The sequence below is a fragment of the Leptosomus discolor genome, unplaced genomic scaffold (assembly GCF_034619465.1).
Source record: "Leptosomus discolor isolate bLepDis1 unplaced genomic scaffold, bLepDis1.hap2 HAP2_SCAFFOLD_29, whole genome shotgun sequence".
NCBI lineage: Eukaryota > Metazoa > Chordata > Aves > Leptosomiformes > Leptosomidae > Leptosomus > Leptosomus discolor.
In genome coordinates this window covers 3,425,627-3,566,603 of record NW_028237772.1, presented here as the reverse complement: position 1 = coordinate 3,566,603, position 140,977 = coordinate 3,425,627, and positions in this window count along the sequence as shown.

The window sequence follows — 140,977 nt, the reverse complement described above, 5'->3', positions numbered from 1 at the left end:
CCCTTCCTAGGACTTGAAGGTGAGACTATCGAGCAGCCGTGAGGATGCGCACCACGTCTGCACCTGTCTATGCCCCCCCGTACCCCTGTCTCCGCCTTCAGGTGGGGTTTTTCCCATGCCACCCCCAACTCGGTGGCCTTGCTAAGGGTGGGTGTGCCTGGCCCCAAATCCACCCGGCGCCTCCCCCCCGCCGTGAGCGTGCCTTGCTGCTGTTCTTCGGCACTGGCCACTGTAGGCGTGCCCTGCTTGCCCCCCCCCCCGACCCCCCCCCCCCGTGTGCCTTTTCTGCCCCGGCACCGCCCCCCCCCCGTGGGCGTGCTCTGCTTCCCCGCGCCCCGCCCCGGCACCGCTCCCCCCGTGGGAGTGCCTTGCTGCTTTGCACCTCGCCCCAGCACCGCCCCCCCCCCATGGCCTCGCCGACAGTGGCTGTGCCCTGCCCGGCCCCCACCCCCTCCCCTTCCCGGGTTTGCCTTTGTTATTCTGCACCCCACCCCAGCACCGCCCCCCCCGGGCGTGACTTTTTTGCCCCATGCCCCACCCTCCTGTTGGCGTGCCTTGCTGCCCCCCCCCCCCCCGGCCCCGCCCCCCCCTTGTGTCCCATCCCCACCACTTGCCCGGGGGCGGGGCCTGGGGTATATGAGCCTCGGCCTCTGCTCAGGGAGCTCATTCTGCTCTGGGGCTGCTGGCGCTGGCAGCTCCAGACCCAGCTGCCTCTGCGGGCATGGGGCTTCGGGCGCGGACAGGAGCGCAGGCGGCTGCGGCAGGGAAGAGCTGCGGCCGGGGACACCAGGCCACCCCTGTACTCCTCAGGCCCCCATCGGCTCCAGCCCCTCAGCGAGGACCAGATGTGCTCCTGGGCCTGGCCAGGCCCTGCCGGGACGCGTTCCACCCCGTCGGGCCCCCTGCCACCAGCTACGCCGAGCGCTGCTGCCTCTGCCCGGCCCCGGGGGCGCCGGGGCCAGAGGTTGTCGTCCCCAAGTGGGGTCACAGCATCTTTTGGGGGGGGTCGATGGCACCGACGCCAAGCCATCCTGCAGCCTGGCTTTGCACCGCAGGCATCTCCGTAAGCTGTCCGAGTTCCTCCCTCCCCTTCGTGTGCCCCTCAGTCCCCTCCATTTCCCATCCAGGCACCAGAATCAATCTGCGTGACAAGTGGCCTTCTCAGAACCACAGGCCTTCAAAGGGCCTTCTCTCACCTGCCTAGTCCTCTCAGAAGGACACGGGCGTTGCTCTGTGTGGACTCATTTGTCTTTCCTGGCACCTCTCCTGAGGTGCCTTGTCACTTGTTTTGGTTCGAGTCGCTTCAGTGTTACTTAAGGTGCTTGGTACAGTTCCTGATGCTGTGGGGTTCTTTTCCCCGACGGTTTTTCCTTGGTTTTGGTTTTTGGTTTGGGTTCGGTTTGGTTTCAACCCGATCCTGGGGTTTTCTGTCCTTTGGGACTTATTTCTGTTGAGGGAGGCAGATGGAGAAAAGTAGGAGTCTCAGTGTCTTACAACTGCTGGTGATCTACAATATTCCCTTTGCAACCAGAGAGCTCTGAGAGGAGGATTCTTGCAGGCTGTCATTCGGCTTTGTCATTCGGTCCCGTCCAGAATGTAGCGCTGGTACAAGTTCTGCAACAGACAGGAACGGGTCTAGCCTTGTTACGCGGGCTTTCTTTTTCCTTGCAGGTCGGACTTGAGACTTGCAATGGCCTTTTCCTTCGCTAAAAAAACACGCCCCGGACTCGCCGCAGACTCGGCAGCGTCGCGGATTTCGCCGGACCGCGCCGCTGGCAGAGCCGGCGGCCGACGGGGTCGCGGGCGCTCGGCACTGCGTCGGCCGGAGGCTCCCGTTGGCGCAGCAGCGACGGTCGGGGGCGGCGCAGCTGGACAGCCGGAGGTTTGGTGTCGCGGCGTATCTGCTGTGCGCGGGTTCGCTTCCCCGGGATTTTGGGCTGCTCTGGAAAAACGGGTGGCGGAGCCGGAGAGAAGAGCGGGCGGTGGCTACAGGCCGAGTCGCCGCTCGGGGAGGTTGCGCTCCGCGGAGCTTCAAGCTTTGGAGACGGAGTGCAAAACCGTCGAGCGTCCCAAGTGGACCGCGGCAGGCGTCCTGGCTCCGGTCGCGTCGAGGCACTCCGGTGGTTTTTCCTGGGGAATTCCAAAGTGGTCAGTTTCTATTAGTTTAATTTTTACCGCTCGTTTACGTCAAAACGTTTAAAATAAAAATGTCCGTCACAGTAACCAGAATAGTCTTTGGGAGCAAATACTGCCCGTCGTCCGCTCTAGCTATTGCTTCCCGCTTTGCAGACAGTACTTACTCCCCATTGATGTAATCAAAGGGCAAGCAGCAGAATATCAACGACAGAGCACTAACTGGAAGTAATAGCTGTAGCGAAACAACTCTAACAGGAAAAGAAAAAAATCACGCGTCCTAGTTAATCCACTTCGTGGTAAAGTCACAAAATATTAGAGCGCGCCTAAAGAGAAGAAATATTACCTAGGGTTGAGTAATGACTAAATTTAGTGGCAGATGTTACTTAATGAACCGGGCAGTAATGATTCCCGGTCCGTATTGCAATTCAAAAAATGAATAGTTTAGAGACCCTCTTGAAGTGATAAAGACAGAAAACTAATTGGGAGTCGTTAACAGCTCCATTTAAACATAACCACTGCTAAACCAATTGAACTGGAAACTAATTGGGAGGCTCTAACGCTTAAACGAGCACACCGCTGTAAGCAAGCTGGGAGGCAACAGTGACTCCTGCTTAGAACCAAAAGAGTAATCGAAGCTTTAGATTTTTAGATAAAGAGAAATAAAAAAAGGAATCGTTCAATAACGGCTACGTTTAAACGTAGGTACTAAAAGAATTCCCGGGCGGTGGTGAACTAACATAACGCTAAAAGATTTAGATTTAAAATAAAAGGAAAATTAGAAAACCAACAGGGAGTCACGACTGCCAAAATTTAAACATAGCCGTTGGGGGGGGGAGGAGGGGACGGGTACCAATTCCTTCCAAGTAGAGCTAAAAGAAAAAACCGACGCCCATTAAATCCGACGAACAAAAACTTAGATTTCATTTTAGAAACAGATCGAATGCTAACTGGGCATCATGAATGCCCGTTTAACAATACTAGCCATCTTAAACTGATGCATTAAAGATACCCCCGCAGCACCATCAGGTGAAAATTTTCTCCTTGGGAAGCAGAAATAGAATACCAATTGGGAGCAGTTTAGGGTAACGGTCGTCGTGAACGGACCCCTAATTTGAGTCCTAATTCACAATCCGAAACCGTGATTTCCAACGGTAATGAACCTTTTCCTCTTGTGTCAGTCGGGTGCCTGCGCTTTGCTCCTGCTCCCTTCAGCAGCGGTACACGGAGCGCTCGCTGGCTGTGAGCCGTTCGTTCAGCGGCTTTTTGTACCAGTCAACTCTTCAATCGGGCCATTTAAATAACAGACTATTCTCTCAAATTCCAGCTCAAACGCGTGGCACGAATTAACGGCGCCCGAGGACCACGCCATTTACTAGCGCCGCCCCGGAGCTGAGCCTGCTTATTGTGAGGCTCTTCTCGCAAGAGCCCCTCACGCACGCCCGCAGGTCCCGTCACCGGTGCTCCGCGCCGGCCTAACCGCGGACCGGCAGGGCGGGCGGAGAAACTGCCCGGAAGCCGTGGAGAGCGAGACGGATTTGAGAGCGAGACGGATTCAACAGCGATTCCTGCCGAAACACGCAAGGAACGCAGCTCTGCACGGCGGGGCGGCGGCCTGTCCCCTCCTGCCCGCGCGGCCCCATCCCCGCCGTGGGCAGCCTCAGCCTTCAGAAGATGGCGGCGCCATACCCCCCCCCCCCCGCCCCCCTCCAAGCACCGGCCGCAGCTCCGGAGAGAAACGACGCGGATGCGGCCCCGAGACAGCGGCGCCGCCACCGCGGCCGCCGTCGGCACTCGTTTCGCGGGGGACTCACCGGCTCCTCCGGGGCTCCGGCAGGCTCCCGCCGCTTCCCCGCGGTCCTCCATGATGCCGGAAGTGCCCCTCAGTCCTCCGAACTTGCGCTCTATGGGCCCGCAGTCCTCCAGGATGCCCAAGTGCCGGTTCGGTGCGGGGGGCCCTGGAGTAGATGAGCCCCGGGCTCTGCCCAGGGAGCTCCTTCTGGGCGAGGCGAGAGCTGTGGGACTGGGCAGGGTCCAGCGGCACCCACAGGAGAGAGCGCCCTGGCTGGGATGCAGCTTGGGTTTTGGGGTTTTTTTGGTTTGTTTTTTTTTTTTTTTACGTCAGCAGTTTCCTAGGGGGTGTTCAGGGGTGACAGGAGGGTTTTAAAACACACAGCCTTTTTTTTAACTGATAGTTTTGGTGCTGTTTTGTTCTAGGTGCACTGGATTTTCCCGGAATTCTGAACTTCCTGCAGGATGGCAACTTGTTTTTTGCGAGGAGTGTTTGTGACCGCATTTCCCTTCCTCGGACTTGAAGGTGAGAATATCGAGCAGCCGTTAGGATGCGCACGTCTGCACCTGTCTATGCCCCCCCATACCCCTGTCTCTGCCTTCAGGTGGGGTTTTTCCCATGCCACCCCCAACTCGGTGGCCTTGCTAAGGGTGGGTGTGCCTGGCCCCAAATCCACCCGGCGCCTCCCCCCCGCCGTGAGCGTGCCTTGCTGCTGTTCTTCGGCACTGGCCACTGTAGGCGTGCCCTGCTTGCCCCCCCCCCCGACCCCCCCCCCCCGGTGTGCCTTTTCTGCCCCGGCACCACCCCCCCCGTGGGCGTGCTCTGCTTCCCCGCGCCCCGCCCCGGCACTGATCCCCCCCCGGTGGGTGTGCCTTGCTTTTCCGCGCCCCGCCCCGTCACCGCCCCCCCGTGGGCGTGCCCTGCTTCCCCGCGCCCCGCCCCGGCACCGCTCCCCCCGTGGGAGTGCCCTGCTGCTTTGCACCTCGCCCCAGCACCGCCCCCCCCATGGCCTCGCCGACAGTGGCCGTGCCCTGCCCGGCCCCCACCCCCTTCCCCTTCCCGGGTTTGCCTTTGTTATTCTGCACCCCACCCCAGCACCGCCCCCCCCCCCGGGCGTGACTTTTTTGCCCCATGCCCCACCCTCCCGTTGGCGTGCCTTGCTGCCCACCCCCCCCCCCTCACCGGCACCGCCCCCCCTTGTGTCCCATCCCCACCACTTGCCCGGGGGCGGGGCCTGGGGTATATGAGCCTCGGCCTCTGCTCAGGGAGCTCATTCTGCTCTGGGGCTGCTGGCGCTGGCAGCTCCAGACCCAGCTGCCTCTGCGGGCATGGGGCTTCGGGCGCGGACAGGAGCGCAGGCGGCTGCGGCAGGGAAGAGCTGCGGCCGGGGACACCAGGCCACCCCTGTACTCCTCAGGCCCCTATCGGCTCCAGCCCCTCAGCGAGGACCAGATGTGCTCCTGGGCCTGGCCAGGCCCTGCCGGGACGCGTTCCCCCCCGTCGGGCCCCCTGCCACCAGCTACGCCGAGCGCTGCTGCCTCTGCCCGGCCCCGGGGGTGCCGGGGCCAGAGGTTGTCGTCCCCAAGTGGGGTCACAGCATCTTTTGGGGGGGGTCGATGGCACCGACGCCGAGCCATCCTGCAGCCCGGCTTTGCACCGCAGGCATCTCCGTAAGCTGTCCGAGTTCCTCCCTCCCCTTCGTGCGCCCCTCAGTCCCCTCCATTTCCCATCCAGGCACCAGAATCAATCTGCGTGACAAGCGGCCTTCTCAGAACCACAGGCCTTCAAAGGGCCTTCTCTCACCTGCCTAGTCCTCTCAGAAGGACACGGGCATTGCTCTGTGTGGACTCATTTGTCTTTCCTGGCACCTCTCCTGAGGTGCTTTGTCACTTGTTTTGGTTCGAGTCGCTTCAGTGTTACTTAAGGTGCTTGGTACAGTTCCTGATGCTTTGGGGTTCTTTTCCCCGACGGTTTTTCCTTGGTTTTGGTTTTTGGTTTGGGTTCCGTTTGATTTCAACCCGATCCTGGGGTTTTCTGTCCTTTGGGACTTATTTCTGTTGAGGGAGGCAGATGGAGAAAAGTAGGAGTCTCAGTGTCTTACAACTGCTGGTGATCTACAATATTCCCTTTGCAACCAGAGAGCTCTGAGAGGAGGATTCTTGCAGGCTGTCATTCGGCTTTGTCATTCGGTCCCGTCCAGAATGTAGCGCTGGTACAAGTTCTGCAACAGACAGGAACGGGTCTAGCCTTGTTACGCGGGCTTTCTTTTTCCTTGCAGGTCGGACTTGAGACTTGCAATGGCCTTTTCCTTCGCTAAAAAAACACGCCCCGGACTCGCCGCAGACTCGGCAGCGTCGCGGATTTCGCCGGACCGCGCCGCTGGCAGAGCCGGCGGCCGACGGGGTCGCGGGCGCTCGGCACTGCGTCGGCCGGAGGCTCCCGTTGGCGCAGCAGCGACGGTCGGGGGCGGCGCAGCTGGACAGCCGGAGGTTTGGTGTCGCGGCATATCTGCTGTGCGCGGGTTCGCTTCCCCGGGATTTTGGGCTGCTCTGGAAAAACGGGTGGCGGAGCCGGAGAGAAGAGCGGGCGGTGGCTACAGGCCGAGTCGCCGCTCGGGGAGGTTGCGCTCCGCGGAGCTTCAAGCTTTGGAGACGGAGTGCAAAACCGTCGAGCGTCCCAAGTGGACCGCGGCAGGCGTCCTGGCTCCGGTCGCGTCGAGGCGCTCCGGTGGTTTTTCCTGGGGAATTCCAAAGTGGTCAGTTTCTATTAGTTTAATTTTTACCGCTCGTTTACGTCAAAACGTTTAAAATAAAAATGTCCGTCACAGTAACCAGAATAGTCTTTGGGAGCAAATACTGCCCGTCGTCCGCTCTAGCTATTGCTTCCCGCTTTGCAGACAGTACTTACTCCCCATTGATGTAATCAAAGGGCAAGCAGCAGAATATCAACAACAGAGCACTAACTGGAAGTAATAGCTGTAGCGAAACAACTCTAACAGGAAAAGAAAAAAATCACGCGTCCTAGTTAATCCACTTCGTGGTAAAGTCACAAAATATTAGAGCGCGCCTAAAGAGAAGAAATATTACCTAGGGTTGAGTAATGACTAAATTTAGTGGCAGATGTTACTTAATGAACCGGGCAGTAATGATTCCCGGTCCGTATTGCAATTCAAAAAATGAATAGTTTAGAGACCCTCTTGAAGTGATAAAGACAGAAAACTAATTGGGAGTCGTTAACAGCTCCATTTAAACATAACCACTGCTAAACCAATTGAACTGGAAACTAATTGGGAGGCTCTAACGCTTAAACGATCACACCGCTGTAAGCAAGCTGGGAGGCAACAGTGACTCCTGCTTAGAACCAAAAGAGTAATCGAAGCTTTAGATCTTTAGATAAAGAGAAATAAAAAAAGGAATCGTTCAATAACGGCTCCGTTTAAACGTAGGTACTAAAAGAATTCCCGGGCGGTGGTGAACTAACATAACGCTAAAAGATTTAGATTTAAAATAAAAGGAAGATTAGAAAACCAACAGGGAGTCACGACTGCCAAAATTTAAACATAGCCGTTGGGGGGGGAGGAGGGGACGGGTACCAATTCCTTCCAAGTAGAGCTAAAAGAAAAAACCGACGCCCATTAAATCCGACGAACAAAAACTTAGATTTCATTTTAGAAACAGATCGAACGCTAACTGGGCATCATGAATGCCCGTTTAACAATACTAGCCATCTTAAACTGATGCATTAAAGATACCCCCGCAGCACCATCAGGTGAAAATTTTCTCCTTGGGAAGCAGAAATAGAATACCAATTGGGAGCAGTTTAGGGTAACGGTCGTCGTGAACGTACCCCTAATTCGAGTCCTAATTCACAATCCGAAACCGTGATTTCCAACGGTAATGAACCTTTTCCTCTTGTGTCAGTCGGGTGCCTGCGCTTTGCTCCTGCTCCCTTCAGCAGCGGTACACGGAGCGCTCGCCGGCTGTGAGCCGTTCGTTCACCGGCTTTTTGTACCAGTCAACTCTTCAATCGGGCCGTTTAAATAACAGACTATTCTCTCAAATTCCAGCTCAAACGCGTGGCACGAATTAACGGCGCCCGAGGACCACGCCATTTACTAGTGCCGCCCCGGAGCTGAGCCTGCTTATTGTGAGGCTCTTCTCGCAAGAGCCCCTCACGCCCGCACGCCCGCACGCCCACAGGTCCCGTCACCGGTGCTCCGCGCCGGCCTAACCGCGGACCGGCAGGGCGGGCGGAGAAACTGCCCGGAAGCCGTGGAGAGCGAGACGGATTCGAGAGCGAGACGGATTCAACAGCGATTCCTGCCGAAACACGCAAGGAACGCAGCTCTGCACGGCGGGGCGGCGGCCTGTCCCCTCCTGGCCGCGCGGCCCCATCCCCGCCGCGGGCAGCCTTAGCCTTCAGAAGATGGCGGCGCCATACCCCCCCCCCCCCCCCGCCCCCCTCCAAGCACCGGCCGCAGCTCCGGAGAGAAACGACGCGGATGCGGCCCCGAGACAGCGGCGCCGCCACCGCGGCCGCCGTCGGCACTCGTTTCGCGGGGGACTCACCGGCTCCTCCGGGGCTCCGGCAGGCTCCCGCCGCTTCCCCGCGGTCCTCCATGATGCCGGAAGTGCCCCTCAGTCCTCCGAACTTGCGCTCTATGGGCCCGCAGTCCTCCAGGATGCCCAAGTGCCGGTTCGGTGCGGGGGGCCCTGGAGTAGATGAGCCCCGGGCTCTGCCCAGGGAGCTCCTTCTGGGCGAGAGCTGTGGGACTGGGCAGGGTCCAGCGGCACCCACAGGAGAGAGTGCCCTGGGCTGCAGCTTGGGTTTTGGTGGGGTTTTTTTGGTTTGGTTTTTTTTTTTTTTTTTACGTCGGCAGTTTCCTACGGGGTGTTCAGGGGTGACAGGAGGGTTTTAAAACACACAGCCTTTTTTTAACTGATAGTTTTGGTGCTGTTTTGTTCTAGGTGCACTGGATTCTCCCAGAATTCTGAACTTCCTGCAGGATGGCAACTTGTTTTTTGCGAGGAGTGTTTGTGACCGCATTTCCCTTCCTCGGACTTGAAGGTGAGAATATCGAGCAGCCGTGAGGATGCGCACCACGTCCGCACCTGTCTATGCCCCCCCATCCCTCCGTCCGTGGCTGCAGGTGGGATTTTTCCCATGCCACCCCCAACTCGGTGGCCTTGCCAAGGGTGGGTGTGCCTGGCCCTACTTCTCGTGTCCCTGCCTCCAATGGGTGTGCTTTGCCTGCTTTGTGTTCCCTCTTTATGGGTGTGCATAGCTCACACTGTTGTCCTCGCCCTGTGCTTCTGCCTTGCACCTGCCTCCCATGGGCATGCATTGTCCCCCCCTTGTCTCTGCTCCATGCAGCTGCCTTGCCCCCACCTCTCCAAGTATTGCTGCTCCAGGTTTACAGCACGAATAAACTGTTAGCATTCCGAACTTTGCTCTGGCACTTCCTTGGGCCCCAAATCCCTAAGACTACCGCAAAATGCCATCACCAGTAGATGTCAGGGGGAATGAGGGGCACCCAGCAGGGACACCCTGAAGTCTCATGGTTTCCATCAGGCTTTCCCAAGGGCAGAGGTGGGTGGGAGAGTGGAAAAGCAGCATTACTTTTTACGTTTTCTTCCTACATCTCCCTCTTCTGAGCTCCTTGTCCCTGGGTGTTTGTTCTTGCCTGTGGCCCCTGTTCCTGATGGGCTCCAGGTGTGGCCAGTGGGGCTAATGGCATGACTGGCCCTGCTGTGGACTATAAAGGGGCTGCCTGAGGGAGCTGGTAAAGGGGAACTGGCTGAGGAGGAGCTGGAGGTGCCTCCAGCATGGAATGGCTGGTCCCTGTGGTGAAGAAGGGTTCCTCTGAGCTGTCCGTGATGGAGCAGACCACCAGCATGTGTTGCCAAGAGCTTGGTGCCTGCATCGGCTGTGTGTGAGCCGCTGGCCAGCCTGGCAGTGGAGGGGAGTTGAGAGAAAAGTGTTGGGGCACTGAAGGTCTGAGCCGGTGCTGGGAGCTGGGGTGAGTCACATGTTCTCCCATGCACATCCTGGTCCATCTCTGCTGCCCTGCCTGTCGCTCCTTCCGCTGCCTGGGAAAGGGCTGCCCAGGGATGGGGAGGGCCAACGATGGCTTTCTGTCCTGGCCACTTTGCTGTGGAAGCCTGCCAGGCACCCTGCTGCCATTCCGATGGCACTGGGGCTTCCCCTCAAGCCAGGGGGAGGTGGCAGGGCTGGAAGAAAGTGGAGGCTGAGATGGGGTGCGAAGTCAGGGAAAATGTGGAAATCAAGAGTGGGTGGAAATGGTGTCACTTTTTACATTGTCTTTGTAAGGCTCCCTCTTTTTGTCTTCCTGACCCTATGTGTTAGTTCTTGCCTCTGTTTCTTTTCCCCTATTGCTTTACAATATTTGCCTGTCCCTCGTCTTGTCCTTGCCTTGTGGTCCTGCTGGTGCCTTTGGACTCTTTCTCCTGCTCCTCCTCTCTCTTATGTATTCCTCCACCTCTCCCTGGGTTTTTTGCTCAGTGTCCCAGTACTCCTCTCTCTATGCTACTGTCCTGCTCCCTGTCCCTCCCCTGTTTGCAGCATCCCGTTTACTGGCTGCCTGTCCCCCACCTCTTCTCTATCTTCCTCCTGTTTTTTCCCTTCTCTCCTGCTGTCCTGCTGCGTTTGAGCACTGAGCCTTGTAGCCAGCTCAGTGCCAGGATTTGTTCTGGGCAGAGGTGAGTAAACTTTTCCTGCCTCCTCTGTGCCCCTGGATGGTATTCAAGCCCCTGGGTGCAGAGCTCGTGGCTGTGAGCAGGTGCCAGGGAGGGGGCCATGTGCTGTGGGGATTTGGCCAGGCCCCTGTTCCTGACGGGCTCCAGCTGGGGCAGGTGTGGCCAGTGAGGCTAATGATGGGGCTGGCCCTGCTTTGGGCTAGGAAGGGGGCTGCCTGGGCATGCCTGCCTGCAGGAGGTGGCTGAGGAGTCAAACCAAGGGGCTTCCACAGGCAGCTGTCTCCAGCCGGTCCCTGTGGCAAGGAAGGATCCCTCCCAGCCGTCCCCAACAGAGCACGCCACCAGCACACGACACCAGGACCCTGGCGGCTCTGTTGGCCACACGTGTGAGCTGCTGCATGTCCAGGAAACCTCGTGAGAGAAGTGCATTGAGTCACGCACCGCTTACTCCTAAGGTCAGGCAGCTGGCACTGTGGAGGAGGAAGGGGCAGAAGCAGAGAGAAAAGCCTCGGGGCGGTGAAGGTCTGCCGTTGGCACCAGGAGCCACGTGTCCCCTCGTGTGTGTCCGGGCCCATCCCTGCCCTGGTTCTGCAGGTCTCTGCCTGCCTCCTTGCCTGTCCCTGCTTCTGTCTGCCTTTCAGGCTGTCTAGTTCCCCAAAGCTTTTTGCTCTTCTGCTAGCATTGCCCTGTAAAGTATCACCTTCTACCTTTCCTTTCTATGTCTCTTCCTTTCTGGCACCCCACCAGCTCTGATTTCATTCTTCCTCGTTGCTTGTGACAATGGCATTTCTAGGTCTCCCTCTCTCGGTGTCTCCGTTTATTCAGTTCCCTGTGATTGTGGGAAGGGTGGTGGTCGGGGTCTGGGTCTCTGCTCAGGGAGCTCATTCTGCTCTGAGGTTGCTGTGGTGTGGGTGCTCTGTTGGTGCTATCAGCGGTGGCAGTTTGGGAGCTGGCTGGGCTGTGTGGGTATTGCGGTTTGGACACGGAGAGAAGCAGAAGCATCTGAGGTAAGAGTTGTGGGACTGGGCAAGGTCCAGCAGCACATAGAGAGTGCCATTGGATGCCGGTTTGTTGGTTTTGATGTCAGCAATTTTATACTGAGTGTTCAGGGGTGGCAAGATACTTTAAAAACACAGAATTTTTTTTAACTGAATTTTTTTTGTTCTAGCTGCACTGGATTTTCCTGGAACTCTGGACTTCATGCAGGATGTAACCTTGTTTTTTTCCCTAGTTTGGCTGACAGCTTTTCCCTTAATAGGACTGAAGGTGAGATTATTAGGTATTAGAATGTGCAACATGTATGCACCTGTATATGCCACTCCCTATCCACCTGTCCATGCCTCATTCAGAAGATGGCGGCGCCATACCCCCCCCCCCCCCCCCCCCCCTCCAAGCACCGTCCGCAGCTCCGGAGAGAAATGACGCGGATGCGGCCCCGAGACGGCGGTGCCGCCACCGCGGCCGCCGTCGGCACTCGTTTCGCGGGGGACTCACCGGCTCCTCCAGGGCTCCGGCAGGCTCCCGCCGCTTCCCCGCGGTCCTCCATGATGCCGGAAGTGCCCCTCAGTCCTCCGAACTTGCGCTCTATGGGCCCGCAGTCCTCCAGGATGCCCAAGTGCCGGTTCGGTGCGGGGGGCCCTGGAGTAGATGAGCCCCGGGCTCTGCCCAGGGAGCTCCTTCTGGGCAAGGCGAGAGCTGTGGGACTGGGCAGGGTCCAGCGGCATCCACAGGAGAGAGCGCCCTGGGATGCAGCTTGGGTTTTGGGTGTGGTTGTTTTTTTTTTTTGTTTTTTTTTTTTTTTTTTTTTTTTTTTTTTTTTTTTTTACGTCGGCAGTTTCCTAGGGGGTGTTCAGGGGTGACAGGAGGGTTTTAAAACACATAGCCTTTTTTTTAACTGATAGTTTTGGTGCTGTTTTGTTCTAGGTGCACTGGTTTTTCCCGGAATTCTGAACTTCCTGCAGGATGGCAACTTGGTTTTTGTGAGGAGTGTTTGTGACCGCATTTCCCTTCCTGGGACTTGAAGGTGAGACTATCGAGCAGCCGTGAGGATGCGCACCACGTCTGCACCTGTCTATGCCCCCCCATCCCTCCGTCTTGCGGCTATACGTCGGGTCATCTTCTGAGCTATACGTCGGGACGTCTGTTGGTCTCTACGTCGGAACGTATGTTGGTTTCTACGTCTGGCTTGACGTTAATTTCAGCTCTACTTCGGAATGTCTTTTGGGATATACATCGGGACGTGTGTTGGGCTCTATGTCGGGACATCTCTCGGGCTCTACGTCAGGACGTCTTTTAGGCTCTACGTCCGGCTGTAGCTCACTTTTGGCTCTACGTCGGAACGTCTGTTGGTCTCTACTTCGATATGTCTGGCTTGAGCTCGCTTTCGGCTCTATGTCGGGACGTATGTTGAGTTCTACAACTGGACATGTGTTGGGCTCTGCGTCGGGACGTCTGTTAGGCTCTATGTCGGGACATCTCTTGGGCTCTACGTCGGGACATCTGTTGGGATCAACGTCGGGACGTTTGTTGGGTTGTAGGTCGGGAAGTCTGGCTTGAGCTTGCTTTCGCCTCTAAGTCGGGACGTCTGTTGGGCTCTACATCTGGTTTAGCTTACTTTCAGCTCTGCGTCGGGACGTGCGTTGGGCTCTGCGTCGGGACGTGCGTTGGGCTCTGCGTCGGGACGTGCGTTGGGCTCTGCGTCGGGACGTGCGTTGGGCTCTGCGTCGGGACGTGCGTTGGGCTCTGCGTCGGGACGTGCGTTGGGCTCTGCGTCGGGACGTGCGTTGGGCTCTGCGTCGGGACGTGCGTTGGGCTCTGCGTCGGGACGTGCGTTGGGCTCTGCGTCGGGACGTGCGTTGGGCTCTGCGTCGGGACGTGCGTTGGGCTCTGCGTCGGGACGTGCGTTGGGCTCTGCGTCGGGACGTGCGTTGGGCTCTGCGTCGGGACGTGCGTTGGGCTCTGCGTCGGGACGTGCGTTGGGCTCTGCGTCGGGACGTGCGTTGGGCTCTGCGTCGGGATTTAGCTTACTTTCAGCTCTACGTCGGGACGTGCGTTGGGCTCTAATTTTATTGTTAGCTCACTTTCAGCTCTACTTCGGAACTTCTCTTGGCCTCTACGTCGGGACGTGCGTTGGGCTCTGCGTCGGGACGTGCGTTGGGCTCTGCGTCGGGACGTGCGTTGGGCTCTGCGTCGGGATTTAGCTTACTTTCAGCTCTGCGTCGGGACGTGCGTTGGCCTCTGCGTCGGGATTTAGCTTACTTTCAGCTCTGCGTCGGGATTTAGCTTACTTTCAGCTCTGCGTCGGGATTTAGCTTACTTTCAGCTCTGCGTCGGGATTTAGCTTACTTTCAGCTCTGCGTCGGGATTTAGCTTACTTTCAGCTCTGCGTCGGGATTTAGCTTACTTTCAGCTCTGCGTCGGGATTTAGCTTACTTTCAGCTCTGCGTCGGGATTTAGCTTACTTTCAGCTCTGCGTCGGGATTTAGCTTACTTTCAGCTCTGCGTCGGGATTTAGCTTACTTTCAGCTCTGCGTCGGGATTTAGCTTACTTTCAGCTCTGCGTCGGGATTTAGCTTACTTTCAGCTCTGCGTCGGGATTTAGCTTACTTTCAGCTCTGCGTCGGGATTTAGCTTACTTTCAGCTCTGCGTCGGGATTTAGCTTACTTTCAGCTCTGCGTCGGGATTTAGCTTACTTTCAGCTCTGCGTCGGGACGTGCGTTGGGCTCTGCGTCGGGATTTAGCTTACTTTCAGCTCTGCGTCGGGACGTGCGTTGGGCTCTGCGTCGGGATTTAGCTTACTTTCAGCTCTACGTCGGGACGTGCGTTGGGCTCTAATTTTATTGTTAGCTCACTTTCAGCTCTACTTCGGAACTTCTCTTGGCCTCTGCGTCGGGACGTGCGTTGGGCTCTGCGTCGGGACGTGCGTTGGGCTCTGCGTCGGGACGTGCGTTGGGCTCTGCGTCGGGACGTGCGTTGGGCTCTGCGTCGGGACGTGCGTTGGGCTCTGCGTCGGGACGTGCGTTGGGCTCTGCGTCGGGACGTGCGTTGGGCTCTGCGTCGGGACGTGCGTTGGGCTCTGCGTCGGGACGTGCGTTGGGCTCTGCGTCGGGACGTGCGTTGGGCTCTGCGTCGGGACGTGCGTTGGGCTCTGCGTCGGGATTTAGCTTACTTTCAGCTCTACGTCGGGACGTGCGTTGGGCTCTGCGTCGGGATTTAGCTTACTTTCAGCTCTACGTCGGGACGTGCGTTGGGCTCTGCGTCGGGACGTGCGTTGGGCTCTGCGTCGGGATTTAGCTTACTTTCAGCTCTACGTCGGGACGTGCGTTGGGCTCTGCGTCGGGACGTGCGTTGGGCTCTGCGTCGGGATTTAGCTTACTTTCAGCTCTACGTCGGGACGTGCGTTGGGCTCTGCGTCGGGACGTGCGTTGGGCTCTGCGTCGGGATTTAGCTTACTTTCAGCTCTGCGTCGGGATTTAGCTTACTTTCAGCTCTGCGTCGGGATTTAGCTTACTTTCAGCTCTGCGTCGGGATTTAGCTTACTTTCAGCTCTGCGTCGGGATTTAGCTTACTTTCAGCTCTACGTCGGGACGTGCGTTGGGCTCTGCGTCGGGACGTGCGTTGGGCTCTGCGTCGGGACGTGCGTTGGGCTCTGCGTCGGGACGTGCGTTGGGCTCTGCGTCGGGATTTAGCTTACTTTCAGCTCTGCGTCGGGATTTAGCTTACTTTCAGCTCTACGTCGGGACGTGCGTTGGGCTCTGCGTCGGGACGTGCGTTGGGCTCTGCGTCGGGACGTGCGTTGGGCTCTGCGTCGGGACGTGCGTTGGGCTCTGCGTCGGGATTTAGCTTACTTTCAGCTCTACGTCGGGACGTGCGTTGGGCTCTGCGTCGGGACGTGCGTTGGGCTCTGCGTCGGGATTTAGCTTACTTTCGGCTCTGCGTCGGGATTTAGCTTACTTTCGGCTCTGCGTCGGGATTTAGCTTACTTTCGGCTCTGCGTCGGGATTTAGCTTACTTTCGGCTCTGCGTCGGGATTTAGCTTACTTTCGGCTCTGCGTCGGGATTTAGCTTACTTTGGGCTCTGCGTCGGGATTTAGCTTACTTTGGGCTCTGCGTCGGGATTTAGCTTACTTTGGGCTCTGCGTCGGGATTTAGCTTACTTTGGGCTCTGCGTCGGGATTTAGCTTACTTTGGGCTCTGCGTCGGGATTTAGCTTACTTTGGGCTCTGCGTCGGGATTTAGCTTACTTTGGGCTCTGCGTCGGGATTTAGCTTACTTTGGGCTCTGCGTCGGGATTTAGCTTACTTTGGGCTCTGCGTCGGGATTTAGCTTACTTTGGGCTCTGCGTCGGGATTTAGCTTACTTTGGGCTCTGCGTCGGGATTTAGCTTACTTTGGGCTCTGCGTCGGGATTTAGCTTACTTTGGGCTCTGCGTCGGGATTTAGCTTACTTTGGGCTCTGCGTCGGGATTTAGCTTACTTTGGGCTCTGCGTCGGGATTTAGCTTACTTTGGGCTCTGCGTCGGGATTTAGCTTACTTTGGGCTCTGCGTCGGGATTTAGCTTACTTTGGGCTCTGCGTCGGGATTTAGCTTACTTTGGGCTCTGCGTCGGGATTTAGCTTACTTTGGGCTCTGCGTCGGGATTTAGCTTACTTTGGGCTCTGCGTCGGGATTTAGCTTACTTTGGGCTCTGCGTCGGGATTTAGCTTACTTTGGGCTCTGCGTCGGGATTTAGCTTACTTTGGGCTCTGCGTCGGGATTTAGCTTACTTTGGGCTCTGCGTCGGGATTTAGCTTACTTTGGGCTCTGCGTCGGGATTTAGCTTACTTTGGGCTCTGCGTCGGGATTTAGCTTACTTTGGGCTCTGCGTCGGGATTTAGCTTACTTTGGGCTCTGCGTCGGGATTTAGCTTACTTTGGGCTCTGCGTCGGGATTTAGCTTACTTTGGGCTCTGCGTCGGGATTTAGCTTACTTTGGGCTCTGCGTCGGGATTTAGCTTACTTTGGGCTCTGCGTCGGGATTTAGCTTACTTTGGGCTCTGCGTCGGGATTTAGCTTACTTTGGGCTCTGCGTCGGGATTTAGCTTACTTTGGGCTCTGCGTCGGGATTTAGCTTACTTTGGGCTCTGCGTCGGGATTTAGCTTACTTTGGGCTCTGCGTCGGGATTTAGCTTACTTTGGGCTCTGCGTCGGGATTTAGCTTACTTTGGGCTCTGCGTCGGGATTTAGCTTACTTTGGGCTCTGCGTCGGGATTTAGCTTACTTTGGGCTCTGCGTCGGGATTTAGCTTACTTTGGGCTCTGCGTCGGGATTTAGCTTACTTTGGGCTCTGCGTCGGGATTTAGCTTACTTTGGGCTCTGCGTCGGGATTTAGCTTACTTTGGGCTCTGCGTCGGGATTTAGCTTACTTTGGGCTCTGCGTCGGGATTTAGCTTACTTTGGGCTCTGCGTCGGGATTTAGCTTACTTTGGGCTCTGCGTCGGGATTTAGCTTACTTTGGGCTCTGCGTCGGGATTTAGCTTACTTTGGGCTCTGCGTCGGGATTTAGCTTACTTTGGGCTCTGCGTCGGGATTTAGCTTACTTTGGGCTCTGCGTCGGGATTTAGCTTACTTTGGGCTCTGCGTCGGGATTTAGCTTACTTTGGGCTCTGCGTCGGGATTTAGCTTACTTTGGGCTCTGCGTCGGGATTTAGCTTACTTTGGGCTCTGCGTCGGGATTTAGCTTACTTTGGGCTCTGCGTCGGGATTTAGCTTACTTTGGGCTCTGCGTCGGGATTTAGCTTACTTTGGGCTCTGCGTCGGGATTTAGCTTACTTTGGGCTCTGCGTCGGGATTTAGCTTACTTTGGGCTCTGCGTCGGGATTTAGCTTACTTTGGGCTCTGCGTCGGGATTTAGCTTACTTTGGGCTCTGCGTCGGGATTTAGCTTACTTTGGGCTCTGCGTCGGGATTTAGCTTACTTTGGGCTCTGCGTCGGGATTTAGCTTACTTTGGGCTCTGCGTCGGGATTTAGCTTACTTTGGGCTCTGCGTCGGGATTTAGCTTACTTTGGGCTCTGCGTCGGGATTTAGCTTACTTTGGGCTCTGCGTCGGGATTTAGCTTACTTTGGGCTCTGCGTCGGGATTTAGCTTACTTTGGGCTCTGCGTCGGGATTTAGCTTACTTTGGGCTCTGCGTCGGGATTTAGCTTACTTTGGGCTCTGCGTCGGGATTTAGCTTACTTTGGGCTCTGCGTCGGGATTTAGCTTACTTTGGGCTCTGCGTCGGGATTTAGCTTACTTTGGGCTCTGCGTCGGGATTTAGCTTACTTTGGGCTCTGCGTCGGGATTTAGCTTACTTTGGGCTCTGCGTCGGGATTTAGCTTACTTTGGGCTCTGCGTCGGGATTTAGCTTACTTTGGGCTCTGCGTCGGGATTTAGCTTACTTTGGGCTCTGCGTCGGGATTTAGCTTACTTTGGGCTCTGCGTCGGGATTTAGCTTACTTTGGGCTCTGCGTCGGGATTTAGCTTACTTTGGGCTCTGCGTCGGGATTTAGCTTACTTTGGGCTCTGCGTCGGGATTTAGCTTACTTTGGGCTCTGCGTCGGGATTTAGCTTACTTTGGGCTCTGCGTCGGGATTTAGCTTACTTTGGGCTCTGCGTCGGGATTTAGCTTACTTTGGGCTCTGCGTCGGGATTTAGCTTACTTTGGGCTCTGCGTCGGGATTTAGCTTACTTTGGGCTCTGCGTCGGGATTTAGCTTACTTTGGGCTCTGCGTCGGGATTTAGCTTACTTTGGGCTCTGCGTCGGGACGTGCGTTGGGCTCTAATTTTATTGTTAGCTCACTTTCAGCTCTACTTCGGAACTTCTCTTGGCCTCTGCGTCGGGACGTGCGTTGGGCTCTGCGTCGGGACGTGCGTTGGGCTCTGCGTCGGGACGTGCGTTGGGCTCTGCGTCGGGACGTGCGTTGGGCTCTGCGTCGGGACGTGCGTTGGGCTCTGCGTCGGGACGTGCGTTGGGCTCTGCGTCGGGACGTGCGTTGGGCTCTGCGTCGGGACGTGCGTTGGGCTCTGCGTCGGGACGTGCGTTGGGCTCTGCGTCGGGACGTGCGTTGGGCTCTGCGTCGGGACGTGCGTTGGGCTCTAATTTTATTGTTAGCTCACTTTCAGCTCTACTTCGGAACTTCTCTTGGCCTCTGCGTCGGGACGTGCGTTGGGCTCTGCGTCGGGACGTGCGTTGGGCTCTGCGTCGGGACGTGCGTTGGGCTCTGCGTCGGGACGTGCGTTGGGCTCTGCGTCGGGACGTGCGTTGGGCTCTGCGTCGGGACGTGCGTTGGGCTCTGCGTCGGGACGTGCGTTGGGCTCTGCGTCGGGACGTGCGTTGGGCTCTGCGTCGGGACGTGCGTTGGGCTCTGCGTCGGGACGTGCGTTGGGCTCTGCGTCGGGACGTGCGTTGGGCTCTGCGTCGGGACGTGCGTTGGGCTCTGCGTCGGGACGTGCGTTGGGCTCTGCGTCGGGACGTGCGTTGGGCTCTGCGTCGGGACGTGCGTTGGGCTCTGCGTCGGGACGTGCGTTGGGCTCTGCGTCGGGACGTGCGTTGGGCTCTGCGTCGGGACGTGCGTTGGGCTCTGCGTCGGGACGTGCGTTGGGCTCTGCGTCGGGACGTGCGTTGGGCTCTGCGTCGGGACGTGCGTTGGGCTCTGCGTCGGGATTTAGCTTACTTTCAGCTCTGCGTCGGGACGTGCGTTGGGCTCTGCGTCGGGACGTGCGTTGGGCTCTGCGTCGGGACGTGCGTTGGGCTCTGCGTCGGGACGTGCGTTGGGCTCTGCGTCGGGACGTGCGTTGGGCTCTGCGTCGGGACGTGCGTTGGGCTCTGCGTCGGGACGTGCGTTGGGCTCTGCGTCGGGATTTAGCTTACTTTCAGCTCTGCGTCGGGACGTGCGTTGGGCTCTGCGTCGGGATTTAGCTTACTTTCAGCTCTGCGTCGGGACGTGCGTTGGGCTCTGCGTCGGGATTTAGCTTACTTTCAGCTCTGCGTCGGGACGTGCGTTGGGCTCTGCGTCGGGATTTAGCTTACTTTCAGCTCTGCGTCGGGATTTAGCTTACTTTCAGCTCTGCGTCGGGATTTAGCTTACTTTCAGCTCTGCGTCGGGATTTAGCTTACTTTCAGCTCTGCGTCGGGATTTAGCTTACTTTCAGCTCTGCGTCGGGATTTAGCTTACTTTCAGCTCTGCGTCGGGATTTAGCTTACTTTCAGCTCTGCGTCGGGATTTAGCTTACTTTCAGCTCTGCGTCGGGATTTAGCTTACTTTCAGCTCTGCGTCGGGATTTAGCTTACTTTCAGCTCTGCGTCGGGATTTAGCTTACTTTCAGCTCTGCGTCGGGATTTAGCTTACTTTCAGCTCTGCGTCGGGATTTAGCTTACTTTCAGCTCTGCGTCGGGATTTAGCTTACTTTCAGCTCTGCGTCGGGATTTAGCTTACTTTCAGCTCTGCGTCGGGATTTAGCTTACTTTCAGCTCTGCGTCGGGATTTAGCTTACTTTCAGCTCTGCGTCGGGATTTAGCTTACTTTCAGCTCTGCGTCGGGACGTGCGTTGGGCTCTGCGTCGGGATTTAGCTTACTTTCAGCTCTGCGTCGGGACGTGCGTTGGGCTCTGCGTCGGGATTTAGCTTACTTTCAGCTCTGCGTCGGGACGTGCGTTGGGCTCTGCGTCGGGATTTAGCTTACTTTCAGCTCTGCGTCGGGACGTGCGTTGGGCTCTGCGTCGGGATTTAGCTTACTTTCAGCTCTGCGTCGGGACGTGCGTTGGGCTCTGCGTCGGGATTTAGCTTACTTTCAGCTCTGCGTCGGGACGTGCGTTGGGCTCTGCGTCGGGATTTAGCTTACTTTCAGCTCTGCGTCGGGACGTGCGTTGGGCTCTGCGTCGGGATTTAGCTTACTTTCAGCTCTGCGTCGGGACGTGCGTTGGGCTCTGCGTCGGGATTTAGCTTACTTTCAGCTCTGCGTCGGGACGTGCGTTGGGCTCTGCGTCGGGATTTAGCTTACTTTCAGCTCTGCGTCGGGACGTGCGTTGGGCTCTGCGTCGGGATTTAGCTTACTTTCAGCTCTGCGTCGGGACGTGCGTTGGGCTCTGCGTCGGGATTTAGCTTACTTTCAGCTCTGCGTCGGGACGTGCGTTGGGCTCTGCGTCGGGATTTAGCTTACTTTCAGCTCTGCGTCGGGACGTGCGTTGGGCTCTGCGTCGGGATTTAGCTTACTTTCAGCTCTGCGTCGGGACGTGCGTTGGGCTCTGCGTCGGGATTTAGCTTACTTTCAGCTCTGCGTCGGGACGTGCGTTGGGCTCTGCGTCGGGATTTAGCTTACTTTCAGCTCTGCGTCGGGACGTGCGTTGGGCTCTGCGTCGGGATTTAGCTTACTTTCAGCTCTGCGTCGGGACGTGCGTTGGGCTCTGCGTCGGGATTTAGCTTACTTTCAGCTCTGCGTCGGGACGTGCGTTGGGCTCTGCGTCGGGATTTAGCTTACTTTCAGCTCTGCGTCGGGACGTGCGTTGGGCTCTGCGTCGGGATTTAGCTTACTTTCAGCTCTGCGTCGGGACGTGCGTTGGGCTCTGCGTCGGGATTTAGCTTACTTTCAGCTCTGCGTCGGGACGTGCGTTGGGCTCTGCGTCGGGATTTAGCTTACTTTCAGCTCTGCGTCGGGACGTGCGTTGGGCTCTGCGTCGGGACGTGCGTTGGGCTCTGCGTCGGGATTTAGCTTACTTTCAGCTCTGCGTCGGGACGTGCGTTGGGCTCTGCGTCGGGACGTGCGTTGGGCTCTGCGTCGGGATTTAGCTTACTTTCAGCTCTGCGTCGGGACGTGCGTTGGGCTCTGCGTCGGGACGTGCGTTGGGCTCTGCGTCGGGACGTGCGTTGGGCTCTGCGTCGGGATTTAGCTTCCTTTCAGCTCTGCGTCGGGACGTGCGTTGGGCTCTGCGTCGGGATTTAGCTTCCTTTCAGCTCTGCGTCGGGACGTGCGTTGGGCTCTGCGTCGGGATTTAGCTTCCTTTCAGCTCTGCGTCGGGACGTGCGTTGGGCTCTGCGTCGGGATTTAGCTTCCTTTCAGCTCTGCGTCGGGACGTGCGTTGGGCTCTGCGTCGGGACGTGCGTTGGGCTCTGCGTCGGGACGTGCGTTGGGCTCTGCGTCGGGACGTGCGTTGGGCTCTGCGTCGGGACGTGCGTTGGGCTCTGCGTCGGGACGTGCGTTGGGCGCTACGTCTGTAGTTAGCTAACTTTCAGCTCTACGTCGGGACGTGCGTTGGGCGCTACGTCTGTAGTTAGCTAACTTTCAGCTCTACGTCGGGACGTGCGTTGGGCTCTACGTCGGGACGTGCGTTGGGCGCTGCGTCGGGACGTGCGTTGGGCGCTACGTCGGGATTTAGCTTCCTTTCAGCTCTACGTCGGGACGTGCGTTGGGCTCTGCGTCGGGACGTGCGTTGGGCTCTGCGTCGGGACGTGCGTTGGGCTCTACGTCGGGATTTAGCTTACTTTCAGCTCTACGTCGGGACGTGCGTTGGCCTCTGCGTCGGGATTTAGCTTACTTTCAGCTCTACGTCGGGACGTGCGTTGGCCTCTGCGTCGGCATTTAGCTTACTTTCAGCTCTACGTCGGGACGTGCGTTGGGCTCTGCGTCGGGACGTGCGTTGGGCTCTGCGTCGGGACGTGCGTTGGGCTCTGCGTCGGGACGTGCGTTGGGCTCTGCGTCGGGACGTGCGTTGGGCTCTGCGTCGGGACGTGCGTTGGGCTCTGCGTCGGGACGTGCGTTGGGCGCTGCGTCTGTAGTTAGCTAACTTTCAGCTCTACGTCGGGACGTGCGTTGGGCGCTGCGTCTGTAGTTAGCTAACTTTCAGCTCTACGTCGGGACGTGCGTTGGGCGCTGCGTCTGTAGTTAGCTAACTTTCAGCTCTACGTCGGGACGTGCGTTGGGCGCTACGTCGGGACGTGCGTTGGGCGCTACGTCGGGACGTGCGTTGGGCGCTACGTCGGGACGTGCGTTGGGCGCTACGTCGGGACGTGCGTTGGGCGCTACGTCGGGACGTGCGTTGGGCGCTACGTCGGGATTTAGCTTCCTTTCAGCTCTACGTCGGGACGTGCGTTGGGCTCTGCGTCGGGACGTGCGTTGGGCTCTGCGTCGGGACGTGCGTTGGGCTCTGCGTCTGTAGTTAGCTAACTTTCAGCTCTACGTCGGGACGTGCGTTGGGCGCTACGTCTGTAGTTAGCTAACTTTCAGCTCTACGTCGGGACGTGCGTTGGGCGCTACGTCGGGACGTGCGTTGGGCTCTACGTCGGGACGTGCGTTGGGCGCTACGTCGGGACGTGCGTTGGGCGCTACGTCGGGACGTGCGTTGGGCTCTACGTCGGGACGTGCGTTGGGCGCTACGTCGGGACGTGCGTTGGGCGCTACGTCGGGATTTAGCTTCCTTTCAGCTCTACGTCGGGACGTGCGTTGGGCTCTGCGTCGGGACGTGCGTTGGGCTCTGCGTCGGGACGTGCGTTGGGCTCTGCGTCGGGACGTGCGTTGGGCTCTGCGTCGGGACGTGCGTTGGGCTCTGCGTCGGGACGTGCGTTGGGCTCTGCGTCGGGACGTGCGTTGGGCTCTGCGTCGGGATTTAGCTTACTTTCAGCTCTGCGTCGGGACGTGCGTTGGCCTCTGCGTCGGCATTTAGCTTACTTTCAGCTCTGCGTCGGGACGTGCGTTGGGCTCTGCGTCGGGACGTGCGTTGGGCTCTGCGTCGGGATTTAGCTTACTTTCAGCTCTGCGTCGGGACGTGCGCTGGGCTCTGCGTCGGGACGTGCGCTGGGCTCTGCGTCGGGACGTGCGCTGGGCTCTGCGTCGGGACGTGCGCTGGGCTCTGCGTCTGTAGTTAGCTAACTTTCAGCTCTACGTCGGGACGTGCGTTGGGCTCTGCGTCGGGACGTGCGTTGGGCTCTGCGTCGGGACGTGCGTTGGGCTCTGCGTCGGGACGTGCGTTGGGCTCTGCGTCGGGACGTGCGTTGGGCTCTGCGTCGGGACGTGCGTTGGGCTCTGCGTCGGGATTTAGCTTACTTTCAGCTCTGCGTCGGGACGTGCGTTGGGCTCTGCCTCGGGATTTAGCTTACTTTCAGCTCTGCGTCGGGACGTGCGTTGGGCTCTGCGTCGGGATTTAGCTTACTTTCAGCTCTGCGTCGGGACGTGCGTTGGGCTCTGCGTCGGGACGTGCGTTGGGCTCTGCGTCGGGACGTGCGTTGGGCTCTGCGTCGGGACGTGCGTTGGGCTCTGCGTCGGGACGTGCGTTGGGCTCTGCGTCTGTAGTTAGCTAACTTTCAGCTCTACGTCGGGACGTGCGTTGGGCTCTGCGTCTGTAGTTAGCTAACTTTCAGCTCTACGTCGGGACGTGCGTTGGGCTCTGCGTCTGTAGTTAGCTAACTTTCAGCTCTACGTCGGGACGTGCGTTGGGCGCTACGTCGGGATTTAGCTTCCTTTCAGCGCTACGTCGGGACGTGCGTTGGGCGCTACGTCGGGATTTAGCTTCCTTTCAGCGCTACGTCGGGACGTGCGTTGGGCTCTACGTCGGGACGTGCGTTGGGCTCTACGTCGGGACGTGCGTTGGGCTCTACGTCGGGACGTGCGTTGGGCTCTACGTCGGGATTTAGCTTACTTTCAGCTCTACGTCGGGACGTGCGTTGGGCTCTACGTCGGGATTTAGCTTACTTTCAGCTCTACGTCGGGACGTGCGTTGGGCTCTACGTCGGCATTTAGCTTACTTTCAGCTCTACGTCGGGACGTGCGTTGGGCTCTACGTCGGGACGTGCGTTGGGCTCTACGTCGGGACGTGCGTTGGGCTCTACGTCTGTAGTTAGCTAACTTTCAGCTCTACGTCGGGACGTGCGTTGGGCTCTACGTCGGGACGTGCGTTGGGCTCTACGTCGGGACGTGCGTTGGGCTCTACGTCGGGACGTGCGTTGGGCTCTACGTCGGGACGTGCGTTGGGCTCTACGTCGGGACGTGCGTTGGGCTCTACGTCGGGACGTGCGTTGGGCTCTACGTCGGGACGTGCGTTGGGCTCTACGTCGGGATTTAGCTTACTTTCAGCTCCACGTCGGGACGTGCCTTGGGCTCTGTGTCGGGACGTGCGTTGGCCTCTGCGTCGGGATTTAGCTTACTTTCAGCTCTACGTCGGGACGTGCGTTGGCCTCTACGTCGGGACGTGCGTTGGCCTCTACGTCGGGACGTGCGTTGGCCTCTACGTCGGGACGTGCGTTGGCCTCTACGTCGGGACGTGCGTTGGCCTCTACGTCGGGACGTGCGTTGGCCTCTACGTCGGGACGTGCGTTGGCCTCTACGTCGGGACGTGCGTTGGCCTCTACGTCGGGACGTGCGTTGGCCTCTACGTCGGGATTTAGCTTACACTCAGCTCTACGTCGGGACGTCCGTTGGCCTCTACGTCGGGATTTAGCTTACTTTGAGCTCTACGTCGGGACGTGCGTTGGGCTCTACGTCGGGACGTGCGTTGGGCTCTACGTCGGGACGTGCGTTGGGCTCTACGTCGGGATTTAGCTTACTTTGAGCTCTACGTCGGGATTTAGCTTACTTTGAGCTCTACGTCGGGATTTAGCTTACTTTGAGCTCTACGTCGGGATTTAGCTTACTTTGAGCTCTACGTCGGGATTTAGCTTACTTTGAGCTCTACGTCGGGATTTAGCTTACTTTGAGCTCTACGTCGGGATTTAGCTTACTTTGAGCTCTACGTCGGGATTTAGCTTACTTTGAGCTCTACGTCGGGATTTAGCTTACTTTGAGCTCTACGTCGGGATTTAGCTTACTTTGAGCTCTACGTCGGGATTTAGCTTACTTTGAGCTCTACGTCGGGATTTAGCTTACTTTGAGCTCTACGTCGGGATTTAGCTTACTTTGAGCTCTACGTCGGGATTTAGCTTACTTTGAGCTCTACGTCGGGACGCGCGTTGAGCTCTACGTCGGGACGCGCGTTGGCCTCTACGTCGGGATTTAGCTTACTTTCAGCTCTACGTCGGGACGCGCGTTGGCCTCTACGTCGGGATTTAGCTTACTTTCAGCTCTACGTCGGGACGCGCGTTGGGCTCTACGTCGGGACGCGCGTTGGCCTCTACGTCGGGATTTAGCTTACTTTCAGCTCTACGTCGGGACGCGCGTTGGGCTCTACGTCGGGACGCGCGTTGGGCTCTACGTCGGGACGCGCGTTGGGCTCTACGTCGGGACGCGCGTTGGGCTCTACGTCGGGACGCGCGTTGGGCTCTACGTCGGGACGCGCGTTGGGCTCTACGTCGGGACGCGCGTTGGGCTCTACGTCGGGACGCGCGTTGGGCTCTACGTCTGTAGTTAGCTAACTTTCGGCGCTACGTGCGGGACGCGCGTTGGGCGCTACGTCGGGACGCGCGTTGGGCGCTACGTCGGGACGCGCGTTGGGCGCTACGTCGGGACGCGCGTTGGGCTCTACGTCGGGACGCGCGTTGGCCTCTACGTCGGGATTTAGCTTACTTTCAGCTCTACGTCGGGACGCGCGTTGGGCTCTACGTCGGGACGCGCGTTGGCCTCTACGTCGGGATTTAGCTTACTTTCAGCTCTACGTCGGGACGCGCGTTGGGCTCTACGTCGGGACGCGCGTTGGGCTCTACGTCGGGACGCGCGTTGGGCTCTACGTCGGGACGCGCGTTGGGCTCTACGTCGGGACGCGCGTTGGGCTCTACGTCGGGACGCGCGTTGGGCTCTACGTCGGGACGCGCGTTGGGCTCTACGTCGGGACGCGCGTTGGGCTCTACGTCGGGACGCGCGTTGGGCTCTACGTCGGGACGCGCGTTGGGCTCTACGTCTGTAGTTAGCTAACTTTCGGCGCTACGTGCGGGACGCGCGTTGGGCGCTACGTCGGGACGCGCGTTGGGCGCTACGTCGGGACGCGCGTTGGGCGCTACGTCGGGACGCGCGTTGGGCGCTACGTCGGGACGCGCGTTGGGCGCTACGTCGGGACGCGCGTTGGGCGCTACGTCGGGACGCGCGTTGGGCGCTACGTCGGGATTTAGCTTACTTTCAGCTCTACGTCGGGACGCGCGTTGGGCTCTACGTCGGGACGCGCGTTGGGCTCTACGTCGGGACGCGCGTTGGGCTCTACGTCGGGACGCGCGTTGGGCTCTACGTCGGGACGCGCGTTGGGCTCTACGTCGGGACGCGCGTTGGGCTCTACGTCGGGACGCGCGTTGGGCTCTACGTCGGGACGCGCGTTGGGCTCTACGTCGGGACGCGCGTTGGGCTCTACGTCGGGACGCGCGTTGGGCTCTACGTCCGTAGTTAGCTAACTTTCAGCTCTACGTCGGGACGCGCGTTGGGCTCTACGTCGGGACGCGCGTTGGGCTCTACGTCGGGACGCGCGTTGGGCTCTACGTCGGGACGCGCGTTGGGCTCTACGTCTGTAGTTAGCTAACTTTCAGCTCTACGTCGGGACGCGCGTTGGGCTCTACGTCTGTAGTTAGCTAACTTTCAGCTCTACGTCGGGACGCGCGTTGGGCTCTACGTCTGTAGTTAGCTAACTTTCAGCTCTACGTCGGGACGCGCGTTGGGGTCTACGTCTGTAGTTAGCTAACTTTCAGCTCTACGTCGGGACGCGCGTTGGGCGCTACGACGGGACGCACATTGGGCGCTACGTCGGGACGCGCGTTGGGCGCTACGTCGGGACGCGCGTTGGGCGCTACGTCGGGACGCGCGTTGGGCTCTACGTCGGGATTTAGCTTACTTTCAGCTCTACGTCGGCACGCGCGTTGGGCTCTACGACGGGATTTAGCTTACTTTCAGCTCTACGTCGGGACGCGCGTTGGGCTCTACGACGGGATTTAGCTTACTTTCAGCTCTACGTCGGGACGCGCGTTGGCCTCTACGTCGGGACGCGCGTTGGGCTCTACGTCGGGACGCGCGTTGGGCTCTACGTCGGGACGCGCGTTGGGCTCTACGTCGGGACGCGCGTTGGGCTCTACGTCGGGACGCGCCTTGGGCTCTACGTCGGGACGCGCCTTGGGCTCTACGTCGGGACGCGCCTTGGGCTCTACGTCGGGACGCGCCTTGGGCTCTACGTCGGGACGCGCCTTGGGCTCTACGTCGGGACGCGCCTTGGGCTCTACGTCGGGACGCGCCTTGGGCTCTACGTCGGGACGCGCCTTGGGCTCTACGTCGGGACGCGCCTTGGGCTCTACGTCGGGACGCGCCTTGGGCTCTACGTCGGGACGCGCCTTGGGCTCTACGTCGGGACGCGCCTTGGGCTCTACGTCGGGACGCGCCTTGGGCTCTACGTCGGGACGCGCCTTGGGCTCTACGTCGGGACGCGCCTTGGGCTCTACGTCGGGACGCGCCTTGGGCTCTACGTCGGGACGCGCCTTGGGCTCTACGTCGGGACGCGCCTTGGGCTCTACGTCGGGACGCGCCTTGGGCTCTACGTCGGGACGCGCCTTGGGCTCTACGTCTGTAGTTAGCTAACTTTCAGCTCTACGTCGGGACGCGCGTTGGGCTCTACGTCGGGACGTGCGTTGGGCTCTACGTCGGGATTTAGCTTACTTTGAGCTCCACGTCGGGACGTGCCTTGGGCTCTACGTCGGGATTTAGCTTACTTTCAGCTCCACGTCGGGACGTGCCTTGGGCTCTGTGTCGGGACGTGCGTTGGCCTCTGCGTCGGGATTTAGCTTACTTTCAGCTCTACGTCGGGACGTGCGTTGGGCTCTACGTCGGGACGTGCGTTGGGCTCTACGTCGGGACGTGCGTTGGGCTCTACGTCGGGACGTGCGTTGGGCTCTACGTCGGGACGTGCGTTGGGCTCTACGTCGGGACGTGCGTTGGGCTCTACGTCGGGACGTGCGTTGGGCTCTACGTCTGTAGTTAGCTAACTTTCAGCTCTACGTCGGGACGTGCGTTGGGCTCTACGTCGGGACGTGCGTTGGGCTCTACGTCGGGACGTGCGTTGGGCTCTACGTCGGGACGTGCGTTGGGCTCTACGTCGGGACGTGCGTTGGGCTCTACGTCGGGATTTAGCTTACTTTCAGCTCCACGTCGGGACGTGCCTTGGGCTCTACGTCGGGATTTAGCTTACTTTCAGCTCCACGTCGGGACGTGCCTTGGGCTCTCTGTCGGGACGTGCGTTGGCCTCTGCGTCGGGATTTAGCTTACTTTCAGCTCTACGTCGGGACGTGCGTTGGCCTCTACGTCGGGACGTGCGTTGGCCTCTACGTCGGGACGTGCGTTGGCCTCTACGTCGGGACGTGCGTTGGCCTCTACGTCGGGACGTGCGTTGGCCTCTACGTCGGGACGTGCGTTGGCCTCTACGTCGGGACGTGCGTTGGGCTCTACGTCGGGACGTGCGATGGCCTCTACGTCGGGATTTAGCTTACACTCAGCTCTACGTCGGGACGTGCGTTGGCCTCTACGTCGGGATTTAGGTTACTTTGAGCTCTACGTCGGGACGTGCGTTGGGCTCTACGTCGGGACGTGCGTTGGGCTTTACGTCGGGACGTGCGTTGGGCTCTACGTCGGGATTTAGCTTACTTTCAGCTCTACGTCGGGACGCGCGTTGGCCTCTACGTCGGGATTTAGCTTACTTTCAGCTCTACGTCGGGACGCGCGTTGGGCTCTACGTCGGGACGCGCGTTGGGCGCTACGTCGGGACGCGCGTTGGGCGCTACGTCGGGACGCGCGTTGGGCGCTACGTCGGGACGCGCGTTGGGCGCTACGTCGGGACGCGCGTTGGGCGCTACGTCGGGATTTAGCTTACTTTCAGCTCTACGTCGGGACGCGCGTTGGGCGCTACGTCGGGATTTAGCTTACTTTCAGCTCTACGTCGGGACGCGCGTTGGGCTCTACGTCGGGACGCGCGTTGGGCTCTACGTCGGGACGCGCGTTGGGCTCTACGTCTGTAGTTAGCTAACTTTCAGCTCTACGTCGGGACGCGCGTTGGGCGCTACGTCGGGACGCGCGTTGGGCGCTACGTCGGGACGCGCGTTGGGCGCTACGTCGGGACGCGCGTTGGGCGCTACGTCGGGACGCGCGTTGGGCTCTACGTCGGGACGCGCGTTGGGCTCTACGTCGGGACGCGCGTTGGGCTCTACGTCTGTAGTTAGATAACTTTCGTCTCTACGTCGGGACGCGCGTTGGGCTCTACGTCTGTAGTTAGCTAACTTTCAGCTCTACGTCGGGACGCGCGTTGGGCTCTACGTCTGTAGTTAGCTAACTTTCAGCTCTACGTCGGGACGCGCGTTGGGCTCTACGTCGGGACGCGCGTTGGGCTCTACGTCGGGACGCGCGTTGGGCTCTACGTCGGGACGCGCGTTGGGCTCTACGTCGGGACGCGCGTTGGGCTCTACGTCGGGACGCGCGTTGGGCTCTACGTCTGTAGTTAGCTAACTTTCAGCTCTACGTCGGGACGCGCGTTGGGTCTACGGCTTTAGTTAGCTAACTTTCAGCTCTACGTCGGGACGTGCGTGGGGCGCTACGTCGGGACGTGCGTGGGGCGCTACGTCGGGACGTGCGTTGGGCTCTACGTCGGGACGTGCGTTGGCTTCTATGTCGGGATTTAGCTTACTTTTAGCTCTACGTCGGGACGTGCGTTGGCCTCTACGTCGGGACGTGCGTTGGGCTCTAGGTCTGTAGTTAGCTAACTTTCAGCTGTACGTCGGGACGTGCGTTGGGCTCTACGTCTGCAGTTAGCTAACTTTCAGCTGTACGTCGGGACGTGCGTTGGGCTCTACGTCTGCAGTTAGCTAACTTTCAGCTCTACGTCGGGACGTGCGTTGGCGTTACGTCTGCAGTTAGCTAACTTTCAGCTCTACGTCGGGACCTGCGTTGGGCGCTACATCGGGACGTGCGTTGGGCTCTACGTCGGGACGTGCGTTGGGCTCTACGTCGGGACGTGCGTTGGGCTCTACGTCGGGACGTGCGTTGGGCTCTACGTCGGGACGTGCGTTGGGCTCTACGTCGGGACGTGCGTTGGGCTCTACGTCTGTAGTTAGCCAACTTTCAGCTCTACGTCGGGACGTGCGTTGGGCTCTACGTCGGGACGTGCGTTGGGCTCTACGTCGGGACGTGCGTTGGGCTCTACGTCGGGACGTGCGTTGGCCTCTACGTCGGGACGTGCGTTGGCCTCTACGTCGGGACGTGCGTTGGCCTCTACTTCGGGACGTGCGTTGGCCTCTACGTCGGGACGTGCGTTGGCCTCTACGTCGGGATTTAGCTTACTTTCAGCTCTACGTCGGGACGTGCGTTGGCCTCTACGTCGGGATTTAGCTTACTTTCAGCTCTACGTCGGGACGTGCGTTGGGATTTACGTTGGGACGTGTGTTGAGCTCTACGTCTGTAGTTAGCTAACTGTCAGCTCTACGTCGGGACGTGCGTTGGGCGCTACGTCGGGACGTGCGTTGGGCGCTACGTCGGGACGTGCGTTGGGCTCTACGTCGGGACGTGCGTTGGGCTCTACGTCGGGACGTGCGTTGGGCTCTACGTCGGGATTTAGCTTACTTTCAGCTCTACGTCGGGACGTGCGTTGGGCTCTACGTCGGGACGTGCGTTGGGCTCTACGTCGGGACGTGCGTTGGGCTCTACGTCGGGACGTGCGTTGGCCTCTACGTCGGGACGTGCGTTGGCCTCTACGTCGGGACGTGCGTTGGGCTCTACGTCGGGACGTGCGTTGGCCTCTACGTCGGGATTTAGCTTACTTTCAGCTCTACGTCGGGACGTGCGTTTTGCTCTACGTCTGTAGTTAGCTAATTTTCAGCTCTACGTCGGGACGTGCGTTGGGCGCTACGTCGGGACGTGCGTTGGGCGCTACGTCGGGACGTGCGTTGGGCGCTACGTCGGGACGTGCGTTGGGCTCTACGTCGGGACGTGCGTTGGGCTCTACGTCGGGACGTGCGTTGGCCTCTACGTCGGGATTTAGCTTACTTTCAGCTCCACGTCGGGACGCGCGTTGGGCTCTACGTCGGGACGCGCGTTGGGCTCTACGTCGGGACGCTCGTTGGGCTCTACGTCGGGACGCGCGTTGGGCTCTACGTCGGGACGCGCGTTGGGCTCTACGTCGGGACGCGCGTTGGGCTCTACGTCGGGACGCGCGTTGGGCTCTACGTCGGGACGCGCGTTGGGCTCTACGTTGGGATTTAGCTTATTTTCAGCTCTACGTCGGGACGTGCGTTGGGCTCTACGTCGGGACGTGCGTTGGGCTCTACGTCGGGACGTGCGTTGGGCTCTACGTCGGGACGTGCGTTGGGCTCTACGTCGGGACGTGCGTTGGGCTCTACGTCGGGACGTGCGTTGGGCTCTACGTCGGGACGTGCGTTGGGCTCTACGTCGGGACGTGCGTTGGGCTCTACGTTGGGATTTAGCTTACTTTCAGCTCCACGTCGGGACGTGCGTTGGGCGCTACGTCGGGACGTGCGTTGGGCTCTACGTCGGGATTTAGCTTACTTTCAGCTCCACGTCGGGACGTGCGTTGGGCTCTACGTCGGGACGCGCGTTGGGCTCTACGTCGGGACGCGCGTTTTGCTCTACGTCGGGACGCGCGTTGGGCGCTACGTCGGGACGCGCGTTGGGCTCTACGTCGGGACGCGCGTAGGGCTCTACGTCGGGACGCGCGTAGGGCTCTACGTCGGGACGCGCGTAGGGCTCTACGTCGGGACGCGCGTAGGGCTCTACGTCGGGACGCGCGTTGGGCTCTACGTCGGGACGCGCGTTGGGCTCTACGTCGGGACGCGCGTTGGGCTCTACGTCGGGACGCGCGTTGGGCTCTACGTCGGGACGCGCGTTGGGCTCTACGTCGGGACGCGCGTTGGGCTCTACGTCGGGACGTGCGTTGGGCTCTACGTCGGGATTTAGCTTACTTTCAGCTCTACGTCGGGACGTGCGTTGGGCTCTACGTCGGGACGTGCGTTGGGCTCTACGTCGGGACGTGCGTTGGGCTCTACGTCGGGACGTGCGTTGGGCTCTACGTCGGGACGTGCGTTGGGCTCTACGTCGGGACGTGCGTTGGGCTCTACGTCGGGATTTAGCTTACTTTCAGCTCTACGTCGGGACGCGCGTTGAGCTCTACGTCGGGACGCGCGTTGGGCTCTACGTCGGGACGTGCGTTGGGCTCTACGTCGGGACGTGCGTTGGGCTCTACGTCGGGACGTGCGTTGGGCTCTACGTCGGGACGTGCGTTGGGCTCTACGTCGGGATTTAGCTTACTTTAAGCTCTACGTCGGGACGTGCGTTGGGCTCTACGTCGGGACGTGCGTTGGGCTCTACGTCGGGACGTGCGTTGGGCTCTACGTCGGGACGTGCGTTGGGCTCTACGTCGGGACGTGCGTTGGGCTCTACGTCGGGATTTAGCTTACTTTAAGCTCTACGTCGGGACGTGCGTTGGCCTCTACGTCGGGACGTGCGTTGGCCTCTACGTCGGGACGTGCGTTGGCCTCTACGTCGGGACGTGCGTTGGCCTCTACGTCGGGACGTGCGTTGGCCTCTACGTCGGGATTTGGCTTACTTTCAGCTCTACGTCGGGACGTGCGTTGGCCTCTACGTCGGGACGTGCGTTGGGTTCTACGTCGGGACGTGCGTTGGGCTCTACGTGTGTAGTTAGCTAACCTTCAGCTCTACATCGGGACGTGCGTTGGGCTCTACGTCGGGACGCGCGTTGGGCTCTACGTCGGGACGCGCGTTGGGCTCTACGTCGGGACGCGCGATGGGCTCTACGTCGGGACGCGCGTTGGGCTCTACGTCGGGACGCGCGTTGGGCTCTACGTCGGGACGCGCGTTGGGCTCTACGTCGGGATTTAGATTACTTTTAGCTCTACGTCGGGACGCGCGTTGGGCTCTACGTCGGGACGCGCGTTGGGCTCTACGTCGGGACGCGCGTTGGGCTCTACGTCGGGACGCGCGTTGGGCTCTACGTCGGGACGCGCGTTGGGCTCTACGTCGGGATTTAGATTACTTTTAGCTCTACGTCGGGACGCGCGTTGGGCTCTACGTCGGGACGCGCGTTGGGCTCTACGTCGGGACGCACGTTGGGCTCTACGTCGGGACGCGCGTTGGGCTCTACGTCGGGACGCGCGTTGGGCTCTACGTCGGGACGCGCGTTGGGCTCTACGTCGGGACGCGCGTTGGGCTCTACGCCTGTAGTTAACTTTCGTCTCTACGTCGGGACGCGCGTTGGGCTCTACGTCTGTAGTTAGCTAACTTTCAGCTCTACGTCGGGACGCGCGTTGGGCTCTACGTCTGTAGTTAGCTAACTTTCAGCTCTACGTCGGGACGCGCGTTGGGCTCTACGTCGGGACGCGCGTTGGGCTCTACGTCGGGACGCGCGTTGGGCTCTACGTCGGGACGCGCGTTGGGCTCTACGTCGGGACGCGCGTTGGGCTCTACGTCGGGACGCGCGTTGGGCTCTACGTCGGGACGCGCGTTGGGCTCTACGTCGGGACGCGCGTTGGGCTCTACGTCGGGACGCGCGTTGGGCTCTACGTCGGGACGCGCGTTGGGCTCTACGTCGGGACGCGCGTTGGGCTCTACGTCGGGACGCGCGTTGGGCTCTACGTCGGGACGCGCGTTGGGCTCTACGTCTGTAGTTAGCTAACTTTCAGCTCTACGTCGGGACGTGCGTTGGGTCTACGGCTTTAGTTAGCTAACTTTCAGCTCTACGTCGGGACGTGCGTGGGGCGCTACGTCGGGACGTGCGTGGGGCGCTACGTCGGGACGTGCGTGGGGCGCTACGTCGGGACGTGCGTTGGGCTCTACGTCGGGACGTGCGTTGGCTTCTATGTCGGGATTTAGCTTACTTTTAGCTCTACGTCGGGACGTGCGTTGGCCTCTACGTCGGGACGTGCGTTGGGCTCTAGGTCTGTAGTTAGCTAACTTTCAGCTGTACGTCGGGACGTGCGTTGGGCTCTACGTCTGCAGTTAGCTAACTTTCAGCTCTACGTCGGGACGTGCGTTGGGCGCTACGTCTGTAGTTAGCTAACTTTCAGCTCTACGTCGGGACCTGCGTTGGGCGCTACATCGGGACGTGCGTTGGGCTCTACGTCGGGACGTGCGTTGGGCTCTACGTCGGGACGTGCGTTGGGCTCTACGTCGGGACGTGCGTTGGGCTCTACGTCGGGACGTGCGTTGGGCTCTACGTCGGGACGTGCGTTGGGCTCTCCGTCTGTAGTTAGCCAACTTTCAGCTCTACGTCGGGACGTGCGTTGGGCTCTACGTCGGGACGTGCGTTGGGCTCTACGTCGGGACGTGCGTTGGCCTCTACGTCGGGACGTGCGTTGGCCTCTACGTCGGGACGTGCGTTGGCCTCTACTTCGGGACGTGCGTTGGCCTCTACGTCGGGACGTGCGTTGGCCTCTACGTCGGGATTTAGCTTACTTTCAGCTCTACGTCGGGACGTGCGTTGGCCTCTACGTCGGGATTTAGCTTACTTTCAGCTCTACGTCGGGACGTGCGTTGGGATTTACGTTGGGACGTGTGTTGAGCTCTACGTCTGTAGTTAGCTAACTGTCAGCTCTACGTCGGGACGTGCGTTGGGCGCTACGTCGGGACGTGCGTTGGGCGCTACGTCGGGACGTGCGTTGGGCTCTACGTCGGGACGTGCGTTGGGCTCTACCTCGGGACGTGCGTTGGGCTCTACGTCGGGATTTAGCTTACTTTCAGCTCTACGTCGGGACGTGCGTTGGGCTCTACGTCGGGACGTGCGTTGGGCTCTACGTCGGGACGTGCGTTGGGCTCTACGTCGGGACGTGCGTTGGGCTCTACGTCGGGACGTGCGTTGGCCTCTACGTCGGGACGTGCGTTGGGCTCTACGTCGGGACGTGCGTTGGCCTCTACGTCGGGATTTAGCTTACTTTCAGCTCTACGTCGGGATGTGCGTTTTGCTCTACGTCTGTAGTTAGCTAATTTTCAGCTCTACGTCGGGACGTGCGTTGGGCGCTACGTCGGGACGTGCGTTGGGCGCTACGTCGGGACGTGCGTTGGGCGCTACGTCGGGACGTGCGTTGGGCTCTACGTCGGGACGTGCGTTGGGCTCTACGTCGGGACGTGCGTTGGCCTCTACGTCGGGATTTAGCTTACTTTCAGCTCCACGTCGGGACGCGCGTTGGGCTCTACGTCGGGACGCGCGTTGGGCTCTACGTCGGGACGCTCGTTGGGCTCTACGTCGGGACGCGCGTTGGGCTCTACGTCGGGACGCGCGTTGGGCTCTACGTCGGGACGCGCGTTGGGCTCTACGTTGGGATTTAGCTTATTTTCAGCTCTACGTCGGGACGTGCGTTGGGCTCTACGTCGGGACGTGCGTTGGGCTCTACGTCGGGACGTGCGTTGGGCTCTACGTCGGGACGTGCGTTGGGCTCTACGTCGGGACGTGCGTTGGGCTCTACGTCGGGACGTGCGTTGGGCTCTACGTCGGGACGTGCGTTGGGCTCTACGTTGGGATTTAGCTTACTTTCAGCTCCACGTCGGGACGTGCGTTGGGCGCTACGTCGGGACGTGCGTTGGGCTCTACGTCGGGATTTAGCTTACTTTCAGCTCCACGTCGGGACGTGCGTTGGGCTCTACGTCGGGACGCGCGTTGGGCTCTACGTCGGGACGCGCGTTGGGCTCTACGTCGGGACGCGCGTTTTGCTCTACGTCGGGACGCGCGTTGGGCGCTACGTCGGGACGCGCGTTGGGCTCTACGTCGGGACGCGCGTTGGGCTCTACGTCGGGACGCGCGTAGGGCTCTACGTCGGGACGCGCGTAGGGCTCTACGTCGGGACGCGCGTAGGGCTCTACGTCGGGACGCGCGTAGGGCTCTACGTCGGGACGCGCGTTGGGCTCTACGTCGGGACGCGCGTTGGGCTCTACGTCGGGACGCGCGTTGGGGTCTACGTCGGGACGCGCGTTGGGCTCTACGTCGGGACGCGCGTTGGGCTCTACGTCGGGACGCGCGTTGGGCTCTACGTCGGGACGTGCGTTGGGCTCTACGTCGGGATTTAGCTTACTTTCAGCTCTACGTCGGGACGTGCGTTGGGCTCTACGTCGGGACGTGCGTTGGGCTCTACGTCGGGACGTGCGTTGGGCTCTACGTCGGGACGTGCGTTGGGCTCTACGTCGGGACGTGCGTTGGGCTCTACGTCGGGACGTGCGTTGGGCTCTACGTCGGGATTTAGCTTACTTTCAGCTCTACGTCGGGACGCGCGTTGAGCTCTACGTCGGGACGTGCGTTGGGCTCTACGTCGGGACGTGCGTTGGGCTCTACGTCGGGACGTGCGTTGGGCTCTACGTCGGGACGTGCGTTGGGCTCTACGTCGGGATTTAGCTTACTTTAAGCTCTACGTCGGGACGTGCGTTGGGCTCTACGTCGGGACGTGCGTTGGGCTCTACGTCGGGACGTGCGTTGGGCTCTACGTCGGGACGTGCGTTGGGCTCTACGTCGGGACGTGCGTTGGGCTCTACGTCGGGATTTAGCTTACTTTAAGCTCTACGTCGGGACGTGCGTTGGCCTCTACGTCGGGACGTGCGTTGGCCTCTACGTCGGGACGTGCGTTGGCCTCTACGTCGGGACGTGCGTTGGCCTCTACGTCGGGATTTGGCTTACTTTCAGCTCTACGTCGGGACGTGCGTTGGCCTCTACGTCGGGACGTGCGTTGGCCTCTACGTCGGGACGTGCGTTGGGCTCTACGTGTGTAGTTAGCTAACCTTCAGCTCTACATCGGGACGTGCGTTGGGCTCTACGTCGGGACGTGCGTTGGGCTCTACGTCGGGACGTGCGTTGGGCTCTACGTCGGGACGTGCGTTGGGCTCTACGTCGGGACGTGCGTTGGGCTCTACGTCTGTAGTTAGCCAACTTTCAGCTCCACGTCGGGACGTGCGTTGGGCTCTACGTCGGGACGTGCGTTGGGCTCTACGTCGGGACGTGCGTTGGGCTCTACGTCGGGACGTGCGTTGGGCTCTACGTCGGGACGTGCGTTGGCCTCTACGTCGGGATTTAGCTTACTTTCAGCTCTACGTCGGGACGTGCGTTGGCCTCTACGTCGGGATTTAGCTTACTTTCAGCTCTACGTCGGGACGTGCGTTGGGATTTACGTTGGGACGTGTGTTGAGCTCTACGTCTGTAGTTAGCTAACTTTGAGCTCTACGTCGGGACGTGCGTTGTGCTCTACGTCTGTAGTTAGCTAACTGTCAGCTCTACGTCGGGACGTGCGTTGGGCGCTACGTCGGGACGTGCGTTGGGCTCTACGTCGGGACGTGCGTTGGGCTCTACGTCGGGACGTGCTTTGGGCTCTACGTCGGGATTTAGCTTACTTTCAGCTCTACGTCGGGACGTGCGTTGGGCTCTACGTCGGGACGTGCGTTGGGCTCTACGTCGGGACGTGCGTTGGGCTCTACGTCGGGACGTGCGTTGGCCTCTACGTCGGGACGTGCGTTGGGCTCTACGTCGGGACGTGCGTTGGCCTCTACGTCGGGATTTAGCTTACTTTCAGCTCTACGTCGGGACGTGCGTTTTGCTCTACGTCTGTAGTTAGCTAGTTTTCAGCTCTACGTCGGGACGTGCGTTGGGCGCTACGTCGGGACGTGCGTTGGGCTCTACGTCGGGACGTGCGTTGGGCTCTACGTCGGGACGTGCGTTGGCCTCTACGTCGGGATTTAGCTACTTTCAGCTCCACGTCGGGACGCGCGTTGGGCTCTACGTCGGGACGCGCGTTGGGCTCTGCGTCGGGACGCGCGTTGGGCTCTGCGTCGGGACGCGCGTTGAGCTCTGCGTCGGGACGCGCGTTGGGCTCTGCGTCGGGACGCGCGTTGGGCTCTGCGTCGGGACGCGCGTTGGGCTCTGCGTCGGGATTTAGCTTACTTTCAGCTCCACGTCGGGACGCGCGTTGGGCTCTACGTCGGGACGCGCGTTGGCCTCTACGTCGGGACGCGCGTTGGCCTCTACGTCGGGACGCGCGTTGGCCTCTACGTCGGGATTTAGCTTACTTTCAGCTCCACGTCGGGACGTGCGTTGGGCGCTACGTCGGGACGTGCGTTGGGCGCTACGTCGGGACGTGCGTTGGGCTCTACGTTGGGATTTAGCTTATTTTCAGCTCTACGTCGGGACGTGCGTTGGGCTCTACGTCGGGACGTGCGTTGGGCTCTACGTCTGTAGTTAGCTAACTTTCAGCTCTACGTCGGGACGTGCGTTGGGCGCTACGTCGGGACGTGCGTTGGGCTCTACGTCGGGACGTGCGTTGGGCTCTACGTCGGGACGTGCGTTGGCCTCTACGTCGGGACGTGCGTTGGCCTCTACGTCGGGACGTGCGTTGGCCTCTACGTCGGGATTTAGCTTACTTTCAGCTCTACGTCGGGACGTGCGTTGGCCTCTACGTCGGGATTTAGGTTACTTTCAGCTCTACGTCGGGACGTGCGTTGGCCTCTACGTCGGGATTTAGCTTACTTTCAGCTCTACGTCGGGACGTGCGTTGGCCTCTACGTCGGGACGTGCGTTGGCCTCTACGTCGGGACGTGCGTTGGCCTCTACGTCGGGATTTAGCTTACTTTCAGCTCTACGTCGGGACGTGCGTTGGCCTCTACGTCGGGATTTAGCTTACTTTCAGCTCTACGTCGGGACGTGCGTTGGCCTCTACGTCGGGACGTGCGTTGGCCTCTACGTCGGGATTTAGCTTACTTTCAGCTCTACGTCGGGACGTGCGTTGTGCTCTACGTCTGTAGTTAGATAACTTTCAGCTCTACGTCGGGACGTGCGTTGGGCGCTACGTCGGGACGTGCGTTGGGCTCTACGTCGGGACGTGCGTTGGGCTCTACGTCGGGACGTGCGTTGGGCTCTACGTCGGGATTTAGCTTACTTTCAGCTCTACGTCGGGTCGTGCTTTGGCCTCCACGTCGGGACGTGCGTTGGCCTCCACGTCGGGACGTGCGTTGGCCTCCACGTCGGGACGTGCGTTGGCCTCTACGTCGGGACGTGCGTTGGCCTCTACGTCGGGACGTGCGTTGGCCTCTACGTCGGGATTTAGCTTACTTTCAGCTCTACGTCGGGACGTGCGTTGGGCTCTACGTCGGGACGTGCGTTGGGCTCTACGTCGGGACGTGCGTTGGGCTCTACGTCGGGACGTGCGTTGGGCTCTACGTCGGGACGTGCGTTGGGCTCTACGTCGGGATTTAGCTTACTTTCAGCTCTACGTCGGGACGTGCATTGGCCTCTACGTCGGGACGTGCGTTGGCCTCTAGGTCGGGACGTGCGTTGGCCTCTACGTCGGGATTTGGCTTACTTTCAGCTCTACGTCGGGACGTGCGTTGGCCTCTACGTCGGGATTTGGCTTACTTTCAGCTCTACGTCGGGACGTGCGTTGGCCTCTACGTCGGGATTTGGCTTACTTTCAGCTCTACGTCGGGACGTGCGTTGGGCTCTACGTCGGGACGTGCGTTGGGCTCTACGTCGGGACGTGCGTTGGGCTCTACTTCGGGACGTGCGTTGGGCTCTACGTCGGGACGTGCGTTGGGCTCTACGTCTGTAGTTAGCCAAGTTTCAGCTCTACGTCGGGACGTGCGTTGGGCTCTACGTCTGTAGTTAGCCAACTTTCAGCTCTACGTCGGGACGTGCGTTGGGCTCTACGTCGGGACGTGCGTTGGGCTCTACGTCGGGACGTGCGTTGGCCTCTACGTCGGGATTTAGCTTACTTTCAGCTCTACGTCGGGACGTGCGTTGGCCTCTACGTCGGGATTTAGCTTACTTTCAGCTCTACGTCGGGACGTGCGTTGGGATTTACGTTGGGACGTGCGTTGAGCTCTACGTCTGTAGTTAGCTAACTTTGAGCTCTACGTCGGGACGTGCGTTGTGCTCTACGTCTGTAGTTAGCTAACTGTCAGCTCTACGTCGGGACGTGCGTTGGGCGCTACGTCGGGACGTGCGTTGGGCGCTACGTCGGGACGTGCGTTGGGCTCTACGTCGGGACGTGCGTTGGGCTCTACGTCGGGACGTGCGTTGGGCTCTACGTCGGGATTTGGCTTACTTTCAGCTCTACATCGGGACGTGCGTTGGCCTCTACGTCGGGATTTGGCTTACTTTCAGCTCCACGTCGGGACGTGCGTTGGGCTCTACGTCGGGACGCGCGTTGGGCTCTGCGTCGGGACGCGCGTTGGGCTCTGCGTCGGGACGCGCGTTGGGCTCTGCGTCGGGACGCGCGTTGGGCTCTGCGTCGGGACGCGCGTTGGGCTCTGCGTCGGGATTTAGCTTACTTTCAGCTCCACGTCGGGACGCGCGTTGGGCTCTACGTCGGGACGCGCGTTGGGCTCTACGTTGGGACGTGCGTTGGGCTCTACGTCGGGACGTGCGTTGGCCTCTACGTCGGGATTTAGCTTACTTTCAGCTCCACGTCGGGACGTGCGTTGGGCGCTACGTCGGGACGTGCGTTGGGCGCTACGTCGGGACGTGCGTTGGGCTCTACGTTGGGATTTAGCTTATTTTCAGCTCTACGTCGGGACGTGCGTTGGGCTCTACGTCGGGACGTGCGTTGGGCTCTACGTCTGTAGTTAGCTAACTTTCAGCTCTACGTCGGGACGTGCGTTGGGCTCTACGTCGGGACATGCGTTGGGCTCTACGTCGGGACGTGCGTTGGGCTCTACGTCGGGACGTGCGTTGGGCTCTACGTCGGGACGTGCGTTGGCCTCTACGTCGGGATTTAGCTTACTTTTAGCTCTACGTCGGGACGTGCGTTGGCCTCTACGTCGGGATTTAGCTTACTTTCAGCTCTACGTCGGGACGTGCGTTGGCCTCTACGTCGGGATTTAGCTTACTTTCAGCTCTACGTCGGGACGTGCGTTGGCCTCTACGTCGGGACGTGCGTTGGCCTCTACGTCGGGATTTAGCTTACTTTCAGCTCTACGTCGGGACGTGCGTTGGCCTCTACGTCGGGATTTAGCTTACTTTCAGCTCTACGTCGGGACGTGCGTTGGCCTCTACGTCGGGACGTGTGTTGGCCTCTACGTCGGGATTTAGCTTACTTTCAGCTCTACGTCGGGACGTGCGTTGTGCTCTACGTCTGTAGTTAGATAACTTTCAGCTCTACGTCGGGACGTGCGTTGGGCGCTACGTCGGGACGTGCGTTGGGCTCTACGTCGGGACGTGCGTTGGGCTCTACGTCGGGACGTGCGTTGGGCTCTACGTCGGGACGTGCGTTGGGCTCTACGTCGGGATTTAGCTTACTTTCAGCTCTACGTCGGGTCGTGCTTTGGCCTCCACGTCGGGACGTGCGTTGGCCTCCACGTCGGGACGTGCGTTGGCCTCCACGTCGGGACGTGCGTTGGCCTCTACGTCGGGACGTGCGTTGGCCTCTACGTCGGGACGTGCGTTGGCCTCTACGTCGGGATTTAGCTTACTTTCAGCTCTACGTCGGGACGTGCGTTGGGCTCTACGTCGGGACGTGCGTTGGGCTCTACGTCGGGAAGTGCGTTGGGCTCTACGTCGGGACGTGCGTTGGGCTCTACGTCGGGACGTGCGTTGGGCTCTACGTCGGGACGTGCGTTGGGCTCTACGTAGGGATTTAGCTTACTTTCAGCTCTACGTCGGGACGTGCGTTGGGCTCTACGTCGGGACGTGCGTTGGGCTCTACGTCGGGACGTGCGTTGGGCTCTACGTCGGGACGTGCGTTGGGCTCTACGTCGGGACGTGCGTTGGGCTCTACGTCGGGACGTGCGTTGGGCTCTACGTCGGGACGTGCGTTGGGCTCTACGTCGGGACGTGCGTTGGGCTCTACGTCGGGATTTAGCTTACTTTAAGCTCTACGTCGGGACGTGCGTTGGCCTCTACGTCGGGACGTGCGTTGGGCTCTACGTCGGGACGTGCGTTGGCCTCTACGTCGGGATTTGGCTTACTTTCAGCTCTACGTCGGGACGTGCGTTGGCCTCTACGTCGGGATTTGGCTTACTTTCAGCTCTACGTCGGGACGTGCGTTGGCCTCTACGTCGGGATTTGGCTTACTTTCAGCTCTACGTCGGGACGTGCGTTGGCCTCTACGTCGGGATTTGGCTTACTTTCAGCTCTACGTCGGGACGTGCGTTGGCCTCTACGTCGGGACGTGCGTTGGGCTCTACGTCGGGACGTGCGTTGGGCTCTACGTCGGGACGTGCGTTGGGCTCTACGTCGGGACGTGCGTTGGGCTCTACGTCGGGACGTGCGTTGGGCTCTACGTCTGTAGTTAGCCAACTTTCAGCTCTACGTCGGGACGTGCGTTGGGCTCTACGTCTGTAGTTAGCCAACTTTCAGCTCTACGTCGGGACGTGCGTTGGGCTCTACGTCGGGACGTGCGTTGGGCTCTACGTCGGGACGTGCGTTGGGCTCTACGTCGGGACGTGCGTTGGCCTCTACGTCGGGATTTAGCTTACTTTCAGCTCTACGTCGGGACGTGCGTTGGCCTCTACGTCGGGACGTGCGTTGGCCTCCACGTCGGGACGTGCGTTGGCCTCCACGTCGGGACGTGCGTTGGCCTCCACGTCGGGACGTGCGTTGGGCTCTACGTCGGGACGTGCGTTGGGCTCTACGTCGGGACGTGCGTTGGGCTCTACGTCGGGACGTGCGTTGGGCTCTACGTCGGGACGTGCGTTGGGCTCTACGTCTGTAGTTAGCCAACTTTCAGCTCTACGTCGGGACGTGCGTTGGGCTCTACGTCTGTAGTTAGCCAACTTTCAGCTCTACGTCGGGACGTGCGTTGGGCTCTACGTCGGGACGTGCGTTGGGCTCTACGTCGGGACGTGCGTTGGGCTCTACGTCGGGACGTGCGTTGGCCTCTACGTCGAGATTTAGCTTACTTTCAGCTCTACGTCGGGTCGTGCTTTGGCCTCCACGTCGGGACGTGCGTTGGCCTCCACGTCGGGACGTGCGTTGGCCTCCACGTCGGGACGTGCGTTGGCCTCTACGTCGGGACGTGCGTTGGCCTCTACGTCGGGACGTGTGTTGGGCTCTACGTTGGGATTTAGCTTACTTTCAGCTCCACGTCGGGACGCGCGTTGGGCTCTACGTCGGGACGTGCGTTGGGCTCTACGTCGGGACGTGCGTTGGGCTCTACGTCGGGACGTGCGTTGGGCTCTACGTCGGGACGTGCGTTGGCCTCTACGTCGGGATTTAGCTTACTTTCAGCTCTACGTCGGGACGTGCGTTGGCCTCTACGTCGGGATTTAGCTTACTTTCAGCTCTACGTCGGGACGTGCGTTGGCCTCTACGTCGGGACGTGCGTTGGCCTCTACGTCGGGATTTAGCTTACTTTCAGCTCTACGTCGGGACGTGGGTTGTGCTCTACGTCTGTAGTTAGATAACTTTCAGCTCTACGTCGGGACGTGCGTTGGGCGCTACGTCGGGACGTGCGTTGGGCTCTACGTCGGGACGTGCGTTGGGCTCTACGTCGGGACGTGCGTTGGGCTCTACGTCGGGACGTGCGTTGGGCTCTACGTCGGGATTTAGCTTACTTTCAGCTCTACGTCGGGTCGTGCTTTGGCCTCCACGTCGGGACGTGCGTTGGCCTCCACGTCGGGACGTGCGTTGGCCTCCACGTCGGGACGTGCGTTGGCCTCCACGTCGGGACGTGCGTTGGCCTCTACGTCGGGACGTGCGTTGGCCTCTACGTCGGGACGTGCGTTGGCCTCTACGTCGGGATTTAGCTTACTTTCAGCTCTACGTCGGGACGTGCGTTGGGCTCTACGTCGGGACGTGCGTTGGGCTCTACGTCGGGACGTGCGTTGGGCTCTACGTCGGGACGTGCGTTGGGCTCTACGTCGGGACGTGCGTTGGGCTCTACGTCGGGATTTAGCTTACTTTCAGCTCTACGTCGGGACGTGCGTTGGGCTCTACGTCGGGACGTGCGTTGGGCTCTACGTCGGGACGTGCGTTGGGCTCTACGTCGGGACGTGCGTTGGGCTCTACGTCGGGACGTGCGTTGGGCTCTACGTCGGGACGTGCGTTGGGCTCTACGTCGGGACGTGCGTTGGGCTCTACGTCGGGACGTGCGTTGGGCTCTACGTCGGGATTTAGCTTACTTTAAGCTCTACGTCGGGACGTGCGTTGGCCTCTACGTCGGGACGTGCGTTGGCCTCTACGTCGGGACGTGCGTTGGCCTCTACGTCGGGATTTGGCTTACTTTCAGCTCTACGTCGGGACGTGCGTTGGTCTCTACGTCGGGATTTGGCTTACTTTCAGCTCTACGTCGGGACGTGCGTTGGCCTCTACGTCGGGATTTGGCTTACTTTCAGCTCTACGTCGGGACATGCGTTGGCCTCTACGTCGGGATTTGGCTTACTTTCAGCTCTACGTCGGGACGTGCGTTGGCCTCTACGTCGGGACGTGCGTTGGGCTCTACGTCGGGACGTGCGTTGGGCTCTACGTCGGGACGTGCGTTGGGCTCTACGTCGGGACGTGCGTTGGGCTCTACGTCTGTAGTTAGCCAACTTTCAGCTCTACGTCGGGACGTGCGTTGGGCTCTACGTCTGTAGTTAGCCAACTTTCAGCTCTACGTCGGGACGTGCGTTGGGCTCTACGTCGGGACGTGCGTTGGGCTCTACGTCGGGACGTGCGTTGGGCTCTACGTCGGGACGTGCGTTGGCCTCTACGTCGGGATTTAGCTTACTTTCAGCTCTACGTCGGGACGTGCGTTGGCCTCTACGTCGGGACGTGCGTTGGCCTCCACGTCGGGACGTGCGTTGGCCTCCACGTCGGGACGTGCGTTGGCCTCCACGTCGGGACGTGCGTTGGCCTCTACGTCGGGACGTGCGTTGGCCTCTACGTCGGGACGTGCGTTGGGCTCTACGTCGGGACGTGCGTTGGGCTCTACGTCGGGACGTGCGTTGGGCTCTACGTCTGTAGTTAGCCAACTTTCAGCTCTACGTCGGGACGTGCGTTGGGCTCTACGTCTGTAGTTAGCCAACTTTCAGCTCTACGTCGGGACGTGCGTTGGGCTCTACGTCGGGACGTGCGTTGGGCTCTACGTCGGGACGTGCGTTGGGCTCTACGTCGGGACGTGCGTTGGCCTCTACGTCGAGATTTAGCTTACTTTCAGCTCTACGTCGGGTCGTGCTTTGGCCTCCACGTCGGGACGTGCGTTGGCCTCCACGTCGGGACGTGCGTTGGCCTCCACGTCGGGACGTGCGTTGGCCTCTACGTCGGGACGTGCGTTGGCCTCTACGTCGGGACGTGCGTTGGGCTCTACGTTGGGATTTAGCTTACTTTCAGCTCCACGTCGGGACGCGCGTTGGGCTCTACGTCGGGACGTGCGTTGGGCTCTACGTCGGGACGTGCGTTGGGCTCTACGTCGGGACGTGCGTTGGGCTCTACGTCGGGACGTGCGTTGGCCTCTACGTCGGGATTTAGCTTACTTTCAGCTCCACGTCGGGACGTGCGTTGGGCGCTACGTCGGGACGTGCGTTCGGCGCTACGTCGGGACGTGTGTTGGGCTCTACGTCGGGACGTGCGTTGGGCTCTACGTTGGGATTTAGCTTATTTTCAGCTCTACGTCGGGACGTGCGTTGGGCTCTACGTCGGGACGTGCGTTGGGCTCTACGTCTGTAGTTAGCTAACTTTCAGCTCTACGTCGGGACGTGCGTTGGGCGCTACGTCGGGACGTGCGTTGGGCTCTACGTCGGGACGTGCGTTGGGCTCTACGTCGGGACGTGCGTTGGGCTCTACGTCGGGACGTGCGTTGGCCTCTACGTCGGGACGTGCGTTGGCCTCTACGTCGGCATTTAGCTTACTTTCAGCTCTACGTCGGGACGTGCGTTGGCCTCTACGTCGGGATTTAGCTTACTTTCAGCTCTACGTCGGGACGTGCGTTGGCCTCTACGTCGGGACGTGCGTTGGCCTCTACGTCGGGATTTAGCTTACTTTCAGCTCTACGTCGGGACGTGCGTTGTGCTCTACGTCTGTAGTTAGATAACTTTCAGCTCTACGTCGGGACGTGCGTTGGGCGCTACGTCGGGACGTGCGTTGGGCTCTACGTCGGGACGTGCGTTGGGCTCTACGTCGGGACGTGCGTTGGGCTCTACGTCGGGACGTGCGTTGGGCTCTACGTCGGGATTTAGCTTACTTTCAGCTCTACGTCGGGTCGTGCTTTGGCCTCTACGTCGGGACGTGCGTTGGCCTCCACGTCGGGACGTGCGTTGGCCTCCACGTCGGGACGTGCGTTGGCCTCCACGTCGGGACGTGCGTTGGCCTCCACGTCGGGACGTGCGTTGGCCTCTACGTCGGGACGTGCGTTGGCCTCTACGTCGGGACGTGCGTTGGCCTCTACGTCGGGACGTGCGTTGGCCTCTACGTCGGGATTTAGCTTACTTTCAGCTCTACGTCGGGACGTGCGTTGGGCTCTACGTCGGGACGTGCGTTGGGCTCTACGTCGGGACGTGCGTTGGGCTCTACGTCGGGACGTGCGTTGGGATCTACGTCGGGACGCGCGTTGGGCTCTACGTCTGTAGTTAGCTAACTTTCAGCTCTACGTCGTGACGCGCGTTGGGCTCTTCTTCTGTAGTTAGCTAACTTTCAGCTCTACGTCGGGACGTGCGTTGGGGTCTACGTCGGGACGTGCGTTGGGCTCTACGTCGGGACGTGCGTTGGGCTCTACGTCGGGATTTAGCTTACTTTCAGCTCTACGTCGGGAAGTGCGTTGGGCTCTACGTCGGGACGTGCGTTGGGCTCTACGTCGGGACGTGCGTTGGGCTCTACGTCTGTAGTTAGCTTAATTTCAGCTCTACGTCGGGACGTGAGTTGGGCTCTACGTCTGTAGTTAGCTAATTTTCAGCTCTACGTCGGGACGTGCGTTGGGCTCTACGTCTGTAGTTAGCTAACTTTCAGCTCCACGTCGGGACGTGCGTTGGCCTCTACGTCTGTAGTTAGCTAACTTTCAGCTCTACGTCCGGACGCGCGTTGGGCTCTACGTCGGGACGCGCGTTGGGCTCTACGTCTGTAGTTAGCTAACTTTCAGATCTACGTCGGTACGTGCGTTGGGCTCTACGTCTGTAGTTAGCTAACTTTCAGCTCTACTTCGGGACGCGCATTGGGCTCTACGTCTGTAGTTAGCTAACTTTCAGCTCTACGTCGGGACGCGCGTTGGGCTCTACGTCGGGATGTGCGTTGGGCGCTACGTCGGGATTTAGCTTACTTTCAGCTCTACGTCGGGACGTGCGTTGGGCGCTACGTCGGGACGTGCGTTGGGCGCTACGTCGGGATTTAGCTTACTTTCGGCTCTACGTCGGGACGTGCGTTGGGCTGTACGTCGGGACGTGCGTTGGGCTCTACGTCGGGACGTGCGTTGGGCTCTACGTCGGGACGTGCGTTGGGCTCTACGTCGGGATTTAGCTTACTTTCAGCTCTACGTCGGGACGTGCGTTGGGCTCTACGTCGGGACGTGCGTTGGGCTCTACGTCGGGACGTGCGTTGGGCTCTACGTCGGGACGTGCGTTGGGCTCTACGTCGGGACGTGCGTTGGGCTCTACGTCGGGACGTGCGTTGGGCTCTACGTCTGTAGTTAGCTAACTTTCAGCTCTACGTCGGGATGTGCGTTGGGCGCTACGTCGGGACGTGCGTTGGGCTCTACGTCGGGACGTGCGTTGGGCGCTACGTCGGGACGTGCGTTGGGCTCTACGTCGGGACGTGAGTTGGGCTCTACGTCGGGACGTGCGTTGGGCTCTACGTCGGGACGTGCGTTGGGCTCTACGTCTGTAGTTAGCTAACTTTCAGCTCTACGTCGGGACGTGCGTTGGGCGCTACGTCGGGACGTGCGTTGGGCGCTACGTCGGGACGTGCGTTGGGCTCTACGTCGGGATTTAGCTTACTTTCAGCTCTACGTCGGGACGTGCGTTGGGCTCTACGTCGGGACGTGCGTTGGGCTCTACGTCTGTAGTTAGCTAACTTTCAGCTCTACTTCGGGACGTGCGTTGGGCTCTACGTCTGTAGATAGCTAACTTTCAGCTCTACGTCGGGACGTGCGTTGGGCTCTACGTCGGGACGTGCGTTGTGCTCTACGTCGGGACGTGCGTTGGGCTCTACGTCGGGACGTGCGTTGGGCTCTACGTCGGGACGTGCGTTGGGCTCTACGTCGGGACGTGCGTTGGGCTCTACGTCGGGATTTAGCTAACTTTCAGCTCTACGTCGGGACGTGCGTTGGGCTCTACGTCGGGACGTGCGTTGGGCTCTACGTCGGGACGTGCGTTGGGCTCTACGTCGGGATTTAGCTTACTTTCAGCTCTAGGTCGGGACGTGCGTTGGGCTCTACGTCGGGACGTGCGTTGGGCTCTACGTCGGGACGTGCGTTGGGCTCTACGTCGGGACGTGCGTTGGGCTCTACGTCGGGACGTGCGTTGGCCTCTACGTCGGGACGTGCGTTGGGCTCTACGTCTGTAGTTAGCTAACTTTCAGCTATACGTCGGGTCGTGCGTTGGGCGCTACGTCGGGACGTGCCTTGGGCGCTACGTCGGGACGTGCCTTGGGCGCTACGTCGGGACGTGCGTTGGGCGCTACGTCGGGACGTGCGTTGGGCGCTACGTCGGGATTTAGCTTACTTTCAGCTCTACGTCGGGACGTGCGTTGGGCTCTACGTCGGGACGTGCGTTGGGCTCTACGTCGGGACGTGCGTTGGGCTCTACGTCGGGACGTGCGTTGGGCTCTACGTCGGGACGTGCGTTGGGCTCTACGTCGGGACGTGCGTTGGGCTCTACGTCGGGACGTGCGTTGGGCTCTACGTCGGGACGTGCGTTGGGCTCTACGTCGGGATTTAGCTTACTTTAAGCTCTACGTCGGGACGTGCGTTGGCCTCTACGTCGGGACGTGCGTTGGCCTCTACGTCGGGACGTGCGTTGGCCTCTACGTCGGGACGTGCGTTGGCCTCTACGTCGGGACGTGCGTTGGCCTCTACGTCGGGACGTGCGTTGGCTTCTACGTCGGGATTTAGCTTACTTTCAGCTCTACGTCGGGACGTGCGTTGGCCTCTACGTCGGTACGTGCGTTTGCCTCTACGTCGGGATTTAGCTTACTTTCAGCTCTACGTCGGGACGTGCGTTGGCCTCTACGTCGGTACGTGCGTTTGCCTCTACGTCGGGATTTAGCTTACTTTCAGCTCTAAGTCGGGACGTGCGTTGGCCTCTACGTCGGTACGTGCGTTTGCCTCTACGTCGGGATTTAGCTTACTTTCAGCTCTACGTCGGGACGTGCGTTGGGCTCTACGTTGGGATTTAGCTTACTTTCAGCTCTACGTCGGGACGTGCGGTGGGCTCTACGTCGGGACGTGCGGTGGGCTCTACGTCGGGACGTGCGGTGGGCTCTACGTCGGGACGTGCGGTGGGCTCTACGTCTGTAGTTAGCTAACCTTCAGCTCTACATCGGGACGTGCGTTGGGCTCTACGTCGGGACGTGCGTTGGGCTCTACGTCTGTAGTTAGCCAACTTTCAGCTCTACGTCGGGACGTGCGTTGGGCTCTACGTCGGGACGTGCGTTGGGCTCTACGTCGGGACGTGCGTTGGGCTCTACGTCGGGACGTGCGTTGGGCTCTACATTGGGATTTAGCTTACTTTCAGCTCTACGTCGGGACGTGCGTTCGCCTCTACGTCGGGATTTAGCTTAGTTTCAACTCTACGTCGGGACGTGCGTTGGGCTCTACGTCGGGACGTGCGTTGGGCTCTACATCGGGACGTGCGTTGGGATCTACGTCGGGACGTGCGTTGAGCTCTATGTCTGTAGTTAGCTAACTTTCAGCTCTACGTCGGGACGTGCATTGGGCTCTACGTCTGTATTTAGCTAACTTTCAGCTCTACGTCGGGACGTGCGTTGGGCGCTACGTCGGGACTTGCGTTGGGCTCTACGTCGGGACGTGCGTTTGGCTCTACGTCGGGACGCGCGTTGGGCTGTACGTCTGTAGTTAGCTAACTTTCAGCTCTACGTCGGGACGCGCGTTGGGCTCTTCGTCTGTAGTTAGCTAACTTTCAGCTCTACGTCGGGACGCGCGTTGGGCTCGACGTCAAGACGTGCGTTGGGCTCTACGTCAAGAGGTGCGTTGGGCTCTACGTCGGGATTTAGCTTACTTTCAGCTCTACGTCGGGACGTGCGTTGGGCTCTACGTCGGGACGTGCGTTGGGCTCTACGTCGGGACGTTCCTTGGGCTCTACGTCGGGATGTGCGTTGGCCTCTACGTCGGGATTTAGCTTACATTCAGCTCTACGTCGGGACGCGCGTTGGGCTCTACGACGGGACGCGCGTTGGGCTCTACGACGGGACGCGCGTTGGGCTCTACGTCGGGAGGCACGTTGGGCTCTACGTCGGGACGTGCGTTGGGCTCTACGTCGGGACGTGCGTTGGGCTCTACGTCGGGACGTGCGTTGGGCTCTACGTCGGGATTTAGCTTACTTTCAGCTCTACGTCGGGACGTGCGTTCGGCTCTACGTCTGTAGTTAGCTAACTTTCAGCTCTACGTCGGGACGTGCGTTGGGCGCTACGTCGGGACGTGCGTTGGGCGCTACGTCGGGACGTGCGTTGGGCGCTACGTCGGGACGTGCGTTGGGCTCTACGTCGGGACGTGCGTTGGGCTCTACGTCTGTAGTTAGCTAACCTTCAGCTCTACGTCGGGACGTGCGTTGGGCTCTACGTCGGGACGTGCGTTGGGCTCTACGTCGGGACGTGCGTTGGGCTCTACGTCTGTAGTTAGGTAACTTTCAGCTCTACGTCAGGACGTGCGTTGGGCGCTACGTCGGGACGTGCGTTGGGCTCTACGTCGGGACGTGCGTTGGCCTCTACGTCGGGACGTGCGTTGGCCTCTACGTCGGGACGTGCGTTGGCCTCTACGTCGGGATTTAGCTTACTTTCAGCTCTACGTCGGGACGTGCGTTGGCCTCTACGTCGGGACGTGCGTTGGCCTCTACGTCGGGATTTAGCTTACTTTCAGCTCTACGTCGGGACGTGCGTTGGGCTCTACGTCGGGACGTGCGTTGGGCTCTACGTCGGGATTTAGCTTACTTTCAGCTCTACGTCGGGACGTGCGTTGGGCTCTACGTTGGGATTTAGCTTACTTTCAGCTCTGCGTCGGGACGTGCGTTGGGCTCTACGTCGGGACGTGCGTTGGGCTCTACGTCTGTAGTTAGCTAACCTTCAGCTCTACATCGGGACGTGCGTTGGGCTCTACGTCGGGACGTGCGTTGGGCTCTACGTCTGTAGTTAGCCAACTTTCAGCTCTACGTCGGGACGTGCGTTGGGCTCTACGTCGGGACGTGCGTTGGGCTCTACGTCGGGATTTAGCTTACTTTCAGCTCTACGTCGGGACGTGCGTTGGCCTCTACGTCGGGATTTAGCTTACTTTCAGCTCTACGTCGGGACGTGCGTTGGCCTCTACGTCGGGATTTAGCTTACTTTCAGCTCTACGTCGGGACGGCGTTGGGCTCTACGTCGGGACGTGCTTTGGGCTCTACGTCGGGACGTGCGTTGGGCTCTACGTCGGGACGTGCATTGGGCTCTACGTCTGTAGTTAGCTAACTTTCAGCTCTACGTCGGGACGTGCGTTGGGCTCTACGTCTGTAGTTAGCTAACTTTCAGCTCTACGTCGGGACGTGCGTTGGGCTCTAAGTCTGTAGTTAGCTAACTTTCAGCTCTACGTCGGGACGTGCGTTGGGCGCTACGTCGGGACGTGCGTTGGGCTCTACGTCGGGACGTGCGTTGGCCTCTACGTCGGGACGTGCGTTGGCCTCTACGTCGGGACGTGCGTTGGCCTCTACGTCGGGATTTAGCTTACTTTCAGCTCTACGTCGGGACGTGCGTTGGCCTCTACGTCGGGACGTGCGTTGGCCTCTACGTCGGGATTTAGCTTACTTTCAGCTCTACGTCGGGACGTGCGTTGGGCTCTACGTTGGGATTTAGCTTACTTTCAACTCTACGTCGGGACGTGCGTTGGGCTCTACATCGGGACGTGCGTTGGGCTCTACATCGGGACGTGCGTTGGGCTCTACGTCTGTAGTTAGCTAACCTTCAGCTCTACATCGGGACGTGCGTTGGGCTCTACGTCTGTAGTTAGCCAACTTTCAGCTCTACGTCGGGACGTGCGTTGGGCTCTACGTTGGGACGTGCGTTGGGCTCTACGTCGGGACGTGCGTTGGCCTCTACGTCGAGATTTAGCTTACTTTCAGCTTTACGTCGGGACGTGCGTTGGCCTCTACGTCGGGATTTAGGTTACTTTCAGCTCTACATCGGGACGTGCGTTGGGCTCTACGTCGGGACGTGCGTTGGGCTCTACGTCGGGACGTGCGTTGGGCTGTACGTCTGTAGTTAGCTAACTTTGAGCTCTACGTCGGGACGTGCATTGGGCTCTACGTCTGTAGTTAGCTAACTTTGAGCTCTACGTCGGGACGTGCATTGGGCTCTACGTCTGTAGTTAGCTAACTTTCAGCTCTACGTCGGGACGTGCGTTGGGCTCTACGTCTGTAGTTAGCTTACTTTCAGCTCTACGTCGGGACGTGCGTTGGGCGCTACGTCGGGACGTGCGTTGGGCTCTACGTCGAGACGTGCGTTGGGCTCTACGTCGGGACGTGCGTTGGGCTCTACGTCGGGATTTAGCTTACTTTCAGCTCTACGTCGGGACGTGCGTTGGGCTCTACGTCGGGACGTGCGTTGGGCTCTACGTCGGGACGTGCGTTGGCCTCTACGGCGGGACGTGCGTTGGCCTCTACGTCGGGATTTAGCTCACTTTCAGCTCTACGTCGGGACGTGCGTTGGGCTCTACGTCGGGACGTGCGTTGGGCTCTACGTCGGGACGTGCGTTGGGCTCTACGTCGGGACGTGCGTTGGGCTCTACGTCGGGACGTGCGTTGGGCTCTACGTCGGGACGCGCGTTGGGCTCTACGTCTGTAGTTAGCTAACCTTCAGCTCTACATCGGGACGTGCGTTGGGCTCTACGTCGGGACGTGCGTTTGGCTCTACGTCTGTAGTTAGCTAACCTTCAGCTCTACATCGGGACGTGCGTTGGGCTCTACGTCGGGACGTGCGTTTGGCTCTACGTCTGTAGTTAGCCAACTTTCAGCTCTACGTCGGGACGTGCGTTGGGCTCTACGTCGGGACGTGCGTTGGGCTCTACGTTGGGATTTAGCTTACTTTCAGCTCTACGTCGGGACGTGCGTTGGCCTCTACGTCGGGATTTAGCTTACTTTCAGCTCTACGTCGGGACGTGCGTTGGCCTCTACGTCGGGATTTAGCTTACTTTCAGCTCTACGTCGGGACGTGCGTTGGGCTCTACGTCGGGACGTGCGTTGGGCTCTACGTCGGGACGTGTGTTGGGCTCTACGTCTGTAGTTAGCTAACTTTGAGCTCTACGTCGGGACGTGCATTGGGCTCTACGTCTGTAGTTAGCTAACTTTCAGCTCTACGTCGGGACGTGCGTTGGGCTCTACGTCTGTAGTTAGCTAACTTTCAGCTCTACGTCGGGACGTGCGTTGGGCGCTACGTCGGGATGTGCGTTGGGCTCTACGTCGGGACGTGCGTTGGGCTCTACGTCGGGACGTGCGTTGGCCTCTACGTCGGGACGTGCGTTGGCCTCTACGTCGGGACGTGCGTTGGCCTCTACGTCGGGACGTGCGCTGGCCTCTACGTCGGGATTTAGCTTACTTTCAGCTCTACGTTGGGACGTGCGTTGGCCTCTACGTCGAGACGTGCGTTGGCCTGTACGTCGGGATTTAGCTTACTTTCAGCTCTACGTCGGGACGTGCGTTGGGCTCTACGTTGGGATTTAGCTTACTTTCAGCTCTACGTCGGGACGTGCGTTGGGCTCTACGTCGGGACGTGCGTTGGGCTCTACGTCGGGACGTGCGTTGGGCTCTACGTCGGGACGTGCGTTGGGCTCTACGTCGGGACGTGCGTTGGGGTCTACGTCTGTAGTTAGCTAACCTTCAGCTCTACATCGGGACGTGCGTTGGGCTCTACGTCGGGACGTGCGTTGGGCTCTACGTCTGTAGTTAGCCAACTTTCAGCTCTACGTCGGGACGTGCGTTGGGCTCTACGTCGGGATTTAGCTTACTTTCAGCTCTACGTCGGGACGTGCGTTGGCCTCTACGTCGGGATTTAGCTTACTTTCAGCTCTACGTCGGGACGTGCGTTGGCCTCTACGTCGGGATTTAGCTTACTTTCAGCTCTACGTCGGGACGTGTGTTGGGCTCTACGTCGGGACGTGCGTTGGGCTCTACGTCGGGACGTGTGTTGGGCTCTACGTCTGTAGTTAGTTAACTTTGAGCTCTACGTCGGGACGTGCGTTGGGCTCTACGTCTGTAGTTAGCTAACTTTCAGCTCTACGTCTGGACGTGCGTTGGGCTCTACATCTGTAGTTAGCTAACTTTCAGCTCTACGTCGGGACGTGCGTTGGGCGCTACGTCGGGACGTGCGTTGGGCTCTACGTCGAGACGTGCGTTGGGCTCTACGTTGGGACGTGCGTTGGCCTCTACGTCGGGATTTAGCTTACTTTCAGCTCTACGTCGGGACGTGCTTTGGGCTCTACGTCGGGACGTGCCTTGGCATCTACTTCGGGACGTGCGTTGGGCTCTACGTCGGGACGTGCGTTGGGCTCTACGTCGGGACGTGCGTTGGGCTCTACGTCGGGACGTGCGTTGGGCTCTACGTCGGGACGTGCGTTGGCCTCTACGGCGGGACGTGCGTTGGCCTCTACATCGGGATTTAGCTTACTTTCAGCTCTACGTCGGGACGTGCGTTGGGCTCTACGTCGGGACGTGCATTGGGCTCTACGTCGGGATGTCCGTTGGGCTCTACGTCGGGACGCGCGTTGGGCTGTACGTCTGTAGTTAGCTAAACTTCAGCTCTACATCGGGACGTGCGTTGGGCTCTACGTCGGGACGTGCGTTGGGCTCTACGTCTGTAGTTAGCCAACTTTCAGCTCTACGTCGGGACGTGCGTTGGGCTCTACGTCGGGACGTGCGTTGGGCTCTACGTCGGGATTTAGCTTACTTTCAGCTCTACGTCGGCACGTGCGTTGGCCTCTACGTCGGGATTTAGCTTACTTTCCGCTCTACGTCGGGACGTACGTTGGCCTCTACGTCGGGATTTAGCTTACTTTCAGCTCTACGTCGGGACGTGCGTTGGGCTCTACGTCGGGACGTGCGTTGGGCTCTACGTCGGGACGTGTGTTGGGCTCTACGTCTGTAGTTAGCTAACTTTGAGCTCTACGTCGGGACGTGCATTGGGCTCTACGTCTGTAGTTAGCTAACTTTCAGCTCTACGTCGGGACGTGCGTTGGGCTCTACGTCTGTAGTTAGCTAACTTTCAGCTCTACGTCGGGACGTGCGTTGGGCTCTACGTCTGTAGTTAGCTAACTTTCAGCTCTACGTCGGGATGTGCGTTGGGCTCTACGTCGGGACGTGCGTTGGCCTCTACGTCGGGACGTGCGTTGGCCTCTACGTCGGGACGTGCGTTGGCCTCTACGTCGGGACGTGCGTTGGCCTCTACGTCGGGACGTGCGTTGGCCTCTACGTCGGGACGTGCGTTGGCCTCTACGTCGGGATTTAGCTTACTTTCATCTCTACGTTGGGACGTGCGTTGGCCTCTACGTCGGGACGTGCGTTGGCCTCTACGTCGGGATTTAGCTTACTTTCAGCTCTACGTCGGGACGTGCGTTTGGCTCTACGTCTGTAGTTAGTTAACTTTCAGCTCTACGTCGGGACGTGTGTTGGGCGCTACGTCGGGACGTGCGTTGGGCTCTACGTCGAGATGTGCGTTGGGCTCTACGTTGGGACGTGCGTTGGGCTCTACGTCGGGATTTAGCTTACTTTCAGCTCTACGTCGGGACGTGCTTTGGGCTCTACGTCGGGACGTGCGTTGGCATCTACTTCGGGACGTGCGTTGGGCTCTACGTCGGGACGTGCGTTGGGCTCTACGTCGGGACGTACGTTGGCCTCTACGGCGGGACGTGCGTTGGCCTCTACGTCGGGACGTGCGTTGGGCTCTACGTTGGGATTTAGCTTACTTTCAGCTCTACGTCGGGACGTGCGTTGGGCTCTACGTCGGGACGTGCGTTGGGCTCTACGTCGGGATTTAGCTAACTTTCAGCTCTACGTCGGGACGTGCGTTGGGCTCTACGTCGGGACGTGCGTTGGGCTTTACGTCGGGACGTGCGCTGGGCTCTACGTCGGGACGTGCGTTGGGCTCTACGTCGGGATTTAGCTTACTTTCAGCTCCACGTCGGGACGCGCGTTGGGCACTACGTCGGGACGCGCGTTGGGCTCTACGTCGGGACGCGTGTAGGGCTCTACGTCGGGACGCGCGTTGGGCTCTACGTCTGTAGTTAGCCAACTTTCAGCTCTACGTCGGGACGTGCGTTGGGCTCTACGTCGGGACGTGCGTTGGGCTCTACGTCGGGATTTAGCTTACTTTCAGCTCTACGTCGGGACGTGCGTTGGCCTCTACGTCGGGACGTGCGTTGGGCTCTACGTCGGGACGTGCGTTGGGCTCTACGTCGTGATGTGCGTTGGGCTCTACGTTGGGATTTAGCTTACTTTCAGCTCTACGTCGGGACGTGCGTTGGCCTCTACGTCTGGATTTAGCTTACTTTCAGCTCTACGTCGGGACGTGCGTTGGGCGCTACCTCGGGACGTGCGTTGGGCTCTACGTCGGGACGTGCGTTGGGCTCTACGTCGGGACGTGCGTTGGGCTCTACGTCTGTAGTTAGCTAACTTTCAGCTCTACGTCGGGACGCGCGTTGGGCTCTACGTCGGGACGCGCGTTGGGCTCTACGTCGGGACGTGCGTTGGGCTCTACGTCGGGACGTGCGTTGGGCTCTACGTCTGTAGTTAGCTAACTTTCAGCTCTACGTCGGGACGTCCGTTCGGCTTTACGTCTGTAGTTAGCTAACTTTCAGCTCTACGTCGGGACGTGCGTTGGGCGCTACGTCGGGACGTGCGTTGGGCTCTACGTCGGGACGTGCGTTGGGCTCTACGTTGGGATTTAGCTTACTTTCAGCTCTACGTCGGGACGTGCGTTGGGCTCTACGTCGGGACGTGCGTTGGGCTCTACGTCTGTAGTTAGCTAACTTTCAGCTCTACGTCGGGACGTGCGTTGGGCGCTACGTCGGGACGTGCGTTGGGCACTACGTCGGGACGTGCGTTGGGCTCTACGGCAGGACGTGCCTTGGCCTCTACGTCGGGACGTGCGTTGGCCTCTATGTCGGGATTTAGCTTACTTTCAGCTCTACGTCGGGACGTGCGTTGGCCTCTACGTCGGGACGTGCGTTGGCCTCTACGTCGGGATTAGGTTACTTTCAGCTCTACGTCGGGACGTGCGTTGGGCTCTACGTTGGGATTTAGCTTACTTTCAGCTCTACGTCGGGACGTGCGTTGGGCTCTACGTCGGGACGTGCGTTGGGCTCTACGTCTGTAGTTAGCCAACTTTCAGCTCTACGTCGGGACGTGCGTTGGGCTCTACGTCGGGACGTGCGTTGGGCTCTACGTTGGGATTTAGCTTACTTTCAGCTCTACGTCGGGACGTGCGTTGGCCTCTACGTCGGGATTTATCTTACTTTCAGCTCTACGTCGGGACGTGCGTTGGGCTCTGCGTCGAGACGTGCGTTGGGCTCTACGTCGAGACGTGCGTTGGGCTCTACGTCGGGACGTGTGTTGGGCTCTACGTCTGTAGTTAGCTAACTTTGAGCTCTACGTCGGGACGTGCGTTGGGCTCTACGTCTGTAGTTAGCTAACTTTCAGCTCTACTTCGGGACTTGCGTTGGGCTCTACGTTGGGCTTTAGCTTACTTTCAGCTCTACGTCGGTACGCGCGTTGGCCTCTACGTCGGGACGCGCGTTGGCCTCTACGTCGGGTCGTGCGTTGGCCTCTACGTCGGGACGCGCGTTGGGCTCTACGTCGGGACGCGCGTTGGCCTCTACGTCGGGACGTGCGTTGGGCTCTACGTCGGGACGCGCGTTGGCCTCTACGTCGGGACGTGCGTTGGGCTATACGTCGGGACGTGCGTTGGGCTCTACGTCTGTAGTTAGCTAACTTTCAGCTCTACATCGGGACGTGCGTTCGGCTCTACATCTGTAGTTAGCTAACTTTCAGCTCTACGTCGGGACGTGCGTTGGGCGCTACGTCGGGACGTGCGTTGGGCGCTACGTCGGGACGTGCGTTGGGCTCTACGTCGGGACGTGCATTGGGCTCTACGTCTGTAGTTAGCTAACTTTCAGCTCTACGTCGGGACGTGTGTTGGGTGCTACGTCGGGACGTGCATCGGGCACTACGTCGGGACGTGCGTTGGGCTCTACGGCAGGACATGCGTTGGCCTCTACGTCGGGACGTGCGTTGGCCTCTACGTCGGGATTTAGCTTACTTTCAGCTCTACGTCGGGACGTGCGTTGGGCTCTACGTCGGGACGTGCGTTGGGCTCTACGTCGGGATTTAGCTTACTTTAAGCTCTACGTCGGGACGTGCGTTGGCCTCTACGTCGGGACGTGCGTTGGCCTCTACGTCGGGACGTGCGTTGGCCTCTACGTCGGGACGTGCGTTGGCCTCTACGTCGGGATTTAGCTTACTTTCAGCTCTACGTCGGGACGCGCGTTGGCCTCTACGTCGGGAGGTGCGTTGGCCTCTACGTCGGGATTTACCTTACTTTCAGCTCTACGTCGGGACGTGCGTTGGGCTCTACGTCGGGACGTGCGCTGGGCTCTACGTCGGGACGTGCGTTGGGCTCTACGTCGGGATTTAGCTTACTTTCAGCTCCACGTCGGGACGTGCGTTCGGCTCTACGTCGGGACGCGCGTTGGGCTCTACGTCTGTAGTTAGCTAACTTTCAGCTCTACGTCGGGACGTGCGTTGGGCACTACGTCGGGATTTAGCTTACTTTCAGCTCTACGTCGGGACGTGCGTTGGGCTCTACGTTGGGATTTAGCTTACTTTCAGCTCTACGTCGGGACGTGCGTTGGACTCTATGTCGGGACGTGCGTTGGGCTCTACGTCTGTAGTTAGCTAACTTTCAGCTTTACGTCGGGACGTGCGTTTTCCTCTACGTCGGGACGTGCGTTGGCCTCTACATCGGGACGTGCGTTGGCCTCTACGTCGGGACGTGCGTTGGCCTCTACGTCGGGATTTAGCTTACTTTCAGCTCTATGTCGGGACGTGCGTTGGGCTCTACGTCGGGACGTGCGTTGGGCTCTACGTCGGGACGTGCGTTGGGCTCTACGTCTGTAGTTAGCTAACTTTCTGCTCTACGTCGGGACGTGTGTTGGGCTCTACGTCGGGACGTGTGTTGGGCTCTACGTCGGGACGTGTGTTGGGCTCTACGTCGGGACGTCTGTTGGGCTCTACGTCGGGACGTGTGTTGGACTCTACGTCGGGACGTTTGTTGGGCTCTACGTCGGGACGTGTGTTGGGCTCTACGTCGGGACGTCTGTTGGGCTCTACGTCGGGACGTCTGTTGGGCTCTACTTCGAGACCTCTGTTGTGCTCTTCATCGGGACGGTTGTTGGGCTCTACATCAGGATTTAGCTTACTTTCAGCTCTACGTCGGGACGTGTGTTGGGCTCTACGTCGGGACGTGTGTTGGGCTCTATGTCGGGACGTGTGTTGGGCTCTACGTCGGGACGTGTGTTGGGCTCTATTCGGGACGTCTGTTGGGCTTTATGTCGGGATGTCTGTTGGGCTCCACATCAGGGTTTAGCTTACATTCAGCTCTATGTCGGGACGTCTGTTGGGCTCAACGTCGGGACGTCTGTTGGTTTCTACGTCTGGACGTGTGTTGGGCTCTACGTCAGGACATCTGTTGGGCTCTACATCAGGATTTAGCTTACTTTCAGCTCTACGTCGGGACGTGTGTTGGGCTCTACGTCGGAACGTGTGTTGGGCTCTACGTCGGGACGTGTGTTGGGCTCTACGTCGGGACGTGTGTTGGGCTCTACATCGGGACGTGTGTTGGGCTCTACACCAGGACCTGTGTTGGGCTCTACCTCAGGGTTTAGCTTAATTTCCGCTCTACGTCGGGACGTCTTTTGGGCTCTACATCAGGGTTTAGCTTACTTCCAGCTCTACATCGGGACGTCTGTTGGGCTCTACGTCGGGACGTGTGTTGGGCTCTACGTCGGGACGTCAGTTGGGCTCTACGGCGGGACGTCTCTTGGGCTATAGATGAGGGTTTAGCTTACTTTCATCTCTACGTAGGGATGTCTGTTGGGCTCTACATCAGGGTTTAGCTTACTTTCATCTCTACGTCTGGACGTGTGTTGGGCTCTATGTCGGGACGTGTGTTGGGCTATACGTCGGGACGTCTGTTGGGCTCTACGTCGAGATGTCGGTTGGGCTCTAAGTCGGGACGTTTGTTGGGCTCTACATCAGGATTTAGCTTACTTTCAGCTCTATGTCGGGACATGTGTTAGGCTCTACGTCGGGACGTCTGTTGGGCTCTATGTCGGGAGGTCTGTTGGACTCTACATCAGGGTTTAGCTTATTTTCAGCTCTACGTCGGGACGTATGTTGGGCTCTACGTCGGGACGTCTGTTGGTCTCTACGTCGGGACGTCTGTTGGGCTCTACGTCGGGACGTGTGTTGGGCTCTACACCGGGACGTCTGTTGGGCTCTACGTCGGGACGTCTGTTGGGCTCTACATCAGGGTTTAGCTTATTTTCAGCTCTACCTCGGGACGTCTGTTGGGCTCTACATCGGGACGTGTGTTGGACTCTACGTCGGGACGTCTGTTGGGCTCTACGGCAGGGTCTAGCTTACTTTCATCTCTACGTCGGGACGTCTGTTGGGCTCTACGTCGGGACGTGTGTTGGGCTCTACGTCGGGACCTGTGTTGGGCTCTACGTTGGGACCTGTGTTGGGCCCTACCTCAGGGTTTAGCTTACTTAAAGCTCTACGACGGGACATGTGTTGGGCTCTATGTCGGGACTTGTGTTTGGCTATACTTCGGGACGTGTATTGGGGTCTACGTCGGGACGTCTATTGGGCTCTACGTCGGGACTTCTGTTGGGCTCTACGTCGGGACATCTGTTGGGCTCTACGTTGAGACGTCTGTTGGGCTCCACGTCGGGACGTTTGTTGGTCTCTACATCAGGAGTTAGCTTACTTTCAGCTCTACGTCGGGACGTGTGTTCGGCTCTACGTCGGGACGTGTGTTGTGCTCTACTTCGGGACGTGTGTTGGGCTCTACGTCGGGACGTCTGTTGGGCTCTACGTCGGGACGTCTGTTGGGCTCTACGTCGTGACGTCTGTTGGGCTCTACATCAGGGTTTAGCTTACATTCAGCTCTACGTCGAACATGTGTTGGGCTCTACGTCGGGACGTGTGTTGGGCTCTACGTCGGGACGTCTGTTGGGCTCTACTTCGGGACGTCTGTTGGGCTCTACATCAGGGTTTAGCTTACTTTCAGCTCTACGTCGGGACGTCTGTTGGGCTCTACGTCGGGACGTCTGTTGGGCTCTACATCAGGGTTTAGCTTACTTTCAGCTCTATGTCGAGACGTGTGTTGGGCTCTACGTCGGGACTTGTGTTAGGCTCTACGTCGGGACGTGTGTTAGGCTCTACGTCGGGACGTCTGTTGGGCTCTACATCAGGGTTTAGCTTACTTTCAGCTCCACGTCGGGACGCGCGTTGGGCACTACGTCGGGACGCGCGTTGGGCTCTACGTCGGGACGCGTGTAGGGCTCTACGTCGGGACGCGCGTTGGGCTCTACGTCTGTAGTTAGCCAACTTTCAGCTCTACGTCGGGACGTGCGTTGGGCTCTACGTCGGGACGTGCGTTGGGCTCTACGTCGGGATTTAGCTTACTTTCAGCTCTACGTCGGGACGTGCGTTGGCCTCTACGTCGGGACGTGCGTTGGGCTCTACGTCGGGACGTGCGTTGGGCTCTACGTCGGGACGTGCGTTGGGCTCTACGTCGTGATGTGCGTTGGGCTCTACGTTGGGATTTAGCTTACTTTCAGCTCTACGTCGGGACGTGCGTTGGCCTCTACGTCTGGATTTAGCTTACTTTCAGCTCTACGTCGGGACGTGCGTTGGGCGCTACCTCGGGACGTGCGTTGGGCTCTACGTCGGGACGTGCGTTGGGCTCTACGTCGGGACGTGCGTTGGGCTCTACGTCGCGACGTGCGTTGGGCTCTACGTTGGGATTTAGCTTACTTTCAGCTCTACGTCGGGACGTGCGTTGGGCTCTACGTCTGTAGTTAGCTAACTTTCAGCTCTACGTCGGGACGCGCGTTGGGCTCTACGTCGGGACGCGCGTTGGGCTCTACGTCGGGACGTGCGTTGGGCTCTACGTCGGGACGTGCGTTGGGCTCTACGTCTGTAGTTAGCTAACTTTCAGCTCTACGTCGGGACGTCCGTTCGGCTTTACGTCTGTAGTTAGCTAACTTTCAGCTCTACGTCGGGACGTGCGTTGGGCGCTACGTCGGGACGTGCGTTGGGCTCTACGTCGGGACGTGCGTTGGGCTCTACGTTGCGATTTAGCTTACTTTCAGCTCTACGTCGGGACGTGCGTTGGGCTCTACGTCGGGACGTGCGTTGGGCTCTACGTCTGTAGTTAGCTAACTTTCAGCTCTACGTCGGGACGTGCGTTGGGCGCTACGTCGGGACGTGCGTTGGGCACTACGTCGGGACGTGCGTTGGGCTCTACGGCAGGACGTGCCTTGGCCTCTACGTCGGGACGTGCGTTGGCTTCTATGTCGGGATTTAGCTTACTTTCAGCTCTACGTCGGGACGTGCGTTGGCCTCTACGTCGGGACGTGCGTTGGCCTCTACGTCGGGATTAGGTTACTTTCAGCTCTACGTCGGGACGTGCGTTGGGCTCTACGTTGGGATTTAGCTTACTTTCAGCTCTACGTCGGGACGTGCGTTGGGCTCTACGTCGGGACGTGCGTTGGGCTCTACGTCTGTAGTTAGCCAACTTTCAGCTCTACGTCGGGACGTGCGTTGGGCTCTACGTCGGGACGTGCGTTGGGCTCTACGTTGGGATTTAGCTTACTTTCAGCTCTACGTCGGGACGTGCGTTGGCCTCTACGTCGGGATTTATCTTACTTTCAGCTCTACGTCGGGACGTGCGTTGGGCTCTACGTCGAGACGTGCGTTGGGCTCTACGTCGAGACGTGCGTTGGGCTCTACGTCGGGACGTGTGTTGGGCTCTACGTCTGTAGTTAGCTAACTTTCAGCTCTACGTCGGGACGTGCGTTGGGCTCTACGTCTGTAGTTAGCTAACTTTCAGCTCTACGTCGGGACGTGCGTTGGGCTCTACGTCTGTAGTTAGCTAACTTTCAGCTCTACGTCGGGACGTGTGTTGGGCGCTACGTCGGGACGTGCGTTGGGCTCTACGTCGAGACGTGCGTTGGGCTCTACGTTGGGACGTGCGTTGGGCTCTACGTCGGGATTTAGCTTACTTTCAGCTCTACTTCTTGACGTGCGTTGGGCTCTACGTCGGGACGTGCGTTGGGCTCTACGTCGGGACGTACGTTGGCCTCTACGGCGGGACGTGCGTTGGCCTCTACGGCGGGACGTGCGTTGGCCTCTACGACGGGACGTGCTTTGGCCTCTACGTCGGGATTTAGCTTACTTTCAGCTCTACGTCGGGACGCGCGTTGGCCTCTACGTCGGGACGTGCGTTGGCCTCTACGTCGGGATTTAGCTTACTTTCAGTTCTACGTCGGGACGTGCGTTGGGCTCTACGTCGGGACGTGCATTGGCCTCTACGTCGGGACGTGCCTTGGGCTCTACGTCGGGATGTGCGTTGGGCTCTACGTCTGTAGTTAGCCAACTTTCAGCTCTACGTCGGGACGTGCGTTGGGCTCTACGTCGGGACGTGCGTTGGGCTCTACGTCGGGACGTGCGTTGGGCTCTACGTCGGGATTTAGCTTACTTTCAGCTCTACGTCGGGACGTGCGTTGGCCTCTACGTCGGGATTTAGCTTACTTTCAGCTCTACGTCGGGACGTGCGTTGGGCTCTACGTCGGGACGTGCGTTGGGCTCTACGTCGGGACGTGCGTTGGGCTCTACGTCGGGACGTGCGTTGGGCTCTACGTCGGGACGTGCGTTGGGCTCTACGTCGGGACGTGCGTTGGGCTCTACGTCGGGATTTAGCTTACTTTCAGCTCTACGTCGGGACGTGTGTTGGGTGCTACGTCGGGACGTGCATTGGGCACGACGTCGGGACGTGCGTTGGGCTCTACGGCAGGACATGCGTTGGCCTCTACGTCGGGACGTGCGTTGGGCTCTACGTCGGGATTTAGCTTACTTTCAGCTCTACGTCGGGACGTGCGTTGGGCTCTACGTCGGGACGTGCGTTGGGCTCTACTTCGGGACTTGCGTTGGGCTCTACGTTGGGCTTTAGCTTACTTTCAGCTCTACGTCGGTACGCGCGTTGGCCTCTACGTCGGGACGCGCGTTGGCCTCTACGTCGGGTCGTGCGTTGGCCTCTACGTCGGGTCGTGCGTTGGCCTCTACGTCGGGACGCGCGTTGGGCTCTACGTCGGGACGCGCGTTGGCCTCTACGTCGGGACGTGCGTTGGGCTCTACGTCGGGACGCGCGTTGGCCTCTACGTCGGGACGTGCGTTGGGCTATACGTCGGGACGTGCGTTCGGCTCTACGTCTGTAGTTAGCTAACTTTCAGCTCTACATCGAGACGTGCGTTCGGCTCTACATCTGTAGTTAGCTAACTTTCAGCTCTACGTCGGGACGTGCGTTGGGCGCTACGTCGGGACGTGCGTTGGGCGCTACGTCGGGACGTGCGTTGGGCTCTACGTCGGGACGTGCATTGGGCTCTACGTCTGTAGTTAGCTAACTTTCAGCTCTACGTCGGGACGTGTGTTGGGTGCTACGTCGGGACGTGCATCGGGCACTACGTCGGGACGTGCGTTGGGCTCTACGGCAGGACATGCGTTGGCCTCTACGTCGGGACGTGCGTTGGCCTCTACGTCGGGACGTGCGTTGGGCTCTACGTCGGGATTTAGCTTACTTTAAGCTCTACGTCGGGACGTGCGTTGGCCTCTACGTCGGGACGTGCGTTGGCCTCTACGTCGGGACGTGCGTTGGCCTCTACGTCGGGACGTGCGTTGGCCTCTACGTCGGGATTTAGCTTACTTTCAGCTCTACGTCGGGACGCGCGTTGGCCTCTACGTCGGGAGGTGCGTTGGCCTCTACGTCGGGATTTACCTTACTTTCAGCTCTACGTCGGGACGTGCGTTGGGCTCTACGTCGGGACGTGCGCTGGGCTCTACGTCGGGACGTGCGTTGGGCTCTACGTCGGGATTTAGCTTACTTTCAGCTCCACGTCGGGACGTGCGTTCGGCTCTACGTCGGGACGCGCGTTGGGCTCTACGTCTGTAGTTAGCTAACTTTCAGCTCTACGTCGGGACGTGCGTTGGGCACTACGTCGGGATTTAGCTTACTTTCAGCTCTACGTCGGGATGTGCGTTGGGCTCTACGTTGGGATTTAGCTTACTTTCAGCTCTACGTCGGGACGTGCGTTGGACTCTATGTCGGGACGTGCGTTGGGCTCTACGTCTGTAGTTAGCTAACTTTCAGCTCTACGTCGGGACGTGCGTTTTCCTCTACGTCGGGACGTGCGTTGGCCTCTACATCGGGACGTGCGTTGGCCTCTACGTCGGGACGTGCGTTGGCCTCTACGTCGGGATTTAGCTTACTTTCAGCTCTATGTCGGGACGTGCGTTGGGCTCTACGTCGGGACGTGCGTTGGGCTCTACGTCGGGACGCGCGTTGGGCTCTACGTCGGGACGTGCGTTGGGCTCTACGTCGGGACGCGCGTTGGGCTCTACGTCGGGACGCGCGTTGGGCTCTACGTCTGTAGTTAGCTAACTTTCAGCTCTACGTCGGGACGTGCGTTGGGCTCTACGTCTGTAGTTAGCTAACTTTCAGCTCTACGTCGGTACGTGCGTTGGGCGCTACGTCGGGACGTGCGTTGGGCGCTACGTCGGGATTTAGCTTACTTTCAGCTCTACGTCGGGACGTGCGTTGGGCTCTACGTCGGGACGTGCGTTGGGCTCTACGTCGGGATTTAGCTTACATTAAGCTCTACGTCCTGACGTGCGTTGGGCTCTACGTCGGGACGTGCGCTGGCCTCTACGTCGGGACGTGCGCTGGCCTCTACGTCGGGATGTGCGTTGGGCTCTACGTCGGGATTTAGCTTACTTTCAGCTCTATGTCGGGACGTGCGTTGGCCTGTACGTCGGGACGTGCGTTGGGCTCTACGTCGGGATTTAGCTTACTTTCAGCTCTACGTCGGGACGTGCGTTGGGCTCCACGTCGGGATTTAGCTTACTTTCAGCTCTACGTCTGGACGTGCGTTGGGCTCTACGTCTGTAGTTAGCTAAGTTTCAGCTCTACGTCGGGACGTGCGTTGGGCTCTACGTCGGGACGCGCGTTGGGCTCTACGTCGGGACGCGCTTTGGGCTGTACGTCGGGACGTGCTTTGGGCTCTACGTCCGGACGTGCGTTGGGCTCTACGTCGGGACGTGCGTTGGGCTCTACGTCGGGATTTAGCTTACTTTCAGCTCTACGTCGGGACGTGCGTTGGGCGCTACGTCGGGTTTTAGCTTACTTTCAGCTCTACGTCAGGACGTGCGTTGGGCTCTACGTCGGGATCTAGCTTACTTTCAGCTCTACGTCGGGACGTGCATTGGGCTCTACGTCGGGATGTGCGTTGGGCTCTTCGTCGGGATTTAGCTTACTTTCAGCTCTACGTCGGGACGTGCGTTCGGCTCTACGTCGGGATGTGCGTTGGGCTCTACGTCGGGATTTAGCTTACTTTCAGCTCTACGTCGGGACGTGCGTTTGGCTCTACGTCGGGACGTGCGTTGGGCTCTACGTCGGGACGTGCATTGGGCTCTACGTCGGGACGTGCGTTGGGCTCTACGTCGGGATTTAGCTTACTTTCAGCTCTACGTCGGGACGTGCGTTGGCCTCTAGGTCGGGACGTGCGTTGGCCTCTACGTCGGGACGTGCGTTGGCCTCTGCGTCGGGATTTAGCTTACTTTCAGCTCTACGTCGGGACGTGCGTTGGGCGCTACGTCGGGACGTGCGTTGGGCGCTACGTCGGGACGTGCGTTGGGCGCTACGTCGGGACGTGCGTTGGGCGCTACGTCGGGATTTAGCTTACTTTCAGCTCTACGTCGGGACGTGCGTTGGGCTCTACGTCGGGACGTGCGGTGGGCTCTACGTCGGGACGTGCGGTGGGCTCTACGTCGGGACGTGCGGTGGGCTCTACGTCGGGACGTGCGGTGGGCTCGACGTCGGGATTTAGCTTACTTTCAGCTCTACGTCGGGACGTGCGTTGGCCTCTTCGTCGGGACGTGCGTTGGCCTCTACGTCGGGATTTAGCTTACTTTCAGCTCTACGTCGGGACGTGCGTTGGCTTCTACGTCGGGACGTGCGTTGGCCTCTACGTCGGGATTTAGCTTACTTTCAGCTCTACGTCGGGACGTGCGTTGGCCTCTACGTCGGGATTTAGCTTACTTTCAGCTCTACGTCGGGACGTGCGTTGGGCTCTACGTCGGGACGTGCGTTGGGCTCTACGTCGGGACGTGCGTTGGGCTCTACGTCTGTAGTTAGCTAACTTTCAGCTCTACGTCGGGACGTGCGTTGGGCTCTACGTCGGGACGTGTGTTGGGCTCTACGTCGGGACGTGCGTTGGGCTCTACGTCGGGACGTGCGTTGGGCTCTACGTCGGGATTTAGCTTACTTTCAGCTCTAAGTCAGGACGTGCGTTGGCCTCTAAGTCGGGACGTGCGTTGGCCTCTAAGTCGGGACGTGCGTTGGCCTCTAAGTCGGGACGTGCGTTGGCCTCTACGTCGGGACGTGCGTTGGCCTCTACGTCGGGATTTAACTTACTTTCAGCTCTACGTCGGGACGCGCGTTGGGCGCTACGTCGGGACGCGCGTTGGGCTCTACGTGGGGACGTGCGTTGGGCTCTACGTCGGGACGTGCGTTGGGCTCTACGTCTGTAGTTAGCTAACTTTCAGCTCTACGTCGGGACGTGCGTTGGGCGCTACGTCGGGACGTGCGTTGGGCTCTACGTCGGGACGTGCGTTGGGCTCTACGTCGGGATTTAGCTTACTTTCAGCTCTACGTCGGGACGTGCATTGGCCTCTACGTCGGGACGTGCGTTGGCCTCTAGGTCGGGACGTGCGTTGGCCTCTACGTCGGGATTTAGCTTACTTACAGCTCTACGTCGGGACGTGCGTTGGGCGCTATGTCGGGACGTGCGTTGGGCGCTATGTCGGGACGTGCGTTGGGCGCTACGTCGGGACGTGCGTTGGGCGCTACGTCGGGATTTAGCTTACTTTCAGCTCTACGTCGGGACGTGTGTTGGGCTCTACGTTGGGACGTGCGTTGGGCTCTACGTCGGGACGTGCGTTGGGCTCTACGTTGGGATTTAGCTTAATTTCAGCTCTACATCGGGACGTGCGTTGGCCTCTACGTCGGGATTTAGCTTACTTTCAGCTCTACGTCGGGACGTGTGTTGGGCTCTACTTCGGGATTTAGCTTACTTTCAGCTCTACGTCGGGATGTGCGTTGGGCTCTACGTCGGGACGTGCGTTGGGCTCTACGTCTGTAGTTAGTTAAGTTTCAGCTCTACGTCGGGACGTGCGTTGGGCTCTACGTCGGGACGTGCGTTGGGCTCTACGTCGGGACGTGCGTTGGGCTCTACGTCGGGATTTAGCTTACTTTCAGCTCTACGTCGGGACGTGCGTTGGCCTCTACGTCGGGACGTGCGTTGTCCTCTACGTCGGGACGTGCGTTGGCCTCTACGTCGGGACGTGCGTTGGCCTCTACGTCGGGACGTGCGTTGGCCTCTACGTCGGGATTTAACTTACTTTCAGCTCTACGTCGGGACGTGCGTTGGGCGCTACGTCGGGACGTGCGTTGGCCTCTACGTCGGGACGTGCGTTGGGCTCTACGTCGGGACGTGCGTTGGGCTCTACGTCTGTAGTTAGCTAACTTTCTGCTCTACTTCGGGACGTGCGTTGGGCTCTACGTCTGTAGTTAGCTAACTTTCAGCTCTACGTCGGGACGTGCGTTGGGCGCTACGTCGGGACGTGCGTTGGGCTCTACGTCGGGACGTGCGTTGGGCTCTACGTCGGGACGTGCGTTGGGCTCTACGTCGGGATTTAGCTTACTTTCAGCTCTACGTCGGGACGTGCGTTGGCCTCTACGTCGGGACATTCGTTGGGCTCTACGTCGGGACGTGCGTTGGGCTCTACGTCTGTAGTTAGCTAACTTTCTGCTCTACGTCTGGACGCGCGTTGGGCTCTTCGTCTGTAGTTAGCTAACTTTCAGCTCTACGTCGGGACGTGCGTTGGGCTCTACGTCGGGACGTGCGTTGGGCTCTACGTCGGGACGTGCGTTGGGCTCTACGTCGGGACGTGCGTTGGGCTCTACGTCGGGATTTAGCTTACTTTCAGCTCTACGTCGGGACGTGCGTTGGGGTCTACGTCAGGACGTGCGTTGGGCTCTACGTCTGTAGTTAGTTAAGTTTCAGCTCTACGTCGGGACGTGCGTTGGGCTCTACGTCGGGACGTGCGTTGGGCTCTACGTCGGGACGTGCGTTGGGCTCTACGTCAGGACGTGCGTTGGGCTCTACGTCGGGATTTAGCTTACTTTCAGCTCTACGTCGGGACGTGCGTTGGCCTCTACGTCGGGACGTGCGTTGGCCTCTACGTCGGGACGTGCGTTGGCCTCAACGTCGGGATTTAACTTACTTTCAGCTCTACGTCGGGACGTGCGTTGGGCGCTACGTCGGGACGTGCGTTGGGCTCTACGTCGGGACGTGCGTTTGGCTCTACGTCGGGACTTGCGTTGGGCTCTACGTCTGTAGTTAGCTAACTTTCTGCTCTACGTCGGGACGTGCGTTGGGCGCTACGTCGGGACGTGCGTTGGGCTCTACGTCGGGACGTGCGTTGGGCTCTACGTCGGGACGTGCGTTGGGCTCTACGTCGGGATTTAGCTTACTTTCAGCTATACGTCGGGACGTGCGTTGGCCTCTACGTCGGGACGTGCGTTGGCCTCTACGTTGGGATTTAGCTTACTTTCAGCTCTACGTCGGGACGTGCGTTGGACTCTATGTCGGGACGTGCGTTGGGCTCTACGTCTGTAGTTAGCTAACTTTCAGCTCTACGTCGGGACGTGCGTTGGCCTCTACATCGGGACGTGCGTTGGCCTCTACGTCGGGACGTGCGTTGGCCTCTACGTCGGGATTTAGCTTACTTTCAGCTCTATGTCGGGACGTGCGTTGGGCTCTACGTCGGGACGTGCGTTGGGCTCTACGTCGGGACGCGCGTTGGGCTCTACGTCGGGACGTGCGTTGGGCTCTACGTCGGGACGCGCGTTGGGCTCTACGTCGGGACGCGCGTTGGGCTCTACGTCTGTAGTTAGCTAACTTTCAGCTCTACGTCGGGACGTGCGTTGGGCTCTACGTCTGTAGTTAGCTAACTTTCAGCTCTACGTCGGTACGTGCGTTGGGCGCTACGTCGGGACGTGCGTTGGGCGCTACGTCGGGATTTAGCTTACTTTCAGCTCTACGTCGGGACGTGCGTTGGGCTCTACGTCGGGACGTGCGTTGGGCTCTACGTCGGGATTTAGCTTACATTAAGCTCTACGTCCTGACGTGCGTTGGGCTCTACGTCGGGACGTGCGCTGGCCTCTACGTCGGGACGTGCGCTGGCCTCTACGTCGGGATGTGCGTTGGGCTCTACGTCGGGATTTAGCTTACTTTCAGCTCTATGTCGGGACGTGCGTTGGCCTGTACGTCGGGACGTGCGTTGGGCTCTACGTCGGGATTTAGCTTACTTTCAGCTCTACGTCGGGACGTGCGTTGGGCTCCACGTCGGGATTTAGCTTACTTTCAGCTCTACGTCTGGACGTGCGTTGGGCTCTACGTCTGTAGTTAGCTAAGTTTCAGCTCTACGTCGGGACGTGCGTTGGGCTCTACGTCGGGACGCGCGTTGGGCTCTACGTCGGGACGCGCTTTGGGCTGTACGTCGGGACGTGCTTTGGGCTCTACGTCCGGACGTGCGTTGGGCTCTACGTCGGGACGTGCGTTGGGCTCTACGTCGGGACGTGCGTTGGGCTCTACGTCGGGATTTAGCTTACTTTCAGCTCTACGTCGGGACGTGCGTTGGGCGCTACGTCGGGTTTTAGCTTACTTTCAGCTCTACGTCAGGACGTGCGTTGGGCTCTACGTCGGGATCTAGCTTACTTTCAGCTCTACGTCGGGACGTGCATTGGGCTCTACGTCGGGATGTGCGTTGGGCTCTTCGTCGGGATTTAGCTTACTTTCAGCTCTACGTCGGGACGTGCGTTCGGCTCTACGTCGGGATGTGCGTTGGGCTCTACGTCGGGATTTAGCTTACTTTCAGCTCTACGTCGGGACGTGCGTTTGGCTCTACGTCGGGACGTGCGTTGGGCTCTACGTCGGGACGTGCATTGGGCTCTACGTCGGGACGTGCGTTGGGCTCTACGTCGGGATTTAGCTTACTTTCAGCTCTACGTCGGGACGTGCGTTGGCCTCTAGGTCGGGACGTGCGTTGGCCTCTACGTCGGGACGTGCGTTGGCCTCTGCGTCGGGATTTAGCTTACTTTCAGCTCTACGTCGGGACGTGCGTTGGGCGCTACGTCGGGACGTGCGTTGGGCGCTACGTCGGGACGTGCGTTGGGCGCTACGTCGGGACGTGCGTTGGGCGCTACGTCGGGATTTAGCTTACTTTCAGCTCTACGTCGGGACGTGCGTTGGGCTCTACGTCGGGACGTGCGGTGGGCTCTACGTCGGGACGTGCGGTGGGCTCTACGTCGGGACGTGCGGTGGGCTCTACGTCGGGACGTGCGGTGGGCTCGACGTCGGGATTTAGCTTACTTTCAGCTCTACGTCGGGACGTGCGTTGGCCTCTTCGTCGGGACGTGCGTTGGCCTCTACGTCGGGATTTAGCTTACTTTCAGCTCTACGTCGGGACGTGCGTTGGCTTCTACGTCGGGACGTGCGTTGGCCTCTACGTCGGGATTTAGCTTACTTTCAGCTCTACGTCGGGACGTGCGTTGGCCTCTACGTCGGGATTTAGCTTACTTTCAGCTCTACGTCGGGACGTGCGTTGGGCTCTACGTCGGGACGTGCGTTGGGCTCTACGTCGGGACGTGCGTTGGGCTCTACGTCTGTAGTTAGCTAACTTTCAGCTCTACGTCGGGACGTGCGTTGGGCTCTACGTCGGGACGTGTGTTGGGCTCTACGTCGGGACGTGCGTTGGGCTCTACGTCGGGACGTGCGTTGGGCTCTACGTCGGGATTTAGCTTACTTTCAGCTCTAAGTCAGGACGTGCGTTGGCCTCTAAGTCGGGACGTGCGTTGGCCTCTAAGTCGGGACGTGCGTTGGCCTCTAAGTCGGGACGTGCGTTGGCCTCTACGTCGGGACGTGCGTTGGCCTCTACGTCGGGATTTAACTTACTTTCAGCTCTACGTCGGGACGCGCGTTGGGCGCTACGTCGGGACGCGCGTTAGGCTCTACGTGGGGACGTGCGTTGGGCTCTACGTCGGGACGTGCGTTGGGCTCTACGTCTGTAGTTAGCTAACTTTCAGCTCTACGTCGGGACGTGCGTTGGGCGCTACGTCGGGACGTGCGTTGGGCTCTACGTCGGGACGTGCGTTGGGCTCTACGTCGGGATTTAGCTTACTTTCAGCTCTACGTCGGGACGTGCATTGGCCTCTACGTCGGGACGTGCGTTGGCCTCTAGGTCGGGACGTGCGTTGGCCTCTACGTCGGGATTTAGCTTACTTACAGCTCTACGTCGGGACGTGCGTTGGGCGCTATGTCGGGACGTGCGTTGGGCGCTATGTCGGGACGTGCGTTGGGCGCTACGTCGGGACGTGCGTTGGGCGCTACGTCGGGATTTAGCTTACTTTCAGCTCTACGTCGGGACGTGTGTTGGGCTCTACGTTGGGACGTGCGTTGGGCTCTACGTCGGGACGTGCGTTGGGCTCTACGTTGGGATTTAGCTTAATTTCAGCTCTACGTCGGGACGTGCGTTGGCCTCTACGTCGGGATTTAGCTTACTTTCAGCTCTACGTCGGGACGTGTGTTGGGCTCTACTTCGGGATTTAGCTTACTTTCAGCTCTACGTCGGGATGTGCGTTGGGCTCTACGTCGGGACGTGCGTTGGGCTCTACGTCTGTAGTTAGTTAAGTTTCAGCTCTACGTCGGGACGTGCGTTGGGCTCTACGTCGGGACGTGCGTTGGGCTCTACGTCGGGACGTGCGTTGGGCTCTACGTCGGGATTTAGCTTACTTTCAGCTCTACGTCGGGACGTGCGTTGGCCTCTACGTCGGGACGTGCGTTGTCCTCTACGTCGGGACGTGCGTTGGCCTCTACGTCGGGACGTGCGTTGGCCTCTACGTCGGGACGTGCGTTGGCCTCTACGTCGGGATTTAACTTACTTTCAGCTCTACGTCGGGACGTGCGTTGGGCGCTACGTCGGGACGTGCGTTGGCCTCTACGTCGGGACGTGCGTTGGGCTCTACGTCGGGACGTGCGTTGGGCTCTACGTCTGTAGTTAGCTAACTTTCTGCTCTACTTCGGGACGTGCGTTGGGCTCTACGTCTGTAGTTAGCTAACTTTCAGCTCTACGTCGGGACGTGCGTTGGGCGCTACGTCGGGACGTGCGTTGGGCTCTACGTCGGGACGTGCGTTGGGCTCTACGTCGGGACGTGCGTTGGGCTCTACGTCGGGATTTAGCTTACTTTCAGCTCTACGTCGGGACGTGCGTTGGCCTCTACGTCGGGACATTCGTTGGGCTCTACGTCGGGACGTGCGTTGGGCTCTACGTCTGTAGTTAGCTAACTTTCTGCTCTACGTCTGGACGCGCGTTGGGCTCTTCGTCTGTAGTTAGCTAACTTTCAGCTCTACGTCGGGACGTGCGTTGGGCTCTACGTCGGGACGTGCGTTGGGCTCTACGTCGGGACGTGCGTTGGGCTCTACGTCGGGATTTAGCTTACTTTCAGCTCTACGTCGGGACGTGCGTTGGGGTCTACGTCAGGACGTGCGTTGGGCTCTACGTCTGTAGTTAGTTAAGTTTCAGCTCTACGTCGGGACGTGCGTTGGGCTCTACGTCGGGACGTGCGTTGGGCTCTACGTCGGGACGTGCGTTGGGCTCTACGTCAGGACGTGCGTTGGGCTCTACGTCGGGATTTAGCTTACTTTCAGCTCTACGTCGGGACGTGCGTTGGGCTCTACGTCGGGACGTGCGGTGGGCTCTACGTCGGGACGTGCGGTGGGCTCTACGTCGGGACGTGCGGTGGGCTCTACGTCGGGACGTGCGGTGGGCTCGACGTCGGGATTTAGCTTACTTTCAGCTCTACGTCGGGACGTGCGTTGGCCTCTTCGTCGGGACGTGCGTTGGCCTCTACGTCGGGATTTAGCTTACTTTCAGCTCTACGTCGGGACGTGCGTTGGCTTCTACGTCGGGACGTGCGTTGGCCTCTACGTCGGGATTTAGCTTACTTTCAGCTCTACGTCGGGACGTGCGTTGGCCTCTACGTCGGGATTTAGCTTACTTTCAGCTCTACGTCGGGACGTGCGTTGGGCTCTACGTCGGGACGTGCGTTGGGCTCTACGTCGGGACGTGCGTTGGGCTCTACGTCTGTAGTTAGCTAACTTTCAGCTCTACGTCGGGACGTGCGTTGGGCTCTACGTCGGGACGTGTGTTGGGCTCTACGTCGGGACGTGCGTTGGGCTCTACGTCGGGACGTGCGTTGGGCTCTACGTCGGGATTTAGCTTACTTTCAGCTCTAAGTCAGGACGTGCGTTGGCCTCTAAGTCGGGACGTGCGTTGGCCTCTAAGTCGGGACGTGCGTTGGCCTCTAAGTCGGGACGTGCGTTGGCCTCTACGTCGGGACGTGCGTTGGCCTCTACGTCGGGATTTAACTTACTTTCAGCTCTACGTCGGGACGCGCGTTGGGCGCTACGTCGGGACGCGCGTTGGGCTCTACGTGGGGACGTGCGTTGGGCTCTACGTCGGGACGTGCGTTGGGCTCTACGTCTGTAGTTAGCTAACTTTCAGCTCTACGTCGGGACGTGCGTTGGGCGCTACGTCGGGACGTGCGTTGGGCTCTACGTCGGGACGTGCGTTGGGCTCTACGTCGGGATTTAGCTTACTTTCAGCTCTACGTCGGGACGTGCATTGGCCTCTACGTCGGGACGTGCGTTGGCCTCTAGGTCGGGACGTGCGTTGGCCTCTACGTCGGGATTTAGCTTACTTACAGCTCTACGTCGGGACGTGCGTTGGGCGCTATGTCGGGACGTGCGTTGGGCGCTATGTCGGGACGTGCGTTGGGCGCTACGTCGGGACGTGCGTTGGGCGCTACGTCGGGATTTAGCTTACTTTCAGCTCTACGTCGGGACGTGTGTTGGGCTCTACGTTGGGACGTGCGTTGGGCTCTACGTCGGGACGTGCGTTGGGCTCTACGTTGGGATTTAGCTTAATTTCAGCTCTACGTCGGGACGTGCGTTGGCCTCTACGTCGGGATTTAGCTTACTTTCAGCTCTACGTCGGGACGTGTGTTGGGCTCTACTTCGGGATTTAGCTTACTTTCAGCTCTACGTCGGGATGTGCGTTGGGCTCTACGTCGGGACGTGCGTTGGGCTCTACGTCTGTAGTTAGTTAAGTTTCAGCTCTACGTCGGGACGTGCGTTGGGCTCTACGTCGGGACGTGCGTTGGGCTCTACGTCGGGACGTGCGTTGGGCTCTACGTCGGGATTTAGCTTACTTTCAGCTCTACGTCGGGACGTGCGTTGGCCTCTACGTCGGGACGTGCGTTGTCCTCTACGTCGGGACGTGCGTTGGCCTCTACGTCGGGACGTGCGTTGGCCTCTACGTCGGGACGTGCGTTGGCCTCTACGTCGGGATTTAACTTACTTTCAGCTCTACGTCGGGACGTGCGTTGGGCGCTACGTCGGGACGTGCGTTGGCCTCTACGTCGGGACGTGCGTTGGGCTCTACGTCGGCACGTGCGTTGGGCTCTACGTCTGTAGTTAGCTAACTTTCTGCTCTACTTCGGGACGTGCGTTGGGCTCTACGTCTGTAGTTAGCTAACTTTCAGCTCTACGTCGGGACGTGCGTTGGGCGCTACGTCGGGACGTGCGTTGGGCTCTACGTCGGGACGTGCGTTGGGCTCTACGTCGGGACGTGCGTTGGGCTCTACGTCGGGATTTAGCTTACTTTCAGCTCTACGTCGGGACGTGCGTTGGCCTCTACGTCGGGACATTCGTTGGGCTCTACGTCGGGACGTGCGTTGGGCTCTACGTCTGTAGTTAGCTAACTTTCTGCTCTACGTCTGGACGCGCGTTGGGCTCTTCGTCTGTAGTTAGCTAACTTTCAGCTCTACGTCGGGACGTGCGTTGGGCTCTACGTCGGGACGTGCGTTGGGCTCTACGTCGGGACGTGCGTTGGGCTCTACGTCGGGACGTGCGTTGGGCTCTACGTCGGGATTTAGCTTACTTTCAGCTCTACGTCGGGACGTGCGTTGGGGTCTACGTCAGGACGTGCGTTGGGCTCTACGTCTGTAGTTAGTTAAGTTTCAGCTCTACGTCGGGACGTGCGTTGGGCTCTACGTCGGGACGTGCGTTGGGCTCTACGTCGGGACGTGCGTTGGGCTCTACGTCAGGACGTGCGTTGGGCTCTACGTCGGGATTTAGCTTACTTTCAGCTCTACGTCGGGACGTGCGTTGGCCTCTACGTCGGGACGTGCGTTGGCCTCTACGTCGGGACGTGCGTTGGCCTCAACGTCGGGATTTAACTTACTTTCAGCTCTACGTCGGGACGTGCGTTGGGCGCTACGTCGGGACGTGCGTTGGGCTCTACGTCGGGACGTGCGTTTGGCTCTACGTCGGGACTTGCGTTGGGCTCTACGTCTGTAGTTAGCTAACTTTCTGCTCTACGTCGGGACGTGCGTTGGGCGCTACGTCGGGACGTGCGTTGGGCTCTACGTCGGGACGTGCGTTGGGCTCTACGTCGGGACGTGCGTTGGGCTCTACGTCGGGATTTAGCTTACTTTCAGCTATACGTCGGGACGTGCGTTGGCCTCTACGTCGGGACGTGCGTTGGCCTCTACGTCGGGACGTGCGTTGGGCTCTACGTCGGGACGTGCGTTGGGCTCTACGTCGGGACGTGCGGTGGGCTCTACGTCGGGACGTGCGGTGGGCTCTACGTCGGGATTTAGCTTACTTTCAGCTCTACGTCGGGACGTGCGTTGGCCTCTAATTCGGGACGTGCGTTGGCCTCTACTTCGGGACGTGCGTTGGGCTCTACGTCGGGACGTGCGCTGGCCTCGACGTCGGGACGTGCGCTGGCCTCTACGTCGGGACGTGCGCCGGCCTCTACGTCGGGACGTGCGCCGGCCTCTACGTCGGGACGTGCGCTGGTCTCTACGTCGGGACGTGCGTTGGCCTCTACGTCGGGATTTAGCTTACTTTCAGCTCTACGTCGGGACGTGCGTTGGGCTCTACGTCGGGACATGCTTTGGGCTCTACGTCTGTAGTTAGCTAACTTTCTGCTCTACGTCGGGACGTGCGTTGGGCTCTACGTCTGTAGTTAGCTAACTTTCAGCTCTACGTCGGGACGTGCGTTGGGCGCTACGTCGGGACGTGCGTTTGGCTCTACGTCGGGACGTGCGTTTGGCTCTACGTCGGGACGTTCTTTGGGCTCTACGTCGGGACGTGCGTTGGGCTCTACGTCGGGATTTAGCTTACTTTCAGCTATACGTCGGGACGTGCGTTGTCCTCTACTTCGGGACATGCGTTGGCCTCTACGTCGGGACGTGCGTTGGGCTCTACGTCGGGACGTGCGTTGGCCTCTACGTCGGGAAGTGCGTTGGGCTCTACGTCGGGACGTGCGTTGGGCTCTACGTCGGGACGTGCGTTGGGCTCTACGTCGGGACGTGCGTTGGGCTCTACGTCGGGATTTAGCTTACTTTCAGCTCTACGTCGGGACGTGCGTTGGCCTCTACTTCGGGACGTGCGTTGGCCTCTACTTCGGGACGTGCGTTGGGCTCTACGTCGGGACGTGCGCTGGGCTCTACGTCGGGACGTGCGCTGGCCTCTACGTCGGGACGTTCGTTGGCCTCTACGTCGGGATTTAGCTTACTTTCAGCTCTACGTCGGGACGTGCGTTGGCCTCTACGTCGGGACGTGCGTTGGCCTCTACGTCGGGATTTAGCTTACTTTCAGCTCTACGTCGGGACGTGCGTTGGCCTCTAAGTCGGGACGTCTGTTGGGCTCTACGTCGGGACCTCTGTTGGGCTCTACGTCGGGACGTCTGTTGGCCTCTACGTCGGGACGTGCGTTGGCCTCTACGTCGGGATTTAACTTTCAACTCTACGTCGGGACGTGCGTTGGGCTCTACGTCGGGACGTACGTTGGGCTCTACGTCTGTAGTTAGCTAACTTTCTGCTCTACTTCGGGACGTGCGTTGGGCTCTACGTCTGTAGTTAGCTAACTTTCAGCTCTACGTCGGGACGTGCGTTGGGCTCTACGTCGGGAAGTGTGTTGGGCTCTACGTCGGGACGTGCGTTGGGCTCTATGTCGGGATTTAGCTTACTTTCAGCTCTACGTCGGGACGTGCGTTGGCCTCTACTTCGGGACATGCGTTGGCCTCTACGTCGGGACGTGCGTTGGCCTCTACGTCGGGACGTGCGTTGGGGTCTAGGTCTGTAGTTAGCTAACTTTCTGCTCTACGTCGGGACGCGCGTTGGGCTCTTCGTCTGTAGTTAGCTAACTTTCAGCTCTATGTCGGGACGTGCGTTGGGCTCTACGTCGGGACGTGCGTTGGGCTCTACGTCGGGACGTGCGTTGGGCTCTACGTCGGGATTTAGCTTACTTTCAGCTCTACGTCGGGACGTGCGTTGGGCTCTACGTCAGGACGTGCGTTGGGCTCTACGTCTGTAGTTAGCTAACTTTCAGCTCTATGTCGGGACGTGCGTTGTCCTCTACGTCGGGAAGTGCGTTGGCCTCTAAGTCGGGACGTGCGTTGGCCTCTACGTCAGGACGTGCGTTTGGCTCTACGTCGGGATTTAGCTTACTTTCAGCTCTACGTCGGGACGTGCGTTGGCCTCTACGTCGGGACGTGCGTTGGCCTCTACGTCGGGATTTAACTTACTTTCAGCTCTACGTCGGGACGTGCGTTGGGCGCTACGTCGGGACGTGCGTTGGGCTCTACGTCGGGACGTGCGTTGGGCTCTACGTCTGTAGTTAGCTAACTTTCTGCTCTACGTCGGGACGTGCGTTGGGCTCTACGTCTGTAGTTAGCTAACTTTCAGCTCTACGTCGGGACGTGCGTTGGGCTCTACGTCGGGAAGTGTGTTGGGCTCTACGTCGGGACGTGCGTTGGGCTCTATGTCGGGATTTAGCTTACTTTCAGCTCTACGTCGGGACGTGCGTTGGCCTCTACTTCGGGACATGCGTTGGCCTCTACGTCGGGACGTGCGTTGGGCTCTACGTCGGGACGTGCGTTGGGCTCTACGTCTGTAGTTAGCTAACTTTCTGCTCTACGTCGGGACGCGCGTTGGGCTCTTCGTCTGTAGTTAGCTAACTTTCAGCTCTACGTCGGGACGTGCGTTGGCCCCTACGTCGGGACGTGCGTTGGCCCCTACGTCGGGACGTGCGTTGGGCTCTACGTCGGGATTTAGCTTACTTTCAGCTCTACGTCGGGACGTGCGTTGGGCTCTACGTTGGGACAAGCGGTGGGCTCTACGTCGAGACGTGCGTTGGGCTCTACGTCGGGACGTGCGGTGGGCTCTACGTCGGGATTTAGCTTACTTTCAGCTCTACGTCGGGACGTGCGTTGGCCTCTACGTCGGGACGTGCGTTGGCCTCTACGTCGGGACGTGCGTTGGGCTCTACGTCGGGATTTAGCTTACTTTCAGCTCTACGTCGGGACGTGCGTTGGCCTCTACGTCGGGACGTGCGTTGGCCTCTACGTCGGGATTTAGCTTACTTTCGGCTCTACGTCGGGATGTGCGTTGGGCTCTACGTCGGGACGTGCGTTGGGCTCTACGTCTGTAGTTAGTTAAGTTTCAGCTCTACGTCGGGACGTGCGTTGGGCTCTACGTCGGGACGTGCGTTGGGCTCTACGTCGGGACATGCGTTGGGCTCTACGTCGGGATTTAGCTTACTTTCAGCTCTACGTCGGGACGTGAGTTGGCCTCTACGTCGGGACGTGCGTTGGCCTCTACGTCGGGACGTGCGTTGGCCTCTACGTCGGGACGTGCGTTGGCCTCTACGTCGGGACGTGCGTTGGCCTCTACGTCGGGATTTAACTTACTTTCAGCTCTACGTCGGGACGTGCGTTGGGCGCTACGTCGGGTCTTGCGTTGGGCTCTACGTCGGGACGTGCGTTGGGCTCTACGTCGGGACGTGCGTTGGGCTCTACGTCGGGATTTAGCTTACTTTCAGCTCTACGTCGGGACGTGCGTTGGCCTCTACTTCGGGACGTGCGTTGGCCTCTACGTCGGGACGTGCGTTGGGCTCTACGTCGGGACGTGCGTTGGGCTCTACGTCTGTAGTTAGCTAACTTTCTGCTCTACGTCGGGACGCGCGTTGGGCTCTTCGTCTGTAGTTAGCTAACTTTCAGCTCTACGTCGGGACGTGCGTTGGGCTCTACGTCGGGACGTGCGTTGGGCTCTACGTCGGGACGTGCGTTGGCCTCTACGTCGGGACGTGCGTTTGGCTCTACGTCGGGACGTGCGTTGGGCTCTACGTCGGGATTTAGCTTACTTTCAGCTCTACGTCGGGACGTGCGTTGGGCTCTACGTCAGGACGTGCGTTGGGCTCTACGTCTGTAGTTAGCTAACTTTCAGCTCTACGTCGGGACGTGCGTTGTCCTCTACGTCGGGACGTGCGTTGGCCTCTAAGTCGGGACGTGCGTTGGCCTCTACGTCAGGACGTGCGTTGGGCTCTACGTCGGGATTTAGCTTACTTTCAGCTCTACGTCGGGACGTGCGTTGGCCTCTACGTCGGGACGTGCGTTGGGCGCTACGTCGGGACGTGCGTTGGGCTCTACGTCGGGACGTGCGTTGGGCTCTACGTCGGGACGTGCGTTGGGCTCTACGTCTGTAGTTAGCTAACTTTCTGCTCTACGTCGGGACGTGCGTTGGGCTCTACGTCTGTAGTTAGCTAACTTTCAGCTCTACGTCGGGACGTGCGTTGGGCGCTACGTCGGGACGTGCGTTTGGCTCTACGTCGGGACGTGCGTTGGGCTCTACGTCGGGACGTGCGTTGGGCTCTACGTCGGGATTTAGCTTACTTTCAGCTATACGTCGGGATGTGCGTTGGGCTCTACGTCGGGACGTGCGTTGGCCTCTACGTCGGGACGTGCGTTGGGCTCTACGTCGGGACGTGCATTGGGCTCTACGTCGGGACGTGCGTTGGGCTCTACGTCGGGACGTGCGTTGGGCTCTACGTCGGGATTTAGCTTACTTTCAGCTCTACGTCGGGACGTGCGTTGGCCTCTACTTCGGGACGTGCGTTGGGCTCTACGTCGGGACGTGCGCTGGCCTCTACGTCGGGACGTGCGCTGGCCTCTACGTCGGGACGTGCGCTGGCCTCTACGTCGGGACGTGCGTTGGCCTCTACGTCGGGATTTAGCTTACTTTCAGCTCTACGTCGGGACGTGCTTTGGCCTCTACGTCGGGACGTGCGTTGGCCTCTATGTCGGGATTTAGCTTACTTTCAGCTCTACGTCGGGACGTGCGTTGGCCTCTAAGTCGGGACGTCTGTTGGGCTCTACGTCGGGACGTCTGTTGGGCTCTACGTCGGGACGTCTGTTGGGCTCTACGTCGGGACGTCTGTTGGCCTCTACGTCGGGACGTGCGTTGGCCTCTACGTCAGGACGTGCGTTGGCCTCTACGTCGGGATTTAAATTTCAACTCTACGTCGGGACGTGCGTTGGGCTCTACGTCGGGACGTGCTTTGGGCTCTACGTCTGTAGTTAGCTAACTTTCAGCTCTACGTCGGGACGTGCGTTGTCCTCTACGTCGGGACGTGCGTTGGCCTCTAAGTCGGGACGTGCGTTGGCCTCTAAGTCGGGACGTGCGTTGGCCTCTAAGTCGGGACGTGCGTTGGCCTCTACGTCGGGACGTGCGTTGGGCTCTACGTCGGGATTTAGCTTACTTTCAGCTCTACGTCGGGACGTGCGTTGGGCTCTACGTCGGGACGTGCGTTGGCCTCTACGTCGGGACGTGCGTTGGCCTCTACGTCGGGATTTAACTTACTTTCAGCTCTACGTCGGGACGTGCGTTGGGCGCTACGTCGGGACGTGCGTTGGGCTCTACGTCGGGACGTGCGTTGGGCTCTACGTCGGGACGTGCGTTGGGCTCTACGTCTGTAGTTAGCTAACTTTCTGCTCTACGTCGGGACGTGCGTTGGGCTCTACGTCTGTAGTTAGCTAACTTTCAGCTCTACGTCGGGACGTGCGTTGGGCGCTACGTCGGGACGTGCGTTTGGCTCTACGTCGGGACGTGCGTTTGGCTCTACGTCGGGACGTGCGTTGGGCTCTACGTCGGGACGTGCGTTGGGCTCTACGTCGGGATTTAGCTTACTTTCAGCTATACGTCGGGACGTGCGTTGTCCTCTACTTCGGGACGTGCGTTGGCCTCTACGTCGGGACGTGCGTTGGGCTCTACGTCGGGACGTGCGTTGGCCTCTACGTCGGGAAGTGCGTTGGGCTCTACGTCGGGACGTGCGTTGGCCTCTACGTCGGGACGTGCGTTGGGCTCTACGTCGGGATTTAGCTTACTTTCAGCTCTACGTCGGGACGTGCGTTGGCCTCTACTTCGGGACGTGCGCTGGCCTCTACGTCGGGACGTGCGCTGGCCTCTACGTCGGGACGTGCGCTGGCCTCTACGTCGGGACGTGCGTTGGCCTCTACGTCGGGATTTAGCTTACTTTCAGCTCTACGTCGGGACGTGCGTTGGCCTCTACTTCGGGACGTGCGTTGGCCTCTACTTCGGGACGTGCGTTGGGCTCTACGTCGGGACGTGTGCTGGGCTCTACGTCGGGACGTGCGCTGGCCTCTACGTCGGGACGTGCGTTGGCCTCTACGTCGGGATTTAGCTTACTTTCAGCTCTACGTCGGGACGTGCGTTGGCCTCTACGTCGGGACGTGCGTTGGCCTCTACGTCGGGATTTAGCTTACTTTCAGCTCTACGTCGGGACGTGCGTTGGCCTCTAAGTCGGGACGTCTGTTGGGCTCTACGTCGGGACCTCTGTTGGGCTCTACGTCGGGACGTCTGTTGGCCTCTACGTCGGGACGTGCGTTGGCCTCTACGTCGGGATTTAACTTTCAACTCTACGTCGGGACGTGCGTTGGGCTCTACGTCGGGACGTACGTTGGGCTCTACGTCTGTAGTTAGCTAACTTTCTGCTCTACTTCGGGACGTGCGTTGGGCTCTACGTCTGTAGTTAGCTAACTTTCAGCTCTACGTCGGGACGTGCGTTGGGCTCTACGTCGGGAAGTGTGTTGGGCTCTACGTCGGGACGTGCGTTGGGCTCTATGTCGGGATTTAGCTTACTTTCAGCTCTACGTCGGGACGTGCGTTGGCCTCTACTTCGGGACATGCGTTGGCCTCTACGTCGGGACGTGCGTTGGCCTCTACGTCGGGACGTGCGTTGGGCTCTAGGTCTGTAGTTAGCTAACTTTCTGCTCTACGTCGGGACGCGCGTTGGGCTCTTCGTCTGTAGTTAGCTAACTTTCAGCTCTATGTCGGGACGTGCGTTGGGCTCTACGTCGGGACGTGCGTTGGGCTCTACGTCGGGACGTGCGTTGGGCTCTACGTCGGGATTTAGCTTACTTTCAGCTCTACGTCGGGACGTGCGTTGGGCTCTACGTCAGGACGTGCGTTGGGCTCTACGTCTGTAGTTAGCTAACTTTCAGCTCTATGTCGGGACGTGCGTTGTCCTCTACGTCGGGAAGTGCGTTGGCCTCTAAGTCGGGACGTGCGTTGGCCTCTACGTCAGGACGTGCGTTTGGCTCTACGTCGGGATTTAGCTTACTTTCAGCTCTACGTCGGGACGTGCGTTGGCCTCTACGTCGGGACGTGCGTTGGCCTCTACGTCGGGATTTAACTTACTTTCAGCTCTACGTCGGGACGTGCGTTGGGCGCTACGTCGGGACGTGCGTTGGGCTCTACGTCGGGACGTGCGTTGGGCTCTACGTCTGTAGTTAGCTAACTTTCTGCTCTACGTCGGGACGTGCGTTGGGCTCTACGTCTGTAGTTAGCTAACTTTCAGCTCTACGTCGGGACGTGCGTTGGGCTCTACGTCGGGAAGTGTGTTGGGCTCTACGTCGGGACGTGCGTTGGGCTCTATGTCGGGATTTAGCTTACTTTCAGCTCTACGTCGGGACGTGCGTTGGCCTCTACTTCGGGACATGCGTTGGCCTCTACGTCGGGACGTGCGTTGGGCTCTACGTCGGGACGTGCGTTGGGCTCTACGTCTGTAGTTAGCTAACTTTCTGCTCTACGTCGGGACGCGCGTTGGGCTCTTCGTCTGTAGTTAGCTAACTTTCAGCTCTACGTCGGGACGTGCGTTGGCCCCTACGTCGGGACGTGCGTTGGCCCCTACGTCGGGACGTGCGTTGGGCTCTACGTCGGGATTTAGCTTACTTTCAGCTCTACGTCGGGACGTGCGTTGGGCTCTACGTTGGGACAAGCGGTGGGCTCTACGTCGAGACGTGCGTTGGGCTCTACGTCGGGACGTGCGGTGGGCTCTACGTCGGGATTTAGCTTACTTTCAGCTCTACGTCGGGACGTGCGTTGGCCTCTACGTCGGGACGTGCGTTGGCCTCTACGTCGGGACGTGCGTTGGGCTCTACGTCGGGATTTAGCTTACTTTCAGCTCTACGTCGGGACGTGCGTTGGCCTCTACGTCGGGACGTGCGTTGGCCTCTACGTCGGGATTTAGCTTACTTTCGGCTCTACGTCGGGATGTGCGTTGGGCTCTACGTCGGGACGTGCGTTGGGCTCTACGTCTGTAGTTAGTTAAGTTTCAGCTCTACGTCGGGACGTGCGTTGGGCTCTACGTCGGGACGTGCGTTGGGCTCTACGTCGGGACATGCGTTGGGCTCTACGTCGGGATTTAGCTTACTTTCAGCTCTACGTCGGGACGTGCGTTGGCCTCTACGTCGGGACGTGCGTTGGCCTCTACGTCGGGACGTGCGTTGGCCTCTACGTCGGGATTTAACTTACTTTCAGCTCTACGTCGGGACGTGCGTTGGGCGCTACGTCGGGTCTTGCGTTGGGCTCTACGTCGGGACGTGCGTTGGGCTCTACGTCGGGACGTGCGTTGGGCTCTACGTCGGGATTTAGCTTACTTTCAGCTCTACGTCGGGACGTGCGTTGGCCTCTACTTCGGGACGTGCGTTGGCCTCTACGTCGGGACGTGCGTTGGGCTCTACGTCGGGACGTGCGTTGGGCTCTACGTCTGTAGTTAGCTAACTTTCTGCTCTACGTCGGGACGCGCGTTGGGCTCTTCGTCTGTAGTTAGCTAACTTTCAGCTCTACGTCGGGACGTGCGTTGGGCTCTACGTCGGGACGTGCGTTGGGCTCTACGTCGGGACGTGCGTTGGCCTCTACGTCGGGACGTGCGTTTGGCTCTACGTCGGGACGTGCGTTGGGCTCTACGTCGGGATTTAGCTTACTTTCAGCTCTACGTCGGGACGTGCGTTGGGCTCTACGTCAGGACGTGCGTTGGGCTCTACGTCTGTAGTTAGCTAACTTTCAGCTCTACGTCGGGACGTGCGTTGTCCTCTACGTCGGGACGTGCGTTGGCCTCTAAGTCGGGACGTGCGTTGGCCTCTACGTCAGGACGTGCGTTGGGCTCTACGTCGGGATTTAGCTTACTTTCAGCTCTACGTCGGGACGTGCGTTGGCCTCTACGTCGGGACGTGCGTTGGGCGCTACGTCGGGACGTGCGTTGGGCTCTACTTCGGGACGTGCGTTGGGCTCTACGTCGGGACGTGCGTTGGGCTCTACGTCTGTAGTTAGCTAACTTTCTGCTCTACGTCGGGACGTGCGTTGGGCTCTACGTCTGTAGTTAGCTAACTTTCAGCTCTACGTCGGGACGTGCGTTGGGCGCTACGTCGGGACGTGCGTTTGGCTCTACGTCGGGACGTGCGTTGGGCTCTACGTCGGGACGTGCGTTGGGCTCTACGTCGGGATTTAGCTTACTTTCAGCTATACGTCGGGATGTGCGTTGGGCTCTACGTCGGGACGTGCGTTGGCCTCTACGTCGGGACGTGCGTTGGGCTCTACGTCGGGACGTGCATTGGGCTCTACGTCGGGACGTGCGTTGGGCTCTACGTCGGGACGTGCGTTGGGCTCTACGTCGGGATTTAGCTTACTTTCAGCTCTACGTCGGGACGTGCGTTGGCCTCTACTTCGGGACGTGCGTTGGGCTCTACGTCGGGACGTGCGCTGGCCTCTACGTCGGGACGTGCGCTGGCCTCTACGTCGGGACGTGCGTTGGCCTCTACGTCGGGATTTAGCTTACTTTCAGCTCTACGTCGGGACGTGCTTTGGCCTCTACGTCGGGACGTGCGTTGGCCTCTATGTCGGGATTTAGCTTACTTTCAGCTCTACGTCGGGACGTGCGTTGGCCTCTAAGTCGGGACGTCTGTTGGGCTCTACGTCGGGACGTCTGTTGGGCTCTACGTCGGGACGTCTGTTGGGCTCTACGTCGGGACGTCTGTTGGCCTCTACGTCGGGACGTGCGTTGGCCTCTACGTCAGGACGTGCGTTGGCCTCTACGTCGGGATTTAAATTTCAACTCTACGTCGGGACGTGCGTTGGCCTCTAAGTCGGGACGTGCGTTGGCCTCTACGTCGGGACGTGCGTTGGGCTCTACGTCGGGATTTAGCTTACTTTCAGCTCTACGTCGGGACGTGCGTTGGGCTCTACGTCGGGACGTGCGTTGGCCTCTACGTCGGGACGTGCGTTGGCCTCTACGTCGGGATTTAACTTACTTTCAGCTCTACGTCGGGACGTGCGTTGGGCGCTACCTCGGGACGTGCGTTGGGCTCTACGTCGGGACGTGCGTTGGGCTCTACGTCGGGACGTGCGTTGGGCTCTACGTCTGTAGTTAGCTAACTTTCTGCTCTACGTCGGGACGTGCGTTGGGCTCTACGTCTGTAGTTAGCTAACTTTCAGCTCTACGTCGGGACGTGCGTTGGGCGCTACGTCGGGACGTGCGTTTGGCTCTACGTCGGGACGTGCGTTGGGCTCTACGTCGGGACGTGCGTTGGGCTCTACGTCGGGACGTGCGTTGGGCTCTACGTCGGGATTTAGCTTACTTTCAGCTATACGTCGGGACGTGCGTTGTCCTCTACGTCGGGACGTGCGTTGGCCTCTACGTCGGGACGTGCGTTGGGCTCTACGTCGGGACGTGCGTTGGCCTCTACGTCGGGAAGTGCGTTGGGCTCTACGTCGGGACGTGCGTTGGCCTCTACGTCGGGACGTGCGTTGGGCTCTACGTCGGGATTTAGCTTACTTTCAGCTCTACGTCGGGACGTGCGTTGGCCTCTACTTCGGGACGTGCGCTGGCCTCTACGTCGGGACGTGCGCTGGCCTCTACGTCGGGACGTGCGCTGGCCTCTACGTCGGGACGTGCGTTGGCCTCTACGTCGGGATTTAGCTTACTTTCAGCTCTACGTCGGGACGTGCGTTGGCCTCTACGTCGGGACGTGCGTTGGCATCTACGTCGGGACGTCTGTTGGGCTCTACGTCGGGACGTCTGTTGGCCTCTACGTCGGGACGTGCGTTGGCCTCTACGTCGGGATTTAACTTTCAACTCTACGTCGGGACGTGCGTTGGGCTCTACGTCGGGACGTGCGTTGGGCTCTACGTCTGTAGTTAGCTAACTTTCTGCTCTACTTCGGGACGTGCGTTGGGCTCTACGTCTGTAGTTAGCTAACTTTCAGCTTTACGTCGGGACGTGCGTTGGGCTCTACGTCGGGAAGTGTGTTGGGCTCTACGTCGGGACGTGCGTTGGGCTCTATGTCGGGATTTAGCTTACTTTCAGCTCTACGTCGGGACGTGCGTTGGCCTCTACTTCGGGACATGCGTTGGCCTCTACGTCGGGACGTGCGTTGGCCTCTACGTCGGGACGTGCGTTGGGCTCTACGTCGGGACGTGCGTTGGCCTCTACGTCGGGAAGTGCGTTGGGCTCTACGTCGGGACGTGCGTTGGCCTCTACGTCGGGACGTGCGTTGGGCTCTACGTCGGGATTTAGCTTACTTTCAGCTCTACGTCGGGACGTGCGTTGGCCTCTACTTCGGGACGTGCGCTGGCCTCTACGTCGGGACGTGCGCTGGCCTCTACGTCGGGACGTGCGCTGGCCTCTACGTCGGGACGTGCGTTGGCCTCTACGTCGGGATTTAGCTTACTTTCAGCTCTACGTCGGGACGTGCGTTGGCCTCTACGTCGGGACGTGCGTTGGCATCTACGTCGGGACGTCTGTTGGGCTCTACGTCGGGACGTCTGTTGGCCTCTACGTCGGGACGTGCGTTGGCCTCTACGTCGGGATTTAACTTTCAACTCTACGTCGGGACGTGCGTTGGGCTCTACGTCGGGACGTGCGTTGGGCTCTACGTCTGTAGTTAGCTAACTTTCTGCTCTACTTCGGGACGTGCGTTGGGCTCTACGTCTGTAGTTAGCTAACTTTCAGCTTTACGTCGGGACGTGCGTTGGGCTCTACGTCGGGAAGTGTGTTGGGCTCTACGTCGGGACGTGCGTTGGGCTCTATGTCGGGATTTAGCTTACTTTCAGCTCTACGTCGGGACGTGCGTTGGCCTCTACTTCGGGACATGCGTTGGCCTCTACGTCGGGACGTGCGTTGGGCTCTACGTCGGGACGTGCGTTGGGCTCTACGTCTGTAGTTAGCTAATTTTCTGCTCTACGTCGGGACGCGCGTTGGGCTCTTCGTCTGTAGTTAGCTAACTTTCAGCTCTACGTCGGGACGTGCGTTGGGCTCTACGTCGGGACGTGCGTTGGGCTCTACGTTTGGATTTAGCTTACTTTCAGCTCTACGTCGGGACGTGCGTTGGGCTCTACGTCGGGACGTGCGTTGGGCTCTACGTCTGTAGTTAGCTAACTTTCAGCTCTACGTCGGGACGTGCGTTGTCCTCTACGTCGGGACGTGCGTTGGCCTCTAAGTCGGGACGTGCGTTGGCCCCTACGTCGGGACGTGCGTTGGGCTCTACGTCGGGATTTAGCTTACTTTCAGCTCTACGTCGGGACGTGCGTTGGCCTCTACGTCGGGACGTGCGTTGGCCTCTACGTCGGGACGTGCGTTGGCCTCTACGTCGGGATTTAACTTACTTTCAGCTCTACGTCGGGACGTGCGTTGGGCTCTACGTCGGGACGTGCGTTGGGCTCTACGTCGGGACGTGCGTTGGGCTCTATGTCTGTAGTTAGCTAACTTTCAGCTCTACGTCGGGACGTGCGTTGGGCGCTACGTCGGGACGTGCGTTGGGCTCTACGTCGGGATTTAGCTTACTTTCAGCTTTACGTCGGGACGTGCGTTGGCCTCTACTTCGGGACGTGCGTTGGCCTCTACGTTGGGACGTGCGTTGGCCTCTACGTCGGGACGTGCGTTGGGCTCTACGTCGGGACGTGCGTTGGGCTCTACGTCGGGATTTAGCTTACTTTCAGCTCTACGTCGGGACGTGCGTTGGCCTCTACTTCGGGACGTGCGTTGGCCTCTACTTCGGGACGTGCGTTGGGCTCTACGTCGGGACATGCGCTGGCCTTACGTCGGGACGTGCGCTGGCCTCTACGTCGGGACGTGCGCTGGCCTCTACGTCGGGACGTGCGTTGGCCTCTACGTCGGGATTTAGCTTACTTTCAGGTCTACGTCGGGACGTGCGTTGGCCTCTTCGTCGGGACGTGCGTTGGCCTCTACGTCGGGATTTAGCTTACTTTTAGCTCTAAGTCGGGACGTGCGTTGGCCTCTAAGTCGGGACGTCTGTTGGGCTCTACGTCGGGACGTCTGTTGGGCTCTACGTCGGGACGTCTGTTGGCCTCTACGTCGGGACGTCTGTTGGCCTCTACGTCGGGACGTGCGTTGGCCTCTACGTCGGGATTTAACTTTCAACTCTACGTCGGGACGTGCGTTGGGCGCTACGTCGGGACGTGCGTTGGGCTCTACGTCGGGACGTGCGTTGGGCTCTACGTCGGGTTCTACGTCGGGACGTGCGTTGGGCTATACGTCTGTAGTTAGCTAACTTTCTGCTCTACGTCGGGACGTGCGTTGGGCTCTACGTCTGTAGTTAGCTAACTTTCAGCTCTACGTCGGGACGTGCGTTGGGCGCTACGTCGGGACATGCGTTGGGCTCTACGTCAGGACGTGCGTTGGGCTCTACGACGGGATTTAGCTTAATTTCAGCTCTACGTCGGGACGTGCGTTGGCCTCTACTTCGGGACTTGCGTTGGCCTCTACGTCGGGACGTGCGTTGGCCTCTACGTCGGGATTTAGCTTACTATCAGCTCTACGTCGGGACGTGCGTTGGGCTCTACGTCGGGACGTGCGTTGAGCTCTACGTCGGGACGCGCGTTGGGCTCTACGTCGGGACGCGCGTTGGGCTCTACGTCTGTATTTAGCTAACTTTCAGCTCTACGTCGGGACGCGCGTTGGGCTCTTCGTCTGTAGTTAGCTAACTTTTAGCTCTACGTCGGGACGTGCGTTGGGCGCTACGTCGGGACGTGCGTTGGGCTCTACGTCGGGATTTAGCTTACTTTCAGCTCTACGTCGGGACGTGCGTTGGGCTCTACGTCGGGACGTGCGTTGGGCTCTACGTCGGGACGTGCGTTGGGCTCTACGTCGGGACGTGCGTTGGGCTCTACGTCAGGATTTAGCTAACTTTCAGCTCTACGTCGGGACGTGCGTTGGGCTCTACGTCGGGACGTGCGTTGGGCTCTACGTCGGTATTTAGCTTACTTTCAGCTCTACGTCGGGACGTGCGTTTGGCTCTACGTCGGGACGTGCGTTGGGCTCTACGTCGGGACGTGCGTTGGGCTCTACGTCGGGACGTGCGTTGGGCTCTACGTCGGGACGTGCGTTGGGCTCTACGTCGGGACGTGCTTTGGGCTCTACGTCTGTAGTTAGGTAACTTTCAGCTCTACGTCGGGACGTGCGTTGGGCTCTACGTCTGTAGTTAGCTATCTTTCAGCTCTACGTCGGGACGTGCGTTGGGCGCTACGTCGGGACGTGCGTTGGGCTCTACGTCGGGACGTACGTTGGGCTCTACGTGGGGATGTGCGTTGGGCTCTACGTTGGGATTTAACTTACTTTCAGCTCTACGTCGGGACGTGCGTTGGCCTCTACGACGGGACGTGCGTTGTTCTCTACGTCGGGACGTGCGTTGGCCTCTAAGTCGGGACGTGCGTTGGCCTCTACGTCGGGACGTGCGTTGGCCTCTACGTCGGGATTTAGCTTACTTTCAGCTCTACGTCGGGACGTGCGTTGGGCTCTACGTCGGGACGTGCGTTGGGCTCTACGTCGGGATTTAGCTTACTTTCAGCTCTACGTCGGGACGTGCGTTGGCCTCTACGTCGGGACATGCGTTGGCCTCTACTTCGGGATTTAGCTTACTTTCAGCTCTACGTCGGGACGTGCGTTGGGCTCTACGTCGGGTTTTAGCTTACTTTCAGCTCTACGTCGGGACGTGAGTTGGGCTCTATGTCTGTAGTTAGCTAACTTTCTGCTCTACGTCGGGACGTGAGTTGGGCTCTATGTCTGTAGTTAGCTAACTTTCAGCTCTACGTCGGGACGTGCGTTGGGCGCTACGTCGGGACGTGCGTTGGGCGCTACGTCGGGACGTGCGTTGGGCTCTACGTCGGGATTTAGCTTACTTTCAGCTCTACGTCGGGACGTGCGTTGGCCTCTACATCGGGACGTGCGTTGGCCTCTAGGTCGGGACGTGCGTTGGCCTCTACGTCGGGATTTAGCTTACTTTCAGCTCTACGTCGGGACGTGCGTTGGGCGCTACGTCGGGACGTGCGTTGGGCGCTACGTCGGGATTTAGCTTACTTTCAGCTCTACGTCGGGACGTGCATTGGGCTCTACGTCGGGACATGCGGGGGGCTCTACGTCGGGACGTGCGTTGGGCTCTACGTCGGGACGTGCGTTGGGCTCTACGTCATGATTTAGCTTACTTTCAGCTCTACGTCGGGACGTGCGTTGGCCTCTACGTCGGGATTTAGCTTACTTTCAGCTCTACGTCGGGACGTGCGTTGGCCTCTACGTCGGGACGTGCGTTGGCCTCTACGTCGGGACGTGCGTTGGCCTCTACGTCGGGATTTAGCTTACTTTTGGCTCTACGTCGGGACGTGCGTTGGGCTCTACGTCGGGACGTGCGTTGGGCTCTACGTCTGTAGTTAGCTAACTTTCAGCTCTACGTCGGGACGTTCGTTGGGCTCTACGTCGGGACGTGCGTTGGGCTCTACGTCGGGATTTAGCTTACTTTCAGCTCTACGTCGGGACGTGCGTTGGCCTCTACGTCGGGACGTGCGCTGGCCTCTAAGTCGGGACGTGCGTTGGCCTCTACGTCGGGACGTGCGTTGGCCTCTACGTCGGGATTTAACTTACTTTCAGCTCTACGTCGGGACGTGCGTTGGGCGCTACGTCGGGACGTGCGTTTGGCTCTACGTCGGGACGTGCGTTGGGCTCTACGTCGGGATTTAACTTACTTTCAGCTCTACGTCGGGACGTGCGTTGGCCTCTACATCGGGACGTGCGTTGTCCTCTACGTCGGGACGTGCGTTGGGCTCTATGTCGGGACGTGCGTTGGGCTCTACGTCGGGACGTGCGTTGGGCTCTACGTCGGGACTTGCGTTGGCCTCTACATCGGGATTTAGCTTACTTTCAGGTCTACGTCGGGACGTGCGTTGGCCTCTACGTCGGGACGTGCGTTGGCCTCTACGTCGGGATTTAGCTTACTTTCAGCTCTACGTCGGGACGTGTGTTGGGCTCTACGTCGGGATTTAGCTTACTTTTAGCTCTACGTCGGGACGTGCGTTGGGCTCTACGTCGGGACGTGCGTTGGGCTCTACGTCTGTAGTTAGCTAACTTTCAGCTCTACGTCGGGACGTGCGTTGGGCTCTACGTCGGGACGTGCGTTGGGCTCTACGTTGGGACGTGCGTTGGGCTCTACGTCGGGACGTGCGTTGGGCTCTACGTCGGGATTTAGCTTACTTTCAGCTCTACGTCGGGACGTGCGTTGGCCTCTACGTCGGGACGTGCGTTGGCCTCTAAGTCGGGACGTGCGTTGGCCTCTACGTCGGGACGTGCGTTGACCTCTACGTCGGGATTTAACTTACTTTCAGCTCTACGTCGGGACGTGCGTTGGGCGCTACGTCGGGACGTGCGTTGGGCTCTACGTCGGGACGTGCGTTGGGCTTTACGTCGGGATTTAACTTACTTTCAGCTCTACGTCGGGACGTGCGTTGGCCTCTACGTCGGGACGTGCGTTGTCCTCTACGTCGGGACGTGCGTTGGCCTCTACGTCGGGACGTGCGTTGGCCTCTAAGTCGGGACGTGCGTTGGCCTCTACGTCGGGACGTGCGTTGGCCTCTACATCGGGATTTAGCTTACTTTCAGCTCTACGTCGGGACGTGCGTTGGGCTCTACGTCGGGACGTGCGTTGGGCTCTACGTCGGGATTTAGCTTACTTTCAGCTCTACGTCGGGACGTGCGTTGGCCTCTACGTCGGGACGTGTGTTGGCCTCTACTTCGGGATTTAGCTTACTTTCAGCTCTACGTCGGGACGTGCGTTGGCCTCTACGTCGGGACGTGCGTTGGCCTCTACGTCGGGATTTAGCTTACTTTCAGCTCTACGTCGGGACGTGCGTTGGGCTCTACGTCGGGTTTTAGCTTACTTTCAGCTCTACGTCGGGAAGTGCGTTGGGCTCTACGTCGGGACGTGCGTTGGGCTCTACGTCCGGACGTGCGTTGGGCTCTACTTCGGGACGTGCGTTGGGCTCTACTTCGGGACGTGCGTTGGGCTCTATGTCTGTAGTTAGCTAACTTTCTGCTCTACGTCGGGACGTGCGTTGGGCGCTACGTCGGGACGTGCGTTGGGCTCTACGTCGGGACGTGCGTTGGGCTCTACGTCGGGATTTAGCTTACTTTCAGCTCTACGTCGGGACGTGCGTTGGCCTCTAGGTCGGGACGTGCGTTGGCCTCTAGGTCGGGACGTGCGTTGGCCTCTACGTCGGGACGTGCGTTGGCCTCTGCGTCGGGATTTAGCTTACTTTCAGCTCTACGTCGGGACGTGCGTTCGGCGCTACGTCGGGACGTGCGTTGGGCGCTACGTCGGGATTTAGCTTACTTTCAGCTCTACGTCGGGACGTGCATTGGGATCTACGTCGGGACGTGCGGTGGGCTCTACGTCGGGACGTGCGTTGGGCGCTACGTCGGGATTTAGCTTACTTTCAGCTCTACGTCGGGACGTGCATTGGGCTCTACGTCGGGACGTGCGGTGGGCTCTACGTCGGGACGTGCGTTGGGCTCTACGTCGGGACGTGCGTTGGGCTCTACGTCGGGATTTAGCTTACTTTCAGCTCTACGTCGGGACGTGCGTTGGGCTCTACGTCAGGACGTGCGTTGGGCTCTACGTCTGTAGTTAGCTAACTTTCAGCTCTACGTCGGGACGTGCGTTGTCCTCTACGTCGGGACGTGCGTTGGGCTCTAAGTCGGAACGTGCGTTGGCCTCTACGTCGGGACGTGCGTTGGGCTCTACGTCGGGATTTAGCTTACTTTCAGCTCTACGTCGGGACGTGCGTTGGCCTCTACGTCGGGACGTGCGTTGGCCTCTACGTCGGGACGTGCGTTGGCCTCTACGTCGGGACGTGCGTTGGCCTCTACGTCGGGATTTAACTTACTTTCAGCTCTACGTCGGGACGTGCGTTGGGCTCTATGTCGGGACGTGCGTTGGGCTCTACGTCGGGACGTGCGTTGGGCTCTACGTCTGTAGTTAGCTAACTTTCTGCTCTACGTCGGGACGTGCGTTGGTCTCTACGTCTGTAGTTAGCTAACTTTCAGCTCTACGTCGGGACGTGCGTTGGGCGCTACGTCGGGACGTGCGTTGGGCTCTACGTCGGGACGTGCGTTGGGCTCTACATCGGGACGTGCGTTGGGCTCTACGTCGGGATTTAGCTTACTTTCAGCTCTACGTCGGGATGTGCGTTGGGCTCTACGTCGGGACGTGCGCTGGCCTTACGTCGGGACGTGTGCTGGCCTCTACGTCGGGACGTGCGCTGGCCTCTACGTCGGGACGTGCGTTGGCCTCTACGTCGGGATTTAGCTTACTTTCAGCTCTACGTCGGGACGTGCGTTGGCCTCTACGTCGGGACGTGCGTTGTCCTCTACGTCGGGATTTAGCTTACTTTTAGCTCTAAGTCGGGACGTGCATTGGGCTCTACGTCGGCACGTGCGGTGGGCTCTACGTCGGGACGTGCGTTGGGCTCTACGTCGGGACGTGCGTTGGGCTCTACGTCGGGATTTAGCTTACTTTCAGCTCTACGTCGGGACGTGCGTTGGCCTCTACGTCGGGACGTGCGTTGGCCTCTACGTCGGGATTTAGCTTACTTTCAGCTCTACGTCGGGACGTGCGTTGGCCTCTACGTCGGGACGTGCGTTGGCCTCTACGTCGGGATTTAGCTTACTTTCAGCTCTACGTCGGGACGTGTGTTGGGCTCTACGTCGGGATTTAGCTTACTTTTAGCTCTACGTCGGGACGTGCGTTGGGCTCTACGTCGGGACGTGCGTTGGGCTCTACGTCTGTAGTTAGCTAACTTTCAGCTCTACGTCGGGACGTGCGTTGGGCTCTACGTCGGGACGTGCGTTGGGCTCTACGTCGGGATTTAGCTTACTTTCAGCTCTACGTCGGGACGTGCGTTGGCCTCTACGTCGGGACGTGCGTTGGCCTCTAAGTCGGGACGTGCGTTGGCCTCTACGTCGGGACGTGCGTTGGCCTCTACGTCGGGATTTAACTTACTTTCAGCTCTACGTCGGGACGTGCGTTGGGCGCTACGTCGGGACGTGCGTTGGGCTCTACGTCGGGACGTGCGTTGGGCTCTACGTCGGGATTTAACTTACTTTCAGCTCTACGTCGGGACGTGCGTTGGCCTCTACATCGGGACGTGCGTTGTCCTCTACGTCGGGATGTGCGTTGTCCTCTGCGTCGGGACGTGCGTTGGCCTCTACGTCGGGACGTGCGTTGGCCTCTACGTCGGGACGTGCGTTGGCCTCTACGTCGGGATTTAGCTTACTTTCAGCTCTACGTCGGGACGTGCGTTGGGCTCTACATCGGGATTTAGCTTACTTTTAGCTCTACGTCGGGACGTGCGTTGGGCTCTACGTCGGGACGTGCGTTGGCCTCTACGTCGGGATTTAGCTTACTTTCAGCTCTACGTCGGGACGTGCGTTGGGCTCTACGTCGGGACGTGCGTTGGGCTCTACGTCGGGATTTAACTTACTTTCAGCTCTACGTCGGGACGTGCGTTGGCCTCTACGTCGGGACGTGCGTTGGCCTCTACATCGGGATTTAGCTTACTTTCAGCTCTACGTCGGGACGTGCATTGGGCTCTACGTCGGGACGTGCGTTGGCCTCTAAGTCGGGACGTGCGTTGGCCTCTACGTCGGGACGTGCGTTGGCCTCTACATCGGGATTTAGCTTACTTTCAGCTCTACGTCGGGACGTGCGTTGGGCTCAACGTCGGGACGTGCATTGGGCTCTACGTCGGGATTTAGCTTACTTTCAGCTCTACGTCGGGACGTGCGTTGGCCTCTACGTCGGGACGTGCGTTGGCCTCTACTTCGGGATTTAGCTTACTTTCAGCTCTACGTCGGGACGTGCGTTGGCCTCTACGTCGGGACGTGCGTTGGCCTCTACGTCGGGACGTGCGTTGGCCTCTACATTGGGATTTAGCTTACTTTCAGCTCTACGTCGGGACGTGCGTTGGCCTCTACGTCGGGACTTGCGTTGGCCTCTACGTCGGGACGTGCGTTGGCCTCTAAGTCGGGACGTGCGTTGGCCTCTACGTCGGGACGTGCGGTGGCCTCTACATCGGGATTTAGCTTACTTTCAGCTCTACGTCGGGACGTGCGTTGGGCTCTACGTCGGGGCGTGCGTTGGGCTCTACGTCGGGATTTAGCTTACTTTCAGCTCTACGTCGGGACGTGCGTTGGCCTCTACGTCGGGACGTGCGTTGGCCTCTACTTCGGGATTTAGCTTACTTTCAGCTCTACGTCGGGACGTGCGTTGGCCTCTACGTCGGGACGTGCGTTGGCCTCTACGTCGGGATTTAGCTTACTTTCAGTTCTACGTCGGGACGTGCGTTGGGCTCTACGTCGGGTTTTAGCTTACTTTCAGCTCTACGTCGGGACGTGCGTTGGGCGCTACGTCAGGACGTGCATTGGGCTCTACGTCGGGACGTGCGTTGGGCTCTATGTCTGTAGTTAGCTAACTTTCTGCTCTACGTCGGGACGTGCGTTGGGCTCTATGTCTGTAGTTAGCTAAGTTTCAGCTCTACGTCGGGACGTGCGTTGGGCGCTACGTCGGGACGTGCGTTGGGCTCTACGTCGGGACGTGCGTTGGGCTCTACGTCGGGATTTAGCTTACTTTCAGCTCTACGTCGGGACGTGCGTTGGCCTCTACGTCGTAACGTGCGTTGGCAACTAGGTCGGGACGTGCGTTGGCCTCTACGTCGGGACGTGCGTTGGGCTCTACGTCGGGATTTAGCTTACTTTCAGCTCTACGTCGGGACGTGCGTTGGCCTCTACGTCGGGACGTGCGTTGGCCTCTACGTCGGGATTTAACTTACTTTCAGCTCTACGTCGGGACGTGCGTTGGGCGCTACGTTGGGACGTGCGTTGGGCTCTACGTCGGGACGTGCGTTGGGCTCTACGTCGGGATTTAACTTACTTTCAGCTCTACGTCGGGACGTGCGTTGGCCTCTACGTCGGGACATGCGTTGGCCTCTACATCGGGATTTAGCTTACTTTCAGCTCTACGTCGGGACGTGCGTTGGGCTCTACGTCGGGACGTGCGTTGGCCTCTAAGTCGGGACGTGCGTTGGCCTCTACGTGGGGACGTGCGTTGGCCTCTACATCGGGATTTAGCTTACTTTCAGCTCTACGTCGGGACGTGCGTTGGGCTCTACGTCGGGACGTGCGTTGGGCTCTACGTCAGGATTTAGCTTACTTTCTTGCTCTACGTCGGGACGTCCATTGGCCTCTACGTCGGGACGTGCGTTGGCCTCTACTTCGGGATTTAGCTTACTTTCAGCTCTACGTCGGGATGTGCGTTGGCCTCTACGTCGGGACGTGCGTTGGCCTCTACGTCGGGATGTGCGTTGGCCTCTACATTGGGATTTAGCTTACTTTCAGCTCTACGTCGGGACGTGCGTTGGCCTCTACGTCGGGACGTGCGTTGGCCTCTACGTCGGGAGGTGCGTTGGCCTCTACGTCGGGACGTGCGTTGGCCTCTAAGTCGGGACGTGCGTTGGCCTCTACGTCGGGACGTGCGTTGGCCTCTACATCGGGATTTAGCTTACTTTCAGCTCTACGTCGGGACGTGCGTTGGGCTCTACGTCGGGACGTGCGTTGGGCTCTACGTCGGGATTTAGCTTACTTTCAGCTCTACGTCGGGACGTGCGTTGGCCTCTACATCGGGACGTGCGTTGGCCTCTAGGTCGGGACGTGCGTTGGCCTCTACGTCGGGACGTGCGTTGGCCTCTGCGTCGGGATTTAGCTTACTTTCAGCTCTACTTCGGGACGTGCATTGGGCTCTACGTCGGGACGTGCGGTGGGCTCTACTTCGGGACGTGCGTTGGGCGCCACGTCGGGACGTGCGTTGGGCGCTACGTCGGGATTTAGCTTACTTTCAGCTCTACGTCGGGACGTGCATTGGGCTCTACGTCGGGACGTGCGGTGGGCTCTACTTCGGGACGTGCGTTGGGCTCTACGTCGGGACGTGCGTTGGGCTCTACGTCGGGATTTAGCTTACTTTCAGCTCTACGTCGGGACGTGCGTTGGCCTCTACGTCGGGACGTGCGTTGGCCTCTACATCGGGATTTAGCTTACTTTCAGCTCTACGTCGGGACGTGCGTTGGCCTCTACGTCGGGACGTGCGTTGGCCTCTACGTCGGGATTTAGCTTACTTTCAGCTCTACGTCGGGACGTGTGTTGGGCTCTACGTCGGGATTTAGCTTACTTTTAGCTCTACGTCGGGACGTGCGTTGGGCTCTACGTCGGGACGTGCGTTGGGCTCTACGTCTGTAGTTAGCTAACTTTCAGCTCTACGTCGGGACGTGCGTTGGGCTCTACGTCGGGACGTACGTTGGGCTCTACGTCGGGACGTGCGTTGGGCTCTACGTCGGGATTTAGCTTACTTTCAGCTCTACGTCGGGACGTGCGTTGGCCTCTACGTCGGGACGTGCGTTGGCCTCTAAGTCGGGACGTGCGTTGGCCTCTACGTCGGGACGTGCGTTGGCCTCTACGTCGGGATTTAACTTACTTTCAGCTCTACGTCGGGACGTGCGTTGGGCGCTACGTTGGGACGTGCGTTGGGCTCTACGTCGGGACGTGCGTTGGGCTCTACGTCAGGATTTAACTTACTTTCAGCTCTACGTCGGGACGTGCGTTGGCCTCTACGTCGGGACGTGCGTTGGCCTCTACATCGGGATTTAGCTTACTTTCAGCTCTACGTCGGGACGTGCGTTGGGCTCTACGTCGGGACGTGCGTTGGCCTCTAAGTCGGGACGTGCGTTGGCCTCTACGTCGGGACGTGCGTTGGCCTCTACATCGGGATTTAGCTTACTTTCAGCTCTACGTCGGGACGTGCGTTGGGCTCTACGTCGGGACGTGCGTTGGGCTCTACGTCGGGACGTGCGTTGGGCTCTACGTCGGGATTTAGCTTACTTTCAGCTCTACGTCGGGACGTGCGTTGGCCTCTACGTCGGGACGTGCGTTGGCCTCTACTTCGGGATTTAGCTTACTTTCAGCTCTACGTCGGGACGTGCGTTGGCCTCTACGTCGGGACGTGCGTTGGCCTCTACATTGGGATTTAGCTTACTTTCAGCTCTACGTCGGGACGTGCGTTGGGCTCTACGTCGGGACGTGCGTTGGCCTCTACGTCGGGACGTGCGTTGGCCTCTAAGTCGGGACGTGCGTTGGCCTCTAAGTCGGGACGTGCGTTGGCCTCTACGTCGGGACGTGCGTTGGCCTCTACGTCGGGATTTAGCTTACTTTCAGTTCTACGTCGGGACGTGCGTTGGGCTCTACGTCGGGTTTTAGCTTACTTTCAGCTCTACGTCGGGACGTGCGTTGGGCTCTACGTCGGGACGTGCGTTGGGCTCTGCGTCGGGACGTGCGTTGGGCTCTATGTCTGTAGTTAGCTAACTTTCTGCTCTACGTCGGGACGTGAGTTGGGCTCTATGTCTGTAGTTAGCTAACTTTCAGCTCTACGTCGGGACGTGCGTTGGGCGCTACGTCGGGACGTGCGTTGGGCTCTACGTCGGGACGTGCGTTGGGCTCTACGTCGGGATTTAGCTTACTTTCAGCTCTACGTCGTAACGTGCGTTGGCCTCTAGGTCGGGACGTGCGTTGGCCTCTACGTCGGGACGTGCGTTGGCGTCTGCGTCGGGATTTAGCTTACTTTCAGCTCTACGTCGGGACGTGCGTTCGGCGCTACGTCGGGACGTGCGTTGGGCGCTAAGTCGGGATTTAGCTTACTTTCAGCTCTACGTCGGGACGTGCATTGGGCTCTACGTCGGGACGTGCGGTGGGCTCTACGTCGGGACGTGCGTTGGGCTCTACGTCGGGACGTGCGTTGGGCTCTACGTCGGGATTTAACTTACTTTCAGCTCTACGTCGGGACGTGCGTTGGCCTCTACGTCGGGACGTGCGTTGGCCTCTACGTCGGGATTTAGCTTACTTTCAGCTCTACGTCGGGACGTGCGTTGGCCTCTACGTCGGGACGTGCGTTGGCCTCTACGTCGGGATTTAGCTTAATTTCAGCTCTACGTCTGGACGTGTGTTGGGCTCTACGTCGGGATTTAGCTTACTTTTAGCTCTACGTCGGGACGTGCGTTGGGCTCTACGTCGGGACGTGCGTTGGGCTCTACGTCGGGACGTGCGTTGGGCTCTACGTCTGTAGTTAGCTAACTTTCAGCTCTACGTCGGGACGTGCGTTGGGCTCTACGTCGGGACGTGCGTTGGGCTCTACGTCGGGACGTGCGTTGGGCTCTACGTCGGGATTTAGCTTACTTTCAGCTCTACGTCGGGACGTGCGTTGGCCTCTAAGTCGGGACGTGCGTTGGCCTCTAAGTCGGGACGTGCGTTGGCCTCTACGTCGGGACGTGCGTTGGCCTCTACGTCGGGATTTAACTTACTTTCAGCTCTACGTCGGGACGTGCGTTGGGCGCTACGTCGGGACGTGCGCTGGGCTCTACGTCGGGACGTGCGTTGGGCTCTACGTCGGGACGTGCATTGGGTCTACGTCGGGACGTGCGCTGGGCTCTACGTCTGTAGTTAGCTAACTTTCAGCTCTACGTCGGGACGTGCGTTGGGCGCTACGTCGGGACGTGCGTTGGGCGCTACGTCGGGACGTGCGTTGGGCTCTACGTCGGGATTTAGCTTACTTTCAGCTCTACGTCGGGACGTGCGTTGGCCTCTACGTCGGGACGTGCGTTGGCCTCTACGTCGGGATTTAGCTTACTTTCAGCTCTACGTCGGGACGTGTGTTGGGCTCTACGTCGGGATTTAGCTTACTTTTAGCTCTACGTCGGGACGTGCGTTGGGCTCTACGTCGGGACGTGCGTAGGGCTCTACGTCTGTAGTTAGCTAACTTTCAGCTCTACGTCGGGACGTGCGTTGGGCTCTACGTCGGGACGTGCGTTGGGCTCTACGTCGAGACGTGCGTTGGGCTCTACGTCGGGATTTAGCTTACTTTCAGCTCTACGTCGGGACGTGCGTTGGCCTCTACGTCGGGACGTGCGTTGGCCTCTAAGTCGGAACGTGCGTTGGCCTCTACGTCGGGACGTGCGTTGGCCTCTACGTCGGGATTTAATTTACTTTCAGCTCTACGTCGGGACGTGCGTTGGGCGCTACGTCGGGACGTGCGTTGGGCTCTACGTCGGGACGTGCGTTGGGCTCTACGTCGGGATTTAACTTACTTTCAGCTCTACGTCGGGACGTGCGTTGGCCTCTACGTCGGGATTTAGCTTACTTTCAGCTCTACGTCGGGACGTGCGTTGGGCTCTACGTCGGGACGTGCGTTGGCCTCTAAGTCGGGACGTGCGTTGGCCTCTACGTCGGGACGTGCGTTGGCCTCTACATCGGGATTTAGCTTACTTTCAGCTCTACGTCGGGACGTGCGTTGGGCTCTACGTCGGGACGTGCGTTGGGCTCTACGTCGGGACGTGCGTTGGGCTCTACGTCGGGATTTAGCTTACTTTCAGCTCTACGTCGGGACGTGCGTTGGCCTCTACGTCGGGACGTGCGTTGGCCTCTACTTCGGGATTTAGCTTACTTTCAGCTCTACGTCGGGACGTGCGTTGGCCTCTACGTCGGGACGTGCGTTGGCCTCTACGTCGGGACGTGCGTTGGCCTCTACATTGGGATTTAGCTTACTTTCAGCTCTACGTCGGGACGTGCGTTGGGCTCTACGTCGGGACGTGCGTTGGCCTCTACGTCGGGACGTGCGTTGGCCTCTAAGTCGGGACGTGCGTTGGCCTCTAATTCGGGACGTGCGTTGGCCTCTACGTCGGGACGTGCGTTGGCCTCTACATCGGGATTTAGCTTACTTTCAGCTCTACGTCGGGACGTGCGTTGGGCTCTACGTCGGGACGTGCGTTGGGCTCTACGTCGGGATTTAGCTTACTTTCAGCTCTACGTCGGGACGTGCGTTGGCCTCTACGTCGGGACGTGCGTTGGCCTCTACTTCGGGATTTAGCTTACTTTCAGCTCTACGTCGGGACGTGCGTTGGGCTCTACGTCGGGACGTGCGTTGGCCTCTACGTCGGGATTTAGCTTACTTTCAGTTCTACGTCGGGACGTGCGTTGGGCTCTACGTCGGGTTTTAGCTTACTTTCAGCTCTACGTCGGCACGTGCGTTGGGCTCTACGTCGGGACGTGCGTTGGGCTCTGCGTCGGGACGTGCGTTGGGCTCTATGTCTGTAGTTAGCTAACTTTCTGCTCTACGTCGGGACGTGCGTTGGGCTCTATGTCTGTAGTTAGCTAACTTTCAGCTCTACGTCGGGACGTGCGTTGGGCGCTACGTCGGGACGTGCGTTGGGCTCTACGTCGGGACGTGCGTTGGGCTCTACGTCGGGATTTAGCTTACTTTCAGCTCTACGTCGTAACGTGCGTTGGCCTCTAGGTCGGGACGTGCGTTGGCCTCTACGTCGGGACGTGCGTTGGCGTCTGCGTCGGGATTTAGCTTACTTTCAGCTCTACGTCGGGACGTGCGTTCGGCGCTACGTCGGGACGTGCGTTGGGCGCTAAGTCGGGATTTAGCTTACTTTCAGGTCTACGTCGGGACGTGCATTGGGCTCTACGTCGGGACGTGCGGTGGGCTCTACGTCGGGACGTGCGTTGGGCTCTACGTCGGGACGTGCGTTGGGCTCTACGTCGGGATTTAACTTACTTTCAGCTCTACGTCGGGACGTGCGTTGGCCTCTACGTCGGGACGTGCGTTGGCCTCTACGTCGGGATTTAGCTTACTTTCAGCTCTACGTCGGGACGTGCGTTGGCCTCTACGTCGGGACGTGCGTTGGCCTCTACGTCGGGATTTAGCTTACTTTCAGCTCTACGTCGGGACGTGCGTTGGGCTCTACATCGGGACGTGCGTTGGGCTCTACGTCGGGACGTGCGTTGGGCTCTACGTCGGGATTTAGCTTACTTTCAGCTCTACGTCGGGACGTGCGTTGGCCTCTAAGTCGGGACGTGCGTTGGCCTCTACGTCGGGACGTGCGTTGGCCTCTACGTCGGGATTTAACTTACTTTCAGCTCTACGTCGGGACGTGCGTTGGGCGCTACGTCGGGACGTGCGTTGGGCGCTACGTCGGGACGTGCGCTGGGCTCTACGTCGGGACGTGCGTTGGGCTCTACGTCGGGACGTGCATTGGGCTCTACGTCGGGACGTGCGCTGGGCTCTACGTCTGTAGTTAGCTAACTTTCAGCTCTACGTCGGGACGTGCGTTTGGCGCTACGTCGGGACGTGCGTTTGGCTCTACGTCGGGACGTGCGTTGGGCTCTACGTCGGGATTTAGCTTACTTTCAGCTCTACGTCGGGACGTGCGTTGGCCTCTAGGTCTGGACGTGCGTTGGCCTCTAGGTCGGGACGTGCGTTGGCCTCTACGTCGGGACGTGCGTTGGCCTCTACGTCGGGATTTAGCTTACTTTCAGCTCTACGTTGGGATGTGTGTTGGGCTCTACTTCGGGATTTAGCTTACTTTCAGCTCTACGTCGGGACGTGCGTTGGGCTCTATGTCGGGACGTGCGTTGGGCTCTGCGTCTGTAGTTAGCTAACTTTCAGCTCTACGTCGGGACGTGCGTTGGGCGCTACGTCGGGACGTGCGTTGGGCGCTACGTCGGGATTTAGCTTAATTTCAGCTCTACGTCGGGACGTGCGTTGGCCTCTACGTCGGGATGTGCGTTGTCCTCTACGTCGGGATGTGCGTTGTCCTCTAAGTCGGGACGTGCGTTGGCCTCTACGTCGGGACGTGCGTTGGCCTCTACGTCGGGACGTGCGTTGGCCTCTACGTCGGGACGTGCGTTGGCCTCTACGTCGGGATTTAGCTTACTTTCAGCTCTACGTCGGGACGTGCGTTGGCCTCTACGTCGGGACGTGCGTTGGCCTCTACGTCGGGATTTAGCTTACTTTCAGCTCTACGTCGGGACGTGCGTTGGGCTCTACGTCGGGACGTGCGTTGGGCTCTACGTCTGTAGTTAGCTTACTTTCAGCTCTACGTCGGGACGTGCGTTGGGCTCTACGTCGGGACGTGCGTTGGGCTCTACGTCGGGACGTGCGTTGGGCTCTACGTCGGGATTTAGCTTACTTTCAGCTCTACGTCGGGACGTGCGTTGGGCTCTACGTCGGGATTTAGCTTACTTTCAGCTCTACGTCGGGACGTGCGTTGGCCTCTACGTCGGGACGTGCGTTGGCCTCTACGTCGGGATTTAGCTTACTTTCAGCTCTACGTCTGGACGTGTGTTGGGCTCTACGTCGGGATTTAGCTTACTTTTAGCTCTACGTCGGGACGTGCGTTGGGCTCTACGTCGGGACGTGCGTTGGGCTCTACGTCGGGACGTGCGTTGGGCTCTACGTCTGTAGTTAGCTAACTTTCAGCTCTACGTCGGGACGTGCGTTGGGCTCTACGTCGGGACGTGCGTTGGGCTCTACGTCGGGACGTGCGTTGGGCTCTACGTCGGGATTTAGCTTACTTTCAGCTCTACGTCGGGACGTGCGTTGGCCTCTAAGTCGGGACGTGCGTTGGCCTCTACGTCGGGACGTGCGTTGGCCTCTACGTCGGGATTTAACTTACTTTCAGCTCTACGTCGGGACGTGCGTTGGGCGCTACGTCGGGACGTGCGTTGGGCGCTACGTCGGGACGTGCGCTGGGCTCTACGTCGGGACGTGCGTTGGGCTCTACGTCGGGACGTGCATTGGGCTCTACGTCGGGACGTGCGCTGGGCTCTACGTCTGTAGTTAGCTAACTTTCAGCTCTACGTCGGGACGTGCGTTTGGCGCTACGTCGGGACGTGCGTTTGGCTCTACGTCGGGACGTGCGTTGGGCTCTACGTCGGGATTTAGCTTACTTTCAGCTCTACGTCGGGACGTGCGTTGGCCTCTAGGTCGGGACGTGCGTTGGCCTCTAGGTCGGGACGTGCGTTGGCCTCTACGTCGGGACGTGCGTTGGCCTCTACGTCGGGATTTAGCTTACTTTCAGCTCTACGTTGGGATGTGTGTTGGGCTCTACTTCGGGATTTAGCTTACTTTCAGCTCTACGTCGGGACGTGCGTTGGGCTCTATGTCGGGACGTGCGTTGGGCTCTGCGTCTGTAGTTAGCTAACTTTCAGCTCTACGTCGGGACGTGCGTTGGGCGCTACGTCGGGACGTGCGTTGGGCGCTACGTCGGGATTTAGCTTAATTTCAGCTCTACGTCGGGACGTGCGTTGGCCTCTACGTCGGGATGTGCGTTGTCCTCTACGTCGGGATGTGCGTTGTCCTCTAAGTCGGGACGTGCGTTGGCCTCTACGTCGGGACGTGCGTTGGCCTCTACGTCGGGACGTGCGTTGGCCTCTACGTCGGGATTTAGCTTACTTTCAGCTCTACGTCGGGACGTGCGTTGGCCTCTACGTCGGGACGTGCGTTGGCCTCTACGTCGGGATTTAGCTTACTTTCAGCTCTACGTCGGGACGTGTGTTGGGCTCTACGTCGGGATTTAGCTTACTTTTAGCTCTACGTCGGGACGTGCGTTGGGCTCTACGTCGGGACGTGCGTTGGGCTCTACGTCTGTAGTTAGCTTACTTTCAGCTCTACGTCGGGACGTGCGTTGGGCTCTACGTCGGGACGTGCGTTGGGCTCTACGTCGGGACGTGCGTTGGGCTCTACGTCGGGATTTAGCTTACTTTCAGCTCTACGTCGGGACGTGCGTTGGGCTCTACGTCGGGATTTAACTTACTTTCAGCTCTACGTCGGGACGTGCGTTGGCCTCTACGTCGGGACGTGCGTTGGCCTCTACGTCGGGATTTAGCTTACTTTCAGCTCTACGTCGGGACGTGCGTTGGCCTCTACGTCGGGACGTGCGTTGGCCTCTACGTCGGGATTTAGCTTAATTTCAGCTCTACGTCTGGACGTGTGTTGGGCTCTACGTCGGGATTTAGCTTACTTTTAGCTCTACGTCGGGACGTGCGTTGGGCTCTACGTCGGGACGTGCGTTGGGCTCTACGTCGGGACGTGCGTTGGGCTCTACGTCTGTAGTTAGCTAACTTTCAGCTCTACGTCGGGACGTGCGTTGGGCTCTACGTCGGGACGTGCGTTGGGCTCTACGTCGGGACGTGCGTTGGGCTCTACGTCGGGATTTAGCTTACTTTCAGCTCTACGTCGGGACGTGCGTTGGCCTCTAAGTCGGGACGTGCGTTGGCCTCTACGTCGGGACGTGCGTTGGCCTCTACGTCGGGATTTAACTTACTTTCAGCTCTACGTCGGGACGTGCGTTGGGCGCTACGTCGGGACGTGCGCTGGGCTCTACGTCGGGACGTGCGTTGGGCTCTACGTCGGGACGTGCATTGGGTCTACGTCGGGACGTGCGCTGGGCTCTACGTCTGTAGTTAGCTAACTTTCAGCTCTACGTCGGGACGTGCGTTTGGCGCTACGTCGGGACGTGCGTTGGGCGCTACGTCGGGACGTGCGTTGGGCTCTACGTCGGGATTTAGCTTACTTTCAGATCTACGTCGGGACGTGCGTTGGCCTCTACGTCGGGACGTGCGTTGGCCTCTACGTCGGGATTTAGCTTACTTTCAGCTCTACGTCGGGACGTGTGTTGGGCTCTACGTCGGGATTTAGCTTACTTTTATCTCTACGTCGGGACGTGCGTTGGGCTCTACGTCGGGACGTACGTTGGGCTCTACGTCTGTAGTTAGCTAACTTTCAGCTCTACGTCGGGACGTGCGTTGGGCTCTACGTCGGGACGTGCGTTGGGCTCTACGTCGAGACGTGCGTTGGGCTCTACGTCGGGATTTAGCTTACTTTCAGCTCTACGTCGGGACGTGCGTTGGCCTCTACGTCGGGACGTGCGTTGGCCTCTAAGTCGGGACGTGCGTTGGCCTCTACGTCGGGACGTGCGTTGGCCTCTACGTCGGGATTTAACTTACTTTCAGCTCTACGTCGGGACGTGCGTTGGGCGCTACGTTGGGACGTGCGTTGGGCTCTACGTCGGGACGTGCGTTGGGCTCTACGTCTGTAGTTAGCTAACTTTCAGCTCTACGTCGGGACGTGCGTTGGCCTCTACGTCGGGACGTGCGTTGGCCTCTACATCGGGATTTAGCTTACTTTCAGCTCTACGTCGGGACGTGCGTTGGGCTCTACGTCGGGACGTGCGTTGGCCTCTAAGTCGGGACGTGCGTTGGCCTCTACGTCGGGACGTGCGTTGGCCTCTACATCGGGATTTAGCTTACTTTCAGCTCTACGTCGGGACGTGCGTTGGGCTCTACGTCGGGACGTGCGTTGGGCTCTACGTCGGGACGTGCGTTGGGCTCTACTTCGGGATTTAGCTTACTTTCAGCTCTACGTCGGGACGTGCGTTGGCCTCTACGTCGGGACGTGCGTTGGCCTCTACTTCGGGATTTAGCTTACTTTCAGCTCTACGTCGGGACGTGCGTTGGCCTCTACGTCGGGACGTGCGTTGGCCTCTACGTCGGGACGTGCGTTGGCCTCTACATTGGGATTTAGCTTACTTTCAGCTCTACGTCGGGACGTGCGTTGGGCTCTACGTCGGGACGTGCGTTGGCCTCTACGTCGGGACGTGCGTTGGCCTCTAAGTCGGGACGTGCGTTGGCCTCTAATTCGGGACGTGCGTTGGCCTCTACGTCGGGACGTGCGTTGGCCTCTACATCGGGATTTAGCTTACTTTCAGCTCTACGTCGGGACGTGCGTTGGGCTCTACGTCGGGACGTGCGTTGGGCTCTACGTCGGGATTTAGCTTACTTTCAGCTCTACGTCGGGACGTGCGTTGGCCTCTACGTCGGGACGTGCGTTGGCCTCTACTTCGGGATTTAGCTTACTTTCAGCTCTACGTCGGGACGTGCGTTGGGCTCTACGTCGGGACGTGCGTTGGCCTCTACGTCGGGATTTAGCTTACTTTCAGTTCTACGTCGGGACGTGCGTTGGGCTCTACGTCGGGTTTTAGCTTACTTTCAGCTCTACGTCGGCACGTGCGTTGGGCTCTACGTCGGGACGTGCGTTGGGCTCTGCGTCGGGACGTGCGTTGGGCTCTATGTCTGTAGTTAGCTAACTTTCTGCTCTACGTCGGGACGTGCGTTGGGCTCTATGTCTGTAGTTAGCTAACTTTCAGCTCTACGTCGGGACGTGCGTTGGGCGCTACGTCGGGACGTGCGTTGGGCTCTACGTCGGGACGTGCGTTGGGCTCTACGTCGGGATTTAGCTTACTTTCAGCTCTACGTCGTAACGTGCGTTGGCCTCTAGGTCGGGACGTGCGTTGGCCTCTACGTCGGGACGTGCGTTGGGCTCTACGTCGGGATTTAGCTTACTTTCAGCTCTACGTCGGGACGTGCGTTGGCCTCTAGGTCGGGACGTGCGTTGGCCTCTAGGTCGGGATGTGCGTTGGCCTCTACGTCGGGATGTGCGTTGGCCTCTACGTCGGGACGTGCGTTGGCCTCTACGTCGGGATTTAGCTTACTTTCAGCTCTACGTTGGGATGTGTGTTGGGCTCTACTTCGGGATTTAGCTTACTTTCAGCTCTACGTCGGGACGTGCGTTGGGCTCTATGTCGGGACGTGCATTGGGCTCTGCGTCTGTAGTTAGCTAACTTTCAGCTCTACGTCGGGACGTGCGTTGGGAGCTACGTCGGGACGTGCGTTGGGCGCTACGTCGGGATTTAGCTTAATTTCAGCTCTACGTCGGGACGTGCGTTGGCCTCTACGTCGGGATGTGCGTTGTCCTCTACGTCGGGATGTGCGTTGTCCTCTAAGTCGGGACGTGCGTTGGCCTCTACGTCGGGACGTGCGTTGGCCTCTACGTCGGGACGTGCGTTGGCCTCTACGTCGGGATTTAGCTTACTTTCAGCTCTACGTCGGGACGTGCGTTGGCCTCTACGTCGGGACGTGCGTTGGCCTCTACGTCGGGATTTAGCTTACTTTCAGCTCTACGTCGGGACGTGTGTTGGGCTCTACGTCGGGATTTAGCTTACTTTTAGCTCTACGTCGGGACGTGCGTTGGGCTCTACGTCGGGACGTGCGTTGGGCTCTACGTCTGTAGTTAGCTTACTTTCAGCTCTACGTCGGGACGTGCGTTGGGCTCTACGTCGGGACGTGCGTTGGGCTCTACGTCGGGACGTGCGTTGGGCTCTACGTCGGGATTTAGCTTACTTTCAGCTCTACGTCGGGACGTGCGTTGGGCTCTACGTCGGGATTTAACTTACTTTCAGCTCTACGTCGGGACGTGCGTTGGCCTCTACGTCGGGACGTGCGTTGGCCTCTACGTCGGGATTTAGCTTACTTTCAGCTCTACGTCGGGACGTGCGTTGGCCTCTACGTCGGGACGTGCGTTGGCCTCTACGTCGGGATTTAGCTTAATTTCAGCTCTACGTCTGGACGTGTGTTGGGCTCTACGTCGGGATTTAGCTTACTTTTAGCTCTACGTCGGGACGTGCGTTGGGCTCTACGTCGGGACGTGCGTTGGGCTCTACGTCGGGACGTGCGTTGGGCTCTACGTCTGTAGTTAGCTAACTTTCAGCTCTACGTCGGGACGTGCGTTGGGCTCTACGTCGGGACGTGCGTTGGGCTCTACGTCGGGACGTGCGTTGGGCTCTACGTCGGGATTTAGCTTACTTTCAGCTCTACGTCGGGACGTGCGTTGGCCTCTAAGTCGGGACGTGCGTTGGCCTCTACGTCGGGACGTGCGTTGGCCTCTACGTCGGGATTTAACTTACTTTCAGCTCTACTTCGGGACGTGCGTTGGGCGCTACGTCGGGACGTGCGCTGGGCTCTACGTCGGGACGTGCGTTGGGCTCTACGTCGGGACGTGCATTGGGTCTACGTCGGGACGTGCGCTGGGCTCTACGTCTGTAGTTAGCTAACTTTCAGCTCTACGTCGGGACGTGCGTTTGGCGCTACGTCGGGACGTGCGTTGGGCGCTACGTCGGGACGTGCGTTGGGCTCTACGTCGGGATTTAGCTTACTTTCAGCTCTACGTCGGGACGTGCGTTGGCCTCTACGTCGGGACGTGCGTTGGCCTCTACGTCGGGATTTAGCTTACTTTCAGCTCTACGTCGGGACGTGCGTTGGCCTCTACGTCGGGACGTGCGTTGGCCTCTAAGTCGGGACGTGCGTTGGCCTCTACGTCGGGACGTGCGTTGGGCTCTACGTCGGGATTTAACTTACTTTCAGCTCTACGTCGGGACGTGCGTTGGGCGCTACGTTGGGACGTGCGTTGGGCTCTACGTCGGGACGTGCGTTGGGCTCTACGTCGGGATTTAACTTACTTTCAGCTCTACGTCGGGACGTGCGTTGGCCTCTACGTCGGGACGTGCGTTGGCCTCTACATCGGGATTTAGCTTACTTTCAGCTCTACGTCGGGACGTGCGTTGGGCTCTACGTCGGGACGTGCGTTGGCCTCTAAGTCGGGACGTGCGTTGGCCTCTACGTCGGGACGTGCGTTGGCCTCTACTTCGGGATTTAGCTTACTTTCAGCTCTACGTCGGGACGTGCGTTGGGCTCTACGTCGGGACGTGCGTTGGGCTCTACGTCGGGACGTGCGTTGGGCTCTACGTCGGGATTTAGCTTACTTTCAGCTCTACGTCGGGACGTGCGTTGGCCTCTACGTCGGGACGTGCGTTGGCCTCTACTTCGGGATTTAGCTTACTTTCAGCTCTACGTCGGGACGTGCGTTGGCCTCTACGTCGGGACGTGCGTTGGCCTCTACGTCGGGACGTGCGTTGGCCTCTACATTGGGATTTAGCTTACTTTCAGCTCTACGTCGGGACGTGCGTTGGGCTCTACGTCGGGACGTGCGTTGGCCTCTACGTCGGGACGTGCGTTGGCCTCTAAGTCGGGACGTGCGTTGGCCTCTAAGTCGGGACGTGCGTTGGCCTCTACGTCGGGACGTGCGTTGGCCTCTACATCGGGATTTAGCTTACTTTCAGCTCTACGTCGGGACGTGCGTTGGGCTCTACGTCGGGACGTGCGTTGGGCTCTACGTCGGGATTTAGCTTACTTTCAGCTCTACGTCGGGACGTGCGTTGGGCTCTACGTCGGGACGTGCGTTGGCCTCTACGTCGGGATTTAGCTTACTTTCAGTTCTACGTCGGGACGTGCGTTGGGCTCTACGTCGGGTTTTAGCTTACTTTCAGCTCTACGTCGGCACGTGCGTTGGGCTCTACGTCGGGACGTGCGTTGGGCTCTGCGTCGGGACGTGCGTTGGGCTCTATGTCTGTAGTTAGCTAACTTTCTGCTCTACGTCGGGACGTGCGTTGGGCTCTATGTCTGTAGTTAGCTAACTTTCAGCTCTACGTCGGGACGTGCGTTGGGCGCTACGTCGGGACGTGCGTTGGGCTCTACGTCGGGACGTGCGTTGGGCTCTACGTCGGGATTTAGCTTACTTTCAGCTCTACGTCGTAACGTGCGTTGGCCTCTAGGTCGGGACGTGCGTTGGCCTCTACGTCGGGACGTGCGTTGGCGTCTGCGTCGGGATTTAGCTTACTTTCAGCTCTACGTCGGGACGTGCGTTCGGCGCTACGTCGGGACGTGCGTTGGGCGCTAAGTCGGGATTTAGCTTACTTTCAGCTCTACGTCGGGACGTGCATTGGGCTCTACGTCGGGACGTGCGGTGGGCTCTACGTCGGGACGTGCGTTGGGCTCTACGTCGGGACGTGCGTTGGGCTCTACGTCGGGATTTAACTTACTTTCAGCTCTACGTCGGGACGTGCGTTGGCCTCTACGTCGGGACGTGCGTTGGCCTCTACGTCGGGATTTAGCTTACTTTCAGCTCTACGTCGGGACGTGCGTTGGCCTCTACGTCGGGACGTGCGTTGGCCTCTACGTCGGGATTTAGCTTACTTTCAGCTCTACGTCTGGACGTGTGTTGGGCTCTACGTCGGGATTTAGCTTACTTTTAGCTCTACGTCGGGACGTGCGTTGGGCTCTACGTCGGGACGTGCGTTGGGCTCTACGTCGGGACGTGCGTTGGGCTCTACGTCTGTAGTTAGCTAACTTTCAGCTCTACGTCGGGACGTGCGTTGGGCTCTACGTCGGGACGTGCGTTGGGCTCTACGTCGGGACGTGCGTTGGGCTCTACGTCGGGATTTAGCTTACTTTCAGCTCTACGTCGGGACGTGCGTTGGCCTCTAAGTCGGGACGTGCGTTGGCCTCTACGTCGGGACGTGCGTTGGCCTCTACGTCGGGATTTAACTTACTTTCAGCTCTACGTCGGGACGTGCGTTGGGCGCTACGTCGGGACGTGCGTTGGGCGCTACGTCGGGACGTGCGCTGGGCTCTACGTCGGGACGTGCGTTGGGCTCTACGTCGGGACGTGCATTGGGCTCTACGTCGGGACGTGCGTTGGGCTCTACGTCTGTAGTTAGCTAACTTTCAGCTCTACGTCGGGACGTGCGTTGGGCGCTACGTCGGGACGTGCGTTGGGCTCTACGTCTGTAGTTAGCTAACTTTCAGCTCTACGTCGGGACGTGCGTTGGGCTCTACGTCGGGACGTGCGTTGGGCTCTACGTCGGGATTTAGCTTACTTTCAGCTCTACGTCGGGACGTGCGTTGGCCTCTACATCGGGACGTGCTTTGGCCTCTACGTCGGGACGTGCGTTGGCCTCTACGTCGGGACGTGCGTTGGCCTCTACGTCGGGATTTAGCTTACTTTCAGCTCTACGTCGGGACGTGCGTTGGGCGCTACGTCGGGACGTGCGTTGGGCGCTAGTTCGGGACGTGCGTTGGGCGCTACGTCGGGATTTAGCTTACTTTCAGCTCTACGTTGGGACGTGCGTTGGGCTCTACGTCTGTAGTTAGCTAACTTTCAGCTCTACGTCGGGACGTGCGTTGGGCTCTACGTTGGGACTTTCGTTGGGCTCTACGTTGGGACGTGCGTTGGGCTCTACGTCGGGACGTGCGTTGGGCTCTACGTCGGGACGTGCGTTGGGCTCTACATCTGTAGTTAGCTAACTTTCAGCTCTACGTCGGGACGTGCGTTGGGCTCTACGTCTGTAGTTAGCTAACTTTCAGCTCTACGTCGGGACGGGCGTTGGGCTCTACGTCGGGACGTGCGTTGGGCTCTAGTCGGGATTTAGCTTACTTTCAGCTCTACGTCGGGACGTGCGTTGGGCTCTACGTCGGGACGTGCGTTGAGCTCTACGTCGGGAGGTGCGTTGGCCTCTACGTCGGGATTTAGCTTACTTTCAGCTCTACGTCGGGACGTGCGTTGGGCGCTACGTCGGGACGTGCGTTGGGCGCTACGTTGGGATTTAGCTTACTTTCAGCTCTATGTCGGGACGTGCGTTGGGCTCTCTATGTCGGGACGTGCGGTGGGCTCTACGTTGGGACGTGCGTTGGGCTCTACGTCGGGACGTGCGTTGGGCTCTACGTCGGGACCTGCGTTGGGCTCTACGTCGGGATTTAGCTTACTTTCAGGTCTACGTCGGGACATGCGTTGGCCTCTACGTCGGGACGTGCGTTGGCCTCTACGTCGGGATTTAGCTTACTTTCAGCTATACGTCGGGACGTGCGTTGGCCTGTACGTCGGGACGTGCGTTGGCCTCTACGTCTGTAGTTAGCTAACTTTCAGCTCTACGTCGGGACGTGCGTTGGGCTCTACGTCGGGATTTAGCTTACTTTCAGCTCTACGTCGGGACGTGCGTTGGGCTCTACGTCGGGACGTGCATTGGGCTCTACGTCTGTAGTTAGCTAACTTCAAGCTCTACGTGGGGACGTGCGTTGGGCTCTACGTCGGGACGTGCGTTGGGCTCTACGTCGGGACGTGCGTTGGGCTCTACATCAGGATTTAGCGAACTTTCAGCTCTACGTCGGGACGTGCGTTGGGCGCTACGTCGGGACGTGCGTTGGGCTCTACGTCGGGACGTGCGTTGGGCTCTACGTCGGGACGTGTGTTGGGCTCTACGTCGGGATTTAACTTACTTTCAGCTCTACGTCGGGACGTGCGTTGGCCTCTACGTCGGGACGTGCGTTGTCCTCTACGTCGGGACGTGCGTTGGCCTCTAAGTCGGGACGTGCGTTGGCCTCTACGTCGGGACGTGCGTTGGCCTCTACGTCGGGATTTAGCTTACTTTCAGCTCTACGTCGGGACGTGCGTTGGCCTCTACGTCGGGACGTGCGTTGGCCTCTACGTCGGGATTTAGCTTACTTTCAGCTCTACGTCGGGACGTGTGTTGGGCTCTACGTCGGGATTTAGCTTACTTTTAGCTCTACATCGGGACGTGCGTTGGGCTCTACGTCGGGACGTGCGTTGGGCTCTACGTCTGTAGTTAGCTAACTTTCAGCTCTACGTCGGGACGTGCGTTGGGCGCTACGTCGGGACGTGCGTTGGGCTCTACGTCGGGACGTGCGTTGGGCTCTACGTCGGGACGTGCGTTGGGCTCTACGTCGGGATTTAGCTTACTTTCAGCTCTACGTCGGGACGTGCGTTGGCCTCTACATCGGGACGTGCTTTGGCCTCTACGTCGGGACGTGCGTTGGCCTCTACGTCGGGACGTGCGTTGGCCTCTACGTCGGGATTTAGCTTACTTTCAGCTCTACGTCGGGACGTGTGTTGGGCGCTACGTCGGGACGTGCGTTGGGCGCTAGTTCGGGACGTGCGTTGGGCGCTACGTCGGGATTTAGCTTACTTTCAGCTCTACGTCGGGACGTGCGTTGGGCTCTACGTCTGTAGTTAGCTAACTTTCAGCTCTACGTCGGGACGTGCGTTGGGCTCTAAGTTGGGACTTTCGTTGGGCTCTACGTTGGGACGTGCGTTGGGCTCTACGTCGGGACGTGCGTTGGGCTCTACGTCGGGACGTGCGTTGGGCTCTACATCTGTAGTTAGCTAACTTTCAGCTCTACGTCGGGACGTGCGTTGGGCTCTACGTCTGTAGATAGCTAACTTTCAGCTCTACGTCGGGACGGGCGTTGGGCTCTACGTCGGGACGTGCGTTGGGCTCTACGTCGGGATTTAGCTTACTTTCAGCTCTACGTCGGGACGTGCGTTGGGCTCTACGTCGGGACGTGCGTTGAGCTCTACGTCGGGAGGTGCGTTGGCCTCTACGTCGGGATTTAGCTTACTTTCAGCTCTACGTCGGGACGTGCGTTGGGCGCTACGTCGGGACGTGCGTTGGGCGCTACGTTGGGATTTAGCTTACTTTCAGCTCTATGTCGGGACGTGCGTTGGGCTCTCTATGTCGGGACGTGCGGTGGGCTCTACGTTGGGACGTGCGTTGGGCTCTACGTCGGGACGTGCGTTGGGCTCTACGTCGGGACCTGCGTTGGGCTCTACGTCGGGATTTAGCTTACTTTCAGGTCTACGTCGGGACATGCGTTGGCCTCTACGTCGGGACGTGCGTTGGCCTCTACGTCGGGATTTAGCTTACTTTCAGCTATACGTCGGGACGTGCGTTGGCCTGTACGTCGGGACGTGCGTTGGCCTCTACGTCTGTAGTTAGCTAACTTTCAGCTCTACGTCGGGACGTGCGTTGGGCTCTACGTCGGGATTTAGCTTACTTTCAGCTCTACGTCGGGACGTGCGTTGGGCTCTACGTCGGGACGTGCATTGGGCTCTACGTCTGTAGTTAGCTAACTTCAAGCTCTACGTGGGGACGTGCGTTGGGCTCTACGTCGGGACGTGCGTTGGGCTCTACGTCGGGACGTGCGTTGGGCTCTACATCAGGATTTAGCGAACTTTCAGCTCTACGTCGGGACGTGCGTTGGGCGCTACGTCGGGACGTGCGTTGGGCTCTACGTCGGGACGTGCGTTGGGCTCTACGTCGGGACGTGTGTTGGGCTCTACGTCGGGATTTAACTTACTTTCAGCTCTACGTCGGGACGTGCGTTGGCCTCTACGTCGGGACGTGCGTTGTCCTCTACGTCGGGACGTGCGTTGGCCTCTAAGTCGGGACGTGCGTTGGCCTCTGCGTCGGGACGTGCGTTGGCCTCTACATCGGGATTTAGCTTACTTTCAGCTCTACGTCGGGACGTGCGTTGGGCTCTACGTCGGGACATGCGTTGGGCTCTACGTCGGGATTTAGCTTACTTTCAGCTCTACGTCGGGACGTGCGTTGGCCTCTACGTCGGGACGTGCGTTGGCCTCTACGTCGGGATTTAGCTTACTTTCAGCTCTACGTCGGGACGTGCGTTGGGCTCTACGTCGGGTTTTAGCTTACTTTCAGCTCTACGTCGGGACGTGCGTTGGGCTCTACGTCGGGACGTGCGTTGGGCTCTATGTCTGTAGTTAGCTAACTTTCTGCTCTACGTCGGGACGTGCGTTGGGCTCTATGTCTGTAGTTAGCTAACTTTCAGCTCTACGTCGGGACGTGTGTTGGGCGCTACGTCGGGACGTGCGTTGGGATCTACGTCGGGACGTGCATTGGGCTCTACGTCGGGATTTAGCTTACTTTCAGCTCTACGTCGGGACGTGCGTTGGCCTCTACGTCGGGACGTGCTTTGGGCTCTACGTCGGGACGTGCGTTGGCCTCTACGTCGGGATTTAGCTTACTTTCAGCTCTACGTCGGGACGTGCGTTGGGCTCTACGTCGGGACGTGCGTTGGGCTCTACGTCAGGACACGCGTGGGGCTCTACGTCGGGGCGCGTGTTGGGCTCTACGTCTGTAGTTAGCTAACTTTCAGCTCTACGTCGGGACGCGCGTTGGGCTCTTCGTCTGTAGTTAGCTAACTTTCAGCTCTACGTCGGGACGTGCGTTGGGCTCTACGTCGGGACGTGCGTTGGGCTCTACGTCGGGATTTAGCTTACTTTCAGCTCTACGTCGGGACGTGCGTTGGGCTCTACGTCGGGACGTGCGTTGGGCTCTACGTCGGGATTTAGCTTACTTTCAGGTCTACGTTGGGACGTGCGTTGGGCTCTACGTCGGGACGTGCGTTGGGCTCTACGTCGGGATGTGCGTTTGGCTCTAGGTCTGTAGTTAGCTAACTTTCAGCTCTACGTCGGGACGTGCGTTGGGCTCTACGTCTGTAGTTAGCTAACTTTCAGCTCTACGTCGGGACGTGCGTTGGGCTCTACATCTGTAGTTAGCTAACTTTCAGCTCTACGTCGGGACGTGTGTTGGGCGCTACGTCGGGACGTGCGTTGGGCTCTACGTCGGGACGTGCGTTGGGCTCTACGTCGGGACGTGCTTTGGGCTCTACGTCGGGATTTAGCTTACTTTAAGTTCTACGTCGGGACGTGCGTTGGGCTCTACGTCGGGACGTGCGTTGGGCTCTACGTCGGGATTTAGCTTACTTTCAGCTCTACGTCGGGACGTGCGTTATGCTCTACGTCGGGACGTGCGTTGGGCTCTACCTCGGGACGTGCGTTGGGCTCTACATCTGTAGTTAGCTAACTTTCAGCTCTACGTCGGGACGTGCGTTGGGCTCTATGTCTGTAGTTAGCTAATTTCAGCTCTACGTCGGGACGTGCGTTGGGCTCTACGTCTGTAGTTAGCTAACTTTCAGCTCTACGTCGGGACGTGCGTTGGGCGCTACGTCGGGACGTGCGTTGGGCTCTACGTCGGGACGTGCGTTGGGCTCTACGTCGGGATTTAGCTTACTTTCAGCTCTACGTCGGGACGTGCGTTGGCCTCTACATCGGGACGTGCTTTGGCCTCTACGTCGGGACGTGCGTTGGCCTCTACGTCGGGACGTGCGTTGGCCTCTACGTCGGGATTTAGCTTACTTTCAGCTCTACGTCGGGACGTGCGTTGGGCGCTACGTCGGGACGTGCGTTGGGCGCTAGTTCGGGACGTGCGTTGGGCGCTACGTCGGGATTTAGCTTACTTTCAGCTCTACGTCGGGACGTGCGTTGGGCTCTACGTCTGTAGTTAGCTAACTTTCAGCTCTACGTCGGGACGTGCGTTGGGCTCTACGTTGGGACTTTCGTTGGGCTCTACGTTGGGACGTGCGTTGGGCTCTACGTCGGGACGTGCGTTGGGCTCTACGTCGGGACGTGCGTTGGGCTCTCTATGTCGGGACGTGCGGTGGGCTCTACGTTGGGACGTGCGTTGGGCTCTACGTCGGGACGTGCGTTGGGCTCTACGTCGGGACCTGCGTTGGGCTCTACGTCGGGATTTAGCTTACTTTCAGGTCTACGTCGGGACATGCGTTGGCCTTTACGTCGGGACGTGCGTTGGCCTCTACGTCGGGATTTAGCTTACTTTCAGCTACACGTCGGGACGTGCGTTGGCCTGTACGTCGGGACGTGCGTTGGCCTCTACGTCTGTAGTGAGCTAACTTTCAGCTCTACGTCGGGACGTGCGTTGGGCTCTACGTCGGGATTTAGCTTACTTTCAGCTCTACGTCGGGACGTGCGTTGGCCTGTACGTCGGGACGTGCGTTGGCCTCTACGTCGGGATTTAGCTTACTTTCAGCTCTACGTCGGGACGTGCGTTGGGCTCTACGTCGGGACGTGCGTTGGGCTCTACGTCGGGACGTGCGTTGGGCTCTACGTCGGGATTTAACTTACTTTCAGCTCTACGTCGGGACGTGCGTTGGCCTCTACGTCGGGACGTGTGTTGTCCTCTACGTCGGGACGTGCGTTGGCCTCTAAGTCGGGACGTGCGTTGGCCTCTACGTCGGGACGTGCGTTGGCCTCTACGTCGGGATTTAGCTTACTTTCAGCTCTACGTCGGGACGTGCGTTGGGCGCTACGTCGGGACGTGCGTTGGGCGCTAGGTCGGGACGTGCGTTGGGCGCTACGTCGGGATTTAGCTTACTTTCAGCTCTACGTCGGGACGTGCGTTGGGCTCTACGTCGTGACGTGCGTTGGACTCTACATCGGGACGTGCGTTGGCCTCTACGTCGGGATTTAGCTTACTTTCAGCTCTACGTCGGGACGTGCGTTGGCCTCTACGTCGGGACGTGCGTTGGCCTCTACGTCGGGATTTAGCTTACGTTCAGCTCTACGTCGGGACGTGCGTTGGCCTCTACGTCGGGACGTGCGTTGGCCTCTACGTCGGGATTTAGCTTACTTTCAGCTCTACGTCGGGACGTGCGTTGGCCTGTACGTCGGGACGTGCGTTGGCCTCTACGTCGGGATTTTGCTTACTTTCAGCTCTACGTCGGGACGTGCGTTGGGCTCTACGTAGGGACGTGCGTTGGGCTCTACGTCGGGAAGTGTGTTGGGCTCTACGTCGGGATTTAGCTTACTTTAAGCTCTACGTCGGGACGTGCGCTGGCCTCTACGTCGGGACGTGCGCTGGCCTCTACGTCGGGACGTCCGCTGGCCTCTACGTCGGGACGTGCGTTGGCCTTAACGTCGGGACATGCTTTGGGCTCTACGTCGGGACGTGCGTTGGGCTCTACGTCAGGATTTAGCTTACTTTCAGCTCTACGTCGGGACGTGCGTTGGGCTCTACGTCGGGACGTGCGTTGGGCTCTACGTCGGGACGTGCGTTGGCCTCTACGTCGGGATTTAGCTTACTTTCAGCTCTACGTCGGGACGTGCGTTGGGCGCTACGTCGGGACGTGCGTTGGGCGCTACGTCGGGATTTAGCTTACTTTCAGCTCTACGTCGGGACGTGCGTTGGGCTCTATGTCGGGACGTGCGTTGGGCTCTACGTCGGGACGTGCGTTGGGCTCTACGTCGGGACGTGCGTTGGGCTCTACGTCGGGATTTAGCTTACTTTCAGCTCTACGTCGGGATGTGCGTTGGCCTCTACGTCGGGACGTGCGTTGGCCTCTACGTCGGGATTTAGCTTACTTTCAGCTCTACGTCGGGACGTGCGTTGGCCTGTACGTCGGGACGTGCGTTGGCCTCTACGTCGGGATTTAGCTTACTTTCAGCTCTACGTCGGGACGTGCGTTGGGCTCTACGTAGGGACGTGCGTTGGGCTCTACGTCTGGAAGTGTGTTGGGCTCTACGTCGGGATTTAGCTTATTTTAAGCTCTACGTCGGGACGTGCGCTGGCCTCTACGTCGGGACGTGCGCTGGCCTCTACGTCGGGACGTCCGCTGGCCTCTACGTCGGGACGTGCGTTGGCCTTAACGTCGGGACATGCTTTGGGCTCTACGTCGGGACGTGCGTTGGGCTCTACGTCAGGATTTAGCTTACTTTCAGCTCTACGTCGGGACGTGCGTTGAGCTCTACGTCGGGACGTGCGTTGGCCTCTACGTCGGGACGTGCGTTGGCCTCTACGTCAGGATTTAGCTTACTTTCAGCTCTACGTCGGGACGTGCGTTTGGCTCTAAGTCGGGACGTGCGTTGGGCGCTACGTCGGGATTTAACTTACTTTCAGCTCTACGTCGGGACGTGCGTTGGGCTCTACGTCGGGACATGCGTTGGGCTCTACGTCGGGATGTGCGTTGGTCTCTAGGTCTGTAGTTAGCTAACTTTCAGCTCTACGTCGGGACGTGCGTTGGGCTCTACGTCGGGACGTGCGTTGGGCTCTACGTCGGGACGTGCGTTGGGCTCTACGTCGGGATTTAGCTTGCTTTCAGCTCTACGTCGGGACGTGCGTTGGGCTCTACGTCGGGACATGCGTTGGGCTCTACGTCGGGATGTGCGATGGTCTCTAGGTCTGTAGTTAGCTAACTTTCAGCTCTATGTCGGGACGTGCGTTGGGCTCTACGTCGGGACGTGCGTTGGGCTCTACGTCGGGACGTGCGTTGGGCTCTACGTCGGGATTTAGCTTCCTTTCAGCTCTACGTCGGGACGTGCGTTGGCCTCTACGTCGGGACGTGCGTTGGCCTCTACGTCGGGATTTAGCTTACTTTCAGCTCTACGTCGGGACGTGCGTTGGGCTCTACGTCGGGACGTGCGTTGGGCGCTACGTCGGGATTTAACTTACTTTCAGCTCTACGTCGGGACGTGCGTTGGGCTCTACGTCGGGACATGCGTTGGGCTCTACGTCGGGACGTGCGTTGGTCTCTACGTCTGTAGTTAGCTAACTTTCAGCTCTACGTCGGGACGTGCGTTGGGCTCTACGTCGGGACGTGCGTTGGGCTCTACGTCGGGACGTGCGTTGGGCTCTACGTCGGGATTTAACTTACTTTCAGCTCTACGTCGGGACGTGCGTTGGCCTCTACGTCGGGACGTGCGTTGTCCTCTACGTCGGGACGTGCGTTGGCCTCTAAGTCGGGACGTGCGTTGGCCTCTACGTCGGGACGTGCGTTGGCCTCTACGTCGGGATTTAGCTTACTTTCAGCTCTACGTCGGGACGTGCGTTGGGCTCTACGTCGGGACGTGCGTTGGGCGGTAGTTCGGGACGTGCGTTGGGCGCTACGTCGGGATTTAGCTTACTTTCAGCTCTACGTCGGGACGTGCGTTGGGCTCTACGTCGTGACGTGCGTTGGACTCTACATCGGGACGTGCGTTGGCCTCTACGTCGGGATTTAGCTTACTTTCAGCTCTACGTCGGGACGTGCGTTGGCCTCTACGTCGGGACGTGCGTTGGCCTCTACGTCGGGATTTAGCTTACTTTCAGCTCTACGTCGGGACGTGCGTTGGCCTCTACGTCGGGACGTGCGTTGGCCTCTACGTCGGGATTTAGCTTACTTTCAGCTCTACGTCGGGACGTGCGTTGGCCTGTACGTCGGGACGTGCGTTGGCCTCTACGTCGGGATTTAGCTTACTTTCAGCTCTACGTCGGGACGTGCGTTGGGCTCTACGTAGGGACGTGCGTTGGGCTCTACGTCGGGAAGTGTGTTGGGCTCTACGTCGGGATTTAGCTTACTTTAAGCTCTACGTCGGGACGTGCGCTGGCCTCTACGTCGGGACGTGCGCTGGCCTCTACGTCGGGACGTCCGCTGGCCTCTACGTCGGGACGTGCGCTGGCCTCTACGTCGGGACGTGCGTTGGCCTTAACGTCGGGACATGCTTTGGGCTCTACGTCGGGACGTGCGTTGGGCTCTACGTCAGGATTTAGCTTACTTTCAGCTCTACGTCGGGACGTGCGTTGGGCTCTACGTCGGGACGTGCGTTGGGCTCTACGTCGGGACGTGCGTTGGCCTCTACGTCGGGATTTAGCTTACTTTCAGCTCTACGTCGGGACGTGCGTTGGGCGCTACGTCGGGACGTGCGTTAGGCGCTACGTCGGGACGTGTGTTGGGCGCTACTTCGGGACGTGCGTTGGGCGCTACGTCGGGATTTAGCTTACTTTCAGCTCTACGTCGGGACGTGCGTTGGGCTCTATGTCGGGACGTGCGTTGGGCTCTACGTCGGGACGTGCGTTGGGCTCTACGTCGGGACGTGCGTTGGGCTCTACGTTGGGATTTAGGTTACTTTCAGCTCTACGTCGGGACGTGCGTTGGCCTCTCGTCGGGACGTGCGTTGGCCTCTACGTCGGGATTTAGCTTACTTTCAGCTCTACGTCGGGACGTGCGTTGGCCTGTACGTCGGGACGTGCGTTGGGCTCTACGTCGGGATTTAGCTTACTTTCAGCTCTACGTCGGGACGTGCGTTGGGCTCTACGTAGGGACGTGCGTTGGGCTCTACGTCGGGAAGTGTGTTGGGCTCTACGTCGGGATTTAGCTTACTTTAAGCTCTACGTCGGGACGTGCGCTGGCCTCTACGTCGGGACGTGCGCTGGCCTCTACGTCGGGACGTCCGCTGGCCTCTACGTCGGGACGTGCGCTGGCCTCTACGTCGGGACGTGCGTTGGCCTTAACGTCGGGACATGATTTGGGCTCTACGTCGGGACGTGCGTTGGGCTCTACGTCAGGATTTCGCTTACTTTCAGCTCTACGTCGGGACGTGCGTTGAGCTCTACGTCGGGACGTGCGTTGGCCTCTACGTCGGGACGTGCGTTGGCCTCTACGTCAGGATTTAGCTTACTTTCAGGTCTACGTCGGGACGTGCGTTTGGCTCTACGTCGGGACGTGCGTTGGGCGCTACGTCGGGATTTAACTTACTTTCAGCTCTACGTCGGGACGTGCGTTGGGCTCTACGTCGGGACATGTGTTGGGCTCTACGTCGGGATGTGCGTTGGTCTCTAGGTCTGTAGTTAGCTAACTTTCAGCTCTACGTCGGGACGTGCGTTGGGCTCTACGTCGGGACGTGCGTTGGGCTCTACGTCGGGACGTGCGTTGGGCTCTACGTCGGGATTTAGCTTGCTTTCAGCTCTACGTCGGGACGTGCGTTGGGCTCTACGTCGGGACGTGCGTTGGGCTCTATGTCGGGACGTGCGTTGGGCTCTACGTCGGGACGTGCGTTGGGCTCTACGTCGGGACGTGCGTTGGGCTCTACGTCGGGATTTAGCTTCCTTTCAGCTCTACGTCGGGACGTGCGTTGGCCTCTACGTCGGGACGTGCGTTGGCCTCTACGTCGGGATTTAGCTTACTTTCAGCTCTACGTCGGGACGTGCGTTGGGCTCTACGTCGGGACGTGCGTTGGGCGCTACGTCGGGATTTAACTTACTTTTAGCTCTACGTCAGGACGTGCGTTGGGCTCTACGTCGGGACATGCGTTGGGCTCTACGTCGGGACGTGCGTTGGTCTCTACGTCTGTAGTTACCTAACTTTCAGCTCTACGTCGGGACGTGCGTTGGGCTCTACGTCGGGACGTGCGTTGGGCTCTACGTCGGGACGTGCGTTGGGCTCTACGTCGGGATTTAGCTTGCTTTCAGCTCTACGTCGGGACGTGTGTTGGGCTCTACGTCGGGAAGTGCGTTGGGCTCTACGTCGGGATTTAGCTTACTTTCAGGTCTACGTCGGGACGTGCGTTGGGCTCTACGTCGGGACATGCTTTTGGATATACGTCGGGACGTGCGCTGGGCTCTACGTCGGGACGTGCTTTGGGCTCTACGTCGGGACGTGCGTTGGGCTCTACGTCTGTAGTTAGCTAACTTTCAGCTCTACGTCGGGACGTGCGTTGGGCTCTACGTTGGGACTTTCGTTGGGCTCTACGTTGGGACGTGCGTTGGGCTCTACGTCGGGACGTGCGTTGGGCTCTACGTCGGGACGTGCGTTGGGCTCTACATCTGTAGTTAGCTAACTTTCAGCTCTACGTCGGGACGTGCGTTGGGCTCTACGTCTGTAGTTAGCTAACTTTCAGCTCTACGTCGGGACGGGCGTTGGGCTCTACGTCGGGACGGGCGTTGGGCTCTACGTCGGGATTTAGCTTACTTTCAGCTCTACGTCGGGACGTGCGTTGGGCTCTACGTCGGGACGTGCGTTGAGCTCTACGTCGGGACGTGCGTTGGCCTCTACGTCGGGATTTAGCTTACTTTCAGCTCTACGTTGGGACGTGCGTTGGGCGCTACGTCGGGACGTGCGTTGGCCTCTACGTCGGGATTTAGCTTACTTTCAGCTCTATGTCGGGACGTGCGGTGGGCTCTACGTTGGGACGTGCGTTGGGCTCTACGTCGGGACGTGCGTTGGGCTCTACGTCGGGACCTGCGTTGGGCTCTACGTCGGGATTTAGCTTACTTTCAGGTCTACGTCGGGACATGCGTTGGCCTCTACGTCGGGACGTGCGTTGGCCTCTACGTCGGGATTTAGCTTACTTTCAGCTCTACGTCGGGACGTGCGTTGGCCTCTACGTCGGGACGTGCATTGGGCTCTACGTCGGGATTTAGCTTACTTTCAGCTCTACGTCGGGACGTGTGTTGGGCTCTACGTCGGGATTTAGCTTACTTTCAGCTCTACGTCGGGACGTGCGTTGGCCTCTACGTCGGGACGTGCGTTGGCCTCTACGTCGGTATTTAGCTTACTTTCAGCTCTACGTCGGGACGTGCGTTGGCCTCTACGTCGGGACGTGCGTTGGCCTCTACGTCGGGATTTAGCCTACTTTCAGCTCTACGTCGGGACGTGTGTTGGGCTCTACGTCGGGATTTAGCTTACTTTTAGCTCTACGTCGGGACGTGCGTTGGGCTCTACGTCGGGACGTGCGTTGGGCTCTACGTCGGGACGTGCGTTGGGCTCTACGTCGGGATTTAGCTTACTTTAAGCTCTACGTCGGGACGTGCGTTGGGCTCTACGTCGGGACGTGCGCTGGCCTCTACGTCGGGACGTGCGCTGGCCTCTACGTCGGCACGTGCGCTGGCCTCTACGTCGGGACGTGCGTTGTCTTTAACGTCGGGATTTAGCTTACTTTCAGCTCTACGTCGGGACGTGCCTTGGCCTGTACGTCGGGACGTGCGTTGGCCTCTACGTCGGGATTTAGCTTACTTACAGCTCTACGTCGGGAGGTGCGTTGGGCTCTACGTCGGGATTTAGCTTACTTTCAGCTCTACGTCGGGACGTGCGTTGGGCTCTACGTCGGGACGTGCGTTGGCCTCTACGTCGGGACGTGCGTTGGGCTCTACGTCTGTAGTTAGCTAACTTTCAGCTCTACGTCGGGACGTGCGTTGGGCTCTACGTCTGTAGTTAGCTAACTTTCAGCTCTACGTCGGGACGGGCGTTGGGCTCTACGTCGGGACGGGCGTTGGGCTCTACGTCGGGATTTAGCTTACTTTCAGCTCTACGTCGGGACGTGCGTTGGGCTCTACGTCGGGACGTGCGTTGAGCTCTACGTCGGGACGTGCGTTGGCCTCTACGTCGGGATTTAGCTTACTTTCAGCTCTACGTTGGGACGTGCGTTGGGCGCTACGTCGGGACGTGCGTTGGCCTCTACGTCGGGATTTAGCTTACTTTCAGCTCTATGTCGGGACGTGCGGTGGGCTCTACGTTGGGACGTGCGTTGGGCTCTACGTCGGGACGTGCGTTGGGCTCTACGTCGGGACCTGCGTTGGGCTCTACGTCGGGATTTAGCTTACTTTCAGGTCTACGTCGGGACATGCGTTGGCCTCTACGTCGGGACGTGCGTTGGCCTCTACGTCGGGATTTAGCTTACTTTCAGCTCTACGTCGGGACGTGCGTTGGCCTCTACGTCGGGACGTGCATTGGGCTCTACGTCGGGATTTAGCTTACTTTCAGCTCTACGTCGGGACGTGTGTTGGGCTCTACGTCGGGATTTAGCTTACTTTCAGCTCTACGTCGGGACGTGCGTTGGCCTCTACGTCGGGACGTGCGTTGGCCTCTACGTCGGTATTTAGCTTACTTTCAGCTCTACGTCGGGACGTGCGTTGGCCTCTACGTCGGGACGTGCGTTGGCCTCTACGTCGGGATTTAGCCTACTTTCAGCTCTACGTCGGGACGTGTGTTGGGCTCTACGTCGGGATTTAGCTTACTTTTAGCTCTACGTCGGGACGTGCGTTGGGCTCTACGTCGGGACGTGCGTTGGGCTCTACGTCGGGACGTGCGTTGGGCTCTACGTCGGGATTTAGCTTACTTTAAGCTCTACGTCGGGACGTGCGTTGGGCTCTACGTCGGGACGTGCGCTGGCCTCTACGTCGGGACGTGCGCTGGCCTCTACGTCGGCACGTGCGCTGGCCTCTACGTCGGGACGTGCGTTGTCTTTAACGTCGGGATTTAGCTTACTTTCAGCTCTACGTCGGGACGTGCCTTGGCCTGTACGTCGGGACGTGCGTTGGCCTCTACGTCGGGATTTAGCTTACTTACAGCTCTACGTCGGGAGGTGCGTTGGGCTCTACGTCGGGATTTAGCTTACTTTCAGCTCTACGTCGGGACGTGCGTTGGGCTCTACGTCGGGACGTGCGTTGGCCTCTACGTCGGGACGTGCGTTGGGCTCTACGTCTGTAGTTAGCTAACTTTCAGCTCTACGTCGGGACGTGCGTTGGGCTCTACGTCGGGACGTGCGTTGGGCTCTACGTCGGGATTTAGCTTACTTTCGCTCTAAGTCGGGACGTGCGTTGGGCGCTACGTCGGGATGTGCGTTGGGCGCTACTTCGGGACGTGCGTTGGGCGCTACGTCGGGATTTAGCTTACTTTCAGCTTTATGTTGGGACGTGCGTTGGCCTCTACGTCGGGATTTAGCTTACTTTCAGCTCTACGTCGGGACGTGCGTTGGGCTCTACGTCGGGACGTGCGTTGGGCTCTACGTCGGGACGTGCGTTGGGCTCTACATCTGTAGTTAGCTAACTTTCAGCTCTACGTCGGGACGTGCGTTGGGCTCTACGTCTGTAGTTAGCTAATTTCAGCTCTACGTCGGGACGTGCGTTGGGCTCTACGTCTGTAGTTAGCTAACTTTCAGCTCTATGTCGGGACGTGCGTTGGGCGCTACGTCGGGACGTGCGTTGGGCTCTACGTCGCGACGTGCGTTGGGCTCTACGTCGGGATTTAGCTTACTTTCAGCTCTACGTCGGGACGTGCGTTGGGCGCTACGTCGGGACGTGCGTTGTCCTCTACGTCGGGACGTGCGTTGGCCTCTAAGTCGGGACGTGCGTTGGCCTCTACGTCGGGACGTGCGTTGGGCGCTACGTCGGGATTTAGCTTACTTTCAGCTCTACGTCGGGACGTGCGTTGGGCTCTACGTCGGGACGTGCGTTGGGCTCTACGTCGGGACGTGTGTTGGGCTCTACGTCGGGACGTGCGTTGGGCTCTACGTCGGGATTTAGCTTACTTTCAGCTCTACGTCTGGACGTGCGTTGGCCTCTACGTCGGGATTTAGCTTACTGTCAGCTCTACGTCGGGACGTGCGTTGGCCTCTACGTCGGGACGTGCGTTGGCGTCTACGTCGGGATTTATCTTACTTTCAGCTCTACGTCGGGACGTGTGTTGGGCTCTACGTCGGGATTTAGCTTACTTTCAGCTCTACGTCAGGACGTGCGTTGGGCTCTACGTCGGGACGTGCGTTGGGGTCTACGTCTGTAGTTAGCTAACTTTCAGCTCTACGTCGGGACGTGCGTTGGGCTCTACGTCGGGATTTAGCTTACTTTCAGCTCTACGTCGGGACGTGCGTTGGGCTCTACGTCGGGACGTGCGTTGGGCTCTACGTCGGGACGTGCGTTGGGCTCTACGTCGGGACGTGCGTTGGGCTCTACGTCGGGATTTAGCTTACTTTCAGCTCTACGTCGGGACGTGCGTTGGGCTCTACGTAGGGACGTGCGTTGGGCTCTACGTCGGGACGTGCGTTGGGCTCTACGTCGGGATTTAGCTTACTTTAAGCTCTACGTTGGGACGTGCGTTGGGCTCTACGTCGGGACGTGCGCTGGCCTCTACGTCGGGACGTGCGCTGGCCTCTACGTCGGCACGTGCGCTGGCCTCTACGTCGGGACGTGCGTTGTCTTTAACGTCGGGATTTTGCTTACTTTCAGCTCTACGTCGGGACGTGCCTTGGCCTGTACGTCGGGACGTGCGTTGGCCTCTACGTCGGGATTTAGCTTACTTACAGCTCTACGTCGGGAGGTGCGTTGGGCTCTACGTCGGGATTTAGCTTACTTTCAGCTCTACGTCGGGACGTGCGTTGGGCTCTACGTCGGGACGTGCGTTGGGCTCTACGTCGGGACGTGCGTTGGGCTCTACGTCTGTAGTTAGCTAACTTTCAGCTCTACGTCGGGACGTGCGTTGGGCTCTACGTCGGGACGTGCGTTGGGCTCTACGTCGGGATTTAGCTTACTTTCAGCTCTATGTTGGGACGTGCGTTGGGCTCTACGTCGGGATTTAGCTTACTTTCAGCTCTACGTCGGGACGTGCATTGGGCTCTACGTCTGTAGTTAGCTAATTTCAGCTCTACGTCGGGACGTGCGTTGGGCTCTACGTCTGTAATTAGCTAACTTTCAGCTCTACGTCGGGACGTGCGTTGGGCGCTACGTCGGGACGTGCGTTGGGCTCTACGTCGGGACGTGCGTTGGGCTCTACGTCGGGATTTAGCTTACTTTCAGCTTTATGTTGGGACGTGCGTTGGCCTCTACGTCGGGATTTAGCTTACTTTCAGCTCTACGTCGGGACGTGCCTTGGCCTGTACGTCGGGACGTGCGTTGGCCTCTACGTCGGGATTTAGCTTACTTTCAGCTCTACGTCGGGACGTGCATTGGGCTCTAAGTCGGGATTTAGCTTACTTTCAGCTCTACGTCGGGACGTGCGTTGGGCTCTACGTCGGGACGTGCGTTGGGCTCTACGTCGGGATTTAGCTAACTTTCAGCTCTACGTCGGGACGTGCGTTGGGCTCTACGTCGGGACGTGCGTTGGGCTCTACGTCGGGACGTGCGTTGGGCTCTACGTCGGGATTTAGGTTACTTTCAGCTCTATGTTGTGACGTGCGTTGGCCTCTACGTCGGGATTTAGCTTACTTTCAGCTCTACGTCGGGACGTGCGTTGGGCTCTACGTCTGTAGTTAGCTAATTTCAGCTCTACGTCGGGACGTGCGTTGGGCTCTACGTCTGTAGTTAGCTAACTTTCAGCTCTACGTCGGGACGTGCGTTGGGCGCTACGTCGGGACGTGCGTTGGGCTCTACGTCGGGACGTGCGTTGGGCTCTACGTCGGGATTTAGCTTACTTTCAGCTCTACGTCAGGACGTGCGTTGGCCTCTACGTCGGGACGTGCGTTGTCCTCTACGTCGGGACGTGCGTTGGCCTCTACGTCGGGACGTGCGTTGGTCTCTACTTCGGGACGTGCGTTGGCCTCTACGTCGGGATTTAGCTTACTTTCAGCTCTAAGTCGGGACGTGCGTTGGGCGCTACGTCGGGACGTGCGTTGGGCGCTACTTCGGGACGTGCGTTGGGCGCTACGTCGGGATTTAGCTTACTTTCAGCTCTACGTCGGGACGTGCGTTGGGCTCTACGTCGGGACGTGTGTTGGGGTCTACGTCGGGATTTAGCTAACTTTCAGCTCTACGTCGGGACGTGCGTTGGGCTCTACGTCGGGACGTGCGTTGGGCTCTAGGTCGGGACGTGCGTTGGGCTCTACGTCGGGATTTAGCTTACTTTCAGCTCTATGTTGGGACGTGCGTTGGCCTCTACGTCGGGACGTGCGTTGGGCTCTACGTCGGGACGTGCGTTGGGCTCTACGTCGGGACGTGCGTTGGGCTCTACATCTGTAGTTATCTAACTTTCAGCTCTACGTCGGGACGTGCGTTGGGCTCTACGTCTGTAGTTAACTAATTTCAGCTCTACGTCGGGACGTGCGTTGGGCTCTACGTCTGTAGTTAGCTAACTTTCAGCTCTACGTCGGGACGTGCGTTGGGCTCTACGTCGGGACGTGCATTGGGCTCTACGTCGGGATTTAGCTTACTTTCAGCTCTACGTCGGGACGTGCGTTGGGCGCTACGTCGGGACGTGCGTTGTCCTCTACGCCGGGACGTGCGTTGGCCTCTAAGTCGGGACGTGCGTTGGCCTCTACGTCGGGACGTGCGTTGGCCTCTACGTCGGGATTTAGCTTACTTTCAGCTCTACGTCGGGACGTGCGTTGGGCGCTACGTCGGGACGTGCGTTGGGCGCTACGTCGGGACGTGCGTTGGGCGTTGCTTCGGGACGTGCGTTGGGCGCTACGTCGGGATTTAACTTACTTTCAGCTCTACGTCGGGACGTGCGTTGGGCTCTACGTTGGGACGTGCGGTGGGCTCTACGTCGGGACGTGCTTTGGGCTCTACGTCGGGATTTAGCTTACTTTCAGCTCTACGTAGGGACGTGCGTTGGCCTCTACGTCGGGACGTGCGTTGGCCTCTACTTCGGGATTTAGCTTACTTTCACCTCTACGTCGGGACGTGCGTTGGGGTCTACGTCGGGACGTGCGTTGGGCTCTACGTCGGGATTTAGCTTACTTTCAGGTCTACGTCGGGACGTGCGTTGGGCTCTACGTCGGGACGTGCGTTGGGCTCTACGTCGGGACGTGCGTTGGGCTCTACGTCGGGATGTGAGTTGGGCTCTACGTCGGGATTTAGTTTACTTTCAGCTCTACGTCGGGACGTGCGTTGGCCTCTACGTCGGGACGTGCGTTGGCCTCTACGTCGGGACGTGTGTTGGGCTCTACGTCGGGACGTGTGTTGGCCTCTACGTCGGGACCTGCGTTGGCTTCTACGTCGGGATTTATCTTACCTTCAGCTCTACGTCGGGACGTGCGTTGGGCTCTACGTCGGGACGTGCGTTGGGCTCTACGTCGGGACGCGCGTTGGGCTCTACGTCGGGACGCGCGTTGGGCTCTACGTCTGTAGTTAGCTAACTTTCAGCTCTACGTCGGGACGCGCGTTGGGCTCTTCGTCTGTAGTTAGCTAACTTTCAGCTCTACGTCGGGACGCGCGTTGGGCTCTTCGTCTGTAGTTAGCTAACTTTCAGCTCTACGTCGGGACGTGCGTTGGGCTCTACGTCGGGACGTGCGTTGGGCTCTAGGTCGGGACGTGCGTTGGGCTCTAGGTCGGGATTTAGCTTACCTTCAGGTCTACGTCGGGACGTGCGTTGGGCTCTACGTCGGGACGTGCGTTGGGCTCTACGTCGGGACGTGCGTTGGGCTCTACGTCTGTAGTTAGCTAAGTTTCAGCTCTATGTCGGGACGTGCGTTGGGCTCTACGTCTGTAGTTAGCTAACTTTCAGCTCTACGTCGGGACGTGCGTTGGGCTCTACGTCGGGACGTGCGTTGGGCTCTACGTCTGTAGATAGCTTACTTTCAGCTCTATGTCGGGACGTGCGTTGGGCTCTACGTCGGGATTTAGCTAACTTTCAGCTCTACGTCGGGACGTGCGTTGGGCTCTACATCTGTAGTTAGCTAACTTTCAGCTCTACGTCAAGACGTGCGTTGGGAGCTACGTCGGAACGTGCGTTGGGCTCTACGTCGGGACGTGCGTTGAGCTCTACTTCGGGACGTGCGTTGGGCTCTACGTCGGGATTTAGCTTACTTTCAGCTCTACGTCGGGACGTGCGTTGGGCTCTACGTCGGGACGTGCGTTGGGCTCTACGTCTGTAGTCAGCTAATTTTCAGTTCTACGTCGGGACGTGCGTTGGACGCTACGTCGGGACGTGCGTTGGGCTCTAGGTCGGGACGTGCGTTGGGCTCTACGTCGGGATTTAGCTTACTTTCAGCTCTATGTTGGGACGTGCGTTGGCCTCTACGTCGGGATTTAGCTTACTTTCAGCTCTACGTCGGGACGTGCGTTGGGCTCTACGTCGGGACGTGCGTTGGGCTCTACGTCGGGACGTGCGTTGGGCTCTACGTCGGGACGTGCGTTGGGCTCTACATCTGTAGTTAGCTAACTTTCAGCTCTACGTCGGGACGTGCGTTGGGCTCTACGTCTGTAGTTAACTAATTTCAGCTCTACGTCGGGACGTGCGTTGGGCTCTACGTCTGTAGTTAGCTAACTTCCAGCTCTACGTCGGGACGTGCGTTGGGCTCTACGTCGGGACGTGCGTTGGGCTCTACGTCGGGATTTAGCTTACTTTCAGCTCTACGTCGGGACGTGCGTTGGGCGCTACGTCGGGACGTGCGTTGTCCTCTACGCCGGGACGTGCGTTGGCCTCTAAGTCGGGACGTGCGTTGGCCTCTACGTCGGGACGTGCGTTGGCCTCTACGTCGGGATTTAGCTTACTTTCAGCTCTACGTCGGGACGTGCCTTGGGCGCTACGTCGGGACGTGCGTTGGGCGTTGCTTCGGGACGTGCGTTGGGCGCTACGTCGGGATTTAGCTTACTTTCAGCTCTACGTCGGGACGTGCGTTGGGCTCTACGTCGGGACGTGCGTTGGGCTCTACGTCGGGACGTGCGTTGGGCTCTACGTCGGGATTTAGCTTACTTTCAGCTCTACGAAGGGACGTGCGTTGGCCTCTACGTCGGGACGTGCGTTGGCCTCTACTTCGGGATTTAGCTTACTTTCACCTCTACGTCGGGACGTGCGTTGGCCTCTACGTCGGGACGTGCGTTGGCCTCTACGTCGGGATTTAGCTTACTTTCAGCTCTACGTCGGGACGTGCGTTGGGCTCTACGTCGGGATTTAGCTTACTTTCAGGTCTACGTCGGGACGTGCGTTGGGCTCTACGTCGGGACGTGCGTTGGGCTCTACGTCGGGACGTGCGTTGGGCTCTACGTCTGTAGTTAGCTAACTTTCAGCTCTACGTCGGGACGTGCGTTGGGCTCTATGTCGGGACGTGCGTTGGGCTCTACGTCGGGACGTGCGTTGGGCTCTACGTCGGGATTTAGCTTACTTTCAGCTCTACGTCGGGACGTGCGTTGGGCTCCACGTCGGGACGTGCGTTGGGCTCTACGTCGGGACGTGCGTTGGGCTCTACGTCTGTAGTTAGCTAACTTTCTGCTCTACGTCGGGACGTGCGTTGGGCTCTACGTTTGTAGTTAGCTAACTTTCAGCTCTACGTCGGGACGTGCGTTGGGCTCTACGTCGGGACGTGCGTTGGGCTCTACGTCGGGACGTGCGTTGGGCTCTACGTCGGGATTTAGCTTACTTTCAGCTCTACGTCGGGACGTGCGTTGGCCTCTACGTCGGGACGTGCGTTGGGCTCTACGTCGGGACGTGCGTTGGCCTCTACATCGGGACGTGCGTTGGCTTCTACGTCGGGATTTAGCTTACCTTCAGCTCTACGTCGGGACGTGCGTTGGGCTCTACGTCGGGACGCGCGTTGGGCTCTACGTCGGGACGCGCGTTGGGCTCTACGTCTGTAGTTAGCTAACTTTCAGCTCTACGTCGGGACGCGCGTTGGGCTCTTCGTCTGTAGTTAGCTAACTTTCAGCTCTACGTCGGGACGCGCGTTGGGCTCTTCGTCTGTAGTTAGCTAACTTTCAGCTCTACGTCGGGACGTGCGTTGGGCTCTACGTCGGGACGTGCGTTGGGCTCTAGGTCGGGACGTGCGTTGGGCTCTAGGTCGCGATTTAGCTTACCTTCAGGTCTACGTCGGGACGTGCGTTGGGCTCTACGTCGGGACGTGCGTTGGGCTCTACGTCGGGACGTGCGTTGGGCTCTACGTCTGTAGTTAGCTAAGTTTCAGCTCTATGTCGGGACGTGCGTTGGGCTCTACGTCTGTAGTTAGCTAACTTTCAGCTCTACGTCGGGAAGTGCGTTGGGCTCTACGTCGGGACGTGCGTTGGGCTCTACGTCGGGATTTAGCTTACTTTCAGGTCTACGTCGGGACGTGCATTGGGCTCTACGTCGGGATTTAGATAACTTTCAGGTCTACGTCGGGACGTGCGTTGGGCTCTACATCTGTAGTTAGCTAACTTTAAGCTCTACATCAACACGTGCGTTGGGAGCTACGTCGGAACGTGCGTTGGGCTCTACGTCGGGACGTGCGTTGAGCTCTACGTCGGGACGTGCGTTGGGCTCTACGTCGGGATTTAGCTTACTTTCAGCTCTACGTCGGGACGTGCGTTGGGCTCTACGTCGGGACGTGCGTTGGCCTCTACGTCGGGATTTAGCTTACTTTCAGCTCTACGTCGGGACGTGCGTTGGACGCTACGTCGGGACGTGCGTTGGGCGCTACGTCGGGACGTGCGTTGTGCGCTATGTCGGGACGTGCGTTGGGCGCTACTTCGGGACATGTGTTGGGCGCTATGTCGGGATTTAGCTTACTTTCAGCTCTACCTCGGGACGTGCGTTGGGCTCTATGTCGGGATGTGCGTTGGGCTCTACGTCAGGACGTGCGTTGGGCTCTACGTCGGGACGTGCGTTGGGCTCTACGTCGGGATTTAGCTTACTTTCAGATCTACGTCGGGACGTGCGTTGGCCTCTACGTCGGGACGTGAGTTGGCCTCTACGTCGGGATTTAGCTTACTTTCAGCTCTACATCGGGACGTGCGTTGGCCTCTACGTCGGGACGTGCGTTGGCCTCTACGTCGGGATTTAGTTTACTTTCAGCTCTTCGTCGGGACGTCCGTTGTGCTCTACGTCGGGATTTAGCTTACTTTCAGCTCTACGTCGGGACGTGCGTTGGGCTCTACGTCGGGATTTAGCTTACTTTCAGGTCTACGTCGGGACGTGCGTTGGGCTCTACGTCGGGACGTGCGTTGGGCTCTACGTCGGGACGTGCGTTGGGCTCTACGTCGGGACGTGCGTTGGGCTCTACGTCGGGATTTAGTTTACTTTCAGCTCTACGTCGGGACGTGCGTTGGCCTCTACTTCGGGACGTGCGTTGGGCTCTACGTCGGGACGTGTGTTGGCCTCTACGTCGGGACGTGCGTTGGCTTCTACGTCGGGATTTATCTTACCTTCAGCTCTACGTCGGGACGTGCGTTGGGCTCTACGTCGGGACGTGCGTTGGGCTCTACGTCGGGACGCGCGTTGGGCTCTACGTCGGGACGCGCGTTGGGCTCTACGTCTGTAGTTAGCTAACTTTCAGCTCTACGTCGGGACGCGCGTTGGGCTCTTCGTCTGTAGTTAGCTAACTTTCAGCTCTACGTCGGGACGTGCGTTGGGCTCTACGTCGGGACGTGCGTTGGGCTCTAGGTCGGGACGTGCGTTGGGCTCTAGGTCGGGATTTAGCTTACCTTCAGGTCTACGTCGGGACGTGCGTTGGGCTCTACGTCGGGACGTGCGTTGGGCTCTACGTCGGGACGTGCGTTGGGCTCTACGTCTGTAGTTAGCTAAGTTTCAGCTCTATGTCGGGACGTGCGTTGGGCTCTACGTCTGTAGTTAGCTAACTTTCAGCTCTACGTCGGGACGTGCGTTGGGCTCTACGTCGGGACGTGCGTTGGGCTCTACGTCTGTAGATAGCTTACTTTCAGCTCTATGTCGGGACGTGCGTTGGGCTCTACGTCGGGATTTAGCTAACTTTCAGCTCTACGTCGGGACGTGCGTTGGGCTCTACATCTGTAGTTAGCTAACTTTCAGCTCTACGTCAAGACGTGCGTTGGGAGCTACGTCGGAACGTGCGTTGGGCTCTACGTCGGGACGTGCGTTGAGCTCTACGTCGGGACGTGCGTTGGGCTCTACGTCGGGATTTAGCTTACTTTCAGCTCTACGTCGGGACGTGCGTTGGGCTCTACGTCGGGACGTGCGTTGGCCTCTACGTCGGGATTTAGCTTACTTTCAGCTCTACGTCGGGACGTGCGTTGGACGCTACGTCGGGACGTGCGTTGGGCGCTACGTCGGGACGTGCGTTGGGCTCTACGTCGGGACGTGCGTTGGGCGCTACGTCGGGACGTGCGTTGGGCGCTTCTTCGGGACATGTGTTGGGCGCTATGTCGGGATTTAGCTTACTTTCAGCTCTACCTCGGGACGTGCGTTGGGCTCTATGTCGGGATGTGCGTTGGGCTCTACGTCAGGACGTGCGTTGGGCTCTACGTCGGGACGTGCGTTGGGCTCTACGTCGGGATTTAGCTTACTTTCAGATCTACGTCGGGATGTGCGTTGGCCTCTACGTCGGGACGTGCGTTGGCCTCTACGTCGGGATTTAGCTTACTTTCAGCTCTACATCGGGACGTGCGTTGGCCTCTACGTCGGGACGTGCGTTGGCCTCTACGTCGGGATTTAGCTTACTTTCAGCTCTACGTCGGGACGTCCGTTGGGCTCTACGTCGGGATTTAGCTTACTTTGAGCTCTACGTCGGGACGTGCGTTGGGCTCTAAGTCGGGACGTGCGTTGGGCTCTACGTCGGGATTTAGCTTACTTTAAGCTCTACGTCGGGACGTGCGTTGGGCTCTACGTCGGGACGTGCGTTGGGGTCTACGTCGGGACGTGCGTTGGGCTCTACGTCGGGATTTAGCTTACTTTCAGGTCTACGTCGGGACGTGCGTTGGGCTCTACGTCGGGACGTGCGTTGGGCTCTACGTCGGGACGTGCTTTGGGCTCTACGTCGGGATTTAGCTTACTTTCAGCTCTACGTCAGGACGTGCGTTGGGCTCTACTTCGGGACGTGCGTTGGGCACTACGTCGGGACGTGTGTTGGCCTCTACGTCGGGATTTAGCTTACTTTCAGTTCTACGTCGGGACGTGCGTTGGGCTCTACTTCGGGACGTGCGTTGGGCTCTACGTCGGGATGTGCGTTGGGCTCTACGTTGGGATTTAGCTTACTTTCAGCTCTACGTCGGGACGTGCGTTGGGCTCTACGTCGGGACGTGCGTTGGGCTCTACGTCGGGATTTAGCTTACTTTCAGGTCTACGTCGGGACGTGCGTTGGGCTCTACGTCGGGACGTGCGTTGGGCTCTACGTCGGGATTTAGCTTACTTTCAGCTCTACGTCAGGACGTGCGTTGGGCTCTACTTCGGGACGTGCGTTGGGCACTACGTCGGGACGTGCGTTGGCCTCTACGTCGGGATTTAGCTTACTTTCAGGTCTACGTCGGGACATGCGTTGGGCTCTACTTCGGGACGTGCGTTGGGCTCTACGTCGGGACGTGCGTTGGGCTCTACGTCGGGATTTAGCTTACTTTCAGCTCTACGTCGGGACGTGCGTTGGCCTCTACGTCGGGATGTGCGTTGGGCTCTACGTCAGGACGTGCGTTGGGCTCTACGTCGGGACGTGCGTTGGGCTCTACGTCGGGATTTAGCTTACTTTCAGATCTACGTCGGGACGTGCGTTGGCCTCTACGTCGGGACGTGAGTTGGCCTCTACGTCGGGATTTAGCTTACTTTCAGCTCTACATCGGGACGTGCGTTGGCCTCTACGTCGGGACGTGCGTTGGCCTCTACGTCGGGATTTAGTTTACTTTCAGCTCTTCGTCGGGACGTCCGTTGTGCTCTACGTCGGGATTTAGCTTACTTTCAGCTCTACGTCGGGACGTGCGTTGGGCTCTACGTCGGGATTTAGCTTACTTTCAGGTCTACGTCGGGACGTGCGTTGGGCTCTACGTCGGGACGTGCGTTGGGCTCTACGTCGGGACGTGCGTTGGGCTCTACGTCGGGACGTGCGTTGGGCTCTACGTCGGGATTTAGTTTACTTTCAGCTCTACGTCGGGACGTGCGTTGGCCTCTACTTCGGGACGTGCGTTGGGCTCTACGTCGGGACGTGTGTTGGCCTCTACGTCGGGACGTGCGTTGGCTTCTACGTCGGGATTTATCTTACCTTCAGCTCTACGTCGGGACGTGCGTTGGGCTCTACGTCGGGACGTGCGTTGGGCTCTACGTCGGGACGCGCGTTGGGCTCTACGTCGGGACGCGCGTTGGGCTCTACGTCTGTAGTTAGCTAACTTTCAGCTCTACGTCGGGACGCGCGTTGGGCTCTTCGTCTGTAGTTAGCTAACTTTCAGCTCTACGTCGGGACGTGCGTTGGGCTCTACGTCGGGACGTGCGTTGGGCTCTAGGTCGGGACGTGCGTTGGGCTCTAGGTCGGGATTTAGCTTACCTTCAGGTCTACGTCGGGACGTGCGTTGGGCTCTACGTCGGGACGTGCGTTGGGCTCTACGTCGGGACGTGCGTTGGGCTCTACGTCTGTAGTTAGCTAAGTTTCAGCTCTATGTCGGGACGTGCGTTGGGCTCTACGTCTGTAGTTAGCTAACTTTCAGCTCTACGTCGGGACGTGCGTTGGGCTCTACGTCGGGACGTGCGTTGGGCTCTACGTCTGTAGATAGCTTACTTTCAGCTCTACGTCGGGACGTGCGTTGGGCTCTACGTCGGGATTTAGCTAACTTTCAGCTCTACGTCAAGACGTGCGTTGGGAGCTACGTCGGAACGTGCGTTGGGCTCTACGTCGGGACGTGCGTTGAGCTCTACGTCGGGACGTGCGTTGGGCTCTACGTCGGGATTTAGCTTACTTTCAGCTCTACGTCGGGACGTGCGTTGGGCTCTACGTCGGGACGTGCGTTGGCCTCTACGTCGGGATTTAGCTTACTTTCAGCTCTACGTCGGGACGTGCGTTGGACGCTACGTCGGGACGTGCGTTGGGCGCTACGTCGGGACGTGCGTTGGGCTCTACGTCGGGACGTGCGTTGGGCGCTACGTCGGGACGTGCGTTGGGCGCTACTTCGGGACATGTGTTGGGCGCTATGTCGGGATTTAGCTTACTTTCAGCTCTACCTCGGGACGTGCGTTGGGCTCTATGTCGGGATGTGCGTTGGGCTCTACGTCAGGACGTGCGTTGGGCTCTACGTCGGGACGTGCGTTGGGCTCTACGTCGGGATTTAGCTTACTTTCAGATCTACGTCGGGATGTGCGTTGGCCTCTACGTCGGGACGTGCGTTGGCCTCTACGTCGGGATTTAGCTTACTTTCAGCTCTACATCGGGACGTGCGTTGGCCTCTACGTCGGGACGTGCGTTGGCCTCTACGTCGGGATTTAGCTTACTTTCAGCTCTACGTCGGGACGTCCGTTGGGCTCTACGTCGGGATTTAGCTTACTTTCAGCTCTACGTCGGGACGTGCGTTGGGCTCTAAGTCGGGACGTGCGTTGGGCTCTACGTCGGGATTTAGCTTACTTTAAGCTCTACGTCGGGACGTGCATTGGGCTCTACGTCGGGACGTGCGTTGGGGTCTACGTCGGGACGTGCGTTGGGCTCTACGTCGGGATTTAGCTTACTTTCAGGTCTACGTCGGGACGTGCGTTGGGCTCTACGTCGGGACGTGCGTTGGGCTCTACGTCGGGACGTGCTTTGGGCTCTACGTCGGGATTTAGCTTACTTTCAGCACTACGTCAGGACGTGCGTTGGGCTCTACTTCGGGACGTGCGTTGGGCACTACGTCGGGACGTGTGTTGGCCTCTACGTCGGGATTTAGCTTACTTTCAGTTCTACGTCGGGACGTGCGTTGGGCTCTACTTCGGGACGT